The following is a 132,415-nucleotide window of genomic DNA, read 5'->3' as shown; positions in this document are numbered from 1 at the left end:
ATTGCTGAATAAAGTTTTGTTTTCTTTGCACACAAAAAGTATTCTTGTAGCTTTATAAAATTACATTTGATCAAATATAGTCACATGGACTATTTTAACGATGTCCTTACTACCTTTCTGGGCCTTAAATGTGTCAGTTCTGTTGCTGTCTATGCAAGGTCAGAAAGCTCTCGGATTTCATTAAACATATATTAATTTGTGTTCCGAATATGAATGAAGGTCTTACAGGTTTGGAAATACATGATGGTAAGTAATTAATGACATAATTGTCATTTTTGGGTGAACTATTTGTCTTCTTTTCCTAATTTCTGAAAATAACTTTCTAAATTGAAATGTAATATAATTCATTATAGCTCAACTTTGAAATTTCTGTAACTGTCTTGATTTTAAATGCTAAACAAATAGGATGAAAAATAGGCCTTTGTTCATAATGATGGTTTTGCACAGACTCATTGGCCTATTTTGAACCCACGCATTTTGAATTTTGATATTTAAATGACTCTTGGGCTGATTTTTGAGATTACACATTTTAATTCTGTTCTAGATGCTATAGCAAAATGTGGCAAATTTTGCCTGAATTAACCTTAGTCTATCAAGATATTCATCAACAGACCCTGAGAAAAGGCATGGTGACAAGAAAACGTTCCGATACCCTTGGAAGTTTATTTCAGAGAGCAGTTTGTAAGGGTGTAATTCTCTAGACAAATTACAATCAGTTTACAGCAGCTCTTAAAAAGAGCAGATATGGTAAAGTACAGTCATATGTGCATTTTGTTTTGTTTGGATTTTATGTCAAATATCAACAATCACAAAAGCCTCAGTCCAGCTATGATTGTATTTACAACAATTAAATAAAGTTGAAAATAGGTTGAGTGTCCTATGATATTATGATATGTTCTGACCCAATTAATATGTTAAATCTGTGCTTCCTAAAGTATCGTTTGTCCCAAAGGATACTCACCGTGAGGGCAATATTCAAGATATTTTAAAAGAAAACAGCCATGGAGGGACTTTTTAAATTTATAGGGAGGGTAAGCTTTTGATGAAATGTGAGAAGAATGTCTTGTGGTTGGTTTGTCCTCTTTTCTCAACAGTTTTGCAATATTGTTGGCTCCCCACGCCTGCGTCTTGACACAAAAATCACATGAATCATTTGTTTTGTCTTTTCGCTCTGGTCTTAAACATGATCATAATAAGCAGTAACAATGAAATCATATTCCCTTTTTCATATACAGAGTCATTTGCACATATTGATTTATACTGTTCTTTTTGTAAACAGTATATTTCAATAATAATCTGAAGGAAAACAAAAACTTGTTAATTTCATATACCACACAAAAAAACAAAACAGTAAAAAAATGAATTTACACATCAGATTAAGCCTTTTCTTATCATTATTATTTTTATATGTTGAAAATATTAGTGAGGACCCTCCTGTTTTTCTGTGTCAGCAGCAGTTTAGGAGCACAACCCAGAGCAGGAATGTTCTCATGTTGGAGAACAGCCAGAGCAAGAAGCTGCTCCATGACTGAATGAATACCACATCCTCACAGTCAACCAACAAGAACTGTCTCCTTCCTGGATCATTTACAAATCATGATAAATACTTGTGAAATGCTTTAGGAATACTGATCACATATGGAAACACTTGATGATTATTTTTCCACTTCAACTTGTGATTTTACTAACCTTCCAAATGAATAGTTAAAGATGTATGATTCTTTGTCTTAAGAGCAAACCGTTATTGGCACAATACTTGCTTTTATTTTATTAAATACAGCTCCGATCATTGTATATTGTAACAGAACTGCTAGCACGTTCCCGTGTGATGAGCATCTGTATTCATGTCTGTCAGCATCACTGTCTGCATGTTTGTGTCATTTCCTTTTCTGTCCCTAGAAACCCTATTGGCTCCAGCTGGTGTAGCTTTGTGCTGACTGAGCAGAAATACCACATGTGCTTTATACAGAACTGAAAAATCTGAGAGGTAGCGGTCGCTCACTGTGTGTGGAAACATATGGATCTGATAACACCATTTTTGAAGAAGTTATTCGCAACCCCCGCTGGACCACCGGAATATAGAATAACAAACTGTGTGAGTCTGAGGAATGTGAAAGTTAAACATCAGGCATGGGCCTCTTCTGTTACAAGGCAGCTCCTCACCTGATAAAAGAGCTCTCCGGTTTTAGATTGAGCCAGTGAGGAGGGAAAGTCTCTGAGATGGAGGCAATTTTCCAGAAATCCCGTGTTCCCACCATACAGACATGAAACAAACTAAAATAACTACAGTATAGTGCAAGGACAGTCTAGAAGAAGGGGGTATATATTTAGATTGTGACCATTTCGTGAGAGTATATGAGTGATTGAAAGTTTGTGGCAAAGCCCATGGTCATCATGTATGTTTTTCTTTCTTTTTTTTTAGGGTGCACCAGTCGCAGTCCCAGATTTGTGCTCCAGGCAAGATTAACCAAAGAAAAAATATAAACACTTTCAGAACAAAACAATAGCAGTTAAGTGTGGTACATATGTTTTCATTTAGTATGCAACAGGACCCGGGTTTAAAATATATATGACATATTATATCAATGTAATACAATTTTGTAACGTGTTACATTGCAATATATTAGTACATACTGTATATATAGTGCAGTAGTTATGCAAACTAATCTAGAATGTTATATTATGTGACAAACTTTTGTTTTTCTTAAAAATTAAGCAAAAACAGTTTTAACTTTAGCATTTCATGTACTTTATGTGAACGATATGTGTTAAAATACATATAGAGAACAACCTGCCCTGTTTTCATCTAACACGTATCTTCTGCATCATATAACAGAATCAAATGTAACATTCATTGGAAAAAAGTACTTATATTCCTAGAAAATATGGTTGAATCCTGAACCTTGCAAAACTACATTTCAAAGCAGCAAATATTTTATTAATTTAATATATGTATAATGCATTTCTAAAATAAATAAACGTTTTTTTTACATATGGCACTGTCACCATTAGTTACTATTAGCTGCAGGACCAGCATGGCTCTCACAATGTGAGCCAGTGCCAGGGGGTTCAAGGAAGCATTGAAAAGATAAAAGCTTTCGTTTTGTGGTAAGATAGCACACCTATCACACATCAGAAAACAAGTTTTATCAACTAAAATCACACCATCACTGGTACCTTTTTCATGCTCTAATAAATAGTTTTTGCCTTTGGCTAGTATGTTGCAATGCACAGAAAGCAGGTCTGAGCCGACCGGTTCATCTAGTGATAAGGGAAAGCACAGCATGTGGTGGCTTGTTGTAACTCAGGATGTTTTGTCTCAGAAACCCCAGAGATGAACAATTTCTCATTGTTTATGTATATAACCCATGCATGTGTCTTCTCCATTGCTTGTAAAGATGGTAAATATCAACTGCTGTATGTGTGCTGTTTGGTAATCCTGCAGTTGAATCACTGCGCAACAACTTGGATCATTACTTGGTGCTCTCAAACACCACTACAGCTTCCAGTAATGAGTAATGAAATAATGTATTCTCCATGATTCCAAACAACAATCAACAGGAATCAAAGGATAATTATTGATTGCTAATTGTACTGAAAATTGAATTGAGGAGTAAAAACGGAAAAAAAAGAGAGAAGAAATTGCCATTTACTCACCCTTATGTTGTTTCGAACATGTATGAATTTCCTTTTGTGTTGAACACAAAAGAAGATATTTTGAAGAATATTGATAACCAAACAGATTGATAGCCACTGACTTCCATTGTATTTTTTACCATTTGTGTCCAACAGAAGAAAGAAAGTCATACAGGTTTGCAACCACTGATGACAGACTTTTCATTTTTGAGTGAACTCTCTCTTTAATAATAATGTAATATTGTTGTAGTACATAGTATTCGTAATGTTGACACATTTTGCTGATTGTTTTGTACATTGTAATAGGATATTATTTTTTCTTTCTTACCAGAATGCCATAAGATATATACAGGGTAAAAAAATGTACAAATTCACACCGCTCATCTGGGTAACTTCCATGTCTATCACACAGCAGACACAATCTCTCTGTACTGAGATTTCCATCTGTATTTGTACTGTTAAATTAATTAATGATAATAAACTCATTGTTCACCTTAACAATTATGAATGTATTTATTTTTACATATTCATTTATTTTTTTAATTCCCAATGATATTTCCTTCTCCAATATGAAAATGAGGAGATGGTTGGTTTACCCCTGTTGGCTGATTCATTACAAAATGTACAGTTCAGCTAAACACCATCTTATAAGACAGAAGTTTTCCTGTGCGTTTAAGTATGATTAATCCACGCAATTATCAGTGAATGAGAGCCATTGTAAAGCTGGAAGCGAAAATGGCCCTCCAACTCCTCCTCAAATTGTTGCAAAAAGTTGGAAGCACACAGTTCTCTAGATAGAGAGTCACTGTGGCATAGAAGAAGATAAGAGTGATCTAGCCAATCACATTTATATAAATAAGGTTGACCTCATACAAATTTAGATTTCAGAGGAAATCCTGCCACAGTCTCTTTCTCATTTCATATCTAACAGAAACACATTTCTCTTCAATCCAGTTTTGATGTAGCCTAATTGAGAAGCTATCAGGTACAGAATCATGTTCTGTCACATGTGGAGAATGATTCATGACTGTAGAAATAACTTACTGTTCCCAAGGAAAAAGACAAAATCTGTCACGAATCTGGTCCATGCTCTCCCGGTCAACCACCACTAGAGGTCACCCGTTCACAACATTGACTTTTTCACTCACAACACACTGGACTCCATTTCCCACAATCCATTACACTGACGACACGCACAGCTGTTCACTATCTTGCCCACATCTGATTATCATTTCACCATCACTCACACTATTTAAGCCTGGGACATGCTCTTGCTCAGGTCCGAGTATTGTTAGCGTTTATCACTAACAAGATGGCGGCGCGAACACATCGCGAGGCTCAGCGTCTTACCAGATTTTGGAAAATAGTGTTAATTTACCTGGTTATTTCACTCGTGTTCGCGCGATCCAGTTATGCGAACTACAGCTATAGTAAACAATCACTTTTGGACATCAACAAACAGTGTTCCAACATAGTTTTAGATCATCCTTTCGACTTCAGCGAACTCCCGCCGGAGCTACTGAGATCACCGCGGACAAGCGGATCACTCGTACCGACCGGAAGTGCTCGGCGTCGGCGTCGAGACCGTAAACAAAGACGGGGAAAGCGTGGAGGGCTGCGTGCTAAGCTAAGGCTAAACCCACATCGACCAGCTCTGCCCAGCATCTTCCTTGCCAATGTACGGTCTCTGATGAACAAGATGGACGAACTAAAGATCTGGACCCTCACACAGAAATGGCTTATGGACTGTAATGTTATGTTCTTCACTGAAACATGGCTCTGCAACGATGTCCCAAACAGCGTGGTGCATATGGATGGACGCTCTCTCTTCAGGGCTGACAGAGTAGCAGCAACCTCTGGTAAAAACAAGGGTGGTGGAGTATGCATTTATGTAAATAAATCATGGTGCAAAGACTCTGTCATTGTTGATACCTACTGCTCTGCTGAGCTGGAGTTCCTGATTATCAAGTGCAGGCCATTCTATCTACCACGTGAGTTTACTTGCATTGTTGCTGCTGCAGTTTATGTACCTCCGGACGCTAATGCTAACGTGGCTATGAAAGAACTCTGTGCTGCTATTAGCAAATTACAAACCCTGCACCCGGATGGAGCCTTTATTGTTGCTGGGGACTTCAATCACTGCACTCTTAGATCTGTTCTCCCTAAATTTAATCAAAATGTCTCCTGCACTACAAGAGGACATAAAACATTGGACCACGTTTATACTAATGTGAGTGATGCCTACAAAGTCACACCCCTCCCCCACCTGGGTCAGTCTGATCACCTCTCTTTGTTCCTGCTCCCCAAGTATACCCCGGTCATCAAACGTGTGAAACCTACAACAAGGACTGTTAAAATCTGGCTGGAAGGTGCTGACTCCACTCTTCAACATCAATTCCAGCTCACAGAATGGAGTGAGTTTGCTGCCCAGGCCACCACAAACTCTCAGATTAACATTGACACTTACACCAACTCTGTCATGGAGCACATCAACAGCTGTGTGAGCAGAGTGACTACACACAAAAAAATAAAAATCTTCCCCAATCAGAAGCCCTGGATGAACAGAGAGGTTCGCCTCCTGCTCAAAGCAAGAGATGCAGCCTTCAGGTCTGGAGACCAGGAGGCTTACAGCTCAGCCAGAGCCAACCTGAGGAAGGGTATCTGCCAGGCCAAACTCACACACAAACAGAAGATTGAAGATCACTTCAATTCTTCAGACCCCCGGCGTATGTGGCAAGGCATACAATCTATCACGGATTACAAACCACCTAACTCTGTGCCCCCCTCCAGCTCTGCCTCCCTCCCAAACGAGCTCAACCACTTTTATGCTCGTTTTGATCAAAATAATAAGGAGATCTCACTCAAAGCTGAGCATCAACCCAGTGAACTGCCTCTCACTCTCTCCACATCAGACGTTTACTCCACTTTGCGTAAGGTGAATGCACGGAAGGCAGCTGGCCCTGACGGAATACCTGGTCGTGTGCTTAAAGCCTGTGCGGAGCAGCTAGCTGAGGTCTTCACGGACATTTTCAATCTGTCCCTGGCCCAAACAACTGTCCCCACTATCTTCAAAACCTCCACCATCGTACCAGTACCGAAACATTCCACTGCCTCGGTCCCTAACGACTTCCGTCCTGTTGCACTCACCCCCATCATTGCCAAGTGTTTTGAGAAACTGGTTGCATCCCACCTAAAATCCTGTCTCCCTGCTACACTGGACCCATTCCAATTTGCCTATCGCCACAATAGGTCAACAGAGGACGCCATCTCAACAGCGCTTCACTCTGCCCTCACCCACCTGGACAGTCAAAACACACATGTGAGAATGCTGTTCATGGACTTCAGTTCTGCATTTAATACAGTAGTCCCCTCCAAGCTGATCTCCAAGCTCAGCCAGCTGGGAATCAGCACACCCATCTGTAATTGGATTCTAGATTTTCTGACTAACAGACCTCAGTCCGTCAAGTTAGATAACCTCTCCTCCTCCATCATCACCCTGAACACCGGCGTGCCACAGGGCTGCGTACTGAGCCCTCTCCTGTACTCCCTCTTCACCCATGACTGTGTTCCTGTTTATGGCTCCAACACCATAATCAAATTTGCAGATGACACCACGGTGGTAGGTCTGATCAAGGATGACGATGAATCAGCCTACAGGGATGAGGTGCAGCACCTGGCTGTATGGTGTGCCACCAATAATCTACAGCTAAACACCCAGAAGACAAAGGAGATCATTGTGGACTTCAGGCGGACTAGGAGTCATGCACACACACCCATCTACATCAACGGAGCTGAAGTGGAGCGTGTGTCGAGTTTCAAGTTCCTTGGCATCCACATCTCTGATGACCTCACCTGGTCCCATAACACCTCTACTCTGGTCAAAAAGGCACAGCAGCGCCTTTACTTCTTAAGGAGCCTTAAGAAAGTTCACCTGAATCCCAGGATCCTTGTGGAATTCTACCGCTGTACCATTGAGAGCATACTCACGAACTGCATCTCAGTATGGTACAGCAATTGCTCCGCATCTGACCGCAAAGCACTCCAGCGGGTGGTGAAAACTGCTCAACGGATCACCGGCACCCAGTTAACTTCCATTGAGAACATTTATTATAAGCGCTGTCTGGGCAGGGCAAGAAACATCATCAAGGATGCCTCTCACCCTAACCATGGACTTTTCACCCTCCTTCCATCCGGCAGGCGTTACAGGTGCCTACGCTCTCGCACCAGTAGGCTCAGGAAGAGCTTCTTCCCCGAAGCTGTGACACTTCTGAACGCCACACCACTAATCTAACTCCTGCACCTGCTTATTACTGCACTGGTCACAGTACTTTACACACATGCATTTGCACTACTCATATTTTGCACAGACTGCACATTGTTAAAGTCATTACACTATAAACTGTCTAAAGTTGTTACTGTACAAGCACAGTAAACTATTTCTATAAAATATTGCACTACTGCTATTTTGCATAGAATACATTGTTCTATCAATACTTTGCACACTCATCCAGCTGTATTTATTTATTACCACTGTTCTCACGTTTCTGCTGTTCATAATGTGTATATATAATCTGTAATCTATATAATCTACATTGCTCTGTTCATAATGTACATACAATCCCTACATTGCATTCCTATTTTATATTCTGTATATACTCTGCTCAATACTGTATATAGCAATTCCACTGTATATTCTGTAAATCATATCTTCACTTACTCTGCATTTATATGTATATAAAACACTATATTCTTGCACTTCTGGTTAGATGCTAACTGCATTTCATTAGCTCTGTACTTGTACTCTGCATAAATGACAATAAAGTTGAATCTAATCTAATCTAACCCAGCGATAGCAACTTTACAGAGCCATAGTTCTAGTCTTGCCTTGCCTTGTTTTCCTGCCTTGTCTGACCCTGCCCGTGTTTCCTGGATTTACCCTTAGTCTCTGCCGTTTGGACTCTGTTCGCTCCCCGTTTGGATTATTGCTCTCGTCTCTGGATTATCTCTCTGCCTTGCCCCTTTGGATACTGTTCGCCGATCATCGACCCACGCTTGCTCCACGGATTGCTCTGTCTTGCCTCTGCCATACCTGTTTGCTGTCTCCCGACCCTGCCTGTATGACCATGTTTTATAATAAAGCTTTGCACATGGATCCGCACGTCTCACGTCTCGTCAGCCCCGTAACAAAATCAGAGCTTGAAGATAGAAATTTGAATAATATCATTTACGATTTTAAGAAATAGATAAATGGAGGTAGTGAACAATTTTACATATTTGAAAACTAGTTTGACCACATGTATATGCTTCACAATAAGGTTAGATTCAGTAATATTAATGCTTTTGTTATCATGAACTAACAACGAACAACTCATTTTACAGAATGTTTACAGAACTCAAGGTCAGTGTTCATTTATAACAGTTTCCTCAGCACATGCATTTGGCACTGAAAGAACAAGACATCTTAGGACATATTTTGTGCTTTTATCATGAGAAATAAGGCAGCCAAGTGGCCAAGTGCCACTAAAAGACCATTGGGGGAAAACCTGAAGCTACTCTAATTCCATTACACCTCATTGGAGTAAGTGCAGTTCTGCAGTTTTTAATTGTGACTTTGTTGAGGAGAAACCCTTTAGCTTTAGTACAGCTTTTAGATGTTCAGTTGCCACATGCTCATTGATAGGACTGACAAACGGTGCCTGGTAATGCAATTCAGTGCTTCAGGGTGACCTGAAATGTCCTCAGAGTTTCAGAAGAGCATGCAAGGCAGCGAAAGCCTTAATAGGCCTCAACAAAAGCCTTCTGTCCTTTACAGAAATGGGGACTGTTGCTTTCTTAGTTTTGGTACATATCACAACTGACCCATGATGTATGAAAACGTGACAGATTTAAAAGGACCCAAAGGGAAGACCATAAAAATGTCCACACCGTGGGACACTATTATGTTTGCTTATCTTTGCCTTATAGTTGTGTAAAAGTAATCATAAAATGATGTACAGTTGCAATGCAGCAAATGTAATGTTCTTCAGTTTATTGTGCAGCTTACATTTGCTATAAATACAACTGTGAAAGATGCAATACTAAATCACTGTTTTCTTATTGTCATTGTATGTGAACTTTGAAAGCATGCTGTTCTTCAGAAAAGCCATATTTTCTGTTACATCTCCAGTGCTTTCCCCACTAAGAAAAAAACACTAATGCCTTATATAAGTCCTATAATTTGGACTGGGCATTTGGACTGTTACACAAAGTCAAGTATTTACTGTGCTGTCATTGTTTGCTTGAAAAATATGAAAATAATTTAATTATTGTAGCTAAAAATAACATCATAAAATCAAATCAAATAATAATAAAAAAAAACAGTATAACTGTTATCAGCAGATAAAAATAGTCTTTTAGTTTTATTTAGTTTTTATGGTTAAAGAGAGTGAATAGCTACTTACCAATGTCTGTTATATGCTTGAATGGAGTCCAAGTCTTGATTCCAATCAGAAATTAGAAAAGCACAAGTAAATAAAGAAATAGTGGTAGCGGTGTTCTTTGATATAGAAAAGGCGTATGCTATGGAAGGGTTGCTTATTAGACAAATTAGGTATGGGAGGTAGGATATACAACTGGGTTTTGGATTTTCTTTTTGATAGAACCATAAAAGTGAGAGTAGGTACTGAATATTCAGAAGTATATCATGTGGAAAATGAAATCCCACAGGGTAGTGTTTGCAGCCCTGTGCTTTTTAATATCATGATAAATGATATATTTGATTAAATTGTTGCAGGTATAGGTTAATATTTATATGCTGACAATGGGGCCCTTTGGAATAGGGGACAGAATTTAGGTTTATAGAGAAGAAAATGCAAGATGCAATTAATAAGGTAGAGCAGTGGGCAAATAAATGGGCTTTTAAACTATCAATAACTAAAACACACATAAAGACATAAAGAAATATCACTTAAGTCGTATGGCCAAACTCTTGAGCAAGTTAAAGTTGTTATGTTTCTTGGAATGCTCCTAGATGAAAAACTAACATGGAAGCAACATATTGAGAAAATAACAAGAAAGTTAATCTTTTGAGATGTTTAGCAGGAAAAGATTGGGGTGCAAATAGGACATCATTGTTAAGTATTTATCAAGCTATTATGAGAGCATTGTTGTACAGCTTATATATCTGCTGCAGATAGTCACCTTAAGAAGCTGGATGTGGAGCAGGGGCAAGCGTTAAGAGCATGTAGTGGAGCTTTTAAACATCCCCAATATCAGCATTACAAGTAGAAACAGGAGAGATGACTGTGTTTAAGGAGATATAAACTTATGTTAACTTATTGGTTAAATTTAAAAGGGCATAATAGTTTTCATCCTACCAAAAATGTTTTACAGGAATGTTGGGAACACAGTGAATACAATACTAGAAGTTTTGGATGGATAGGGGATATTAAAGCAGAGAATGAAGGATTGTGTAATATGCAATACAGCTCAACAGTTTGCTGTTCAGTTACTCCTCCATGGTTATTCGTGATGCCAACAATATAATTAAATATTCAACAACAAATAAGGGATAATTCTATACTGATGCCTAAAGGTTTATTAGCACAAAATTATATTAAACAGCAGTATATGGGTAATTTAATGTTATTCACAGACGGTTCAAAAGACCCAGAGACAGGACGCACAGGAACAGCAGTATATATTCCTCAGTATGAGTTAGCTATAATAAAAAGAGCAACAGATAACTTATCAGTATATACAGTTGAACTTGTGGGAGTATTAATAGCGTTAAACTGGATACAGGAAAATAATGTCAATAATTGCAACAGACAGCTGGTCAGCTCTTTTAAGCATTAAAAATGTGAAATCATGCAGATTAGATATCATTAATGAAATTCATCAAGTCATAGTCTGTTTACATGAGAAGGGTTTGAATGTTGGCTTTGTTTGGGTTCCTGCTCATGTAGGAGTTGAGGAAAATGAAGCCGTTGATAAACTGGCTAAATTGTCATTGAAGCGACAAACTGTGGATTTAAATATCCCATTAAGTAAAGCTGAGGGAAAGGGTATTATTAAATCTCGAATGATGGGAAAATGGCAATAATACTGGGATCTCTACAGGTCGACATCTTTATAATATTCAGGAAAAAGTCAGAGGAGTCAAGTCACCTTTATTTATATAGCGCTTTTAACAATGTAAATTGTGCCAAAGCAACTGCACAATATCAAAAAAAGGAAAATAGTGTGTCAATAATGTAAAATGAAAAGATTAAAAAAAGATTTTCTGTTGAAGGCATTTCATTATTGAATTCAGTGATGTCATCATCCAGTTCAGTTCAGAGGAGGCAGAATGAGGGGTAGAAACCGAAAAGAAGAGGTTCTTCTAACTTGGCTTAGAATAGGACATACTGGTCTGAATCAGACACTATACAAAATAGGTAAACATCCAACAGGTTTGTGTGAAAGTTGTGAAGTATTAGAATGTAGGAAATATGAGGAGGGAAGAAGGGAAGTGCTAAAGAATGACATTGCAAATGTGTTCAGAAACTTTTAGAAGGAAGTTCTTGGAATGTTATTAAACATCGTATGATCAACCTCAAAACACAGAATTGATGGAAAGAGTATACAATTTTTTCATAAATTCCCCAGTTTTGTCATATCACTCCAGTCTGGTAGGTGACGGTAATACACTTTTGAAGTTGGTTGTCAACCGCCAATTTAAATCAAAAGAAGAAGAAGAAGAAGAAGAAGAAGAAGTCCCAAGAAATGTTTTATGTTCTGCTGACATCTAGTGCACCTGTGAGGAATTTCATGGAAGTTCTTGTGTTTGTTCTTTACGCGCCGCCGTTGTTACGCAATCAAAGGTTAAACGAGACTAGCTTTTAGCAAGCTAACAGCTAACGTCAATCAGCTAACGTCAATCTCACAAAAATTCAGGTAATCACAAATCAATTTGTTACATTTGAATATCGTTACTGACTATCCACAAATAGAGTACCAGATAATGCGAAACGTAGCATTTTTCGACTGATTATTAAATGCAACCTCAACTTAGTTTAGCCACTGGGCTAGTGAGACATGCATAAATATTAAGAAATGTGTCATTAACTGTTTACTTATATTTAATCTTTTGTTACATTTTATTTAGATAATTTTTTAGACGAATTTAATCATTTTTTATTGTAGTTGTATTTATTTTTGTGTAGCTTTATTGTCCCTATCTGACCTTTATGTTTCTTTTGGTTAAAAACACGACAGAAGCTGCTTTATTACACCTTGTTTTTATTGTTTAGTCCTCAGCAATAAGAGGAAATGTTTCAACTCAGGATGATCTAACAAAGCCTTTACTGGGCTGTTTAGCTCTTCTGTAAACAAAGTTTTGGACATATTTAGCTGTCATCCATGTTTTCTTGTGAGGTGCCTAATTAACATCTGCATTTGTTGTGTGTAAATAGCAGTTTGTTTTTCTTTATTTGAATAAGCATAGCCGTGTGGCTATATTAATGCTTTTTTCCCACCCACAGGTGAACTGTAAACGAGAGAAGCCCAACAGGATGGCCAGTGTGAGTGTATTGTAATTGCTTTGTATTATGCAAGGTGGATCTATGTAAACACAACACAATCTAACATCATATATGAAAAGCTATTCTCATTTACATCTTTTTTGTTTACATTTTTGATGTTTATAAGCTTGTATGTAAGTGCTTGCTGTGTTTTGTCAGGTGCTCTGCAGGAGAGCTCGTCTGGTTACATACCTGCCAGGGCTTCACGTTCTAGTTCATCGTGTTGTCGGAGCCAGGACTTTCTCCAGGGCGTCCGGCTCAGATGAGCCACACCTTCACAGCAGGACCCCTGACACTGGTAAATGAGTGTATTCCTCTCTAGAACACTAAATCAACTGTTAGCTTCCAGCATAATAGTTAATGGCAATACTTTTACAAGTAGACTTGATTACAGCATATTTTACATACAAGCTAATAACAACATTTGCTCTTGACTTGTGTTTTCACAAGGTGTTTTCTAATGATGTGTGTTTGATATTTCTGTGAATAGCACAAAGGACAGTGTGGCCGGACGAGACCATGGGCCCGTTCGGACCTCAGGATAAGCGTTTCCAGTTGCCGGGTAACATGGGTTTTGACTGTCATTTGGAGGGTCCAGTGGAGCAGAGGACCTCACCGATCCACAGCGTGATGCCAGATGTGCTCACTGCTCAGTCCAGCAACGAGAGGCACAACTTCATCCTGGCCCAGTTCATCAATGAGCTTCATGTATGATGCTTTCAGAGTAATTTGACTTGACAGAATAAACAGTAAAATAATAACTTTATTAATGTTTGTGAAGTCATTAATGATCGTAATCACTAAATGTGAATTTGATAAACAAAAGACTGTACAATCATTAATTAATTGCTCATAAGTGTTATCTCATAATAAATGTAAGCTCATACTATTTGTATTAAAATGTAAAATATTATGTGATGCAATTTTGTTCTTGTTCCTACTCCACTGTTTAAAAGTTTGGGGTCAGGTAGATTTTTTATTTATGTTTCTGACTGTAGTTTCTTTTGCTAACCAAGGCTGCATCAAAAATACAGGAAAAACAGTAATAATGGTGAAATATTATAAAAAATTAAAATAACTTTTTTTTTTTTTTACCATTTGAAAGTGTTTTCAAATGTAATTTATTCCTGTGATGCAAAGCTGAATTTTCAGCAGCAATTACTCCAGTTTTCAGTCTCACAAGATCCTTCAGAAATTATCCTAATATGCTGATTTGCGGCTCAAGAAACATTTCTTATTATCAGTGTTGGAAACAGTTGTTCTGTTTTATATATGTGACCCTGGAGCACAAAACCAGTCTTAAGTAGCACGGGTATATTTGTAGCAATAGCCAAAAATACATTGTATGGGTCAAAATTATAGATTTTTCTTTTATGTCAAAAATGGTAAGGATATAAAGTAAAGATCGTGTTCCATGAAGATATTTTGTAAATTTTCTACCGTAAATATATCAAAACTTAATTTTTGATTAGTATTATGCATTGCTAAGAACTTCATTTGGACCACTTTAAAGGCAATTTTCTCAATATTTAGATTTTTTTGCACCCTCAGATTCCAGACTTCCAAATATTGTCCTGTCATAACAAACCATACATCAATGGAAAGCTTAAAAATATATATATATATATATTTTTTTTAAATCATACTAACCCAAATTGTTCTCTGGTTTTTTTTTTAGGAAAGTGATAAAACATCCACAGAACAGAACGTGGATAAAGCAGAGCACTTTTTCGATGATTCCAGTGTGGAGTGTGCCATTCAGTCTTGCCCTGAATTGTTAAAGAAAGGTCTGTATGTTAATGTTTTAGAGCATTTGAGTTGAGCAGATTTAACATGGACTGCTATAAAGCACTGTGACTTTCTGCTGAGGTTGTTAGCAGTTAGGGTGAGCTCATTTGTATTGGTTGAATGTAAAATGTGACCACAAGAGGGTGGCATTTCTATGGCGTTATTTTACTACCAAATGTCGAGAGCGCATTTTTGTTGCGCGAAAGTAGATTAATATAATGCGCGAGCGCGAATCTTCCCGCTCGCACGCGGATTTCCTTTGCTCTCCCACAAAACCGGACGCACTTAAAACGTGTCTCCCCTCTCGCTCAAGTGTGCGCGCTCAAACTTTGTCCTGTGCACTCGCACATCTCTCAGTGCTCTTGTTCTAGATATTAATTCTTTTCACACCTAGATTAAACGTCTAAAGTTATCAACCAATCAGATTTTTCTACGACTGACCTGATGAAAATACTAGGCCTAGGTGAAGAGGGAACTGATCCTGGAATTTCTTTGCAATTTAATATTAAATTAATTAATAATACCATTAATAATATTTTAATATAAAGTTCATGTGGCCATACATGTATTGTGTACTTGGGTTGAAATATATATATACATACATGCATACACATACACTGCCCTCCAAAAGTTTGGAAACACCCCTGGCAAAGTGTGGTTTTGGACGATATCAGCATAAATCCTTATGATTTTTTGGTGCAAATACATTAAAGTAACTTGACATTATCATTGAAGACCAGCAATAAAACATAATAATGGCAATATATACGTTAAAGTCAGACATGCCCCTTTGCAAGCTGTGATGCCTGGTTACTGGTTTAAACTTGGCCCAGGTTTTTAAAAGATTTTTGGGTCAGCACACCTTAATACTGTAGCTTCAACAATTGATTGCCAATTCAAAGTCAATGTTTGAATAAACTGACAGCTCGGATGCCCAGATTATGCAGAGCTGTAATAGCTGCTAATGGTGGATATTTTGATGAATCGAAAATTTAAGTTTTTTTCTATGTAAACTGTTCATGTAATAAAATGTTTTCGTAGTTTGTGCTGTCCCTTATCAGTGCAAAATCATCACAAATTAAAAAGGATTCATGCCAATATTGTTCAAAACCCCACTTTTCTAGGGCGTTTCCAAACTTTTGGAGGGCAGTGCATGTATGTATGTATGTGTTTGTATATATATATATATATATATATATATATATATATATATATATATATATATATATATATATATTAGGGCCGGGACTTTAACGCGTTAATTTAGATTAATTAATTACACAAAAATAACGCGTTAAATTTTTTTAACGCATTTTAATCGCACTTATTTTTGCACCGCGGAACGTTTCTCACTGGATGAGTTTCGGCGGACCGATTATACTGGAGCACCAACTAGCGTTCAGACAAAAACAAACCACAGTGAACATGGACAAAGAAGCTGATGAGACCGCTTTGGTTGGCCCTGTGGATGGGAAATTTTGTTATAAAAACGAATGGATGGAAGCGTCGATAAGAGCATGGTTGTGTCCAAGCTATGCAACAAGGAATTCGCATATCACCGCAGCACATCGAGCCTCAAGTATCACCTCATGTTCTGAATGTACTTGAAAGTATTGTGTTTTAATTAAAAAAACAGTTTACAGAAGGTATACCTACCTATAGGGTACCTGAATTTCTGAAATGTAGGCTACTATATTTCTAAATATCGTATTGCTACACTTAATGGCAATATTGCACTGGTCTGTTGGACTTGGTTGAACAAAAATAAACAATATTTTGTTGCTTAAGCTTATGTATTCAGTCATTATTCAATGTTATACTAAAAATCCATATGAAAAAACTTACTTCTCACTGTTCTCAGGTCAAATATTTATATGCGATTAAAATGCGATTAATTTCGATTAATTAATTACAAAGCCTCTAATTAATTAGATTATTTTTTTTAATCGAGTCCCGGCCCTAATATATATATATATATATATATATATATATATATATATATATATATATATATATATATACATGCAGTGAGGTCAATAAGTATTTGATCACCCTGTGATTTTGCAAGTTCTCTTAATTAGAAATCATGGAGGGGTCTACAATTTTCAGCACCTAATTTCTAGCCATTTCAAATATAAATTTGATTAACATTGCTAAATATCCTTCTTTGATTGTCAAACTATTTCACAGAAAAGAACAAAATACAAACATAAGAAGATATAAAGTAAAACAAATTAGCCTACAATAACCAGTGTGTTAAAAAAAAAAATGCAACAATAAAAAATATCAAGGAAAGAAATCTGTTTCAAGATATTTTTTAAAAGTGCATAATGATAACTTTTGACAACGTTTGATTCAGGTGCAAAAATAATTCATCTTTATATATATATATATATATATCTCATTTCATCCCAAGTGTACATGTATGGTTACATGAACTTTAAGAATCATATACTTTTTGTTTGTTTGTTTGTTTAGATAAATCGCTCGGAGGGGTTTGACCAAACAATTAGACAGACTAGGTTTTTTTTTTTTTATAAATCACCCAAGCACCCGATTCCATTTCTAATATACATTTGATATGACTAAATATTATTAAATTGTAAAGAAATTCCAGGATCAGTTCCCTCTTCACGTAGGCCTAGTATTTTCATCAGGTCAGTCGTAGAAAAATCTGATTGGTTGATAACTTTAGACGTTTAATCTAGGTATGAAAAGAATTAATATCTAGAACAACAGCACTGAGAGATGTGCGAGTGCACAGGACAAAGTTTGAGCACGTACACTTGAGTGAGAGGGGAGACACGTTTTAAGTGCATCCGGTTTTGTGCGAGAGCAAAGGAAATCCGCATGCGAGCGGGGAGATTCGCGCATTATATTAATCTACTTTCGCGCTATTTGGCAGTAAAATAACGCCATACATTTCCATCTGTATTTTAGGCACTGAATGGTGGTGTTGTTCTATATCCCTAAAGGTAACAGTGTTATAGTATGTAATAATTACTGTGCAGATATATACAGTGGTGTGAAAAAGTGTTGCCCCCCCCCCCCCCCCCCCCCCTCGTTAAAACATAACTGTGGTATATCACACCTGAGTTCAGTTTCTCTAGCCACACCCAGGCCTGATTACTGCCACACCTGTTTGCAACCAAGAAACCACTTAAATAGGACCTGACTGACAAAGTGAAGTAGACCAAAAGATCCTCAAAAGCTACACATCATGTTGAGATCCAAAGAAATTCAGGAACAAATGAGAAAGTAATTGAGATCTATCAGTCTGAAAAAGGTTATAAAACCTTTTCTAAAGCTTTGGGACTCAAGCGAACCACAGTGAGAGCCATTATCCACAAAATGGTGAAAACATGGAACAGTGGTGAACCTTCCCAGGAGTGGCCGGCCGACCAAAATTACCCCAAGAGCGCAGCGACGACTCATCCAAGAGGTCACAAAAGACCCCACAACAACATCTAAAGAACTGCAGGCCTCACTTGCCTCAGTTAAGGTCAGTGTTCATGACTCCACCATAAGAAAGAGACTGGGCAAAAATGGCCTGCATGGCAGAGTTCCAAGACGAAAACCGCTGCTGAGCAAAAAGAACATAAAGGCTCGTCTCAGTTTTGCCAGAAAACATCTTGATGATCCCCAAGACTTTTGGGAAAATACTCTGTGGACTGACGAGACAAAAGTTGAATTTTTTGGAAGGTGTGTGTCCCATTACATCTGGCGTAAAAGTAACACAGCATTTCAGAAAAAGAACATCATACCAACAGTAAAATATGGTGGTGGTAGTGTGATGGTCTGGGGCTGTTTTGCTGCTTCAGGACCTGGAAGACTTGCTGTGATAAATGGAACCATGAATTCAGCTGTCTATCAAAAAATCCTGAAGGACAATCTGTTCGTGACCTCAAGCTGAAGCGAACTTGGGTTCTACAGCAGGACAATGATCCAAAACACACCAGCAAATCCACCTCTGAATGGCTGAAGAAAAACAAAATGAATACATTGGAGTGGCCTAGTCAAAGACCTGAATCCTATTGAGATGCTGTGGCATGACCTTAAAAAGGCGGTTCATGCTCGAAAACCCTCCAATGTGGCTGAATTACAACAATTCTGCCAAGATGAGTGGGCCAAAAATCCTCCACAGCGCTGTAACAGACTCATTGCAAGTTATCGCAAACGCTTGATTGCAATTGTTGCTGCTAAGGGTGGCCCAACCAGTTATTAGGTTTAGGGGCAAGCACTTTTTCAAACAGGGCCATGTGGGTTTGGATTTTGTTTTCCCTTCATAATAAAAAACTTCATTCAAAAACTGCATGTTGTGTTTACTTGTGTTATCTTTGATTAATATTTAAATTTGTTTGATGATCTGAAACAGTGTGACAAACATGCAAAAAAAACTAATCAGGAAGGGGTCCAACACTTTTTCACACCACTGTGTATATATATATATATATATATATTTTTTTTTTTTTTTCTGTATTGTAGCTATCCTGTGGTTATTGTTCATTAATAGGTGCATTCCCTGTTCATCATCTAATTCAGATTTTGAGTCCATGTTCCCTGAGGCCCCATCGGCCGGCATGATGGTGGTCACAGTGACTCAGAAAACACAGAATGACATGACGGGCTGGACTGAGCAAGTGGACCAGGAGAGAGAAGAGCTGCTCGCTAAAGTGAGTTGATCTAGATATATAATAATATTATTATAAACATCATGTATCATATAAAATATGATTTCTGTACACACCATGTCTAACTGAAGCTGCTGTCACTTAGTAACATAGCTCCTGATTAATTCATCATATTTAGCCCTTCTATATGGCTTTGTATTGTCCTTGGGCAGCGTTATGTGGCTTTAGATCAATAAAACTCCTTCAGAACATGTGTGTGCGAGCTTTGTGACTCAGCAGTTCATGCCTTCGGCTCTCTGTGTCATTTATTGTCTGCTTCACATCACTGTGGAGTTCCTGTCTAATTGGCATGGAGCCATGCTGTAGGAATGCTGCAGGCACTGTATTATTCTCATGCTGTTGTTTGTTTGTGAGCTGCTGCATTCAAAAAGGAAAGATTTCTAACCAAGAATGTGCCAAAACAGTGTAAGCAGAACTGAATGGAAGCTCCATTGTTAAAGCCATTCATTATTGTTGATAATTGTGTTGTATGCAGTTTGTTGCAGGTGCAAAGGAGATATGCCATGCTCTCCGAACAGAAGGATTCTGGGCTGATTTCATTGACCCATCGTCTGGACTTGCAGTAAGTGATATAAACCTTTTCAATCTAAAAACATTTAAACAATTAATTTCTATGTATTTGTATTGCATTTCTCTCTCCTCAGTTCTTCGGTTCATACACAAACAACACGCTCTTTGAAACGGATGAAAGGTATCGCAGTTTAGGTTTTCAGATCGAGGACCTGGGCTGTTGTAAAGTGATTCGGCACGTCATTTGGGGGACGCACGTTTTTGTCGGCACACTTTTCACCTCGGCGCCACCCAACAGCCAGATCATGAAGAAGCTACAAGGGAACTAAAGTTAATTAAAGTTGCTGAGTCGGCTTGGGAACACTATTAATATCAAAACCAAACCTCACCTTTGAGATGATTAGCACAATCTAAACACTTATATGCCGTAATGCACTTAGTGAAGTTGCCCAATGGCTGCTGCTGGAAATGTGTATTTATTTTTGTAGATCAAAAAGCACTTTTGGTGTGATTTGTTTAATTTTTTTATTTTGGGTGCGTGTGCTACAGAGGGAAGTTCTGTCACATGTCCAGCATTTTTCAGTCTCTCTCTTCCTCTATGTTGCCTTTCTTCTACTACAGACCTCAAAGGAACTAAAATGTGACCGTTGCTCCATTCAAACGTGTATTTAGTAATTTTTTGTCCATACATTATATTTAAAAAGTTTTAGTAGTGATTAAAAGCGTTCAGTTTCAGTTTAATTCAGTATTGTCAGATTTTGTCATAGCTTCATTATAGGCACAATAAATAAGGAGTATCACTGGCTGTAATGTTGCTTTATTGTTTGTGTAAACAGTTTGGACCTGATGACCTTTATGTAAAAAACCATCTAAATGGTTGAGCTACCAAGAAATATGGCCTTTTTGGAAGGTGTGTGTCCCGTTACATCTGGCGTAAAAGTAACACAGCATTTCAGAAAAAGAACATCATACCAACAGTAAAATATGGTGGTGGTAGTGTGATGGTCTGGGGCTGCTTTGCAGCTTCAGGACCTGGACTACTTGCCATAATTGATGGAACCATGAATTCTGCACTTTATCAGAATATCCTGAAGGAGAATGTCCAGCCGTCAGTTTGTGACCTCAACCTCAAATGCACTTGAGTTATGCAGCAGGACAATGATCCCAAACACACCAGCAAGTGCACCTCTGAATGGCTCAAGAAAAACAAATTTAAGGTTTTGGAGTGGCCAAGTCAATGTCTGGACATAAATCCAATTGAGATGCTGTGGCATGACCTTAAACAGTCCATTCATGCTTGAAAACCCTCCAATGTGGCTGAATTAAAACAATTCTGCAAAGAAGAGTGGGCCAAAATTCCTCCACAGCGATGTGAAAGACATTGCCAGTTATTGCAAATACTTTAAGGGTGGCACAACCAGTTATTAGATTTAAGGGGCGATTACTTTTTCACGTAGAGCCAGGCAGGTTTGGACAGCCTTTTTCCCTTAATAAATGAAGTCATTATTTAAAAACTGCATTTTTTATTTACTCAGGATATCTTTTCATGGCACTGTATGTGTAAATATAAAAAGTAGATGTATCTTCTGTTTTTATGGGTGTAGGCTGCTGCTAATTTATTTGTATCACAAAAAACACATTATTTCAGTGCATACTGTAACTTACTATAACTATACTAAAAAAATTAGTAGTGTAAAATAAAAAAGTTTGGTGAATTACCTTTCTGGATTTTAGTCTATGGTGGATGTTTTGGCCTTATTAGCCTAAACCGATCAAAGCTAGCAGCTGCTGTTGTAAATATCTCACAGGTGTCATTAGAATTCATTCAGACGCACAACAGATGGACTATAATCATTCTTCTTTAAAGTCTGACACTACCATTACTGTAGACAGTTCTTCACTCTCCATTCGCACATGCCTGTCAGTGAATTGTGTTTTTGAATCACGTGGCCCTAACAGCTGATCTCTCCTTGACGCAGTCACACACAAATTCTATGAAGGCTATAAAGTGTTTGTTTATTTAAATATTTAGCATTATAGATATGATCGTTTGCTTACATTGTTTTTCAGTCCTTCATTGAAACTCTTATTACAAACAATTTCATTGTGAGTGCATTGAATCCGTATTTACTGTACTATGGTTTTCTTCCTGTGGTAACCAGCATCTGATCTCGTTTAAGATATTAAACAAAATCCTGTCATGATGTGTGTAGAGAGTGCGGCTGATCAAAGCTGGGCTGTGTGGATGGTGACACATGTTTTCGAGACAGCAGTCATCACCCCATGCCTGTCTGATTGACATGGCTATCAATTATATGTAATTGTCCTGCTAAAACTTGGTTCCTCCTCTTTGTCCATTGGTTAAGTTCACTCTTTTTAACAGTTTCACTGAATTCAAACTGCCAATCTGAACAACTCATTAACAATATGATTATAATGTCAGCTGGTCATTTTATCACTCTAAAAGAACATGGTGTTTAAATCTATAAATGACCTTTTTTGTTGTGAGAAGGTGTCTGTTTCCATGTCTCAACTTCACACATTGTGAAATTGCAGTGCATTGTGTTTCATATATGTAATGCAAAACAAAAAAAAGATGAATTTCTTTAGTTTGGTATACAAGTATACTATATATAATAGGTCATATTGACCAAAAAAATGGTTAATCAAATTTACACCAGAAAAACTGCTAATGTGTGTTACTGTTGAACTCTTCTTACCCTATAAGATGCCCTAAATAGTCTTCTGCAATTGTTGAGGGAACAAAATAAGCAACATTCAAACTAAAAAAAAAATTTTTTTTAAAGTGGGGTAAAATAAATAACATTTGTTAATTAAATACATTTATCAAATCAAATAACTATTTTATTGTGACATAAATATGAAATATATATTTATAAACTTTATATGCTTGACTAAAGCATTTGCATTGGGTGAATGATTCAAATCACAGGAGAAAGTCAGGATCATACATTTTTAATTGGGGTTAGATATCTAGGTCAGACAGCCATCTTGTTGCTTTTCATGAGAAATAAATTATTCAAACAAACCCCCACCTTCCAACCCCACGTCTTCTAAGAACAGTTTTTTTTTTTTTTTAAGAAATGATATTAGGTTTATATATCTATGTATTTTATAAAGGTCCTGTTAGTTCTGGAAGATAAATCCTTGATTTTTAAGAAATGTGTGAACAGGAATTTTTGGTAAATTCATACATATGTGCATTATATTAACAAGGACAATCAGAAGATTGATGGAATTAGGAATTCCCACCAAATAACTAATGAGAAGGAATTTTTTATTTGAAAAATTTATTGAAGCATAAGTGACAAGGAAGGACTAAACAATTTAAATTGAGTCAAGACAAAGACGTCAGACACAAGAACCGAAAACACAAGAAATTAAAGTATATCTGCATAAATGGAAATCAGTGTGAGTTGGGTGGGGGGTACGGAGCACTTCTGTCTCCTGTTAGTAAAGTGACAGCCAGTGCCAGGTCTGCAAAGCAAAGGAAAACCTGGTGTCAGAGGTCTGTTCAGACAATGGAACATTCCCACTCGTTATCTGCCAACACTTTCCTGTTTTTAGAAAGCAGCTAAGATTTACTTTGGCTTGGCCATGTAGAGATCTGAACTGTCATGCACACCGTTAAAGATTTTTCTCTGCACTGGGCAAACAACGGAAGGTATTTCAGCACCGTATCTCTTGTGGTCATAACTTTTCAAGTTGACCTGTTAACAAAGATTTGAGTTTTTAACTTGTGTACCATGTTTCTTTTTGTATTGCAAATATCAAATGTTGTTGACTCAGAAGCTCAGAGTCTGTGTATTTGGACTCATGGCGAGCATGAACTGAACCGCAGCTGGTGTAATGCCAGACATAATGTGTGCTTGTTCATTCAGCGTTGTGTACTCCGACTCATAATCCTTTTAGGCTTTTCTCTGATGGAATTTCATTGAATTAGACTCAGATTATAATTTAATGAATTAGAAAACTCATAACTTGTGAGAGCTGCAGCTACATGCACAAAACAGCTGGATCTTCAGAAACAATTAGACTTTAGCAAACAGTTGATGGTGATCACTGATAATTAGGCTCAGATGCTAATACTTTTTAGAGCAAATAATTACAATTTCAATATTCTGTAATATGTAGTAAAAATTTAAAAAGTAATAATTTTTTCCTTTTAGAGCTGTCCTTTTGTTCTGCCTTGCTCACTCTTTTTGTCTGTTTCTAGCAGTGCTGGTTAAGCTCAGGTTTTTGTTGGAATTTCAGAACACCAGAAGCTATTTTTAGGATTGATAATTCATATTTTGGTGTATCCTGAGTTCTTATTCCCCTGGGTCTGTCATCATCGTGTAATTCAGTCATCGTGAAGCTGAAGCTGCGATTGTGCACTTCTCTCAGTCCAGTCCTTCCTCAAGTCTTCCCATCACACTGCTGCAGACTTCCAGTCTGTCCTGTGAGATTTTCCCACTGTCTCCATCTTCCTCTGAAGACAGTTTTCACACTTGCATCATTATCTGTTGTTGTCTCCACCCTGTCCTGGAAACTGATAGTGTGTACTGTTCACACACCAAAACAGCAGATACATTTTGTCCAGCATGCATGATTTATTCAATCACAGATTATTAAATAAATATGAATTACTTTGAATCTACATGAAAGCCTGATGAGATCAAATCTTTGGTCAAAACTTCATTTTTTGTGTGTTTTTATTTCTTATGATCACCAAAGCTGCTTTTATTTAATCCAAAATACATTAAAGACAGTAATAATGTGAAATTCTTAAAAATCTAATATGCTGATTGAGTGCTCAATAAATATTTTGTATTATTATCAATGCTGAAAATTATGGTGGCCCAGTAGTGCACAACACAACGCAATTAAAAAAAAACAAAGATAAGCTCACAACACAACATTAAGCCACAACACAACGCAATTAAAAAAGCAAACATAAGCTCACAACCCAACGACATTTAGCCACAACACAACGGAAATGCTTGTTGACAGTTAAACCCCAATATTTCATCGGTACTCCACAAGAAATTCTCTGTAACGTGAGAATGTAACAGATGTAAGTGATTGATCTTAATATGTGTAATCGATTTTTAAATGAACAAAGTGTTTTCACAATGTTTTGATATCCTGGGAATCTTAATGTATCGATTTATGAATCGAACAGAAAATAAATCAATATTACGCCAACTTCACTCCTCGTTGTAGCTGTCCTTGCTCTGGTCACACGTACCATGCTGTGGGATGCAGGTTCAGTAACTCTCCAAAAGGCCATTAAATGGTTCTACATCTCAAATCTAGATTGGAGGAGACATGTTTTCAGAAAATACACACCACACAATGTAATAACAATGCCAGTTAGTTTGCCTACACTGAACCTGAAGGTTACTTTCAAAATTGACATGCAAGTACTCTTATGAAAAAAAATTATTTTAGCTGGGATTTTAGCTTATTCTCCCTCGTGTCATTCTAAACCATTATGAATTTCTTCTGTGGAGAAAAAAAAATATCTAAATAGCTGACTGACACGAACATTATTTACATTTCTGCATGCCAATGAAGAAAGCAAGCCATATGGGTTTACAACGACATAAAGGTGAGTATATGATGACAGCTTTATTTTTATTTTGGGGTGAATCATCTGTTGACTTGTTAACACGTGTTGCCCAGGCACAGAAGAGCTTTTTAAACAAACAGGCAACCACAGCGACAAAGAAATTCACAATAGGCCTACACTGTGCTCAGTAATGAAGTATTTGAGAGTTTAGGTCTTACCTGGTGTAGAACCGCATGCTATCGTCATTCTTGAAGTATCAGAAGTGATGTTAAAATGCTTACATCTACTACTCTGAATCCATTTATTGCAACTTTCTTCATCCAGAGGAGAAGTGTGAAAAACTTTTGAGAAGCCTCACAACACGGGACATGGAACTCTTCTTTAAATCATAATATTACTGTGCTATACTTAATTTGTTATATTATAGCAATAAAATATATAAATATTATTTTATATTAATCGTTCATTGACAAAAGATTGTGGCATCGGAACCTTTTATAAGCCCTGAGATTTCACCGGAAATACGTAGGCTGCATGCCGTGCATAGATGTGGCTTAATGTCGTTGTGTTGTGGCTTAATGTTGTTGTGTTGTGGCTAAATGTTGTTGTGTTGTGGCTTAATGTTGTTGTGTTGTGGCTTAATGTTGTTGTGTTGTGGCTAAATGTTGTTGTGTTGTGGCTTAATGTTGTTGTGTTGGGGCTTAATATCATTGTGTTGTGGCTAAATGTCGTTGTGTTGTGGCTAAATGTCGTTGTGTTGTGGCTTAATGTCGCTGTGTTGTGGCTTAATGTTGTTGTGTTGTGAGCTTATGTTTGCTTTTTTAATTTCGTTGTGTTGTGGCGTAATGTCATTGTGTTGTGGCTTAATGTCGTTGTGTTGTGGCTTAATGTTGTTGTGTTGTGGCTAAATGTCGCTGAGTTGTGGCTTAATGTTGTTGTGTTGTGGCTTAATGTTGTTGTGTTGTGGCTTAATGTTGTTGTGTTGTGAGCTTATGTTTGCTTTTTTAATTTCGTTGTGTTGTGGCGTAATGTCATTGTGTAGTGGCTTAATGTCGTTGTGTTGTGGCTTAATGTCATTGTGTTGTGGCGTAATGTCATTGTGTAGTGGCTTAATGTTGTTGTGTTGTGGCTAAATGTCGCTGAGTTGTGGCTTAATGTTGTTGTGTTGTGGCTTAATGTTGTTGTGTTGTGGCTTAATGTCGTTGTGTTGTGGCTTAATGTTGTTGTGTTGTGGCTTAATGTCGTTGTGTTGTGGCTTAATGTCGTTGTGTTGTGGCTTAATGTTGTTGTGTTGTGGCTTAATGTTGTTGTGTTGTGGCTAAATGTCGTTGTGTTGTGGCTTCATGTTGTTGTGTTGTGGCTTAATGTTGTTGTGTTGTGGCTAAATGTCGTTGTGTTGTGGCTTAATGTTGTTGTGTTGTGGCTAAATGTCGTTGTGTTGTGGCTTCATGTTGTTGTGTTGTGAGCTTTTGTTTGCTTTTTTAATTTCGTTGTGTTGTGGCTTAATGTTATTGTGTTGTGGCTTAATGTTGTTGTGTTGTGGCTTAATGTTGTTGTGTTGTGGCTAAATGTCGTTGTGTTGTGGCTTAATGTTGTTGTGTTGTGGCTTAATATCATTGTGTTGTGGCTAAATGTTGTTGTGTTGTGGCTTAATGTTGTTGTGTTGTGGCTTAATGTTGTTGTGTTGTGGCTTAATGTTGTTGTGTTGTGGCTTAATGTTGTTGTGTTGTGGCTAAATGTCGTTGTGTTGTGGCTTAATGTTGTTGTGTTGTGAGCTTATGTTTGCTTTTTTAATTTCGTTGTGTTGTGGCTTAATGTCATTGTGTTGTGGCGTAATGTCGTTGTGTTGTGAGCTTATGTTTGCTTTTTTAATTTCGTTGTGTTGTGGCGTAGTGTCGTTGTGTTGTGGCTTAATATCGTTGTGTTGTGGCTAAATGTCGCTGTATTGTAGCTTAATTTTGTTGTGTTGTGGCTAAATGTCGTTGTGTTGTGGCTTAATATCGTTGTGTTGTGGCTAAATGTCGCTGTATTGTAGCTTAATTTTGTTGTGTTGTGGCTAAATGTCGCTGTATTGTAGCTTAATGTTGTTGTGTTGTGGCTTAATATCGTTGTGTTGTGGCTAAATGTCGCTGTATTGTAGCTTAATGTTGTTGTGTTGTGGCTTAATTTTGTTGTGTTGTGGCTAAATGTCGTTGTGTTGTGGCTTAATGTTGTGTTGTGATCTTATGTTTGCTTTTTTAATTGCGTTGTGTTGTGCACTACTGGGCCACCGTAGAAAACTGTTTTTGCTGCTTAATATTTTTGTGAAAACCATGATACACTAACATTCAAACTTTTGGGCTATGTATAGGGTTAAAAATACTTTTACGCATTCTATTGTTTAAAAGTGACAGTAAAGACATTTATAATGTTACAAAAGATTTCTGTTTCAAATAAATGCTGTTCTTTGAACTTCCCATCCTTAAAAAAATCATAGTAGAATGATTTCTGAGGGATCATGTGACACTTTTAAATATATATTAAAAAAGAAAACTGATATTTCACTAAATGAATGCAGCCTTGGTAAGCATGAGACAGTAATCATTGTTATGAGCAGTCTATTCTAAAATCACTATAAACAACTGCCTTATTATCTTGTGCAATATTAAACCTATATTTTTACGTGTGGCTCAGTCATGCTGAATGCAGACAGTTGGCATTTTCCCACAGAAAAGAAGGGCTGCGTTTGTTTCCATTGCTGCTCAATCTATCCCAAAGCTCGGCAGCAGAGTAATTAAAATCTCAGCATGGCCGTACTGAACAGGATATGCTGCCATGCCCTCCAACAATGAGGGTCATTCTTTGGACTCCAGGCCAGGTACCTGAAACCCAGCCCGCAACAGCTCTTGATCATTAAAAACATGTTACTGCTCATCTGGAAAGTCAGCTCTAGAGCGGAAATTTGACTTTGTATCGGCAGGGAATGAGCCGAGAAACTGGATTACTAAAGCAAGAAGATGAAGGGAGCTTTTGTTTTGACTTGGAAACTTATCTGAACGTCTGTTGAAATTTATTTTTGTTTCTTTGTTTTTATTCAATTCCTTTTAAATGCATTTAAAACCTTGCAGCTACTCTGTTTGATAAAGCCAACTTTGTTATAGAAATCTATCTTTCTGCCATCTCGACAGCAGATTGCTACTAAAAACCTCCATAAGGTTGACTTCATTTTCAACCTGTAGTCCATTTGTGAAACAAGAAGTGACCAAAAGGTCACTGGGTGTTCACCTTTGACCTCTGGCACTGGGTTTAATGAGAGTTGTGTTTCCTCTTCTCTGCTGCATTTCAAACACCCACAACTACAACGTAAATCTGAAGACTCATAAAATAAGACCTAAACCTGTCTAGATAAATTAGGTCAATATGTGAGTGACATGACTGGAGCTAGATACGTGACTTTATATAAAAAATAAATTATATAAATCAAATATTATCTAAATATATAAAAGAAATATATGAAGAGTTCATTTGCAAAAACAGATAACTCCGTTTTAAACAATTTTCAAAAATCATGTTTTTGCCATTGTGCATTCCAATTATTCTCAATCAAACAGTTGGGTTATTTTGATTAGGTTAAAAAATAACTAAAGAATACAGCTGACTAACACAATAAAACACAATAAATATACACTCACCTAAAGGATTATTAGGAACACCTGTTCAATTTCTCATTAATGCAATGATCTAAATCAACCAATCACATGGCAGTTGCTTCAATGCATTTAGGGGTGTGGTCCTGGTCAAGACAATCTCCTGAACTCCAAACTGAATGTCAGAATGGGAGAGAAAGGTGATTTAAGCAATTTTGAGCGTGGCATGGTTGTTGGTGCCAGACGGGCCGGTCTGAGTATTTCACAATCTGCTCAGTTACTGGGATTTTCACGCACAACCATTTCTAGGGTTTACAAAGAATGGTGTGAAAAGGGAAAAACATCCAGTATGCGGCAGTCCTGTGGGCGAAAATGCCTTGTTGATGCTAGAGGTCAGAGGAGAATGGGCTGACTGATTCAAGCTGATAGAAGAGCAACTTTGACTGAAATAACCACTCGTTACAACCGAGGTATGCAGCAAAGCATTTGTGAAGCCACAACACGCACAACCTTGAGGCGGATGGGCTACAACAGCAGAAGACCCCACCGGGTACCACTCATCTCTACTACAAATAGGAAAAAGAGGCTACAATTTGCACGAGCTCACCAAAATAGGATGGTTGAAGACTGGAAAAATGTTGCCTGGTCTGATGAGTCTCAATTTCTGTTGAGACATTCAGATGGTAGAGTCAGAATTTGGCGTAAACAGAAGGAGAACATGGATCCATCATGCCTTGTTACCACTGTGCAGGCTGGTGGTGGTGGTGTAATGGTGTGGGGGATGTTTTCTTGGCACACTTTAGGCCCCTTAGTGCCAATTGGGCATCGTTTAAATGCCACGGCCTACCTGAGCATTGTTTCTGACCATGTCCATCCCTTTATGACCACCATGTACCCATCCTCTGATGGCTACTTCCAGCAGGATAATGCACCATGTCACAAAGCTCGAATCATTTCAAATTGGTTTCTTGAACATGACAATGAGTTCACTGTACTAAAATGGCCCCCACAGTCACCAGATCTCAACCCAATAGAGCATCTTTGGGATGTGGTGGAACGGGAGCTTCGTGCCCTGGATGTGCATCCCACAAATCTCCATCAACTGCAAGATGCTATCCTATCAATATGGGCCAACATTTCTAAAGAATGCTTTCAGCACCTTCATGCCACGCAGAATTAAGGCAGTTCTGAAGGCGAAAGGGGGTCAAACACAGTATTAGTATGGTGTTCCTAATAATCCTTTAGGTGAGTGTATATTGTGTGTGTGCGTGAGCCAAATTTAGAAAGTTTAGATTTGCATTTACTTTTTGAGTGGAAAATCGACAGTGGATGTAAGGGTTGAGTGGAAAATGGAACATAACCGAAACATATTTTGTGTCAATAGCCAATTTAAGCATTATTTGAAGAGAACACTGACAAACTCATTTGATTTTTCTTGTTGAATCATGACGTGTGTATTTTAACCAAAACAAACTTCATTTCTTCAGAATATTGTTTTTATTATCAGTAAACAGAACATCAGTAAACATTTAAATTTAATACATACAACACAGGTAAGAGACCACAGAAGTGTTACCAATGTACTCCAAAGGTGTGATTTCAAAACATATCCAAAATTATGTACAAAAGAATATACAGGGATATTACAAACAAGCGTAGAAAAAAATATCTATATTTATAAGAAGCCTTGGCACACGATGGCATGCAGCATTCACAATTTTGTAAGTATAAAAAGTTCATGCAACCTATTACAAATCTGTATTATTTTTTTATATTAAACATGATTTTCATAAAAACTGATTTTAAAAACCTTTTTATGTACATGTAATGTTATAAATCTGAGCTGATTTTACATCAGCACTTCCAGAGACATGTTAAATGCATATGACCCCAGTTTGTTCAGCCGGGTCTACTCAGGATAAAGGTGTTTTGTGTGTTTCTAAACTGGCACTAACTAGTCCATAATTACCTGAGTAAAGGTTTTGAGCCTTTCTATGATCACCATGCCCTTTATATTGTACTGAAATGAACAAAATGATTTCAGTGAATGTTATAATACTTTTCATAACTCAATAAAAGACGGAGAAGAAACAGGAAATAGCTTCATTTACAGCCGGGCACATCGCCTAAACAAATCATAATAACACCTGAAAAAAATAACACTGTCGCTGCAGACTCAACACTTTTTGCTTATTGCACAGTCAGCCAGGAATTATGATTAGGAAATGTTACAGTACACAACAATGGACCGACAAATGTGTAGGAACATATGTATATATAATTATATTAAAGCCCTTCACTGTAGGCTATATGGACGTTCAATGCTAGTCACTACACTTTCACATGACAATCTGTACACAAGTGCTTTAGGAATACATGTTGCTTTATGACACAAATACACAGTGCAAAACTAACAGAGACTGTTCTTTTTATAGGAGTGAGGAATGCTGGTTCCTATAGGTGCCAAGCCCTTTCCATGATGACAAAAATACTCTCACAATGAGAGGGGTGAGTGGAAAACTCATGTAGCTTGACCTCTAAAACTATGTTCATACCTACAGTCAACAGTTCAGCTTCCAACAAAAATGGATGATAAAAAAAATAAATATCTATACAAATGTATAAAACACAACTCACTTAAATTCAAAACAAAAAATGTGCAGGTTTGTGTCAGTTTTGCCATAAATATCCCCATCCCACATCCATCACGAAAAACTGACTATTAGACAAGTCCACTCAGCTTGAGCGAAACCAAACATTAGTGTACGATTCATAAAAATGCATTCATAGGAAATAAAAAGTTTAAGACCTAACACTTCATTTTGAGAAAGCTAAAGCCCAGCTGACTGGCACGAGTTAATGGTTTCCTAAATAACTGCTATTTAGGTGTATTCCACTCGGGATGATTGTCTCAGTTAATACTGTGGAGCATCAGGCTGATGATACAGACAGAGAGCAGCAGCGCGGGACTCTGTGCTGGTTGAATGCTGTCGTTAATAGGAGACGTGGTGGCAAAGATGGCATCAGTCTCGTTTTGTGGGAGGGGCATGTTACAGATGTTCCCCTCACAACACGAAGTGCACACCTGCATAGAGAAAAACAAACAATAAGCAGAGATTAAGGAAGTGATCATTTGCAAAAGCGTTAAATGAAAAACAATCACTGTGGTTATAAGCTACAGAAAAACAATATAATGTGGCCCCAAATTAAAAACGTTTTCTGACGACTTATTCATTTGTTGCCACAATTTAACTAAATTAAAACAAGGGGACCAGTTAGTACATATACTGGCCATGATTGAACTAAAACGAGGGAACAAAATAATAAACATGGCCACAAATGAATATGTTTTATGAAAAAATTCTATATTTGTGTATATATTTCAACACTTTATTGTGGGAAAGCATTTCCTCTGAAGTTTTGTCGACAAATGATTCAAATGCATGAAGTCGTAGACACGCATCACAGAGATGAGCATTTGTGGTTTAAAACTATATACTTTTTTTTAAAACATGTATGCTAGATAAGACCCTTATTCGTCGTTTGCGATCGTGTAGAGCCCTTTGAAGCTGAACTAATCAACTCAGTTGTGCAAAGAGGCCTTTGGAGATGCAACAAATTTTAATCTCAAATTCTTACGTTTTATAAAAATTTACAGCATTCCTCAGAATTTTTTTCTCTACAAAAAGTTGGTGTTAAGTGCTTTGGGCTGAATCCGTTGCTGAAGTTTAATACCATAATTCAGATTAGGCCAGAATGTCCTGCACTGTAATAAAAGGCTCAACATAACCTGTCTGAACATAAACAGTAAACAGTCATTATTTAAAGTTTACCTACAGAGAAAAAATCACTTCAGACAAACACAAATAAACTAAACCTTTTTAACCTAAGAATGAACCTTCGGCTTCTAAATTTTCCCTTTTAGTGTAGCTGTGGCATCTTTACACCGCATTTATCTCTCAATCTGGCCTTCTCACATCTGCCCCCTGCCCTCTGCATACCTCCTGTCCGGTGCTAGAGGTAAAAGGTAAGACACCAAAGAGTTCAGGGAGTGACCGGGCGCACCTTTCAGCAAGGATTACTCAAAGAAGGATTACTGTGAGACAGCAGCATAACTCACAACTTTATCTCATCTGCAGCGAAATCACTTGAGAGGATAAATGGATTAACTAAAGAGCTGAGTTTAGTGTCGCTGACTGAGCCATATCCTACAGGCAGCAAATGTGTTACTCGACATGTTTTCTTTAAGATCACTTCAAGTGGACTGTGTAAAGTGAGATGAGAAGATAAACGTGGATGGATTTCAGCAGGGCGAGCAAAACACAAACTGGACAAAAGTAAACAAAAGTTACTTGATGTAATATGAGTTGTATCTCACCTTGTTTCCTTCATGGTCCATCTCAGCGCACCCTGTTTCAAGACAGTCTTCCAGCGCCACACAACGCTTTGTCACCGACACTGTGTTTCCATCCCAGCTCATCTTATGTTGTGTGTAGCAATATCTGCTCTCTAAAAGTTACAAAGGGGCTTTAGTTTTCTCAAAGACACATACATCACAAAAGACAGCTTTAAATTCTGACTAATAAAGGAGTCAGATTTCAGTGAAAAGCAGTATTCCTCTAAGGCAAGGATGTTTTGCACCGGATATTGGAGAATTCGCCCTCAGCCACTTTAAAAACCTTTAATAAGTGCCCTTGAAGTGTATGTATCTTACAATAACACAGTATTGCACCATGTTTAAGAACTATGTGGAAACGCTGAACACAACCATATTTGAGCATTCCTAGAAATATATACATTCCCTGCAAATGTGCAGATGATCTGCAGCAGCATGCACTTTACTGAAGGAATGAGTGTCTGTAAGGGGTTACAGATCCTGAGTCATTAACACACTGCTGTAAATCAGACCTGACACAGCACAGGACTCCTTATATGGGAGTCTATTCATGGCAAAAACATGAACTGAATACATATATGGACAACTCGTGGGCAAAGCAGGACCTGAAACATACTGACCCAGCTGCATCTTATTCAATTCTTCTCTAAGCATTCACTGAATGCACTTCAGTAGCACTGCTCAGTGACAATTTAAATGCACCGTCACTGAATCATGATAGATTGTGCCTTGTTTTTGGTTGTTGTTTCACAGAATGACAAAAATACTGTACTTTTGTTTCAAGATACACAAGTGCAAGAAAAAGTGAAATTATTGGTCTGTCAAAGGAATTCAGACTGCTCTGTAATAATAGAGACATAATGGAGATGTTGGTACCTCGTGGACAGTAGAGATCTGGAGCCCAGCGGTTGCATTCATAGTTGTCAGATGCATCTTCACAAGTAAAACATTTAAATCCTCCTGGATATGGAGTTGCTGGGGAAAAACGTATAATAATCAATGCTAACAGAATGGAAATTATTGATAATGGCAAAACCCTTGGTGAAACTGATAAACTTGCATAATTATGTGGAACAATAGTATTTTGTTGTTGTTGTTTGTTTTTGAAAGTCTTTTATGCTCACCAAGGTGGAACTTTTTATTTTATTAATTTTAAATAATATATTTTATTTTAGTACATTATAAACAGTAATATATATAAAAATGAAATTTTATTACAAATAAAAAATTATTATTATATTTTAAAATGTAATTTATTCCTGTGATAGCAAAGATGAATTTCAGAAGTTATTATTCTAGTATTCAGAAATCATTCTTGAAATCATGTTTAGGTGCGTAAAATACATTTCCTGTTATTTTCATTGTTGAAAACAGCTGTGTTGCTTTATAATATTTAGATATATTATAATTTTTTTTAATTCTTTGATGAATAGAATGTTTAAAAGAACAGCACAGAATATGTTTTTCTTTTCAATTAATTGTGTTGGCATAATGTTACAGTACATTAAGCTTCTTGTTCCCCCCAAAAAACATTCATTTGAAAAAGTAAGTAAAAATATTGAGTGATGCAAAATATCACAATATTTAAAAAATATTTATTTATTTTTCTCTATGGAGCTAGTGAAAGATTTTCATCTGACATTATGATTTACACTCTATGATTACAGATGAAATGAAATGAAATATATTGCATTTTTAAATAAATCAGACTCAGAGAAATGTTTTATGTATCTATATCAATTTCATCATCATGAACATCTGCCATACAGCTCAAGACACAATCTAATCAAGTGTTCTTCCACCAGCATTTCTTAGGTGAAAAAAGAAAGTATGCTCTCACAGTATGCTTTTTCCCTTTCTAGAGCTCCTCAATCAGATTATACAGCTCACATGAAACAGAAACATCAGTCTCTTTTTTTGTTTTAAAGTTTTAAGAAGAAAAACCTCTTGTTGACCTCACACAGAAACATTTAAGAATATGATCAAGTGACCATTTTAAACAGACCATTCATTCATCCGGACAGCCCTGATAACCATCTATGTCATTATAAAATGATACATTTCCTCCCCCAGCTAATTCAATATGCATGCCTTGTGTGGGTGTTTGTTTAATTTTTGATGTCAAAAAAGAAGAAACAAAACAATTTGTAACATAATCCATTGCAAACATGATTTTGAGTTTTTCAGCTTTTATAATGAGCTGATTTTTGTTGTGTATGTAAACACTCATTGTAAAGTAGTCCTAAAGTAGCTGGAGTGTGTTTTGTTTTCTGAATGATCTCATGGGGTTGTAAATCCACACTTGCCATCTGCAGTGATGAAACAAAATGAACTCCATCATCATAATAAATCCTCTACATCAATATGCAACAGCTGGATATCAGCAGGTCACAAAATGCTGTTGGTACACAACTATTTTGGGATCTCATAAAAACCTATTTGTTTTAACCTCTCTCTCTCTCTCTCTCTCTGTCTCTCTCACACACACACACACACACACACACACACACTCTCTCTCTGTCTCTCTCTCTCACACACACACACACACACACTCACACACTCTCTCTCTCTCTCTAAATCCCCGCTGGGACATTGAGCAGATACGGATATCTCCAGCTGCACACCGGAGAGCCGGCACACAGCTAAAAGGATTTTGGGAGGTCCTGCTCACTGTGATGAAAGAGTTTGCGATTTCAGAGATTAATTCTCTCAACAGAACTGAAACCAACCTCTACTCTCTTTCATTATAGCCAAATTGTATGTGAACATTACCACATATAACCAATTGATTCTAAGATATCACATATTTAAATAGGAACTGGTAACAAATTATTGTAACTATCAATATAAATCATTGACGAACATGTAATGCATAGAATATCAGTACATTCATATATATATATATTAGTGCTGTCAAACGATTAATCGCATGCAAAATAAAAGTTTTTGTGCGCTGTATGTATGTGTGCTGTGTATATTTATTATGTATACATAAATACACACATGCATGTATTTATTTTAGAAAAATATTTTATGTTTATATATGAAATATATTTATTTATAATATAAATTATATGAATATAAATACATGTATAGACATGTAAATACATATATTAATATTAAGAATGGGAACCATGAAGTATGTAATGATTCTGGTTTCATTTCTAAATGGAAAATGTTTGGAAGGTCTTATTGCTTTCTAAATTACATTCTAAAGTATTTATTTACATGTAAGTTGTATATCTGTACTGTATAATACAACTTATATTTGTATATATCCAAATGTATCTATTTATGTTTCAAGTCAAAGACTGATCAATTGATCAAAAGTGACAGTAAATACATTAATTACTTTATATTCATCAAAGAATCATGGATTTTTTTTTAATCTTGGTTTCCACAAAAATATAACAGCCCAGTTATTTTCAACACTAATATATTCAAAAAGTAAACAATTATATTTACTGTTTTATTGTATTACAGCCTTGGTGAGAATAAGAGACTTTTTTCAAAAAACTTTACAATAAATTTACCAACACCAAACTTTTGAACAATAGTTTAAGTATTTGTTTGGATACTGTTAAATGACAATGCACTCATTTTTGTTAATTACTTGATAAATGTTATTAGAAAAAATTTACCCATATATTTGATGAGCATAACAGCCAAAAAAAGCAAAAACCCTTGGGCAGAAAAGGCTACACTGACCCATGCCACATACTCTGAACAATTGATTTTGCATCAGCAGGGATGGTGGGCAATCCATGAGTTTCAGGGTGGGGATCTTAGCACAGCTGGTATGTCAGCTGAGATGCTGAGTTTAGCTATGGATCACTGGCTTGATACTCAACCACTGATACATTCTGGAAAGCCAATTATTAGGACACAATATAAAATCTAGAACACCATATTTGGAATAAATCTGCGTTCAGAACCTGAAGGTCTAGCAGCTCCACACCAGCCTTTAAAGGATCTATAGAAGTCATGACTGACAACTGGTGTCTGACCCTTTTGATCTTCCAGATGACCCAGGAAAAACATGGATTATATCCATTTCATTTTCAAGGCTTTGGTGGAATCTAAGAAGAAATACTTACTTGAGGGATGGAGAAAAACAATATCTTTTTCTGTGAAGTCCCTCGATTGAACCGCTTTGATGATGGTGGTCAGCATTAGGCCCCAGGCCATGAGAGGCCAGGGTTCCATCGCTGGAGGAAAACTCACATGAGCAGGTACCCAGATCCAACACGGCACCTGATGAACAAAACAACCATTTATTAAAAAACATACAACCAGAGTCATACGAAACAACTTAACTATAGGTGCCAAATAAATAAAGTTTAACAAGGGATTAAAGAAACATCTGCTGAAGATAGAAAGGAAACTCTATAGGATTAAAGCAGTTCAAAAGCGGTGTTATCCCTCTCCAGAACACCGGACACAAAGAGGCATGCTTGTTATTCCAACAAGTGCTTCATTATATCAATGACAATGTCAGCAGTCTGCCAATGTACTGACCCTCAGCAACAGTGACCCTCTTGCCGTTCGCTTTGGTTGTTGGCAGCAGAACAAACACTCGTCTATTGTTTTCAATTACTGAATGCCATGCTCACAATGACATCTTTGACGAACGCCACAAAATGGATAGTTATATTTTTATAGTCTATTATGTGATCAAATTTAACGGAACAGAATGTTCATGTGGCATATTTTCAATAGATTCTATTAACATTTGCCTAAAAAAATTCATTTTCACTATACACATTTATTTAGCCTAAATAAAATAGAATTAAATTAACAAAGGTTGAAAATGAGAAGGCTCTATGCTGTTTTTTGGTGCAATACTTCAACAAATTCAACAAAAAGTTCAACAAAAATCCATCTGATAGACTAAAATATGCCTGGAGAAAAGCACATGGCTTAAACACAAAGCTCTGTGGTTTACATCACTGAAATGAAAGCTGGGGCAGATTACGCATTTTTCAGAAGTGCTTGACTAAACTGCTTTGTGTGCTTTCTTCAGGGAGTCATATGGCGAGCCAGCCAGTAACCAATCCATTTATTTTGGTGAATCAATTTCTCTAACTTTGTTTACAACTCACAAATATAATTCCCTATGGAAAAAGCTGACTCATAAATCCTAGCATGAGAAAGCTATTCAATTTACTCTCAACAAAAACGGTTTGAAATGGATCCCACTCTTGTTGTAGATCCCCTGTAAAGTTTGAGTTTATATTTTAGTCATCATATCAGCAAATCAGAGTGCTCTTTTCATGAAATATTTGCTTACAGTTTTTCTCATTTGCTAAGACACACTCAGTGAAACTGGGATCCACTTGATCTTCCTCATCACAATCTTAGCACAACAGAAGTCTTCTCTTTCAAATGCCATAACACTTTTTCATTTGTTTCACACATTTTTCACACCCTTTGTTTGCACAACTCTTCAATCAGCAATCAATCCTCATCCTTCTTCAAAAGATTCCACCTCTGTCCTGCTATTTGCAAGTATGGATCAAAGAGGCTAAAGGCATGGAAGGAGAGTAAAAGACCATGGCAGGGGCCAGAGACAGAGAAGTTTGCATTCATGGTGGAGGAGTTGCATTACTGTAAAAGGAGAAAATAGTTTCAAATGAAATTCAGGAAACAATTATTGACCATGTCATCAATCATAGTTTGTCCTTTAGAGAGACTGGGCAAAGTGTGCAACCCATTCTGAGTCGGAGCACAGTGGCATCTATTGCCAGGCATTTTTCAAAATCACAGCATTTATGTCACAATGTTACTGTATACCACTGTGTGTTTCAGCTTTACTGGATTGCCCTGTTGGCAGAACAAACTGTGTCTACAGTAATGCAGATGTTTCATCAGTCCCATTCATGTGTTTGTCAATGTCAATTTTGATATGCTTTATTATTGTTACTGCAATGCATTGCTTTACCATACCTTTACATGCAATTGGAATAATTTGCTCTATGAAATTTATTTTTTTAGAGATTAATGTACTTGAAGCTGAAGGCAGCACATCACAAATTAACTTATGTGGAAAGTGAAGAGACGGGGAGGAACATTTATTGGTCAGAGGGATGTCAATATCACCATGTGTGCTGCCATCTCCATTGATGGTGTCCTTTGCCACATACAAACGATCAATTCAATACAGAATGCATCATAAAAAATTTTGAGACACTAAATGAAAGACTGGTTTCACCCAAAGAGAGAGGGCTGTTGATGGATTTTCCATGCAAGGAGGTAGTTCCATTGGTGCACTGCAACACTGCAAGGGAAAACATCCAATGTGAAGTTCTGAGTATTTCAACTCTTTATTTTTTTTTTTTTACTATATTCAACAAATTTTGAACAGTGTAATTTCATAATGATAGCTGTGTTTTGTATTTTGTTGTCCATTGTGTAATGATTGATTGACAGAATAAATTAATTTGACCACAAGTTGTTGTGTTTGATGGAAGTATTTGCTTATGTTGATTGTTAAAGTTTTGTGTGTTGGAGCATTTTGCAAACAAAATGAGTTATTTTGGCCATTTGAGCTACAGTTTCACCCTGTGTGTTAACCTTTTTGAAAATGTGATATCTTAGTGGACAAATGTTTAAGAAAAGGAAAACTGTAATTTACAGCATACCAGACCAAACGACTCCTTGACTTTTAATATTAAATGAAGACAAACAGCAAAGTTTAAAAGTTGACATTGCAAGTATTGTTGCTACTAAGATTTTGGTCTCATGGCATAAATGTACCTGGGCGTACTTTTTAGTGAGACGCGAAATACGTACAAATCACTGCAGTTTCCAAAAAATGAACACTAGAGGCAGTAAGACTCCGACACCTTTTATTCCTTGTCACACAAATTTAGAGTTTCGATTAATAAAGCATAATTTTCGCACAATTACATGAAGAATATCATGTTATGACTTCAAAACAATATTAATATGCTGGGAAATATGAAAACTGATGCTTTTGAACGTTAGCATCACACATATCCAGCTTCATATCTAAGGGTTTTCATAACCTAGGTGGTAGGTTTGTTCGGTAGCTCACGGAGTATGGCGACGTTGTTGAGAGGTGAAGAGCTCTGGTTCAAATCCTGTGTAATTACGGTTTGACAAAACAGTTCAAATTTGCATATAAGGAAGTTCAAATAGCATGGTTGCATCAACAAATGCGTTTTATATCAGTTTTGCATTTGTCAACACTATCGGGTAGGTTTAGGGTTGGGTTTGGTGTTGGGCATATTTCCAACACGATAGAGCATTCATTTTTAACAACGGTCCCCGGATATTTGAATTTTGAACCGCCGCAATAGGCTACGTACCTGAAGCAACATAATAAAAACACAGCAATATGTACCTATATCAACGTAATAAAACGTGCCAGGGTTTATGTATTGAACCCGTGTTTTAGCGCCACTCAGTGGACATTTCTCTTTGAAACTGCGGCGAAACATGCAGTAGGCTAAGGTGCGTAAAAACTGTCTCGCTAAAAAGTGCACCCAGGTACGTTTATGCCATGAGGCCATGGATTTTATATTTAAGCCTGAAATTGCCATTTTTCTTTTTCTTTTTCTTTTCCATCTCCATCAGTTTATTCACTTACAAATCTAAACCTGGAACTCAAGAAAGCACTTTCAAAGCATAACCAATTTTTGGTAGCCTACTTTCTGTGGTTCATAAGGATTAGACCTTCGTTTGATTTGAAAGTAATTCCCATTTAATCAAGAGCAACAATCCCAGCATATCTCTGTGAACACAGATGTGTAAAAACCAAAACCCTTAGAATTGTTTTTTATATAAAAACTAAAATAATAATAGTGATCAATTTTCTTTTTTCTTTCTCTGCATCCATTCAACGTCAATACAAATAGGTGCAATCAACGTATTAGTAGGCTACTACTAAAGACAGCCACTGAAAAGTGTCCCCAAATGTATACATGTCCAGTTGGATTATAATGGCTTTCCTGTCTAAGGCGGGAAAAACAGATTTCCTCATGTTTATTATGTTAGCCATGCTGATTTCAGAAAAATGATGAAACAGACACCGGGCCTCTCAGACAATGTAGAGTGGCACAGCACAGCCATCTTAGAGAGCATCGGGTTTCCTCAAAGTGATCCTTTTCACCGCTGAAAGTCTAAGGCAGTATTGAAAAAGAGTACAGAAGTACATATCAGTTTTCGTTTTTAGCTGCAGATTGGTCCCACAAGCTGTTCGTCGACTGGGAATGTCAACAAACAATTTAAGTATGTTTTGATACACCTTTGATAAATGTGGTGACCTCTATAATAAGTTAAGTCTGAAGATAATGAATTGGATTTTCCCCTGGGCTTTCAGTATTATTTTAGTAAGAACCTAACACGTGGAAATGTGATTCATGTGGATGCTGAACAGAGATAACAGATGCAGATTTATGGTGATACATCTTCAAATGAAACAGCCAGGTGTTACGACGAATTAAATGTAATTAAACTTAATGACACATTTGTGCAATTGTAGTTTCTACAAAAGAAAAGATTACAGGGATAGTCTATCCAGAAATGGAAGTTCTGTGATCATTTATTCACCCTCATGTTGTTCCAAACCTGAAAAACTCTTTTCTTCAGGAGAACACAAAAGGAGATAAGTGTTCATGCTGCTCTTTTCCAAACATTGAAAGCAAATGTAAAATCATGGTCAGTCAAGCTCAAAAAAAAAAAAATGCATCATTAATCCAATCCACAGAAGACTTGGAAAATAGCACACGTCATATGGACCACCTAATGATAATTTTGTGATATTTTGTCATTTTGGGAGTTTGACAGCCTTTGTTTTCTATTCACTTTAATTTTATGGAACAGAGCAGCACCAAAAAAGAAAGAAAAAGGCTTGAAGCAAATGACAACCATTTTTTTAATTTTTTGGCGAACTATATGTAATGTATCTAACTATATCTACTATAATCTACTATAATCTGGCCAACTAAAAAATCTCACACTTAAATAGCCAATACAAGAATGTTTATTGCATGAAAAACTTGCTTAACCTCATTTTAGCCTAGATAGAGAATGCCTGCAGGTGAAATAATCTGAAGCTCTGATAAAATCACCCTAGATGAAACTCTGACATGAAGAGGGAATGAGTTAAGGAAAGCATAGAGTAACAAAAAGACATCCTACTGATAAGAAAACACAGATTTAGTTTCAATACACAGGTGTCCTCAGACCAGTCATCTTATTCAGCTTTATCTGTTATTGGGGAGTCTAATGTCCAAGACTATCAGGCAACAGCCGTCTAAACCACAACTCTGAGAACACGGGTGATAAGAGATCATTGATAATAATAATAATTGTTTTTGAGTACCAAATCAGCATATTAGAATGATTTCTGAAGGATCATGTGGCACTAACACTGGAGTAATAGCTGCTAAAAAAATTCAAATTCGCCTTCACAGGAATAAATTTCATTTTAAAATATATTAACAAACATTTGTGTGGCACTTGAGGTCCAGCAGACTTCATAATTATTTTAATAATTTCATTTCAAGCGTTGATATTCTAATCACAACAATGGCAACTGCAACTCATGCCAGTCAAACAAGTGAAATATTTAATTTAAATACTTCAGTTTCCAATCTAGGCACATAATAATTACTCTGACATTCAAAGGCAACCTTCCAGACCAATCAGGAAGTGCCTGAGGTTGAACTTCAGTGCCCAAGCTCCTCTAAAGCTTTGCCAGGTGCCTGCCATGAGCAATACCTGTCATCAAAGCCTACACGCCTGCGAGTCGCTCTGGAAAATGGAAACTGTGGTTGTCGGATTGTTTAAGCAGACTATTCTGTTGTTTGGAGAGTGTTGAAGAGGATCACGCATAACTGGAGAGCAAACACTTTAGGACAACATGTACCTGGTTCAGAAGCAAAATGGCCTTTTGCACTTGCTTGATTTTGTCCGTGCTGCTTCCAAGGCATCTCTGACCCTCTTAATGCAAGTTTTTCAGGCAAAAGTTACTAAGGAGTGATAACTATGTGTCCATACCAACACTGGTATATTTAAACATCCTCTTTCAGTGAGATTAAACATAAAAGTTTACATAAAATTGTCTTCCTGTTTGTACAATATTCATGTGCACTAATCTATGATATTAACACATATGTATACTGTACTACATTCATTTACAACTACAACAAATGTTTTCTTTTATACTACATTTAAAGGAATAGTTCACACAAAAATGAAAATTCTGTCATCATTTACTCAACATTTCTTTCTTATGTCAAACACAGAAGAAGACATTTTGAAGAATCAAACAGTTGATTGTACCCACTGACTTCCACAGTAGGGTAAGAAATACCGTGGATTCTGATAACCAGCATTCTTCAAAATATATATTTTTATGTTCAACATAAAAAAGAAATTCATACAGGTTTGGACGAAATGAGGGAGAGTAACTGATGACAAAATTTTCATTTTTGTGTGAGCTATTCCTTTAACCCTTGTGTGTCAATTAAAAAAGTTACACATAGGTCAAAAAACTATCATAAAAATTTGAAGCTTGGGAGCACAGAGTTACGTTTGGTCTTATTTTAAAGAAGACCCATGGCAGATTATTGTTGAAGTAAAACAAGTTTAAAAAGTGAAAAGTGAAATCAAAGCCATAAATCTAAACAAGTTTTTCTAATCCAAATTTGAGGTTGATATCTCAAAAAATGAGTTTTCAGTATAAGAATTTGTTTGGGCGCAGTACCAAATTTTCCCCATTAGATCTCAGCAAAACTCCGCTGGTACACACAGTGGTTGGATTTGTGATTTGCAGTAGAGTTTCTCTCTCTCAAATTTTACAATAACACACGCACACGCACACACGCACAGGGGAAGTCGTGGCCTAATGGTTAGAGAGTGGGACTCGTAATCCAAAGGTTGCGGGTTCGAGTCTCGGGCCGGCAGGGATTGTAGGTGGGGGGAGTGAATGTCCAGCGCTCTCTCCACCCTCAATACCACGACTGAGGTGCCCTTGAGCAAGGCACCGAACCCCCAACTGCTCCCCGGGCGCCGCAGCATAAATGGCTGCCCACTGCTCTGAGTGTGTGTTCACGGTGTGTGTGTTCACTGCTGTGTGTGTGCACGTTGGATGGGTTAAATGCAGAGCACGAATTCCAAGTATGGGTCACCATACTTGGCTGAATGTCACTTCACTTCACACACACAATTTTTTTTATGCCACACATACAAACCACACTCTGACATCCATATCAACACACCCACACAATTATAGCTGCATTACGGTATTTATCCAATTGGCTCTATAATATGCAGAAGCAGAAAATAGGAATAAAGCGAGCATTTGCTTTATAGGCCACACCTGAAAAAATGGCACCATCTGGTAAAAAATGTAATTTTAAAGCCTTGCCAACAGAATGAAAGCCTATTAACACAAATTGCATCATTTTACAGTTAAACGGCACTGCGATTAAAAATAGCTGTTTTAATGGGTTTCAATGGGGACATTTTTCTCCAACAGGTCCTGAGAGGAACAATTTTGTGTACCAAGTGCAAAACAGATTTATTAAAGAAAATAGAAGTGAAATAGTAAAATTCCAATAAAAATACACACCTGTGCCAAAATGTATGCAGCTGGCAATAACACAGGCAAAATGATCAAAAAAAACAAAAGGATAAAAACGTCCAAAAGGTTGCACAAGGGTTAAGTAAAATCTTTCAGTCTCAGATGTGTTCTGCTAAAATGAAATAATATGAAAAAATGAGACTTTGTTGAATTTGTTGAAAAATACTACCGTTTAAACAAATTTGTTGAAATATACTACCATTTAAAAGTTTGGGGTGGGTTTGATAATTGAATCTTTTATGCTCAGAAAGACTGAATTTATTTAATCAGAAATACAGTAAATATTGTGAAATAATATTACAATTCAAACCCTATTTTCTATTTGAATATATTTTAATGTAATTAATTGCTGTGATGGTAATATAAGCTGATTTTTCAGCAGTAATTACAACAGTCTTCAGTGTCACATGATCCTTCAGAAATCATACTAATGTGCAGATTTGCTGCTCAAGAAATATTTCTAATTATTATCAATGTTGAAAACAGTTGTGCTGCTTAATATTTACAGAACAGTATTTATTTAAAATAGAAATCTTTTGTAACATTATACATGCATTTACCTATCACTTTTGATCACTTTATTGCATAGAGCTGTACAAATAATGTGCATAGTAAAGTTTAGATTATTTGGTCTATTTATTAAGAAATGTTTAAATCTATATTGCAATTTCTGATGTTTTGGCTGAGCCATTGTTGAAAAAAAGAACAATTCACTCCAAAACATGCAACATTAGTCATTTGACTGCATGTATTACGCTACTTTTAAAGAAAAAGTGCTTATTTTAGTGTTTAGCACCTGTGATACACCATGCAAGAATGACTCTCTGAAAGCCTGATTTCCTCTCTGTACTGCATGACACATCCAGTCACATTTATGTCATCTCATTACTGCAGGTCACTGGCTGACTCAGACCCAGCAGGGTGGAGGAAAGAGGCTTCCAGCAGATCAAGGGCCCTGGAGTTCCTGCCTGAGCCACTGTCAGGTGAGTAAGACTAACTCAGGTCAGAAACATGATACTCTGGGTTGTGAATTGGCCTGTGAATGGCAGTCGCTCCCATTAATGGAGGGAAAGAAATGCAAATCCTCTCTTGTGACTTCCAAAACTTGTTGGACCAGATTTCGCACAGGTTTGAGAAGTGAAAGGAGAACAGCAGCAAAGAAGCCACAAGCTGCAAGTTTGAGCTTTTTTCCAGTCTGCCACAAACACCTGAATCTCAGTATTTCATCTAGAAGGAAAACATTATTCTAGAAACTGCATTATACAAGAAGTTGATATTACTTAGGACAATAGCACAATCCTCATCTATGCTATGAATAGAAAATAAACAAAAATATTGCATAGCATATTCAAAACAGTTTATTGTCAATCTAAATTCATTGGAAATGTACAACTATACAACAAGAATGGACAATAACACAGATGAAGCTGCACCTCTCCATTCATTTGAGAGAGCACAATGCAATCTCAACAGAGCCAAATGACATCGAGCAATGCCTCTGCCCTATAGTGCACCCGGCCAAAACCAAAGGAGTCACGTTGGATCAGAATCACACACCAGCTAATTGAAATCCTACAAGCACACACACATACTTATCCGGCACTATTCGTTTGAAGTGGTCCGGTTCAGCTGTATAATTTTGAATCCCCTCTTCAGTCTCTTGACACATTCAAAGATCCAAGGAATCGGTCAAGTAGCGCCGAATAACACAATGGAAAATCAGCTTCACAATGCTGTGTCTCTGTTTAAAATGATCACTGTTGTTGAATTTTCATTCATACATTTTAATATTTTTGGGCGGACATGAAGTCAGAATGTCAGTCATACAACTGTCCTAATGTAATAATCCAGAAGGAAGCACCAATAAAGAATAAAAAATAAATAAATAAAATAAGTAGTTTGTTATTATTTACAAAATATTTATTCAATATTATTTTTTATTTAACAAAGGTTCTCACTGCCTGCTTATATATGTCTATATCGTTTGTGCTAATTTTATTTCTATTTTAGTTTTAGTTATTTTAATATATCTAGTTAAACTAATTTAAAATACGAAATGCTGCCTTTTTATATTTTACTGTACTTCAGTTAATGTTTATTTTATTTTATTTCAAGTAATGATTTTTTTATGATTTTAATTTTAGTTTCAGTCTTAGATTTAGTTAAATATGATAACCCTGGTGGGTAAAAAATAACATAATTTTTGTTTTGGGGTGAACAAGCCCTTTTTCTATCGTGATATGTTTTCTTAACAGGTTATTGATTCATCTGTTTTGCTCCTGTAGATTTGGGTTTAACTGATTCAGCTAGATCTGACTTCTGCAACAGCATCTCTTCTTCCCTTCATCTTTGGGTTCGGTGACTTCTTAAAACTAGGAAAAAGACTTGAGCTCTTTGTAGAGTAGGACAGATACAATAATGTCTTGGCGTGTGGGGGGGTCAGACTGAAGAAGGGATAAAATATCCTTGTGGCAGCTGTAAAAAACCAAGTGGGTGGGGTAAGTTTGATTCCCTTGAACTATGGGCCAGCAAAAACGATAACAGGATAAGACGGCAAACGGGGGCTAATTAGGAATGTTCATGAAAGGATTTGCTCCCTCTTTTGTCTTTGGGGCTCAGATGGCAAAACCTCACATTCTCCCAACAAGACATTTACACTCCGTGATCACGGACAGAGTGGGACTGAGTTTAATCAGATGGGGGAAAACACTCTATGCTCTCAACTATGAGGCGTTTGTGCATGTTTACATGTAAACATACGGTTCAGACATCATTGAAATATTTCAGATCACCTGACACTGGAGGAGCTTGTGATTCAGTCAACATACCATGTCAAAGAACATTAGTAACATAAATTGCCCAAACATAACACCACTATTTCTGTTCAAGGTCTAAATAGCAGGAATAAGATGGCAAAAACGTGGCTGTGGTTGCATTAATAAAAAAATAAAAGGTCTTGTCATCATTTCAATCAAAAAAGTATACGCCTATGTTTTTGCAAAACAGACAACCTGTGGAAAGCATCCACCCATGAAGAATTTTTTGTTGTTGTTGTTGTTGTGTAAACATGAAAGGTTTGAGATGGCAGTACCAAATTTTCCCCATTAGATCTCAGCAAAACTCCGCTGGTACACACAGTGGTTGGATTTGTGATTTGCAGTAGAGTTTCTCTCTCTCAAATTTTACAATAACACACGCACACGCACACACGCACAGGGGAAGTCGTGGCCTAATGGTTAGAGAGTGGGACTCGTAATCCAAAGGTTGCGGGTTCGAGTCTCGGGCCGGCAGGGATTGTAGGTGGGGGGAGTGAATGTCCAGCGCTCTCTCCACCCTCAATACCACGACTGAGGTGCCCTTGAGCAAGGCACCGAACCCCCAACTGCTCCCCGGGCGCCGCAGCATAAATGGCTGCCCACTGCTCTGAGTGTGTGTTCACGGTGTGTGTGTTCACTGCTGTGTGTGTGCACGTTGGATGGGTTAAATGCAGAGCACGAATTCCAAGTATGGGTCACCATACTTGGCTGAATGTCACTTCACTTCACACACACAATTTTTTTTATGCCACACATACAAACCACACTCTGACATCCATATCAACACACCCACACAATTATAGCTGCATTACGGTATTTATCCAATTGGCTCTATAATATGCAGAAGCAGAAAATAGGAATAAAGCGAGCATTTGCTTTATAGGCCACACCTGAAAAAATGGCACCATCTGGTAAAAAATGTAATTTTAAAGCCTTGCCAACAGAATGAAAGCCTATTAACACAAATTGCATCATTTTACAGTTAAACGGCACTGCGATTAAAAATAGCTGTTTTAATGGGTTTCAATGGGGACATTTTTCTCCAACAGGTCCTGAGAGGAACAATTTTGTGTACCAAGTGCAAAACAGATTTATTAAAGAAAATAGAAGTGAAATAGTAAAATTCCAATAAAAATACACACCTGTGCCAAAATGTATGCAGCTGGCAATAACACAGGCAAAATGATCAAAAAAAACAAAAGGATAAAAACGTCCAAAAGGTTGCACAAGGGTTAAGTAAAATCTTTCAGTCTCAGATGTGTTCTGCTAAAATGAAATAATATGAAAAAATGAGACTTTGTTGAATTTGTTGAAAAATACTACCGTTTAAACAAATTTGTTGAAATATACTACCATTTAAAAGTTTGGGGTGGGTTTGATAATTGAATCTTTTATGCTCAGAAAGACTGAATTTATTTAATCAGAAATACAGTAAATATTGTGAAATAATATTACAATTCAAACCCTATTTTCTATTTGAATATATTTTAATGTAATTAATTGCTGTGATGGTAATATAAGCTGATTTTTCAGCAGTAATTACAACAGTCTTCAGTGTCACATGATCCTTCAGAAATCATACTAATGTGCAGATTTGCTGCTCAAGAAATATTTCTAATTATTATCAATGTTGAAAACAGTTGTGCTGCTTAATATTTACAGAACAGTATTTATTTAAAATAGAAATCTTTTGTAACATTATACATGCATTTACCTATCACTTTTGATCACTTTATTGCATAGAGCTGTACAAATAATGTGCATAGTAAAGTTTAGATTATTTGGTCTATTTATTAAGAAATGTTTAAATCTATATTGCAATTTCTGATGTTTTGGCTGAGCCATTGTTGAAAAAAAGAACAATTCACTCCAAAACATGCAACATTAGTCATTTGACTGCATGTATTACGCTACTTTTAAAGAAAAAGTGCTTATTTTAGTGTTTAGCACCTGTGATACACCATGCAAGAATGACTCTCTGAAAGCCTGATTTCCTCTCTGTACTGCATGACACATCCAGTCACATTTATGTCATCTCATTACTGCAGGTCACTGGCTGACTCAGACCCAGCAGGGTGGAGGAAAGAGGCTTCCAGCAGATCAAGGGCCCTGGAGTTCCTGCCTGAGCCACTGTCAGGTGAGTAAGACTAACTCAGGTCAGAAACATGATACTCTGGGTTGTGAATTGGCCTGTGAATGGCAGTCGCTCCCATTAATGGAGGGAAAGAAATGCAAATCCTCTCTTGTGACTTCCAAAACTTGTTGGACCAGATTTCGCACAGGTTTGAGAAGTGAAAGGAGAACAGCAGCAAAGAAGCCACAAGCTGCAAGTTTGAGCTTTTTTCCAGTCTGCCACAAACACCTGAATCTCAGTATTTCATCTAGAAGGAAAACATTATTCTAGAAACTGCATTATACAAGAAGTTGATATTACTTAGGACAATAGCACAATCCTCATCTATGCTATGAATAGAAAATAAACAAAAATATTGCATAGCATATTCAAAACAGTTTATTGTCAATCTAAATTCATTGGAAATGTACAACTATACAACAAGAATGGACAATAACACAGATGAAGCTGCACCTCTCCATTCATTTGAGAGAGCACAATGCAATCTCAACAGAGCCAAATGACATCGAGCAATGCCTCTGCCCTATAGTGCACCCGGCCAAAACCAAAGGAGTCACGTTGGATCAGAATCACACACCAGCTAATTGAAATCCTACAAGCACACACACATACTTATCCGGCACTATTCGTTTGAAGTGGTCCGGTTCAGCTGTATAATTTTGAATCCCCTCTTCAGTCTCTTGACACATTCAAAGATCCAAGGAATCGGTCAAGTAGCGCCGAATAACACAATGGAAAATCAGCTTCACAATGCTGTGTCTCTGTTTAAAATGATCACTGTTGTTGAATTTTCATTCATACATTTTAATATTTTTGGGCGGACATGAAGTCAGAATGTCAGTCATACAACTGTCCTAATGTAATAATCCAGAAGGAAGCACCAATAAAGAATAAAAAATAAATAAATAAAATAAGTAGTTTGTTATTATTTACAAAATATTTATTCAATATTATTTTTTATTTAACAAAGGTTCTCACTGCCTGCTTATATATGTCTATATCGTTTGTGCTAATTTTATTTCTATTTTAGTTTTAGTTATTTTAATATATCTAGTTAAACTAATTTAAAATACGAAATGCTGCCTTTTTATATTTTACTGTACTTCAGTTAATGTTTATTTTATTTTATTTCAAGTAATGATTTTTTTATGATTTTAATTTTAGTTTCAGTCTTAGATTTAGTTAAATATGATAACCCTGGTGGGTAAAAAATAACATAATTTTTGTTTTGGGGTGAACAAGCCCTTTTTCTATCGTGATATGTTTTCTTAACAGGTTATTGATTCATCTGTTTTGCTCCTGTAGATTTGGGTTTAACTGATTCAGCTAGATCTGACTTCTGCAACAGCATCTCTTCTTCCCTTCATCTTTGGGTTCGGTGACTTCTTAAAACTAGGAAAAAGACTTGAGCTCTTTGTAGAGTAGGACAGATACAATAATGTCTTGGCGTGTGGGGGGGTCAGACTGAAGAAGGGATAAAATATCCTTGTGGCAGCTGTAAAAAACCAAGTGGGTGGGGTAAGTTTGATTCCCTTGAACTATGGGCCAGCAAAAACGATAACAGGATAAGACGGCAAACGGGGGCTAATTAGGAATGTTCATGAAAGGATTTGCTCCCTCTTTTGTCTTTGGGGCTCAGATGGCAAAACCTCACATTCTCCCAACAAGACATTTACACTCCGTGATCACGGACAGAGTGGGACTGAGTTTAATCAGATGGGGGAAAACACTCTATGCTCTCAACTATGAGGCGTTTGTGCATGTTTACATGTAAACATACGGTTCAGACATCATTGAAATATTTCAGATCACCTGACACTGGAGGAGCTTGTGATTCAGTCAACATACCATGTCAAAGAACATTAGTAACATAAATTGCCCAAACATAACACCACTATTTCTGTTCAAGGTCTAAATAGCAGGAATAAGATGGCAAAAACGTGGCTGTGGTTGCATTAATAAAAAAATAAAAGGTCTTGTCATCATTTCAATCAAAAAAGTATACGCCTATGTTTTTGCAAAACAGACAACCTGTGGAAAGCATCCACCCATGAAGAATTTTTTGTTGTTGTTGTTGTTGTGTAAACATGAAAGGTTTGAGATGGCAATCAAAAGCATACCAGTGAAAAACCTCTACAATTAGGCATGGGGTTTTGAAGCTCATGTTTGCAGTGGAAGTGGGATGACAGGAATGACAATAAGGTCATTCACCTCAACTTTTAAAATGTTATTGAGTAATATCAAAGAACATCAACTAAAAAAAAAAAACTGAATAAAGAAATCAGTGTATACATTTCACTTTTCAGAAAATGTCCAAGTTATTAAGCACCAGGTTAAAAACAATGTATATGCTTGCAATCTGAATTATCTGCAAGAATCCAGCCAAGCATTCTCACGGAAAGAAAAAACAAAAAACTTCAAAGGAAATGGAAAAGCTCTGGAGGCATGCTGAGTATCTGCTGCTGATGCTGAGGAGGGAGAAATGTACCCTACAAGACAACACCAAGATTGACTGCATACATATGGAGTTCAAAGTGAAATTGCAAAAATAGCAGCTTAGGCATGTGGATGTTATGCCTTTGTTTTATTTATTTATTTAACCACTATACTATAACACATAAGAGGGGAGAATCTACATTTCTTCCAGTCACATACAAGATTATGACACTCATTCAGCATTATACAGGACGTATAGCTTCCCTGAGAAAAAGGACTGCAATGACTTTGTGAGGAAGTACAATCATTTCCTTCTGCTGAATCCTTCTTAATGTTTAATTCTTTTCAAATTCAAATTCAAATTCAAATTCAAATTCAAATTTTATTTGTCACATACATATACATACGTAGTACGACATGTAGTGAAATGTATTGTACGACTGTCCAACAAATTGTCCAACAAAATTAGAAAAACCTCAAGTTTACAAAAATACAAATAGAAAAAGTACAGTAAACATATATACAGAATAAACTAGCAATAAAATAAAATAACAAATAGATATGAGAATAAAAAATAGAATATGATTCTATATAGATTCTATAAAAAGTAAAGTGTATGTCAGTGATAAAGTGTCCGTGTGCTGTGCAGTGCAGTAAAGTGTATAAGTGAGTAAAAGGATACTAAAGACAAAGACAAATGGTATGTAAGTCCCACTCATTTATCCTTTCGTAACCTTCTACAAATTAGTGCAGATTGTACTTGAAAAATGTGCAAAGTGGAAGTGTGGGGTGATGTGATTAGAGTGGAGAGTGGTTTAGACTCCGAATGGCCTGCGGGAAGAAGCTCCTCCTCATTCTCTCTGTGTTCGCCTTCATGGAGCGGAAGCGTCTCCCTGAACGCAGCAGAGAAAAGAGTCCATTGTTGGGATGGCTGAGGTCCTTCACTATCTTCCTGGCCCTGGTCAGGCACCGCTTGCTGTAGATGTCCTGCAGGTTAGGGAGCTCGGTGTGAATGGTACGTTCCGCTGAACGCACCACCCTCTGGAGGGCTCGTCTGTCCTGCATAGTGCAGTTCCCGAACCAGGAAGTGATGCTGCCCGTCAGGACGCTCTCGATGGTGCAGGTGTAAAAAGTCTTAAGCACCCGAGAGGGAAGTCTAAAGTCCTTTAAGCGTCTCAGATGGTACAGACGCTGCCTGGCCTTCTTCACCAGGGTGCTGGTATGACAGGACCAAGTCAAGTCCTGCGTGATGTGAACACCCAGGTATCTGAAGCTGTCCACTCTCTCCACTGGAGTCCCGCTGATCGTGATCGGCTGGTACGACCGCTCCTGCTTCGTACTGAAGTCCACTATCAGCTCCTTAGTTTTGCTGATGTTCAGGTGTAGACTATTCACCTGGCACCAACTCTCCAGGTTCTTAATCTCCTGTATGTAGGCCGTCTCGTCGTTGTCTGAGATCAGGCCCAACACAACAGTGTCATCAGCAAACTTAATGATGGTGGTGGAGTTGGAAGTGGCCACACAGTCATAAGTGTACAGTGAGTACAGCAGGGGGCTCAGAACACAACCTTGAGGGGCTCCGGTGCTTAGGGTGATGGAGGATGAGGTGTGTTTACCCATCCGTACGGCTTGCTGTCTGTCCTTCAGGAAGCTGGAGATCCATTGGCACAAGGATGTGCTGAGACCAAGGACCTCCAACTTGGAGGTGAGTGTGGAGGGAATTATGGTGTTAAACGCTGAACTGTAGTCCACAAACAGCATTTTTACATAATTCCCTTTTCTGCAGTCCAGGTGACTTGTTGTGGTGTGGAGGAGGTGTGAGATGGCATCCTCCGTGGAGCGGTTATGTCTGTATGCAAACTGTAGTGGATCCAGTGTGTCTGGTAGTGATGCAATGATGAAGTCTCTGACCAGTCTCTCAAAGCACTTCATCACCACTGATGTGAGGGCTACAGGGCGATAGTCGTTTAGGCAGGTGGGCTGCGGTTTCTTGGGGACAGGAACAATGGTGGACTGCTTAAAGCATGAGGGGACTATGGACTGTTCCAGGGAGAGGTTGAAGATCTCGGTGAACACCGGTGCTAGCTGGTCAGCGCAGGCCTTCAGAACCCGACCTGTGATGCCATCTGGTCCTGTTGCCTTCCTGATGTTCACTCTCTTGAATGCCCTCCTCACGTCATGCTCCGTGATGGTGAATACGTTGTCCTCACCGGCTTCCTCAGCGTGCATGCAGTTAGCACTGCTAGCGCCGTTAGCGTGATTAGCTGCAGCCTCGAAGCGAGCATAAAAAGTGTTCAGCTCGTCAGCCAGAGAGGCGTCCGCATTCCCCGATCTGGAGGGTGGTGTTTTATAGTCCGTGATGGTTCTAAGTCCCTGCCACAGACTCCTAGAGTCGCCATGTTGGAATTGCGACTCTAGTTTCCTCCCGTAGCGCTGCTTCGCCTCCTTCACCGATCTGCGCACGCTGTAAGATGCAGCCTTGTAATCATCCATGTTCCCGGTGATGAGCCCTGTGTTGTAGGCAGCGGAGCGGGATCTCAGGGCGTCGCGGATGGTTTTATCCACCCACGGCTTCTGGTTGGGAAACGTCCTGATGATGGTTTTCTGCACCGTATCATCCATTAGTTTCTCTATAAATCCCACAACCGCTTCCGTAAACAAGCTGACGTCATCAGAGCTGCGCCGGAACATGTCCCAGTCTGCGTCATCTAGCGCGTCCTGCAGAGCGGCCACCGATTGGTCCGTCCAGCGTTGGACCTCCCTCTGCACCGGGGCTTCCTGTTTCAGCCTCTGTTTGTAAACAGGCATGAGGAAGATGGCGGCGTGGTCCGATTTCCCAAACGGTGGTTGTGACTGTGCCTTGTAGCTGTTCTTGTATGGGGTGTAACAGTGATCTAATGTCCTTTCGCCCCTGGTGGGGCAGCTGATGTGCTGATGGAAGTTCGGCAGTGCACGCTTGAGGTTGGCACTGTTGAAATCTCCCAAAACAATGAATGCGGCGTCCCGGTGCTGTGTCTGGTGAAGGTGTAGTGTTTCATGTAAATCCCATATCGCAGTGTCCGTGTCCGCTTGAGGTGGAATATAAACGGCACTGACGATGACCGAGCTAAATTCCCGAGGGAGATAAAAAGGGCGACATTTGATGGTCAGAAGTTCAAGATTCGGTGTGCAGGAGCGTGAGAGGGGAACAATGCTCGCGCTGTCACACCAGTGTTTGTTCACCATCAGACATACTCCACCTCCCCTAGTCTTCCCCGAGTCCAGCGTTCTGTCCATGCGGTAAACCGAGAAGAACTCGGCCGGCTGGATGGCGTGGTCTGGTACCGCTGGGTTCAGCCATGTCTCGGTGAAGCAGAGAAGGTTGCAGTCCCGAATGTCCCTCTGGAACCTGACTCTTGCCCTGAGGTCATCGAGTTTGTTATCCAGCGACTGGACATTGGCGAGCAGGACACTTGGTAAGGGAGCGCGGTGTGCGCGAGCCCTCAGCCTGTTCCTGACGCCGGCTCGTTTCCCTCGAGGACGCCGGTACGGGTCGGGTCCTTTGTTCCTCCTCAGGATCTCGCTTGGCCAGGATGGGTCCGGGTTCAAAATCGGCGAAAGGTTAGTGCATTGTGCACCAATAGAAATAAGAGTGGCCCTGTCGTATGTAAGAATGGCCATCTTACAAAAAGAAACCGGTGTTTATAGTTAACAATACGAAAAAATAACAAAAAAAGACAAAGTTTGGTCGGAGCAGTCGTGACGGCAGCCGATCTCACCGGCGCCATCTTAATAATCATTTTGTATGTAAACCTAAATTTATTTTATTTCTAGGTTGATGTTCAAAAGTTAGAATTTACAGTTGTATTAAATGCAATATCATGATCAAGTCAAACAGAAAATCCTATAAAACCTGAAAATGAATGTTAAAAATGGAATAATAATAATAATGATAAATATAGCTGCAAGCAGCGATTACCGGGGTTCAAGCATTTTAAGGCCTAAGGTGGTATGCGTTTAGGGTCTAGGCCAACCTGGATGTATAGCTGACAGTGAAACACATCGAAAATGGACAATAGGCTCACAGAAACACACACACACACACACACAAATAGAAATTAAATGGTTAAACTATCATATTAATAATCATTAAGCTTGCTCTCTCACACACACACACACACACACACACACACACACACACAGACACACTCATACATGGACATACATGCACACATATTTTGTTGCAGATATAGATATTTGAAGTAAATCACAAGTGAGAATACTTTTTGCGGGTCTTCTCTTTTTAAGAGTTTATATAGTCGTTTTCAGGTTTCTCTGTGATCATAATATGGCAAAATTGTACAAACTGACATATCTGTATGAACAAAATGGTAAACTTGAATTAAATGTGATTTTAAATGTTATAACACTGATTTTATAACATCCCCATAAGACAACCCATGAACAGTATTGTTTTAGTGTTTAATAAGCCCATTAGTGGTCTTCCGCTGCCATCTAGTGGTTATAAATAGCAATTTTTCATACAACACTGTATTTTTAACCTTTATAGCTATTATAGTTATTTTTTGCCCAATCTCTCTTAAATTTTGCATGCTTATTTAGATTGAAATCATGCACCATTTTACACAGCTTTTGGGCTTTCTTTTAGTATTAATAGGCCTTTGGTTACGCTATGTAAATAACATTATAAAATGACTGGTTTATAGTTGTCCAAATGCAAATGTTCAACATTATTTTCATAATTATTGACCTTGAGAGTCTAGAGAATAGTACTGCACTGATTTGATTGATTTTGCGGAAAAACCGTACCTCGCAGCGCGAATCTGGTTCTTTAACTTTTGTCCGCCTTTACCCAAGGCTTCCAAAAATGTAATCTTTTTTGAGTCTACAACAAGCGGTTTAGGAGCTATAAGCGATTTCACATTTTTGCTCATTACGTGCTTGAACCCCTAATAATACAGTTTTACAGATTCTTTTAAAGGTTTTATGGTATTGAAATATATATCTACTATATTACTATATATTACTGGTCAGTGGTTTGGGGTTATTAAGACTTTTTTTTTAAACAAACAAGCCTCATCATAGGCTGCATTTACTTGATCAAAAATACAGTAAAACCAGCAACATTCTGAAATATTACAATGCCATTTCTCTATTTGAATATCTTAAATTGTAATTTATTCCTGTGATGACAAAGCTGAATTTTATTACTACAGTCACCAGTGTCACATGATCCTTCAGAAATCATTCTATTGCTGATTTGCTGCTTAAGAAAATAATAATAGCAGTATTTTTTTTTCCAGGATTCTTCGATGAACAGAAAGTTCAAAAGAACAGCATTTATTTATAATAAAAATCTTTTGTAATAATTTAAAAGTCTGTATTATCGCTTTTGATCAAGTTAATCGGTCTCTGCTGAATTATAAATGAATGAATGAAGTGCTGAATGAAACGCTTGATTTCATAATAAATACATTTCAAAATATAGCTCATTACACTGATATTGAACTACACACTGACTGAGGTGAATGAGCCTTGTTGTTCAAATCCTGGTACACAGTGTATTAACAGACTACATATAAATCTTCATACACAGACAAAAGATGCAGCAGCTTCACTACAGGGTTCAAAAAGGCCTCCGTAAGACAAATCGGATACATCTGTTCAGTAAAGCATTCAAATGGGGTTCAAGAGCAGCTAATTAGCATCAAAATCTGCCAAAAGCTCCTTAACACCACGCAGTTTTACCTAGTCCTCTCTGACCAAATTATTCTCCATAGTGACTTACCTAAATAAAATATCATGCCATAAAGCTAAAAAGATTTGAAAATTAAAATAATGGAATAATGGGGTGTAACATGCAAAAATAACAGATGCATTAAGAGCGCCGGGCGCCTCAGGCAGACTAGCACTGGCTCAATGATAGCGATCTTTGCCTGGTCACTCATGCAGTTAACGCTAAACAAACTTTGCTAAATAATTCAAAAAGAGCATAAGTAATGCACAGCATTGAGGGATTCTCCCTTACGCCCCGATGAACAGCGTTTGTTATGTACTCAGCCCAAAGAGAAGTGTCATTATCCAAAGACCATCAGCCTTTGTCAAGTTCCTCGACATGGTGAGGGGAAACAAAGGGGTCAGATGAAGCCATCGCTCTGTCTTCTGCCTCACCGTCCCCATTGAGATGGCACTCTGGGTAATGGAGAGTCCGATCAGCACATGGAGCACTGAACTCCCTCCCCCACTACGACACGGGACGCTTTATCAGACCGCTGATGGTCACGCAATAGTAAAAAGGTGATATATTGTGAGTATTACAAGATTATTATAAAAAAAAGATGTTCCTGACATCCAGAGTGACTGCAAGCAATAATACTAGCATGTGTTTAACTATTCAAAAAGAGTAAATGAAAAGATAAATCCAGACACAGCACACAGTAACAACATTACATGTAGTGCAATCCATTAACATCATCCAAGAGATTCAAAACACACCACAACGACCAGATCGAACATTCCCGTGGCATTCCTCCAGCCTGCATCATGCTGTCAGATACCACCCTCATACATTAGTAATAAAGACCCATATAACTCTATATGCTTCCATACCCTTGTCGTTACAAGGTCTCAAATAACACCTTTCAGTTTCTCGGCTGGCCATCTGGAGAAACACCTGCCCCGGCTCTAACATGTTATCAGGTGTTCAACTGTTTCTTGGGGTCAGAGGACATGCAAATATGTGGGCCTTCCTGTCAAGTGTCTATAAGGGAAAGTATCCACTCAAACAGTGGAATCCACAAACAGGTTGACAGGTAAAGCTAATCCATCAAACCCTAACTAACAAGATGTCAGATTTCTCCATCACTCTTCAAAGCAGAGTTATTAACAGGGCTCAATATTACGGATGGCCTGATTACACAGAGTCAGTGTGAGAGAGTTTCAGGCCAGTTGCGGATATGTATTAATATGATATTTGCATAAAAAACATGTGACCCTGTCTGTGAAAACCCATCTAAAACTTTTTTTTTTTTTTTTTTTGTGATTTACTGTTTTCGACATAAAATCATAAGTAAAGAACATTCTGTGAAAATGTAACCTTGATATGTTCAATATTGACTGAGTAAGACCATGTCAAAGAATGAAATCATAGATTTATCATAAATAAATGGTTGAATCCAAACTTTGATACTTGTATCTCATAATTAGATTTTGAGACTTTGGATTTAACAGAGAGGGTCACAAATATATATATTACTTTTGTTGTGAGGTTACAGTGGATATATATTCAGGGCAACTAAAATACTACTACTACTATTAATAATAATAACCATAATTATAATGTATATTGCAAAACAGCTCTGCACTCTTGTTTCTCTTTCTGTCACTCTTTCAATCACTATCGTGCAGTAAATGTTTCAGTAAAGTCTTGCACTTAGAGCTTGCTAATTAGCTGCACATTTAATTAATCATAAAATAAGTCTGACCCTTTTCTGAAAATTAAAACATGTCTGACCATCTATTTTATAACACAAAACTACAACTACAGTCTGTATCTCATATAGGGATGTAACGGTATGAAAATTTCTAATCACGATTATAGTGACCAAAATTATCACGGTTATCAGTATTATCACGGTATTGTTAAAATGTGCTGGAGATGTTCAAAAAGTACCGAAACATAAATCACTTCACCAAGTTTCATACTTAAAAATCAACAAACAGCAAATAAAATGACTTTTTGTTTGCATAATCACTAAAACAATAACATTACCAATGAGGTCTGGATTTTAAATGACAATTTGACTGACAACAGTTTAATAGCATGTTCAAATAAATAATGTAAATGTTCAAATAAAGCTTTGAAAAAGTTTAACAAAGGTAGACCACACATTTCAGCCTTTAAAGAAAAGGGTTAAATTAAAATGATAATTAATAAATGATTATATGTATTTTATCTGCTCCATAAATAATCCTATATAGCATATCTGAATTGTTTAAATGTACATAAGTTTGTTTTTCATCAACCGGTTAAAATTTACAGCAGGTCATGCAAATTTGGTCATTTTTTTGGCCAGACAGAAACTGCACACAGACTGAACGTAAATAAGTGTCTGTAAATCCACTCTCTGACAGCAGGTGGCGCTTTATACGGAAAAGCTGAATTACAGCTGATTCCTGTGAACTCCGCGAACACTTACTTTAGGTATTACATGGAGCAAAGATGAGAACAAAATGCCATCAAATCGTTTCTGAAGACAGTCCGAACCTTCAGAGGTACATTCATATAATTAATTCATTGATATATTAATTTGTATAATTCCCTTAGCACTCTTTTAAAACCTCCCAGCTTTTCCGCCCTGTTTTCACTCAGAACGAAACCACTGTGCTGCCGTGCGCACGTGAGACTGTTACACTCTGCTTTATGCTGGACAGTATTTATTTATCGCGAGTTGTTTAAATCACGGTAATCGAATACGGTTTTAATGATAATTAAAATATGAAACGGTAATACTAACCGCGGGGAATTTTATCATGATTTATCGTCAAACCGGTAATCGTTACATCCCTAATCTCATATTTACTCAGCTTTACTGCTTTGTATTATGCAAACAGCTCATGAAGCAAATCTCTTCAGTTTATATTTACAGAAAATAGCATATAGGACTGTGCGTGAGATGGTCTTGAGTTACACCACCCCCATCAAGATGAAGTGAACCCAGGAAAACTAATGGACGATAAATCTTATGCGTGGGCACTGGGATTTTAAAAACGAAGACAAATGCATTTTTCACGCTGGTGAGGACCCTTTCATTTCTTAAACATTTTCTTCTTGAATTCATTGTTCTGACCGTGTCCCTTCAACCAAGACTGCAGCCCCACCACAAAATCAGACCGTCTACAGATGGGCTTTAGACACACATCACTCTATAATTCCATTCTTCCTATGCATGTTTGCAGGAGACAATGCATTTCCTTTGCCCCTGACTGGAAGAGACTATAGGCTTTGGTGTATTCAACACTGAAAATTGCTTTAGAGATGTATTATATTTTAAACCAGTACTGGTAACACTTAGATCAACATTATGCAATAGTTAACATAAACTAATACATTCACATCATATATTAATCACAGTTATGGTTATTATCTTCATACAGTCTTCACTATACATATTTAACATATAAATTATAATTTGTGTTAATTAAACATAAAATATGTATTAGCAGTAGTGGTAGTATGAACAACAAAAATAATAATATGATTAACATTTACACCTAAATTAATAAATGCTAAAAAAAAAAAGGTATTGTTAATTTTTAATTCATTACCTAAAGCATCAACTAATGTTAATGCACATAATACTGCAAAATATTCCCATGATATTCTTGAATTCGAAGATGAAGAGAATGACAGTACAAATCTATGCTTTACTACAATACTTTCACTTTGCATTGTCTTAAATGGTCTTGCTCACTGTGATTTCATCAGGGCTTTACCAGTAAGAAAAGGGCTTTCCACTTCAGCTGAAATGTTTTCTCCTGTCTGATATCAAAGGAAGCTTGGCTCATGAGTAACTTGATGGATTTCCCCTCGCTGCCTGCTAAGTAAAAATATTTCGCAGTGTTCCTTCCCGTTGTGTCCTTGGCTGCCTGTGTGTTGAGTCTGTACTCATACAGCCTCTGCACAGACTACAGATAAAAAGCGATTCAGACTATTTTGTGCATTGAAAAATCTCACTGTGGAAATGAGCATGGAGTCGTTTATCTTCTCCAGCCCTACGCAGGTGCATTACAACTAAATGAGATTAAGCATAGGCTCTAGAAAGAGAAAAACAACAGATAGGGCACGTTCATAAAAAGGTCATTGAAATGAGAAGATGAGATTCTCATGGTCGGTCAACATTGGGCATTGACTGTGAGACAAAAAACATTAATCAAAACATTTTTGTATTACATACTGCATAATAAGCAGCCTACGTATTTGTATTGGATATGCAGAGAACAAATGGAAAGAAGCAACGTATACGTACACACTGAATTAACCACTCCTACAAGCATGGCAAACACAAAGCTGCACACAAAGCTCCATCAAACCAAGGGATCGACCCATATCAACTAAAATCTGCCTCGTTCCTTAAAAAACATGCACTGCTGCATCCATGCACCTGCTGCATATTTGAATATGAAATATAGATCCATTGTTGTGCATGCATTCACACTAGTAGATGTAAGAGCTCTTCATTGCTGATTAGTTCCATATAATATAGTACAAATGCATGACACTGAACATTCCTGGCATAAAATCAGGGTGGGCAGAGAGGGTCATTCCTGACCTTTTATAAATACAATGAATGACAGGTCACCACTTGCTTTTGACAGAACGTCACAATACACACATTTAATGAGAATGGAATATACCTTGCTTTTTTGGCCAGCACTGTGTTAAAGACATGAAATTATAATGTAAAATATCAATGATGACTTTTGACAGGATGACTATTTTGTTTGACCTTTAAAAATGGCATTGTGTCTTACTTTTGCACTCCTTACTAATCTAGGTTAAATTTAAAATCACATCTATATTGTTAGGGAAGCAACAAAGTACACTGTAATATATATATATATATATATATATATATATATATGTGTGTGTGTGTGTGTGTGTGTGTGTGTGTGTGTGTGTATATACTGTATATAAAATGAAAAAAAATATATTTGTGAAAGGATATTTTACGGTTGTACTATACTTTTCTATATGTCACTTAACTATATAATGGTAATATCTACACCTATTTAAGCTATATTAATCTGTTCGTCACTGTAAAATTTACTGGAATTAAACAGGAGGGCAATAAATGGTCACATGATTTTTTATAGTTCATCAAAATGCCTCTTCAGCAACAGTAGTCAATAATAATGTAAACACAAAGAAAACACATCAGGCTATCATACAACACTAAAATAATTCAAGAAACATTAACTAAACAACCTAAGGCAACACAAAACACTCACATATTTACATAGCAGATTACATAAATAAGAAGAAACTTAAATTCTATACAAATATGAAGGGGATTCTGGGACTGCCCCATTCCCCATAACTAAATTTTTGGTAAAATATTATTTTTTACTTAGAAAATATACATATTGAATTATAATCCAAAATTTTTTAACAATATTTAGCAGTAAAATTAAATATTACAAATTTTAAAACGTAGGCTGTTTTATTGTGTAGTAGGATATGGTATGGTAATAATTTTGTCATCTCAATCAGAATGTTTTTCGTTAAAATCCCTAACATTTTTAGAACGTAAATCACCATTATAATCAGAAGCGTGTAGCGCAAGCGTGCGCTTCAGTCTAATTCATTATAATGCAAGCGTTCTAGTTTTGACGCAACGCTGTCAAACAAGCTGCCGCTGTTATTTACTTTTTTACTATCTTTCTGCTGTGACTTGGATCAGGAGGTGGAGTGAATGAAATGCATTTTACACCCCAAAAAAGCACTCTTCTTGAGATGAAAACATGACTCAGATTTTAAAGGGTGTGCTCTGTCATGCATTAATCCAATCGCAGGTCAAATAAAAAGATTACGGCTACTTACCGAAAATGATTCAAACGACTGTAGACAAACTTTTAGCACGGCAGATTTATCCTTGTATGGCAAGAACCGAAGAGAGTCGTGTATATCAATAGTGTCCTTTCAGTTGTCTGTACCCATGACACGTCCGAGCTGAATCCCTGTGAACTCAAAGGTTCCTAAAAGGCGGATAAGACGCTCGGCTGCGCCTATCAGAGGTCGAGAGGAGGCGCGTCCCGATGGATCCACACAAACACACACACACACACACACCTACTGTTTTGGGATTTATTCACACTACCTGGAGCCTTGGCTAAAATATCTGGTAAAGTAGATGAGTTATAAACTTTACATTATAAGCCTATAGCTAATTATAGCCACTGCTTCCTTTTTATCCTACTTTAAGATAAATCCACATTTAATCTGTCTGGAAAACGTTCAGTCTATGGTTCTATTTTAAAGCCTAAATGTGCATAATATGCGAGCGAATTGACTTCTGCATCTGGTGCATAAAAACGCTGATAGCCAAAAATGTCTTTTCAGTTGGCCCTCTGCTGGTGATAAAACACAGTAAATGACTGTGAAATGTCAAATCAAAAACTTCCTCTCAGTGAACCACAACCAAATAGCTTGAAAAAGCTTCAAAAAGAGACTTATAAATGATGAAAAGCTTCCCCTCACACATGGGGCGATGTGTATAGAACCACCTTGAAAAAAACTAACTTTTGTCTAAAAGTATATGTGACACTTTCAGAGATTCTTTTGGCTACATAAATCTGCAACATTTTAAAAATGACTAAATATTATATTAAACTGAGCTCAAAATCTTCAATCTTCAGTGACTGTACATGATGACCTCTGGATCAGGAAAATTTACCATAATGGCAAACAAGCAATAAGGAAAAAGCTTTGATTTAGTTTTGGTTTGTAAAATAGGCCTTTTACCCTGGAGGAAAAGTACCCTAAATCTAGGAAGATAACAGATCTATGGCCAAATAATTCACATTTACAGAAGTGATTCTGTAAATAAAAAGAGTAACATCTACCTGCAGTAAGCATATTAATATCAAGCTCGAGCTATTGTCTTTGATGACATCCAAGTTGCTATCTCCTGGGTCACGTAAACCTGCAAGCAAACATTATTTGGGAGGATGAGTAAAAAGCTGTGCGGGGGGTGACCCGTAAAGACAGACCCCCTGTCACCGCTGTGCCTTTGAGCAAGACCCTAAACCCCGGATAGCTTCAAGAGGACTGTCTCTGTAATTAGTGCACAGTGAATCACTTTGATTAAAAGCGTCGACCTCACACATTACTATATCATGTATGCATGCAGTAAATATGCCTTGCTTAACTTGTTATTAACTAATTGCGTGCTAAACCTACAAATATTATATGCACTGATGCCATGAATAGGTTGTAAAATATTCCATGCCTCAAAAATCCAAAATGTTTCCCCAAGGCAACAATTACCAACTTAAAGACAGAGAGCCTGATGAAATGTGACACGCGCTTGAGGAATGAAGATATGTGGCACACAGAAATCAGTAAAACAATAAAACAAGCTGTTGACACTTACAGGCAATTTGTTCAAAACATAATTTTGAATAATTGATCATTATTTTTATTTTAAATAATAAATATAATTTAAATAAACATATAACTAATAATTAAATTAAATAGATAATAATAATTCGATTAAATAGAGCAATTGTCATAATATTGAAAATTAAATACGTAATTAAAAATGTGGTGTTTTGAAGACAACTGACTTCCTCTGGAAAAACTCTGGGGCCCTAAAAACATTAAGTTAAAGTGTAAATAAATCCATCATAGCTACTTAAAAGCCTGTGTCTAAAGATCAACTTCAAAGCAGAGAATCTTTGCACAGGATGAGAGTTTGATTTGTAGCGAGCGGATTTCGACAGCAGTCTGCCATTTTAGGGAAGTGCAGAGAGATTGATGGCAGGAGTAGATCATGAGGTGAGATCAGCCATGTAAATACAGTGTTTTCATGTGGTTTACTCACTGTACAACTCCTATGTCTCTGAAGGGCACAATACAAAAATATAGCTTGATAAACAGACCCAAATTCAAACAGATGCGAAATAGATGTTCAGACTTTGCTCTGTAATAAAAAAATGGACAATTTTCTCCTCCATCTCCACATATGAGTTTCCCGTCTGACAGGTTGAGATAGTCTCCACACAGCATGTCAGATATCACTGGAAAAACCTGACGGGATGAAGAAAAGAGCATCAGCAATATGTACAAATTTTGTGCATGACTGGTTTCCGCTTGAAGTTTAAATCTAAAATCAGCCGTTCAGCCATAATTACAACCTCCTCCTGTGGGGTCAGATTTCATGTAATGGAGGTGCACGGTCTCGCTGGTATGCAGAGCCACGAGATAAGGATTATTTTACTACAGGTTGAAATGAACAGTGGATAGCAGAGCAAGAGGAGTTTACAAAGACACTGGAGATACAGAACCAAGGCAAATAGTTCAGTCTCGATTCTTGGCATACTTTTGGCATCATAATGTATATTGACAAAAACATATAATTTGCATGCATGAGGGACATTATATCAAAGTGAATCAAATATATACTGTTTGTGTTCTGTAATGCACATAGCCTTCTTCAAACATAATGGTGTCTGTCCACCTTATTTTACAACATGAAAAAAGCTATTTTCTGTGAATAGGCAAAATTATTTGTGCTGCAAACCAGTGTGTTTATGATTGAAATAATAATGTCAAATACCAGTTTGCATTATCAAGCATCATAACAGATGGTCTTTGTACAGCTAAAATAACTGAAGCGCATGACACTGGAAACCTCGCACATTAAAGTTACAAATGGCCTCATACTTTACAAATAAGGTGGATAATCTCTTTATGGCAGCTGTGACAATTTTAAACGGTAACAGATTTAAACGAATGTGTGGTATTATGTGAGGCCCTGCTCAAGGGAAAAGGTCTGAGACTGTATAATGTTAATGCTCTCTTTAAACTGCCATTGTCATTTCTGCCTCAGGCTGTACAGTTGCAAACCAACACCAGCAGTCATTCCAGGCCTGCATGCTCTCTGAGGAACATCTCAGTTGTAGTTGTGTTGAGAATTTTTCATACCTGAAAATCTACTTATCAAAGACAAAAAAAAACACCCATGACATTCAACATTTGCCCATGTGCCAAAGTCAAAAACACAATGATGAGTTGACTATTACTCATCAGTCATTTTATGCTTTTTTTTTTTTGTACCTCCAGAAGGGAATAACACACCTGGTCTGTGCTCTTACCTGTCACCAGCCGTCTAGTTGATTTGGTTGGCATGCGAGAGGCACATAATCATCTCATCTTTGATGGTGTGCACTACAGGGACAGTGGTGAAGGCATGACTGCCTCCAGCATACTTCCATCATCCGTTCTGGTCTTTTCAAGGAGCCTTCCTCACAACATGTCAATCATTTCTACAGAAAGGGATAAATGCCCATCTGCAAAAGAGGATTTAGAGATGAAATGCTGGAAGCAATTCTGCATTCCTACTTCTAATGACTTACACAATCTTCTTTATATTCTGCTTTCATCTACAGTCATATCTCAAGACATTTGCTTTAGGCGATTTTTGTTGTGCTCAGGTCATATACTTGTACATTACATTGTAATTACAGTAAAGCATTAGTTTATCCAGAAATTAAAATTCTGTCATTCGTCACTTTGATACCCATAAGCATTTCATTCATGTTTAGAACAAAAACGAAGACATTTTTAATATTCTTCTAACATTCTGTCCATGTAATCAACATTTTCAAGCTTCAAAAGTATATAAAAGGCAGAGTAAAAGTATCCATATTAATCAACTTGTTAAATCCAAGTTTTCTGAAGAGACATTGGGCTGGTTGCATAAACCACTTAAACTAGTCTTAAAAAGTAATTCATCTAATTTGTTTTCTTCAAGACTCGTAATAACTTCTTAAAGCTGGTTACACAAAGGTCAATTTGAATCAGAAAAGTAATACTGATTACCTCTTGGCTAACAATTTTATTTTTGACTGAACTAAACCTTTAATACCTTTTAATGTGGGAGGGATAATGAAAAGTTTAGCTGAATTCTATTTCTGGTTCTTAAATATTTGGCGAGAGCGGGTCAACAGGGGCCAAGTATGTACTTTCCATCAGCCCCAAGTTATTTATTTTTCATGCTGAAAGGTTTGTTGGCAACACAGGGGGTGTAAGATCTCAGCAAGTCTTCAGACTTCACAGAAACTGCTCTTCACATGTGCTTAAAGATCACAGAGTGAGATACACCTGTCTTCTCCCGTCAGCTGCACGTCAACATTGTAGCAGAGTCTCTACTTTTAGACCAGGCTCTGGCTTTTGAACAAACTTTTATTAGTTTATAATGTGGGTTAATCTCACTTTGTCTAAAGCAATTGTTTGTTACTTAATTTTTATTCAGACTTTTCCTTTTCTTGTTACACTTCTGATTGCATGTTTAAGAATTTCACTGTGTTCTGCAGTGTTCATTTAAAGGGTCACAGGCCCATAATCAATGTCTCAGAATCATAAACAATGAGGTCCACTGCTCTGCAATCCATCAGAAAAACTTCTCGCTCATTGGTATTTTTATTGTCCAATGACTAAGTGGCACTGAGGGTACAGAGCTGTCTTTGAGGACTGGTTCGACCAGGTTTCAGAGAGGTCAGATGCTCATGTAGAACAAAATCCCTCTGGAAACACTGCTGGCTGCCAATTATTGTGGTGATCTCTGGCCCTGCAGCGGAATGTTAAGCCCGGCTGGCCGTCACAGAGCATATACACAAGCGGACAATGCAGCCGGGTGACTCATTCGGATTACAGGACAGGCCCGATCCAGTGATCAAATGCGGCCAGTGCTGTGTTGGGATTACCACAGAAGGCTTGTCGAAAGAGGGTATTTGTGTTCAAAGAACATTTCTTGTTTGTCAAGAGCCCTTGTAGTAGGGAAATGTTTTTCCCATTGCATTTTCATGTGTTTTTTTTCACAATTTCATTCTAAACATCTAAAGACATAGAGTAGCTGCCAAGCGTGAATGGCCGGATTCCTGCACTGTGAATTAATTCATTTATACCAAACAGATAAAAAAAAGATAAAAATAAAAATAAAAAATCAGTAAAATCTCCATATTCTTCAGATAAGGTGCTATTGATTGCTTTTATTTAATTTGCTAAAGATGTATGTGCCCAGTGAAGCCAATCACAAGTCACTTACACAATTATTGAAGATGTTTGTGTGAGGAGACATCACCAATCACCAGACTTCAGTGAAACACAAATTTACATGGCGCCACCATAAAAACAAGAGCAGGAATGAAGGTTGTTCATTGTTTGAGAGTATCAAATGCCTCTCAGTAAATGCTTTTGTACTACTTTTATGACGTAAAAGTTTGCAGTCACTCTTATTACCGAATGCATCACTGGATAATCTAATAAATAAATTAAGTCATGTCAATTTTCCTTTAAATTAATAAGAATGTTTGAGGGGACTTTCCAATGAGTCCTGTATTCCTTTAAAATTTTATTGCAGGGAAACTGTAGAAAAAAACATAATGTTTACTGTATATAGCCTATTAAAGATAATTACCAATCCATCTTTTATCAAAATGTGTTATACAATGGTAAATATTACATTATAAGAAACAAATTTGAGTGAACATTTACATAAATTAGAAAATGAATCTTTAAAAATAGTTTAATAATAATTTAAAAACACCTAAGAATTGTAGAAAAATTACATGAATTTGACAATTTATTAGTATTTGTAACATCTGACAATCATGTTCTCTAGCATGAGAATTTTCAAACATCTTGAGCTACAATGGATGCAAGAAAATCTGTACATCATGTGGAGTGCACATGATCAACATTACAATTTGCTTATTGGATTAATGACCTAAAAATACAAAAAAAAATGAAAATATTTCTTAATTATTTTTAAGAATTTATTATTATTTTTTATCAATGACATTTTCTTTCATTTTTTAAAAAACGTCCAATGCTAACCTTTGGACTCCACTGTACAATAAAGCATACTGTTAAAGTTTTAATTAATTACAATGTCTTTTGGTTGGCTAACATTCTCACAGTAAGGCATCTGGATGGATAAGAGCCATGAGCTTTCTGTCTCCTCATCTGAACAGACTGGGTTCTGAATACTAAAGACACAGGTGGTGCAGATGAGCGCAGCAGCACTGATAACTGTTTTTCTCAATGGGAGATAAACGACTCTCCACAGTCTGAATGTGACAGACTCCAACTCCACGCCTAATAAAACCAGAACAAAGACAGCCAACAGCCAGAGCAAACAGCACACACGGCGAGACAGTCAGCGGAGCAGGAACACACACAGACACTTTAACTTCATAACTCAGTGAAGCAGCTACACAGAAACCAAATCTCATTTTCTCTGCAACAATTTTAGAGGAAGAACCATATGTCATGTTTGGTTTAGTGAGAAAAAAACCCTCATTATTCCAGACAGCAATGATATTAATGGCCCATGGCTTTGTGTCCCACACTGAGATCCTCTTGGGAATGTTTTTATTGTTCTCAGAGCTCTGGGGGGGGGGGGTTGCTCTTTTGTGCTGTATGCGGTGCAGCTCCCTCTTGCAAATTTAAACCTGGGCATTCTTATGTGAAAAGACAGAAACTGTTCTCAGATCGGCATGGAAGGAATTTTAAAAACGTAGCCCTGCTGCTCATATACAAAAAGCACAGCGGTGTCTTATAGTTTAAAGAGACGAGAAACCGTTTAAACACTTAATCAACCCAATGAACGTAAACAAGACTATTTATCATAACTCACATCAACCTTCATGGGAAGGAACACAGCCGCGCTGTAAGGTTTGTACATTAACATCTATGAAACAGTTCTAGAACTAAGTTTTATTAGGTTTTTTATATGTAGAATTTCCTGTTTATAATTTTTTTTTACATGCAATGATTCAAGATTTTTGGTAATGTAAAAATGAACAAATTTTGTTTATAAAATGTTGTTTATATGAGTTTTAATGCCATTTTTAAAGTTGTGATAACAAATGAAAGTAGCAATCAGTATTTTGATTTCGAGTGAAATTATCAATTAAGAAAAGAAAAATGTAGGATGAGGACTCAATTCTATCAGTTCTTGACTGGATGGAGGCAAATCAGCTAGCAGTAGGTTGTAGGTCGGTGGTGCGGTTTATGACATTTTGATTAAAAATTATGAGGTTAATTTATTTTTTTTTAAACATGAACAGAAGAATTGTTCACAATAAGATAAATAAAATATATTTAGAAAACAGATAGAGTGAATTTTCATCTAATGCCAGCTGTAACGTAAATATTAGAAGCATAATAATTGAACATCTATAGAATATTTGTGCATGGACACCTTAGGATTAGTTAAATATGGTCACATTTTTATTTCTATTGGTTTTTGGGACAGCAAAACATGACAGCATTTGATATAGTCAAGCCAGAATAGCTTGAAATGTACTTAATTTTAATTAATTAATCAGTGCTTTTATGTGATGCAGGTCCATGTTCTCAAAGCACTGATATTTATGCAGCAATCCAGATCTCTTTTAGAGACACTCATTTAGAAACTAGAACAGCACATCCCGCATCCTCTCCTTGCTGTGCTTGGCTTGTGTGACAGAACCTGGGACCAGAGCCACAGTACCATCCCACACAGAGACTTCTAATGCTCAGTGTGTGAGCCTCAATTTGCTCAATACAATCCAGTGAGGCAGCATAAGTTAATTCCACTGCTTTAGTTGCTAAATGCTGTTTTGCAACCCGTCTGGTTCTCTGTCCTATTTAGCACGTCATTAGTAAGCAGTCATCACAAGCGGTAGTACTCCATTGACAGACTTTCCTGACACAGCAACTTCCTGTGTACACTGTTCCTCCACCACTGGCCGACTGGCCGTCTCCTCGCTGAATCCACCAAAGAGCTATGGTTTGGCTGATTTGCATAGTCGAGTTGCCACTACACCATTTGGCTGCAAAATGCATCCTTCTCCACTCCAAGTCATTGTGTTTTCTAAAAGAATAAAATCATTTGCAAGTAATGTCTAAGTCGCATATTTCATTATATTATTGGAGATTATTCAATGTCCAACTGTTTTTGAAGGGAGCCTCCAAGTGTGAAATTGACTTATATTACAGCTCCAGACAGTCACTAGTAGTGAGTGATCTTCTTCTTCTTGTGGTGCATTAACCAATCAGCCAAGCCATGATGTAATTTTTCCTGCGACTCCAGGCTGATTAGTCACTAATCAGTCATGAGAACATCTGTGAGCCCATCAGCAAAGATGGCAAATCACACTCTTACAGAGAATCCTGCAACATCCTGCCATTGAGATGAATGGGAATGCTAGCTTTCTCCTGCATGATATTACTGTGGCCTTAATGAAAACATCCATCTGACTGTATTAATATTCCAGTGTGGATGACATCTCCTTTGTCTCAATGATTTGCAGCACTGTTCATAACCAAACAGGTTTTTATGATTGAGGATCACAATGGTAGCAGTCCCATGAGAACTGGGACCAGCAGGATCACACAATCCCAGATCCTGAAAGTGGGTGCTGCTGAGCTGTGGGTTTGTCTTTGGGCAAACACTGCATTACTGTGATTGGTCGGCAGCTCTACGTTACAAACCATCCCTTCACAGCAAGATATACACTCCTGCAAGACAGAAACACATTTTGATATAAGAGATGTTTTTGTATGAGTGGAATAATGTGTATGTGAATCCTCACATGGTGTGTATTTTTGTAATGTCTACAGCCAGCTAGCAGGCATTCTTCCCGCACAGCACATCTTTTGGTAACAAATTTTGTCTTTCCATGATGGATGAAGTGGTGTATTGTCATACAGAATTGAGTATCTATAAATGAAGAAACAGGTTGTTAGGAATTTAAAAGGATCTTGCTTTACAAAGTAAATCTAGAGAAAACTGTGGAGATCTGAGAGTGGTGGGTTTGTGTTTAGTAAACTCACTCTGAGGACACCACACATCTTCTGCCCAGCGGTTACAGCTGTAATTGTCTAAGGCCTGTTCACATGTGAAGCACTTAAAACTCTTGGGGTACGGGGTGGCTGCACAGACATGAACACTGTGATATAGTATCGCTATAAAATCACTGGAAGTTAACAAAATTAAAATGAATGAACAAAATTACAAAATGTACTGGAATAAACAAACTCACCTTCTACAGCAGGCATGATATTGTAGAAGTCAATGCTGTCACTTGTCACCAAATCAACAAGAAGCTGGACGAGAACAGTGACTAAGGCCAGATCTGCTGCCATGTTTAAAACACTGATAGTGACTCCTAAAATAAACAGTTGAAGATAAAGTTTAAGTCTCTGAACACCTGACTTCCTCTTGTCCTAATATATATTTTGTTATGCACCTCAATATTATAATTATTGGCATAGACAGGGCACATACACACAACTTCTAATGCTTACATATGATGAACAGGAACCCATTTCTTAACAGCAGGAAATAGTACTTCACGTAAAAAGCAGATAAATATTTATAACTGGGATATGATGAGCTTTTAATAAGAACAATAAAACATTTTATGTTGATAATATATGTAAAATATACTTTTTTGTTACAAAAGTATTTTATACAAAATAAAATTCTAACATTTATGCCTACAGCTGTAAGATAACATTCCTATTCATTCATATCCATCATCATTTCTTTTAAAGGGATAGTTCACCCAAAAATGAAATCTGAGAGCTTTCTGACCCTCCATAGACAGCAACACAACTACCACATTCAAGGCGCAGAAAGGTATAAGAACATCATTAAAATAGTCCATGTGACATCAGTGGTTCAACCGTAATGTTATGAAGCTGCGAGAATACTTTTTGAAAAAACAAACAAACAAAAAAAGACTTTCTTCAACAATTTCTTCTCTTCCGTTTCAGTCTTTGATGCACGTTCACGAGAGTTGTGTTGCATTGCTGTCTATGGGGGTCAGAGAGCTCTCGAAATTCATCAAAAATATCTTAATTTGTGTTCCGAAGATGAACGAAGGTCATGAACATGAGGGTGAGTAATTAATAACAGAATTTTCATTTTTTGGTGAACTATCCCTTTAACAGAATAATGACAAATCACAAATGCCTAAATAACAGAACAGAATTAGAAGTGATGGATGGATTCACACATTACTTCTTGTAATTACAGCAAAGGCTCATCCTCGGAAGAAGTACAACCTATGAATTCTAATAATCCAAACAGCATTCATTTCATGCATTATTCAGTTTACTGAATGCGCTGGATTCACTAATATGTCCATTTGCATAAAGCCCTCTGGTACTTCAGTTGCAAGTACCTACATTTTTAAGCAGGAAACCAAAATCCAGCCTTATAACTGATGACGAGGGACTAAAGTCCCCATCCACGTCTTCCGCCCCCATATTTGAAATGTCTTGCACATGCCCCTGGCATTTAAAGAAGCAGTAAGGCACGGTGACCTCAGAGGTTAATGATTAAGGCTGAACACATTCTTTGAGGACATTAACATGCTCTAGTGCTTGTTTCCATCAGTGTTCAGTTACACAGCATTGACACTGTGTGTGATGGACGTTAGCTTACTGCGTAACTTATTTCCTGTCTGAATAAACATAAGAGTGCATCAGCGAAACATGCTGTGAGCAAGTTCTTTAAATACATTCACAATCTGGAAAATAAAGAAGTTTAAATTTAATCTTTCAATTGATTTAAAGCACACAGCATCAGTTTAGTACACAGAAATACACAGGCTCTACTTCATCTGTAGACAGCATATGGTTTAAAAGCAAACAGATGAGTGTCATTAATCTTGTGGCAGTGACAATCTACTCCTAAGGGTCTCTAGCAGAGTAAAGAGAGATCACACATATAATGACTGACAGCACAACAGCAATCAGCTCCTCTGACCCAGAGGTTAAAACTCACACAGGGGCCTGCAGCCTGAAGCCTTTCAGCTCCAAACGTAGATGTTCTTAGTTCACAAACCAGCCAGGGCACATATAGGGACTTAACAGCAGTTCATTAAGAGTGAAGAGCATAAAATGGCCATTTGCATGCATCTTTATTTGGGCATATTTATGCTGATTACAAAACCACACAAACATGCGCTCATTCTTACATAAACAAAGGCTGCATTCTGAAACATGGTGGGATTTTAGATCAAAACTGTAGTCTAGTTTGATATTTAAATGCATTCTTTGAAAGTAAATGTCTTAAAGTGAAATGAAATGTGATGTAAATGAGTTCTAGAGGGCAGTGCTGTCTGACTGGTTTGAGAACTTCAGAAGCCTGTTGATTGCTTCAGTGATCCGTGAAGCCACCTGAATAACCAAGACTTTTTAACATAGTAACTAAACATCTGTGAGAGTCTATCTTATAATTAATATTTACAATTTACAGAAACTGATGCCTTACTAAAAACACATACTATAAAATAGCCTACTTAATGCAAAACATACCTTATTCACACAAAATAATGTTTACACAAAACATGCATAAATTTGAAAATCAAAATATACAAAATAACAAAAAACAAACAAAGACTTGCCTTTTGTCTGTATGGACAGCTTATAGGTTTAACAGGCCAAGTAGACAGATTCCCTGATAAATGTCCAGAGGATCCTGTCTTGAGTGAGACTTTCAAAGGAAAATGAAAAGGAAAGAGAAAGCTTAGAAGTCATTTTCCATTTCAGCTCTCTTTCACAACAACAGAAAAGAAACCACCGACCCCAACCTCCTGACAACCCCCGCTTCTGATTGGACAGCAGGTGCATTGTGGGGGCGGAGCCTCTAGCCATTGTGTGAAGTCAACAGTGTGGTGTCAAGCCAGTCTAGCCCATGTAATTAGCATTCACACAAACGCACTTAGCACACCCCCCATCCCCATAACCTCTGGAACACCCAGAACACAACACTCTGCTAGATTAACTGTACTTTGCTCTATACACTACATGAGTGATTCGTGTATTGATTTTTGCAAAAGCTGATCAATACTAAAACCCACTAATGATATGAGGTACTCGATGATCTTTGGGGGTTTGCGCAGTCAATTGTTTTATTACTATATAATTTATTCACTCTATTGTAAAAACTATTCTTGAGGATCTTACTTGATAAGTACAGTACATTCAATTTAAAATAACTTTTTTTTTTTTTTTTTTTTAATTTTCAGAAGCCATAATTTTTACTTTTCAGCAGCCATTACTCTAGTTTTCAGTGTTGCATAATGTAAAGTATAAAAAAAATAATAAGTACTAATAATTTTTTTTTTTTAAACCTGACCCCAAACTTCAATGGTAGTGTATCATACACCACCTACTTAGAGAGGTGGTTATTTATCGTATCATAAATAAAGCTTTTTATTTCAGAACCAAGCATCACCAAACCTTCTGTCATGCACTTGCATGGTGAAGAAAATAAACTGTTGAATTTGAGCCAGGACTGCAAACACATGGAAATGAGCAGTGATTGGCAATTAATCTTTTTTTCACCATTGTGGCATTATGCAGGTTATTTAGGCTTTAGTTCCTCGAGGGGAATTTACCTACTGTGATATATTTCGAATGAATTACAAATTAAATTATAACTTTGATTTAATTTAATTAGATTGATTGAATTATATATAGTTTTATGTTTGCAACATAAGTGAACCTACAGTTTGACCTACAGTATAACTGTGAGCAGCACCAATAGTTTGAAGTACAGTATGTGTTATTCCTCTATGGAGAGCTGCCATTGAAAGGTGAGATCAGCAGAGAGTGAAGTGAGAAAAAGACTGCTGAGTGTACAAATCACATCAACACCACAATAACAGGAAATACAAGAGGCTTCATACTGTATGTTACCACTGACTCTCTGATACAATATGAATTTCATGTACTTTGTAAAATATAATATGGCCTTCTGCCAGTCCCCATAAAAAACTGCATGTGGAATATCAATGAAATATGATACAGCATTGCTCATATGATATCTTGAGTTCTAGCAGTCCCTCACGGCTGTCACAGTAAATATACAGCTGTGAAATCTTCAAGTCTTGTGTAAATATCAAACCACAGTGAGTTTTAGTGCATCCTTTGAGTTTTATACAAGCCTGATGTGCTGACAGGGTTAGAATTACAGGAATGTTCCCAGACTAACCAGAGCTTTTAAAAATCCCTCAAATTAATGGTGGATTATCCTTTGATTATCCAAATAAAACACTGGTGATATTCTCAAATACATACCTGAATATTTCACGACTGCCTTTTGGCCATAGACAGTTTGGTTTTTCCCATTTATGTCTTTCAGTAAAGGTTTAACGCTTGAATGCTTTATGTCATGGCACTATTACTATAAAAATAAGAAACGGTTCTTTAAACATATTTTAGTGGAGAATGCAAAGCACCCACTGTCTCGCCTCCAGGGAAACCGTCTTCCACAGTGACGATTTCAAAACAAAGAGGCTCAACAGGATTTGACAGGAACGAATCAAGGACAAATTGTCATGACTTCAGGGACTTTGTTCAGTTAGTCTTTTTAATCAATTCACTATTTTTCATGAGCTAGAAAATAAATAAAAATATAATTAATATGACTTTTCTTCAACTAACATGGAATAAATGATGAATAAATTATTTTCAGAGGCCTGTCAGAAATAGACTCCATAGCTATTCAAGAGTCACTTACAGTCACATGATTCATTTATGTTTTATCCTGTGTTCTTTAGGTCAGATAAAAGTCAGACTGGGTTCATAATCAAAGGAGCTTAAATCTTTTCAAAATATCATTTGCAGTTCTTGCAATGCCAAAACAAGATGTACAGTATATGTCCAGGCTCTCTTTCTCTCTCTATATATATATTGCTCTGTCAGCTATTTTACTGGAAGATATTGCTGACAGATTTACTACTTTGTTTTGAAACCAGCAGATTTTTGTCTTTTGACAGAGAAAAACAGGAATCATGACATGCTCTTCTATAGGTGTTGATGGTCCCGCCCTCCTCAAGGGCCGGAGGGCCTTTCTGATGGCCTGAGGGCCGGTGGATCCATTTCATTATATTATACAGTGCTCTATTTTTGCTTCTTTGAGGTTACAGTTGAAAAAAAGAGGAATGTGAAGAAACTGGGGAAGAAAAAAAAAGAGGCCTAAAGTACACATGATGTCACATGAAATCTAATCTTAAAGGCTAATCTTCAGATGTACTGTACCAATCCAGAAATCATTTAGTAGCTTTTTGTCCTGTGAATGGCATGATTTAATGCTCATCAACAACCTTCTCGTAAATGTGATCCTAAGTCTAGCAATTTAAAAACAATTTGTCTGAACATGAAGATAAAAAGAAGAAAACATTCCCACATTTCACTTGGAGGCACCTGCATAGGTACGACCCAGATCCTGACCATTCAAGTGAAAAACACTTAAACCCACATGTCATGTCTCTTGAAATATGTCAGAACTGAGAGCTTAGCATGAATTAGAAAAATAAGCTTTAAAGACCTAAATGCCCCGGTTCCAGGACACTTTGAGGAATCAAATTTCTGTTGGAATATGGGTAGAAAGTGACATCAAAGCAATATTTATAAGACCTCCATGTTGCTCAGTACACAGTACCACTGGCAGAATTTCAAGTACGCCACACTCAAGTGTGTGTATATTTACCAAGCTCATGAATCACCATGGCATAGCAACAATGAAAGAACAATACAAACATTCAAATGTTCCAGTCACCTGAGATTTCCTGTTGAGATCCTTAAATGGGTAAACACTTCCAATTGATATCTTAAACCACTTTCCTCTTTAAGAAACAGCTGATAAAAAAAGGAAAAACAATTAGAGTAACCACACAATTAAATCCATCTATCCAGACTGCTTACTTGACAAACATCTTCATTTCCTCTCTGGACTGAAAGAGTCCAGGAATTTTCCTACACAATCTCACCACATTTTTATCTCCTTTGTCTTCCATTGGTCAGTGACTGGTTAGGTATGTGAGCCCACCTTCACAGGAAGACAGACTGTCATAAACACACCAGGTCAAGGATATAAACTCAAGGGGGCTTTGTGTGACTCCTTTTATTGCTCTTTTGTGATTGGTGCCTTTCCCACTCATTTATCAATGCTGACCAAGTCAGCTCACAGACATGTAGGTTGTAAAACACAAAGGCCCTGAGGACAATTACACCACAACTCAAAAAGGGGGCTATTAGTACTCTGGTGGACTTGCAGTCATTGTTTAATAAAAAAACTATTTGTGCTTCACATTTAAGTAATATTTTAAGGTAAATTACTGTATAATATTTATTCATATGACTACATATCAGTTTATTTTATTAAAAAAAAAACATATTTATATTCTAAAGTCACTTTAAATAATAAATCTAACTCACGACTGCATTTGAACTCAAACAAATTGAAACAAATAATAAAAAAAATAAAATAAAGGAGCTTCTAAAATAATTAGTACTGAGAAGAAAAGAAATGAAATGAGCAGATCGTGGTAATTTATTTATTCCGGTCTTTATTTGTTCTAATCAAATGAGTTGTCAGGGAAGGATGTAGGCTAAAAGCTTAAATCTGTTCATTCTGTAAATCTATTACTGACTTGCATAATCTTTTCCATCAACAGATCAACATCAGACTGGCAATTGTTCATTGTTATATAAAACTGCCATGTAAAGATTCCATTATATCCTTCAGGCTATGTCATGTGGATAACGGAGGTGACGTACGGTAATAAATTCAGTATAATGCCTTTCTGTTATCCGATCAGGTCTAGTCGTGCCTAAGTAAGATTTGTGTGGAAAATCCCTAAGGTGTGTATTTATGTGTATGTGAAGATGAGGGTCATGGTAAGTTAGGATATAAAAAGCAGCTTGCAGTGGATCATTTTCACTTGTGTCATGGCATTTCTTCTTAACTGAAAACAGCAGGAAAGACCAGGACTAGTTGTTATACATTTAGTGAATATTTCTAAAGATTTTAGTCTTAATTTTTAAGTTGAAGTCAGTTTCTGCTAAGACACGTACCTTAATATCCTGACTACAAAAACCCTTTTCCACTGTTGCTGTGCTGGAGAAAAAAAAATACAAATCAGTCGCTAATTTGCCATTAGCAAAATATAAACAATTAATGAAACAGCAAAAAAGTAAAATATATGAAAAAAAAAAAAACTGTAATAAATCAATTATATACTTCAATCAATTATGTATACATTTCCAAACTTCTTCCAACAATTGATATTTATGAAAAATAATCTTGTCTTTGCTCATCCGTTCAGAATACTGCTTTTGTGACAACTTTCTAGTTGTTTGAACTAGCTGCAACCTGCTGTTCCGTTTACTTAAATTATAATTAATAACTTAACAAATCTATAAACTTCCAATGATTATAGAAAACTTAAATTTAATACTTTTATTTTTTTTTTTTTTTTAAATCTGACAAACTATTGCTCAAAAGTCGATAAGATGCAGAAAACACCTTTCCTGTAAAAGTGTGAGTGAGCCACAACGTTTGGCACCTGCACTGAACCGGGAAAAAGGTTTCAGAAAGGGAAGCTGATCGTCTCCTTCCACATCAATTTTAAGGCCTCAATGACCATCCTGGTAAAATTCCACACTTCTCATATTTCGCGTTAAATTTCTTTGTGGGCCCTTTCCCATGTATTGATTACTTTTTGGTACGTGACACCTAAAAGCAGCTTAGAAAGCTTTTAAGAAATTCTGAGAATGTGCATTTGGTGTCTCAACCTATTCTAGCTGACCTAGCCCTTCATTAGTCCATCCAAGTTAAATGATGGTCTTTCTAAAGGAATACTCTCCAAAGTCCATCATAAACTGAGAAGCAAATTGGTCTTCAGTCCCAAAGGCTTTTAGACCATCTAGACCAACTGCCTTCCATAATTAACATAAATATTATTTTAATCTTCACTTTAAGAACTATTTAATACAATCTCATGGTAACCAGCGCATAACAAATGTAAATAGCTTATCTGTGAATGCAGAAGCAGAAGTATCCCTTCCCAAGGTTCATATGTTGAGAAAGGAACCCTTGAGTGTCAGCCTCTCTCATTACATGGGGGTGAGAGACCAGGGTCTGTTTAATTGGCCAACTGATTACAGCGCATACGCTCTTTCGCTCCCCCCGTTCTCCTGCAGACTCTCAGAAGCCTTCCTGTTCTCTGGCCTGCAGGTTCAGAGAGATCAGAGCCCCGCAACAAGGGCTTCCTTTGTGTGCTTCACTGGGCTGGGAAATGGAGATGAGTTTGCCCATTTGCCTCTGAGGCCACAGCGAGGGCTAGATGGGGCCCTGGGAGAAACGTGGGCTCAGGTATCACTAACGGCAGGTGAAGCATATGGCTCTGAACTGATATCTAACTGGATGAGATCTGGCAAAATCCAGCATGACCGTAGATGTTCAAATTATTTGGCTTACACCATGGAGCCAAGAAAGTTCTTAAGGTTTAAAACATCGGTCACACTTAATTTTAAGTTCCAGTTCTCACTATTAACAAACTATTAACTGCCCTTTTACTTTTCCCTCAATAAACTCCTCATTACGGCTTATTCATAGTTAGTAAGGTAGTTGTTAAGTTTAGGTATTAGATAAGGATGTAGAATACGGTCATGCAGAATATGTGCTTTATAAGTACTAATAAACAGCCAATATGCTGGTAATATGCAAGCTAATAAGCAACTAGTTAATAGTGAGAATTGGTCACTATACTAAAGCGTTACCATAACATTTTTACACAAACATACACACACACACACACACACACAGGCATAGCTCTTAAGGATACTGACGAATTCTTAATAATTTTATGTAAATTCTTGCAGTTATGTGTCCTTACAGCAGAAGTTTTTACAGTAGAACATTAAGGAATCCACAAATATTTAATACATAAATCAGGACAGAAGCGAATACTGATAGATATTACTGAATACATGACAAATGCAACAAACTTAATAATGCATTTTTATCACATATAAAAGCACTTAAAGCATTGATTTTGAGCTAGACTACTGGAAAGGTATTGCTAATAAATTCTGTCATCATTTCCTCACCCTCATGCCATTCTGTCAAGAATCCTGACCATGAACTTCCATTCGCTCACCACCAGAGGTCACTCACTCACCACAGGGACTCTTGCACTACACTAACTGTTGCACGCCACCTCAGACTACAATTCCCATCATCCATTGCACTGACGACACACAGGTGATTACACTGATCACACACCCTACATAAACCATGGACTTCCTCTTCCTCTCTGCTGAGTATTGTTTAGCGTATATCTTAGCGATAGACTTCCTTGCTAGTTTTCTCGTGTTTTGATTCCTGCCCGTGTTTCCTGGATTAACCCTTTGCCTTGCCATTCGGACTTTGTTTGCCCCTCATTTGGATCATTGCTCGTGTACCTGGATTATCTCTCTGCCTTGCCCTGTTGGATATTGTTCGCCGATCATCGACCCACGCTTGCCCTAGGATCACTCTTGTGTCTTGCCCGTGCCATATCTGAGACAAGAACCAAGGTTGTCTCCACATGTCTAAGGCATGTAGGCACTGCCACGTGACCTTGATCATGCCAAGCGGGTTTCCCCTCAGGGAGAACCCCTTGGTCTTGAGCCACCACTGTAGGGGTCTCATGTACAGCAGGCCAATAGGTATCACGTTGGACGCAGCTGCCATCAGACCCAGCAGTCTCTGAAACTGCTTGACTAGTGACTGACTGGCCTTCTTTCACTCTCCTGACTGCCGTGAGGATCGACTCGATCCTAGCAGGGGACATACGTGCCTGCATCGTGGTCGAATCCCACACCACACCAAGATAAGTGGTTCTCTGTAATGGAGAAAGCACACTCTTCTTGGCGTTCAGTCTTAACCCTTAACACTTTCATGTGAGCGAGAACAACATCTCAATGTTGAGCCGCCATGTGCTCTGATTGAGCGAGAATCAACCAATCGTCGATGTAATTGAATATACGGATGCCTTGTAGCCGCAACGGAGCTAACGCGGCACCAAACACTTCGTAAAAGTGCGGGGGTGAGAGTGCTAGGCCGAAGGGAAGAACCCGATACTGGTAAGCTTCGCCCCAAAGCAAACCTCAGTCTCGTACTTTTTATTTAAAAAAAAATCCCTTCCAAACAGGTACAGTACAGTATAAGTGCTTGGTTATCATGAATAGATAGCTGGCAGTTGTTTGCAATGAATGGCAGAAAGAGTAATTAGGAGATTTGCAGAGAAACAGATACGCCCCAAAGGGCTTAACATTTTACTTTCCTAAAATGTGCTGCTTTTGTAATCACTAAGATATGAATTAATGTACTTCTTTTTGCATTTGCTAATCATAAAACTACACAACCCTTTCTGCAAACATTGAAATTTAGTTATAATCTGAGAAGTTAAATTTAACATAAGTGCTAATAATTGGGTGTAAATGAGTAATTAATGGGTCTGAATAATTAGATTTTGTCAAAAGCTGCTTATTACTCTTCTAGAACGTTTCTATTCATGCTTAATTAACCGGTCAGAGTGCTTCATCTAAAAACACACTGGTTTCAGAAGCCCAGACCTAAGAGCCTATTACTCTGGCCACTGCTTTCGACGCATCTGATTTGTGGGTGTGAATCTAATCTCCTGAGATGATGAGAGATTGGGTTCTTTTCCAAAGTGCTCTCGTCAAGTTAAGATTAAATAAACCCTTTAGCTGTCTCACCTGGGACTGTGGCCAAGGTAACTGAATAGAGATGCCTGGACATTTATTCTGTGTGAGAGTCTCCCTGCATTCTCAGGATCTGATGAGGATTACAGTGCTCTTATTGAAGAGAGCAATGAGATGGAATGCAGACTGTGCTAAGTGCCATAATACTGCAGAGGTCAAGAGCAGTTAACGTGAAGAATGAGAAAAAGGTGGAAATACAGCAGAATAATGTGGGCTGCCATGCCCTGAACTGCGGACTGCCCTGGACTGCGACTGTTGGCTTAACTAGATCCTGTTATAAATTACAATTTGTGCTCAAACTACAAAATACAATATTTTTCACGTAGTGCCTAGTTTAAGAAATTAAATAAATAAATAAATCAAATAGATAATAATAAATACTTTTTATGTGTGTGTGTGTGTGTATATATTATACACACACACACACACACATATATATATATATATATATATATATACACACATATACACAAACGTATATATAAATATATATATACATATATATATATATATATATACACACACACACACACAAACCTTTAAAATATATTTAAAAAAAAATCTAAATATGAACCAAAATATAGCCTACTCACTTTATATATTTGATCAAACATAGAGTATAACAGTAATATTGCAAAATATTATTCAAATTTAAATGAACCGTTTTCTATTTTAATGTATTTTTAAATTAAATTTAACTTATTACTGTCATGGCAATGCTGAATTTTTAGCAACAATCATTTCAGACTTCATTGTCACATGATCCTTCAGATTCATTCTGATATGCCGTGTTTGGTGCTCAAGAAACATTTCTTATTACAATCAATGTTGAAAACAGTTGTACTGAGTATGTTTGTGGATATATATATATTTTTTTTATGAATAGAAAATACTGCAAAGAACTGCATTTATTTGAAATAGAAATCTTCTATAACTTTATTATATTAATATTTTTATTGTTACATTTGATCAATTAGGCCTAAATGCATCCTTACTGTATAAGCTTATTAATTACTATAATAAAAAAGTACAAACCCCAAATTACTAAGAACATATACATACATAAACCCAGTAAAATTGCAAGAGCGATGTAAATGGACAAACATTTGCATTTGAAAATGGTATTTGCAGCCATAATGCTGCAGATGAACACTTTTTTTACCCAAAATATGAAGCACCTTATCAAATATACAACTAATTTTATTTCTTGGAAGTTGCATTCAAAATTTACTTAGCTCAAAAAATATAGCCCTCTCAGTTCAAACAGGAATGATTTTCCTGAGGATATCTGATCCTTTTTATTATGAGGGGAACCACCTAGACGGCAAGATGTTTCATGAGAATTGTACATAGTAAATAATGAACAAACTCTCCTTATAAGAGAGGACCTATTCTTCAACTATATAAAGAGTTGATCCTAGATACTCTACTAATGCTTCCTCTGACTTTTTGGAGATAAAAGAGTATGTGTTTCTCATCCATGACCCTGGGGACCTCTATTGTTATCATGACTTTGAGGGCAAGAGAAGGTGACCCTCCCCTGTCATTCTACTTGGTGGCACTGCGGTAGTCTTGACTCACAGGGCCTCAGGTCAGGCTTATCTACACAAAGCACATTCACATTTTTTGCTTTTCAAAAATTTTTTTTGGGTTGTTTGTTCTGGAGCACAAACAGAATTGGTATCTTCAGGATGTAATCACAGAGCAGAATAGCAACTACTACAAACGACCTCTTTAAACCTGAATATATTGGTCTAAACATGCCCACAGTGAGGCAGGGCCTGTCAGGGTAGTCATTAAAAAGTGGGGCACAAAAAATACAAGTCAGAACCTTTCTATGAACTGAAATGAAATCTTTACATCATTCCTTGAGTTAGAGCATGACATAACTAGAGTCATGTGATACCAGTCAAGAGCATGCACTTTAAGGTTTGATGAAGACCCACTTGTGAGCTCTGAGCTCCCTCTCAAGTCAACTGTAAAGAGCTGATATTCATGACTCACTCTAATGATAGACCGCAGTAAAATAGCTGAGCTCTTAGCTATCGTAAGCACTGCTTCAGTGAGTAAAACAACCCTGTGTTTAAAGTACATCCAAACACCTATTAAACAAAAAGATATCCGCACGTCATCCATAAAGGAACAAACCCGCTCAAAAATGTGGAAAAACATGAGCATCCAAAACAAAAAAGGGATGAATCTTCTCTTGATTATATAGTAAACATGAGTTGAAATTGCAGTATCTTTGCTATGCAAACTTGAAAAGAAGTAGTTTGGCATCGCGCACAATGCCGTGTAAGTCAGTCAACAGCAGCTGCGACCTCTAAGATCCTCAAGCCTTCGTGCAATCTGTGCGCCTTCATCTGTCCACAGCAACACCGGTCCTTCTGAATCAAAGAGGGCAAGCAAACAAGGCTCTTACTCTATGCAAGTGATAAAAACGTAATTGGTGTGCTATGCAGCCACTCTTAAAATTCCACAGTAATTGCAAAGGTCTGATTCAGGATCAACACAGCGCAGTCATCTGGCTTTGATCAAAACAATTTTATGTAGAACATCCTAAGCAAAGTATTGACTAAACATTTGAGACAAGGACCCAACTGAATTGATGCTGCATGGAAATGGCATTCTTACAATTACTTAGACACCATCTCTTTAAATTATAATTGGTTTGCTGAATCTTTTTGTCTGGGTCTATTCATTTATTTTAAAAAATTCATAAAAAATGCAATTCATAAAAAATTAATTCTTCGGCGATGATTTTTTTAAATTCTTTTTTGGAAGCTGTACATAAACAATTGCCAAAATGGTAACAGCCATAGGTGTCGATATCCAGCCATATCGCACATGTGATATTGCGTTTATACAACACTAATTTGAAAACATCACTTTAGAACTAGTGGTAACACTATATTTTAAGGCCCAATTCCCACTACTACCTAGTTACTTACACTCTAATATGCTGGGCTAAATACAACCCAGTGCTGGGTAAATATTGGACAGAACACATGCTGGGTTGTTTTCAACCAACAGTTGGGTTAAATGTTTAAGCCAACTTTCTGGGCTGTAACCCAACCGCTGGTTCTAAACAACCCAATCGCTGGGTTTGTCCATATTTTACCCTGCATTTTTTTAGAGTGTATTAGCATGCATATTACTACCATATTTGCTGTTTATTAATACTTATAAAGCACATTATTCTGCACGACCATATTTTAGCGCCCTTAATCCTACCCAATACCTAAACCTAACAACTACCTTACTATCCATTAATAAGCAGCAAATTAGCAGTTTATTGAGTGTTTCCAAACTAGTAATGAAGAAATGTTAGATTTACCCAAAACAAATTATATCTCATGTTTAAGCACTATAAAGACATCAGAGCCAGTGGTAAATTGCAGAAGATCTGGCCGAGGTGAGGCTTCTCTTGGTGGGTTCATGAGCACTGAACAGCCGCTGATGCCCTGAAGCTCATATCTCCGAAAACATCAAATTTTCAAATGGATGTTATCTTTATTAACAAACTGCATATCTGAAGTCCAAACAAGTACATTCTCATCTAAAAACTCTTAAAACTACATTCCGTAACACAAAAACAGTATTATTTATAAAATAATAGGTATTTGGGCATCCGCCATGACACTCGCTGTAAGAAATACCAAAGTCTCTTTAAGACAAGTCATATCACTTGGCGGCCATCTTTGAAATGCCTCTCGGGCATGCAAGTGCAGCTCCTATCTCTTTGAATGGGGAAACATCTAATTCTCCGAAACTGTTCACTAAGCTTACAATTAAATTTCATATTTGAAATCACCAAAGAAATCTGACAACAACTGTATCATTAATGTTGTATCTTTTGCTCAAATAGCGTTATAAAAAGCTTATTTTTTAGGCCAGATCAGCCAGTGCACATGCGCAGTCCTCAGTGCACGTCTCAGAACGCTGACTATTTCTATAGCACACAGGACTTCTAACGGCAGCTGCATTGACCCGTTGACTTTACAGATTAGCGATTGGCTCTTTCATTCACACGGCGAGGCTTCCTGCGATTGAGCGGCCATATTGAGCATTGCATTTTTCCCCATTCAAAACTATACGAGTGACATGTCTTGGGTATTCTATAGTCTTTGGAAATACCGCAAGCGGAGTGATACAAACGGTGAAACAGTTGGTGTTCTGTTATCACTAGAATATTGGTTCATCTTATACCGACCTACAGGCAGAAACTTAAATCTGTTAAACCTGTATTAAGAACTGATAAAAGATGGATTAGTGAAAGCGGGTTTTACAAGCCTTTTTCGACCTTACTGATTGGACTGTTTTCGAAGCTGCTGCAAACGATCTGGATGAGCTCACAGAGACTGTAACATCTTATATCAGTTTCTGTGAGGATATGTGCATTCCTACCAAGACTCATCTAACTTACAACAACGACAAACCATGGTTCACTGCAAAACTCAGACAGCTCCGTCAGGCCAAAGAAGATGCTTACAGAAAGGGGGACAAAGTCTTGTATAAACAGGCCAAATACACACTGGAAAAGGAGATCAGAGTGGCAAAGAGGAATTATTCTGAAAAACTAAGGAACAAATTATTTTCCAGTGATTCTGCTTCAGTGTGGAAAGGTATGAAAGATATCACCAGTTACAAGACACCATCCCCCAGCACTCTGGAGAATCAACAACTGGCAGACGATCTGAATGAGTTCTACTGCAGGTTTGAAAAAACACCCCACACCCGCCCTGAACACCTCTCCACACAACCATTAACACCCCCAGCAACCATTCTCTCCCCCACACCTGCAATTCAGATCAGTGAAGATGACGTGCGCCAGGTCTTCAGAAAGAACAAAAGAAGGAAAGCACCAGGCCCAGACGGTGTGTCACCAGCCTGCCTAAAATCCTGTGCTGACCAGCTGGCCCCCATCTTCACACAGATCTTCAACAGATCACTGGAGCTGTGCAAAGTCCCCTCATGCTTCAAACGCTCCACCATCATCCCCGTCCCAAAGAAACCCAAAATTACTGGACTTAATGACTACAGACCTGTGGTTCTAACGTCTGTGGCCATGAAATCCTTTGAAAGACTGGTTTTAGCTTATCTGAAGGCCTCCACTGGACCATTACTGGACCCCCTGCAGTTTGCCTACAGAGCAAACAGGTCTGTGGATGATGCAGTCAACATGGGACTGCGCTTCACCCTGCAGCATCTGGACAGACCAGGGACTTATGTGAGGATCCTGTTTGTAGACTTCAGCTTCGCTTTTAACACCATCATCCCGGACACCCTTCAAAATAAACTGACACAGCTCTCCGTCCCCACCTCTGTCTGTCAGTGGATCACCAGCTTCCTGATAGACAGGCAGCAGCTAGTGAGGCTGGGAAAATACACATCCAGCCCCCACACCATCAGCACTAGAGCTCCTCAGGGCTGCGTTCTCTCCCCACTGCTCTTCTCCCTGTACACCAACGACTGCACATCTAAAGACCCCTCTGTCAAGCTCCTGAAGTTTGCAGATGACACCACACTGATCGGCCTCATCCAGGACAGTGACAAGTCTGCTTACAGACAGGAGGTTAAGGAGCTGGCTGTCTGGTGCAGTCTTAACATCCTGGAGCTTAACACGCTCAAAACTGTGGAGATGATCATGGACTTCAGGAGAAATCCCCCTGCTCTCCCCCCACTCACCATCATGAACAGCACTGTGACTGCAGTGGAGTCATTCAGATTCCTGGGCACCACAATTTCTCAGGACCTGAAGTGGGACAATCACATGGAGTCCATTGTGAAAAAGGCCCAGCAGAGGTTGTACTTCCTTCTCCAGCTGAAGAAGTTCAACCTGCCACAGGAGCTGCTGAAACAGTTCTACTCTGCCATCATTAAATCCGTCCTCTGCTTTTCCATAACTGTCTGGTTCAGCTCAGCTATCAAATCTGACCTCAGAAGACTACGGAAGGTAGTCCGGACTGATGAGTTGGTACATTGGTACAACCCTTCCCACTCTCCAAGAACTGTACTTATCCAGAGTGAGCAAAAGGGCTGGCAAAATCACTTTGGACCCCTCACATCCAGCACACTCCCTCTTTGAACTGTTACCGTCTGGTCGACGCTACAGAGTAGGGCTGCAACTAACGATTATTTTGATAATCGATTAGTTGGCCGATTATTCTTTCGATTAATCGATTAATCGGATTAAAAAATATTGTCCAAAAAAAAACCCTATTCCACATTCTGCCCAATGTTCTACAAACAAACGTGACAACTGAATGCTATGAAAACATACAGTGCTTAATTTATTAGACCACTTATCATAATAAAGAGAAAACATATTTTAGAAATTTGTCAAAAATTTGTTTAAATTTAAAAATGTTATTGTCATTTATTGGACATAATAATAAAAAAATGGCCTCATAACAGCTTGCATTCTTGCTGGTATTGTTTATGTACTTTTTGACTGCAATTGGGTATCGCGAAAAAAAAATACTCAATGAGTACTCAATGACTCACATTGTTAAACTTACATAAATTTGTTAAGCATTGTAAAAATTGAATATAGTTTAAACCTCTATTAAAAATTAAAATAATAAAGATAATAATAAAGACGAATAAAAACACAAACTCAGTGTTAACCAACAGGTAAGAGTAATGTTCTGCAGGAACTACTTTGATCACAGTCACCTCGTCATTTCTTTATCCTGTAAAAGGCCGTTATGGAGCGTCTCATGTTTATATTCAGACAGACAATTACACGCTGTTATCCCTTTAAAGTTCCTACTCTCATAAAATATTCGCACTGCATGTTTACTTTTAAACCTTAAATTAACTTTCAACAACAGATAATTCAGCACAGTGGATATGTTTGCGCTGAAAAGCCTATTAATTGTCTCCCTCTCTACTGTGTTCTGTCCGTCTGACGCGCGTGCGCGCGCCCGCCGCGCCGGCGCTCATTCGGTATTTTAAACTTAACACAGACTGTCAGGACGGACCTTTATGCAAAAATGGAAATGCTCGCGTGAATTTGTGGCATTTATAGATAAGGATATGACCGTAAACTGAACGTTTTTGCGCTGAGGACGCACACGCATCTGTCAAAGCGCCTGACAGGGCAAGCCATTACTCTTATGCATTAACTTAAAGCTTAAAATAAAGAATTATCATGTTTTGGGCAGCTTGGATCACGTGCTTCTCCGGCAGAATCTCATTCTGTTTCCTCCACTATTTTTAGATGCATTTTGTCCATAGAAATGCATTATTCAGTGCCGTAATTTGACTAACCAGCTGAAGTTGGACGTACACTGTGGGCAGACCCGATTAATCGATAATGAGAATCGTTGTCGATGATTTTCATAATCGATAATAATCGATTTTATCGATTAGTTGTTGCAGCCCTACTACAGAGCTCTGAACACCAGAACGACCATACACAGGAACAGTTTCTTCCCTCAGGCAATCCATCTCATGAACACTTGACATTAAACGTGGAACACACAACTCTACTATACATTATTTATTCACCACACATACTTATTTTTTAATTTCAAATTTGCACATATCAGACCTGTACACACATAATTGTCTAAATTCTGATATTGCACTCCTGTCAGCCAATCAGATTGGTGGACCAGAAAGAACTGTTGGTGTTCGATTTTTTTATATGTATATATAAAAAAATTATATAAATGATTTATATTTGCACAGAAGACAAATAAACAAACAAGTACAGAAAACACAATAAAAAAGCTAAAAATAAAAATATAATAGTATTAAATAACACTTATATATTCAAGGAATAAGAAATTATATATTAACGCTTTTTTCTGTCTACACAAAGTAAACCTAAATGAGTTACAAATGCCACAAGTTAAATTACACACAAAGTTTTTGCAAAGCTTAAATAAGTGAGGGAGAACCCTTCAGTCTTTGGGTTTAGTGATGCGTAGTACAAACCAGGGTTTGAATGACAGAATGTGACCAGTTCATCTCTATCTTGTGGGCTCCTCAACACACTGTTAATGACAGTCTGACTCTCGATTGCACAGATACATGGCAGCTGACAGCAGAATCTGATCCCCAGGTAAGACTGAGCTTTCACTGACAGACTAATGGAAGCTCTCTCGTAACCAGAGAATGAGCCTCAATGATATCTTAAGGAGCTGAGGGCCACATCAAAGACAACAATCCTGCCTGTGATCTGCTAGTGTCCTCCAGTTCTACATGAGAGCGGAGATGAGTGATGGCTGAGGTAAGAAGAGAGGAGGGGCTCTCGATCACTTCCTTATGAGAAATTACACAAGCGGAAGAGATGCAGAGGACAATGTAGTGGAAGCGAGGGCCAACAGAGGTTCTGATCACAATATAATGATTTGTACCATCAAAATGAAGTGAAGCTGATATGATATTCTCAGTCCCTGGGAATCACATTAGCAGATTTGTGTGAAGGTATATTAAAGATATATTTTACTGATCCTCTTCTGTGAATAACCACACAACAGCTGTGTAACCACTACACAGTTATAAACCAACTGCTTTCAAAACAGGTGCTATGCCATCTTGGATAGTCAGAAACAAGAATCTATCTAGAACTGTGTTCTCTTATATTGTGGTCACCTTAACTGGAGAATATATATTGCGTTCATTAAAATCATGTATGAAGGAGAGATTACCGTCTCTGTAACAAGTTGTCACCGTTGTTTTTAAAGTGGTTTTAAAATTCACAACTGGAAAAATTAGATTTTAATAAAACTTGGCTGTCTACGCAGAATGAATGAATGAATGAATGAATAAATAAATAAATAAATACAAAATGGGCTATGATGTTTATTTTGCCCCAAAATCTTTGCATTTGTGTCATCCGGATGACTTTTGTTGATGAATCAACCCGGATATCTGGGTTCAATGGGATTTTTTTTTGTTTTTTTAAAGAAATGCTAATAAAAAATGTGGTTTCAAACACCTAAGTAAAAACTAAAAGTAATAATAATAATAAAAAAGTGAATTGTCAACCAAACTAAAATTACAGCCATTTTTGATATTGCTTAAATACATATAAAGAAGAACAAGGGTATTTGTCATAAATGTCAAATGTAGTAATTTTATAAATAATTAAAAATTAATTATAAATATTTTAATTCCCATTTCTTCTGTTTTATTTGCATTGTTTCATAATTTATTGATTGATTAAATTATGAAGAAAAATCATTAACTTGCCTACTTTATATATTGTGGATAATGGCATTTTGATATTAAATACAGTGTCAACATGAACATATCCCAACGTGCTTCAATGAACTGCATTTACTTTTTTGTAGCCAGAGGTGTGTCAAAAAAGCATGTTATAAAATAACATCATGCTGAGTGCTATATTCAGTAAAAATAAAACGTGTGACAACTAGCTCCGGTCTGCCCCGTTTGAAGCTGTGAATGACAGGGAACTCAAACTGAAGCGAACATCTTGCTAAAGTGGTCGTTAGGTCTTAAGTCGGTTGGATAAAAGATTTAGACTAACATCATGTAAAAGTGTCTAACGTTAAATAATGAGTCACGCTGTTGGCGTGTAGTTCATGAGTTTTGCTAATAGAATTTTAACAGTCAAACTTAGAGAGCCCAAAGCATACTCACCGTCGACGTGTGTGACATCATTCATATGAACAGGAATAAAATCACATCTCCTTCTATTATGTGAAGGTCACCCGCATCTCCTCTGCGATGCGGGACTACACTGAGCCCACAGTCAACTATAAACGAGTGCGTTGCGTTGCGTTGAGGTGTTTCACCGCTCTCACAAACACAGTCTCTGATAGGTCGACTGCTCCCGAGGTTAGGATTCCTGAATTGAATCTTTGCGATTGAACCAGTTCACATAATTAAATGATTCGTTAACGTGATAAAAACAAAAATAATAACAAAATAAATAATGAAAACTCAAATAAACAGTAATGTAGGCTACCTGCTACATTATGGATTTATTAAATCATTTTAGTGCGTGTTGTAGGCTATGCTCACTGGGATGTCAGGATCACTTGATAAGGATCTTTGACACGAACTGTTCAAAAAAATCGATTCGTGGAAGAGTTGCCTTTATACTGTTCTTTACAGTCACCACTCAATACTATCAGCACTAGCCTATATGTTTGTCCTGCTCGTTTTTTCCTCAAAGCAAATTACAGCAAAGAAAAACTTAAAAAGACAAAATACTTCAGGATACATTTAGGAAACTTTTTTATTCCACATCAACATCTGATAAATGAGTGTCACACTCACCCTGTTATCCACAGCACGTGTGCTTTATCTTGAGACAAACATTAGAAACCTTTTGATATCCTTGCTGTGGCACTTCCTTCACCTACAAAACAACTGAATCATTTGAAGTTCATTCCATGTTCTTTAATTTTCGCATTTTCAAAAGCTTCATACACTGCTGAGGTAAAGTTATAGCACATTTCAGAAACTTTAGAAACACTGATGGACAAGACTAATTTGATGAGGTCTCTGTGTGCAGTACAGTAACTCACCACAATAGAGCTGTACATGGAAAAACAAAGTACACAGGACATTGTACAAAAACACTAGATCTTGTTAGGATAGGGTGCTTGTATACTTTACATTAGGTGATATTTTAAATAGAAAAACTAATTATTTCAGTGTTGAAGGAAGTATTTTTGATAGGACAGGTTCTCAAATAGAAACAGAGATGAATTTCCATCAATGCATTTGTGTTTTTCTTCATCAGTTCACAACATCCAACAAGAAAGTTGCAAGTGCTCACATTACTTTTCACAGACTTGATCAGTTTTTACAGTAAACGGAGTAAGAATTTGTTTCCACCATATTAACATTTTCATGTACTGATCAATTTGTCACAGCTGATAAAACAATTCTGAACATATAGACGTACCAGAGGCAATTAACACCAGACAGTAGGCAACATTTTTGTATTAGCACAAGATTGTAAATAGCTATGGCATGGTTTACCTGATGAAATAATATTTGTGGTTCTTTAAAAAGTCTGATAGTTTTTTTTAAGAATCATTGGTTATTCATATCATAATGATATCAAGAAAAATAAATAATTATAAAAACCAAGCTAAATTAAATTATTCAGTAAAATTCAGCATTTAAATGGCAAACAAACAATCAGCTGTAAAACCTCTCCGCTTTTGCTTTCTTGAATTTATCTGATTTTTTCATAAGCTGTAATGTCTCTGATTTTGGCTTTCTCTAAATGACTGCATTACATGCCATTCAAAACAGGTCAGTTTAAGTAACAGCCAATATATGAGAGAGTAATGATTCCTGATTTTATCACTAATGTATTAATACTAATATTTTATTAGTGACAAACCGCCTGGGAGCTCCTCAGTGGTGAAACTCCTCCTCCTTCAATTAGTGGAGAACCAGGTGGAACAAATCTGAGGCAATCTGAGCGTGCCAGTACCTGGCTCTGTTGTTGTCTTTAGACCACAGTGAAAGGAGCATTTATAGCACCACTAGACCAAGGAAACTTCATCTTTGTCATCAAGGTGACTGTGCAAAACCAAGCCCTCCACAAAACAGTGAAGGACAGCCGGTAAGTGCCATATTGGCCATGTTTGGCTAGACTGAATTAAGCAGTGCAGTGCTAATGATACTCTGGAAAACACAGACTCTGAACTCTTTTTGACTTTGGGAGGGCTTTTGCAGTGGTGTTTGTAACTTCAAATGTTGTTTGTAGGGTAAAAAGGGAAAGTAAGAAAAGCCAAATTTATTGTTTGACAAAGAATGTGTTTGAGATGGTTAAAAGTAATTTAAACTTTGTAGAAATCTCAATAAACCAAGTTCTTAACTCAGTTAAAATTGTAAGATCTAGTAACTTGGCTAAAAAGTATGGAAATGCAGTTTGGCTAAAAATATGAGACCTATTAATTAACCTAAATATTAAACCAATGGAAGGTAAAACTACTGATTAGAATAAAAAATGGAAACCTTGTAATAGCAGTAATGTGTTTATCTGAGGTGAATGTGAATAATTTTGTTTATTTGATTTGGCTGTCAACTCAAATAATGATCTTGTATTTGTCATCTCTCTTTTGAGGTTTTTCACCTGTTTACTGCCCATCAAAGAATGGTAAATAAAAGACAAACAACTGGTCCCATGGCTGTTTATTGAGTGAAATCCAGTTAAGATCTTCACGTGGAGGGACTGTCCTTTTCAAGTGGGGAATTGCACAAGAAATAAATCACAACTTGACAGTGAAAAACCGTCACTAAAGACTGGAGAAGGACCAGAAAAGTGACCACACGTGTCCATAGAGACAAGTAAAGACTGTTCTTGCCCTGCTACTGTGATTGAAATGGCTGATTCATTACTGTTGGAGCAGCTAAAGACCGCAAGGACATCAGCGAAGCGTCAGTTTTCCCGTCTGGCCAATAATGTGCTACGAATGCATACAATGATGTCAGAAGAGGAGCTCAGAGACATTTTTAAGAAGCTCACTGCAGAAGCTGGCAAAGTTCTTGAAGCCAATGATGATGTACAGGGGCAATGTATTGAAGAAAACTCTGATGCAGAGGAGTTGAGCGAGCAGCAAAAGTCTGACTTGGTCAAAACAGCCAATGAGTGTGAGAGAAAACTGCAAGAGCTAAAGGACCTCATACAAAAGACATTGTGGGCCAATTTCGGGGAATATGAACTGACACAAGCAATTACAACAGCAGAGTCGCAAGCAGAAAACGTGGGAGCTGTGGACCCAAGTAAAAACCCAGATGCATATCTCTTCATGATCGGACAACTAGAGAAACTTGTGAAGGCTGCGAAGGAGGTGCATAAACATTGGAAATGCTGGGCCCCCCCAGCAGAGCAACAACAGTTCCAGAGTCGTATCAAAGGCCTTGAAACCATCCTGCCAAAACTCACAATAAGACAAGCAGACTTTACAGGGGCACAAGTCAGAGAAGGAACCAGCAGATTGAGTACTACTTTAACCAGTTGTGTGGCCACACCAGCAATTAAATTAAGGCCAGCTGCCCTCCCAAAGTTTTCTGGCATCCGCCGAGAGTTTCATCGGTGGAAAAAAGATTGGGAAGCGCTTCAGATGCAGGGAGAACCTACTGGATCCAAAGAGGTTAAAAAGTTCCAACTTCTCGACAGTGTGGATGAGAAGACAATACGAGACCTCCGCCTTACAACTTACACAACTGCTGAGGAGGTTTTCCGGGTCTTGGAGAACCGCTTTGGAAATAAGACAACTATAGCCCTTGAGATAGTAGAAGAGCTCCAAGGACTCCAAGCAGTTAAAGGTAACCAGCCCAGGAGGATTGTTGAGCTCATCCAATCTGTAGGGAGAGCCCTGGTCGATCTGAACGAGCTTGGCAAGACTGGTGCTATAAAGAACCCTCTTGTAACAAAAACAATAGAGAGTAAACTTCCTGATGGCCTGAAGAAGGAATGGCTTCTTCATGTAGCTTGCAAAGGAGATGAAGCTGAAGAAGATAAGCGATTTGACTACCTCCTCAAGTTTCTTCAAGGTCAAGAAGCCATCTATGAGAAGCTGGACCAACTGAGAGAGGAGGAACCAAAACCAAAATCTGAACCTCGGCAAGCTCGAACCAGAACCTCTACCCAATTAAGCAACCAGGCTCAAGGATGTGTGGTCTGCGGGGATGGCAAGCATAAGAAAAGGCTATACTTCTGCCAAAAGTTTCGCACGCTTAAGCTAGCAGAGAAAAGAGATGCTGTCAGGAAGCTGGGAGCCTGCAAGAAATGCCTGGAGATTCACAATGGAGGTGACTACTGTAAATCAGAGTTTCTGTGCAGGAGGCCAGACTGCATAGAACAGCGTGCTGCAGAACACCACTATTACCTTTGCCCGAGAGCTGATACGTCCAAAGGGAATGTCGTCCAGAGGTATAACAACAACAGCAGAGTGGGAGGTGATGCAAGAGAGCGTTACACCCAAGCCCAAGAAGAGTTCATTAAAAGCCTCTCACCTGAACTTGCAGAGAAGTGTCGCAATGCCTTTTGCAACACTATAGCCAGAACCTCTCTTGTGTCCAACCAACCCAGTCTTCTAGCAGAGAATGGAATAGTGGAGTGGCCAGTCATCATGATGCTCTTAGAGGTCACGGCCAATGCAGGACAAAAAGTTGGGACATTGATCGACCTAGCATCGGATACAAACTACATAACTCATGATGCAGCTGATCATTTGAACCTTAGAAGTGAAGCCATAACCCTTGTTGTCCACGGTGTGGGAGGAATGAAAGTTCAAGTTACCACAAAACGGTACCTCCTAAAGATCCGGGTCCGCACAGAGCAAGGCAACTTCAGATCCCACCAACTCCTCTGCTATGGTTTGGACAGCATTGCAAGGATCCACAAACAGGTGACGGCCAAAAGACTCCAAAAGTTCTTTCCAGATGTCCCCCAAAATGAGCTTGTGAGACCAAGACAGATACAGCTTTTGATAAGCCATAAGGAAGGGCGACTGGTCCCACAAAAAATACGCACTGTTGGGGACCTTGTACTATGGGATGGGCCATTGGGAAAGACAATTGCAGGGACACACCCTGGTCTGTTTGAAGAGGCTACAGTTACAGCACACCAGTCCAGAGCGCACTTCGCCAGATCCATGAGAACAGCAGCACTGATGTATGAAGAACATATCTGCGCCAAACCTACCATCAAGTCTTCTTATTCTGCTCTTACCACTCTGGATTTTATTGAGTGGTGGAGATGGGATAGCATTGGTGCCCCCTGCACTCCAAAATGTGGAGGATGTCGCTGCGGCAGGTGTCAACCTGGTGGCAAAGAAATGACTCTGGCTGAAGAAAGGGAGCTGGAAGTTGTAAAGGGTGGCTTGACTTATGTTGGTGCTGATGACCACAGTGATAGTCCACACTGGCATGCAAGATATCCATGGCTCATGGACCCATCTACATTGCCAAATAATAGAAAAGCAGTGGAGGCAACCTTCCTCAGAACAGAGAGACAGCTCGCAAAAGAACCGCAGTGGGGAAAAGCCTATGGTGCTCAAGTCCATGAAATGGTTGACCGCCGGGCTGCAAAAAAGCTGACCAAAAAGGATCTGACCAACTGGAATGGACCTGTCTGGTATGTAAGTCATCTTATCGCACCCAACCCCCACTCTGTTACAACTCCGGTAAGACTTGTCTGGAACAGCAGTCAGAAGTACAGAGGCCAAAGTCTCAATGATCTTCTGATGAAAGGCCCTGACGTTCTCAACTCGATTCGAGCTGTCCTCCTCAAGTTCCGCCAAGGCTCCTTCGCCGCTCTAGGAGACATTAGAAAAATGTATAATTCTGTGTGGCTCGAGGAGAGGGAAGTCCATCTACACCGGTTCTTGTGGCGTGATTCAGAGGGCGATGAACTAGAACAATACGCCATAACCAGAGTGAATATCGGGGACAAGCCAGCAGGTTGCATAGCACAACTTGCCATGAGGGAAACGGCCAACCTGCCTCAATTCAGCCACCTCACAGATGAATGCCAAGTATTACATGAGCACAGCTACGTCGATGACATCTTGACATCCCACAACTGTCGTGAAAGACTCGAAGTCATCACAAAGAATGTGGAGCTGATTTTAAAAGCAGGAGGGTTTGCACTGAAGCCTTGGGTCTTCTCAGGCCAAGGTAGAGGAGAAAGAGAAAAGGCATCACGAAATATTGTTGTCCTGCCGAACCAGCTTAAGGAGGAAGACAACAAGGCGCTCGGTCTCGGCTACATTGTGGATGAAGACATGTTGCATGTCATGGTGAGGGTCAACTTCTCCAGGCGGAAGAAAAAGATGAGGCTTGGGCAAGACTTGCTGCTAGAAGAAGTACGAGCACAGACACCAGACCCGCTGACAAGACGTGAACTGCTGAGTCAAGTTGCTGGTTTATACGACCCAGTTGGCCTGACAACGCCATCAAAGCAAAAAGGGGCTATCTTGGTCCGAAAGGCATTCCAAGAGGCAAAACCAAAGTGCAGCATGGTCAAGGACACATGGGACCTTCCTCTGTCGGATGAGCTCCGCAAAGATGCAATTGGAATTTTTGAGGAGTACGTCCAGCTAAGCAAAGTAAGGTTCCCAAGAGCCCTTACTCCACCAAAGGCAACAACTGAACCAGTCGCTGTCACTTTTTCAGATGGAAGTGAAAGCTCCTATGGTGCTGTCCTCTACCTGCGGTGGAACTGCAACAAACAATTAACAATTCGACTAGTGGAGTCAAAAGCAAAGCTGACACCTCTAGACCAGAAGGGGGATGCAGTCAAAGCAGAACTTTGTGGTGCAGTCTTTGCAAGCCGCCTGAAAAAGTACTTTGAACAGCATACCCAGATCCAGATAAAAAGGTGGTACCATTTGTTAGACAGTCAGACTGTTCTTGGAGCTATCCAGCGTGAAAGCTATGGATTTCAGACTTTCTTCGCTAATAGAATTGGAGAGATCCAAGAGAGTACACGACTACAGGACTGGTGGTGGATCCCTGGACCACTCAACATAGCCGACATTATCACTCGAGGAGCTGGGCCAAAGGAACTTGACGCCCATTCAGAGTGGCAGCAAGGGCCAGAGTTTCTACATCTTCCAGAAAGTGAGTGGCCAATTATGTCGTCAAAAGATGTGTCTGTGACCGCTCAAGAAAGCATTAACAATATGCAGAAGAAGTCATTCGTGGCAGCACTCACCAGAGCCCAAGCGAAAAGAATTCTTCCAAGTCTTGTGGGACGACTTCCTGCTGGTGCAGCTGTCCTAAACTTGGTGGATGAGAGGCGCTTTAGTAGCCTAAAGTGTCTAATCAAGACTGTTGCTTTCATCTGGAGAGCCGCCAAAAAGTTTAGATCTGCAACAAAGTCCATCGAGACCCCAAAGTGGGAGGCGATTCCCACAAAAGGAGTTATTACTGCCACAGAACGTCAAGAGGCAATAAGAGACATCTATCTTGCTGCTCAAGAAGGGGTGACGTTCCCAGCTACCACTACGGACCGCTTGGTTGTGTACAGAGAGCCAGAATCTGGGTTACTAGTTTGCGGTGGGAGAATCCATGGCTTTAGGGAGGATGGCGCTGCAGTTCCCCTTCTGCCTTTCAACGCATGGGTCTCTACTTTATTGGCACGGGAGGCGCACGATGAGGGTCATGAAGGTGTGGCTGCAACCCTGCTGAAAATGAGGAGGAAAGCCTGGGTCATCCAAGGGAGGAAAATTGCCCAAAAAGTAGTGGAGAACTGCTTTTTCTGCAAAAAGTCAAGAGCAAGAAGGTGCAAACAGGTAATGGCTGACCTACCTCCTGAAAGAACCACACCTGCAGCTCCGTTCGAGTTCACTACAGTCGACCTCTTCGGACCGTACCTTGTCAAAGATGACATCAAGAAACGGGTCTCAATGAAAGTGTGGGGTATCGTCTTCAGCTGTATGGCCAGCAGGGCAATTCATGCAGATCTGGTCAACACAATGTCGACAGAGAGTTTCTTGATGGCTTACCAACGCTTTACTGCAATTAGGGGGCACCCAAGAAAGATCTGGTCCGACCCGGGGACAAACTTCATCGGCGCCAAACCTGTCCTAAGAGAGCTGTACCAGTTCCTGGATTCTCAAAATAGAACTTCAATAGAAGAGATGTCGGCTCAAAAAGGTACCAAATGGGAGTGGACAATTCACCCTGCTGACTCACCTCACCGCAATGGGGCTGCTGAAGCCGCTGTCCGCATTCTCAAGAAGGCACTGCAGAGCCTGGGCAACAACACTGGCCTCAGCTACAGCGAGTTTCAGACAACACTACAACTTGCTGCAAATCTTGCCAACGAATGCCCAATAGATGCCAGGGTGCAGAGCCATGATGAATGCGTGCAGTATGTGTCACCCAACACACTTCTCCTGGGCCGAGCCTCTCCAAGCGGTGAGATCAGAACATTTGACTTTGCGAACTACCCTTACAAGAGACTCAGAGAGATGCAGAACCAGGTCAACAAGTTCTGGAGGTCTTGGAGCCAGCTTGCCGGCCCAAACTTATTTCTGAGAAGTAAATGGCACACTTTGCATCGCAACGTTGCTGTCGGAGATATTGTCTGGTTGTGCGACCAAAATGCAGTGAGGGGCCAATTTAAGCTAGGACGGGTGGTGAGCGTCAATCCAGATGCTAAGGGCATTGTTCGAGACGTGAACGTCGAAGTGGTCCAAAGCTCCTGCCTTCCTGTTACAAAACCCGCACTAAACCGGCCATCGGCCAAAGTCCTGAAAGACGCTACCCAAACCACGGTCCTGCACAGAGATGTTCGACGCCTGGTTGTGTTGCTACCAGTTGAGGATCAAACTCGGAGCTGACCGGCAGTAAGAAGGTGCTGATTTGCGATCTTTCCATCGGTTCCCGTGGGAAGATCGAGTGGGAGGTGACAAACCGCCTGGGAGCTCCTCAGTGGTGAAACTCCTCCTCCTTCAATTAGTGGAGAACCAGGTGGAACAAATCTGAGGCAATCTGAGCGTGCCAGTACCTGGCTCTGTTGTTGTCTTTAGACCACAGTGAAAGGAGCATTTATAGCACCACTAGACCAAGGAAACTTCATCTTTGTCATCAAGGTGACTGTGCAAAACCAAGCCCTCCACAAAACAGTGAAGGACAGCCGGTAAGTGCCATATTGGCCATGTTTGGCTAGACTGAATTAAGCAGTGCAGTGCTAATGATACTCTGGAAAACACAGACTCTGAACTCTTTTTGACTTTGGGAGGGCTTTTGCAGTGGTGTTTGTAACTTCAAATGTTGTTTGTAGGGTAAAAAGGGAAAGTAAGAAAAGCCAAATTTATTGTTTGACAAAGAATGTGTTTGAGATGGTTAAAAGTAATTTAAACTTTGTAGAAATCTCAATAAACCAAGTTCTTAACTCAGTTAAAATTGTAAGATCTAGTAACTTGGCTAAAAAGTATGGAAATGCAGTTTGGCTAAAAATATGAGACCTATTAATTAACCTAAATATTAAACCAATGGAAGGTAAAACTACTGATTAGAATAAAAAATGGAAACCTTGTAATAGCAGTAATGTGTTTATCTGAGGTGAATGTGAATAATTTTGTTTATTTGATTTGGCTGTCAACTCAAATAATGATCTTGTATTTGTCATCTCTCTTTTGAGGTTTTTCACCTGTTTACTGCCCATCAAAGAATGGTAAATAAAAGACAAACAACTGGTCCCATGGCTGTTTATTGAGTGAAATCCAGTTAAGATCTTCACGTGGAGGGACTGTCCTTTTCAAGTGGGGAATTGCACAAGAAATAAATCACAACTTGACAGTTGTTGTTTGCTCCAGAGCACCTTGCAGTATAAATTAATATATTTTCAAAGCACCTATATTCTGTATAAAAACATGTACACATGATGACCTGGATCTAATGAGAGAAACTTAAAAATAAGACAACATGTAAATAAAATAAACTCAATTCCAATACTTAATGTATATAAAAATAAAAAAATAAATTAACAAATTAACATCTAGTAAGAGCACTATTAGATAATCATGATTAAGCTTGAGGCAATGTGTGTGTTCCCAAGCTACATTCCCAAGTCATGTCACTGCATGTTTTCAATGGCCATTAAGACCGAAGAACCACAAAAAGGTCTTAAATGTAACTCCTGAGGGTATACAAACGTCCAGTGTAGGTTCTAGTGACAACTTTTCATCTTTCCAGACTTCCTACTATGGAAACTAACCTGGCATGAGTAATGAAAGACGAGCTGAATTACTGTAATCAGAATGTGATTGAAACACTGAAGACTTTTTCAAATACAAAACGACTCAAGGCAGAAAGAAGACAAGAAAAAACGTTTCAATGAAATAGCTCTTCTATCACTTTAAAATTCAATATCCTTTAGTCTTACTTTGTGGGTCTGGGTTTGTTTATTCATAGTTGAGTCCACAAATCTCCACTTAAACAGGATGAATGCAAGGAGGTCATGGTAAGGACAGGAAGTGAACTTGAAATGTCTTCGTATAAGATGACAATAGTTCTTTTCCCTCCTCGTTGAATAGAAAAGACTGCACCGGAATAAGACGTCTTCTTGTTGCCACACATAGCTGGAATGGATAGAATGTTCAGACTGGTATCAGACCGGTCATGTTTTGTCCCCTGTTGGAAATGTAAAGAGTTAGACACTGTGTTGGGAGAAAACCTGTCAGAAAAAAATATTAGCAAGAAACATTGAACCACATTACTGACAAACAGCTTTTCTTGTCACCCAGAACATGAAGAATGTTATCTTCATGACTGGGTAAACTAAAGTGACCTACCCTGAAATAGATCCATAAACTTTGACAACATTTCAGCGAATGCCAGATGGCACTAGACACGGTTCACAGTTCACTGACTTTCCCAAGCATTCGGGCACAAGTCTTTTGTAGCTATTATAACCATGTTGCTCCATCTTTGTCAAACAGTTGGCACAGTAACTAATGTTACACCACAACTTTCTGACTAAAGTTATTTGTGCTTCCCAGATGCATCACATGCTGGAAACCTAATTAGCAGCATTTTTTCAGCACTGGTCCGTTCATCCCAACATTAAGCCAAACAGAATCACACCAGCTTGTTCCAGTGTCAAATTAAGAAGAAAAACCATTTGCATCTGTAGGAACATGACATGACTCCATGACTTTTAGTAAAATTGTATAAATATAAATTTAAAAACTTTTAGTATACTCGAATAAACCTTCAGGTTGTGTGTGTCTTTTTGCCATAGCATCTTTTTTTTTGTTTTGTTAATAACCGTTTGAGTTTTATTCTGTGGAACAGTAGTACAAAAAAAATCAGCTGTACAAATTTAAAACCCACCCCAACCCATCTCACCCCCTGGTAGACTTAAAAAAAAAAAAAAATAATAATAATAATAAACATATTATTTTAGAAAAGAAGACAACATTAAAAGCTGAATGCCATGAATTAACAGTTTTCACATTAGATCCATGTATACGAGAAGTAGAGAGTTCCATTGAGATAATGTCCAACAAATACACAGTCCAGGTTCGTCTGTTTATTGTGGGAGGAGCATTCCAACGGTTGACCAGCAATTATTTTGCTGCTGTGAGAGCAGCTAACAGTAAAGATCTTTGTTGAATGGACAAGGTGAAGTCCCAAAAGTCATTCATGAAAAAATGGCACGGAGTCAAATATATATCAGTACCCAACAAATATGATAGGTCCAGTGAGAGCTGAGTCCAAAAAGGTGAGAGAGAGGGGCACTCCCCCCAAAAATGCAAAAACGTGCCTAAAACTCCTTGGGAACAGAGATTACACTTAGGAGAAGACGACAGATTCATATAAAAACATTTCATTGAAGTCAAGTAAACCCTATGCAGCAATTTCCAATGAATCATTTGGTGATTAGGGTTTTTAGAAGACAATTTAAACATACCCTCATACCCGATCGGAAAATAAAACATGCACATCCTCATTAAGATCCTTAGCCCAAACAGTAGTAATAGATAAAGGTTTGTATGAATGCTCAAGAAGAAAGCGATCGATGACTGAAGCAGAGGAGGGAGATTCCTCAGAAGAGAGGATTAGTTTGTGCAAACGGTGAACAGGCAGTTGAGAGCTCCAAGGCACCCCATATGCCCGTAGGGCCAATCTAATACGCAAATACATAAAAAAAAAGGAGGTGCCTGGCAGATTATTGAGTTTTAAGATTCTGGAAGGATTTTAAACCCCTATCATCATAGATATCTCCCAGAGTGTTACTATGAGTCCATTGCGGACAATGAAATGGAGTACTGCCTGATAAAAGGTTATTATTGTGGAAAATAGGCGAATGCCTATGCCATTTTGTAACTAGCTGTGAACGTCTTTCAACATCCCTCCATGTGGAGAGGAGGTGGGTTACAATGGGACCAAACTGAGATTTACACTGCCTAAGCAGAACTCCCGAAAAACAAGATGCTTCAATTTATAATCAGTACGCAATACTGTATGCACAATGAACTATGAATTAAGAAGTGAATATTAGTGAACAGTGAAAGACACAGTCACCTAACCATTTAGAGCATCTCTTCTCCGATTAGACAGCAAATGTCCAGCTGGAGTTCACTGAGAGTTGGTGGATGAATGGGATCTGAGAAAATCTCTTGCTTCTTCTGGGGAGTGTAGCATTTTAGGTTCACCTTGATTGAGAATGACCTTCAGCGTTGCAGGATAAAGGAGAGAATTCTGGATGCCAGCATCTCTCATCTCCTTCCTAATTGGCACAAATGCACTTCTTTTTGCGGTGACCAGAGCAAAATCTGGAAAGAAAGACAGCATTGCTGTGTCGGAAGTTTTCACCGGGGCATGAAGTCTGGCGGCCCGCAGAATGAGCTCCCTGTCCGTGTACTGCAGCTGTTTTAAGATGAAAACCCGGGGTTTAGCGCGATGTGAGCAGAGCCTTGTGTACACACGATGCGCTCGCTCCACTTCAATCTCTTTGCCCGCCAGAGACAGGAGCCACGTCGGTAGCGATCTTTTCAAAAAGCCCATAGGGTCGTCCTTTTCTGAACTTTCAGGCAATCCGACCAGATGCAGATTGCTGCACCTATTGCGATCCTGTAAGTCCACAACCTGTTGCTTGAGCACGGAAACGCATCTATCGTGATCTGCAACAACTTTCTTTTGTTCTCTCATCTCCCCTGTAAGAAGATCCAGTTTAGAGCATAGCGACTGAACAACTGACATGTGAGAAGTAAACTCGTTCTCCATCGCCGTCAACTCGGTTCTTAGAATGTCCTCAAAGTGTGTAACAGTGTTTGCCATCTTGTCCATCATATCGCTCACGGTCGGTGGCTTGGACTTCTTCTTAAATCGGAGAAGCCGATGGAGACAACTCCTGATGTTTACGACTGCATGCCATCAGGTAAAGCACAACCAATGAATAAAACTTGAAAACAAAACGAAAAAAAAAAAAAAAAAAAGCAAAAAGAGGCCAAACGTACAGAGCTCTACTCGAGTGCGACTAGGTTCATGATACGTCACGTGACTCCCTTTTTGCCATAAAATCTTTACTGATTTTTATAACAAATATAACAATAACTTCTATTGTTAGTCATATTGAAGCAACTTAGATTTTCTTGATTTTATATACACATGCATATATATTATTATTATTATTTTTTTTTTTTAGAAAAATTATGTTAAAATGTGTGTGAAATGATACATCAGGCTTTTGAGGAACCTTAATTTGTATATCTCGCAGTCATCATTGTATTGCATTGGATTATACGTTTCACCCCTAATTATTAAAACTACAGACCTTTGATCATAAATTATGTACAATATCATCTTACTAAGACATTATTGGAGATATAAAGTGACAATTGATATTTAAATACATTTTATGTAAGTACTACATACATAGTATTAAATATCAGTATTAATACTTAAGTAGTCTGCTATATAGCATTAGTCTACAAATTGCATATTTTATTGCCTCTGAATAAAATCAAGGTTTTTTCCCCATTCTTTACATGAGCCATAAAAGCCTGATGTATCAAATTTGATGCTTAAAAAAAAAAAGACTTATTTAACCTTCCAGTTGTTACAGGGTTAAAATGAAGCAATACATATCACTGTAGCAGAAAAGGCACTAAACCAAACGTACATGAAGTGTTTTTCACTTGCTCCTGTGATGGTACTGCTGCTGTTGGTGCTGCGGTTGGGGCTGGTGGTGTCGTCGTGGGCTTGGGACACCCCCTCTTATACTGTGGCCCGGTGAGGCAGAAGCCGCTGGGTGATGATGTCCAGCACGAATAGGCTTAGCTATAAGAGATAGTACAGTTTGAATTGAAACATACACTCTTAAAAATGAAGGTGCTTCACGATGCCGTAGAAGAACCTTTTTGTCTAAATGGTTCCATAAAGAACCTTTAACATCTGAAGAACCTTTCTGTTTCACAAAAGATTCTTTGTGGTGAAAGAAGGTTCTTCAGATTATAAAATGGTAACAAAGAGATGAATGGTTTTGTGGAACCAAAAATGGTTCTTCTATGGCATCGCTGTGAAGAAACTTTTAAAGCACCTTATTTTTAAGAGTGTATTTAAAAAACTTTAAACTTACATTAATATAAATATATACATATATGGAACATGCATAATGTATGGGAAACATGCAGCAATACATGAGAGCGTTTGGGCATCAGGTAACCAGAGACAAGGAATTACTGAGTATGTGGTGCCCTCTACAGGATATAATGCAACATTAAGACCCGGATATGAAACAGCTCTGACCAATCTGCGCGGTCTGTTTCATCCTGGCCTGGTTCTTGGCTCGGATGACATCCTTGATGCGATCCACCTCCTGCTGGTACTTCTTACGGTCTCTCATGGCGCTTTCTTTGGCCTCTCTCAGAGCAGACTCCAGGATCTTCACTCGCTCAACAGTTGCACGCAGCCGCTTCTCCAGTTTGGGCAGCTCACATCTTAAGTCTGCATTATCACGCACCAGCTATGAAAATTACAGAATATATAAACATAATTATTAATATCATATTATATTACAATATACATTATTACTATGTTATAGTTTATTATATTTGTAATTTCTGTGTAAAGTTAAAAAAATCCTACAAACCTGCTTGTGGACTTTAGTAAGTTGCTCCAGGTTATTCTCAAGGAAAATTATTTTCTGTTTTTGTGCAAGACTTCCCCCTGATTCATCAATGTCCAACTCTACACTCTATAAAACAGAAATGGTTTTTTTTTTCACATTGGCTTGTTACACTGTATTTATCTGAAACATTTTAAAGGCAGCTTAATAGGTAAAATATTTTATAACTAATACTGCAGACATCGCCATACTTCCTCAGCTGATAACTCAGTACATTAAGAATTTTTTTTGTATTACATATTTTCTAAAAAGTCGTTTAAATAAATATTCAAATATGCATTATCAAATTAAATTAGCTCTAATTTGCATAATGTTCCAGAACAGAAATCTGAACGCTAGATAAAGCCAGGTTCAATTCCTGTTGACAAAGACTTAATGTTTTTTACAGAGGTTTTTTTAAAGTTTGTTCATTCATGTCATTTTACATGATTTATACAACATTATATTCCTAAAAACATGGTAAAAATGTATAGTTTTTCTTGCTGTTGACAGTATTTACTCATTTATGGATTGATAAAAATAGCTATCCAAAAGGTAAAAAAAAAAACCTTAACATCTGTAAAAACCTTTACCTATTATGTCAAACAAATGAAACAGGAATTTTATTTAGAATTTAGATAGGAATAAACCTATACTGAAAGGAGATTTTTGGCTCAGTGCATGGAAAAACAATGCGAGAAAACAGTCTTTAAAGATATGTATTTACATTAATATCTACAGATGTACATAGACAAAGTGCAATACAATAAACACTTAAATGTGTTTGGCTATGTTCTATCCACTAACCTGAAAGAAGACAATTTATGGAAGCAAAAATCCCAAAAACAGTGCTTTTGCATGTAGTGTCTTGCTTTAACGTGTTACTTTATTCCTATTGTTGTCTAGTTTTGCATCATTACAAACAGTAACTAGCAGCTGTTTGTCAGAGAATACTAGAACATTGCCACTCAGATAAAAAAAAAAAAAAAAAAAGGGAACAGTATTTGTTTTGGATACTCACTCGTCCAATGCGATTATTGATCTCCTGGATGAACAGCATACGCAGGCTGTGGAGAGTCTGGAGCTCTTTGGCCTTGTTGAAAAGAAAATGGCATGATCAGTGATCTAAAAAAATACTTTATACAAAAAACAAAAAAACAAACAGCTTTACAGGTTGAATATTCAAAACAAACTCTAGGAAAGCCAGGTAATGTAATCGTACTCACCACAGTCTCTTCCAGACCCTTGAGATCTTCTTTAGCTTGCTCCCTCTTCTCATTCAACAAGCTGATAACAGCAAAAATGATAATATGCGTTCAAAATATCTTTATTAGTGGAACAGAGCTGTTTTACAAATATTGTCGCTCTTAAAATCTATCTTTGACTTATTTCATGAGCAGATCAATTATACGACTTTTTAGTATGAGCAGTTGACTCACAGAAGCTTCTGCAGCCTCTCATCCTTATTCTGTTCCTCTTGTTTCAGCTTTTCATAGTCAGACTTGAGCTGATTCTGTTCAAGCTGAAGAGCCTGGTTTACACTGACATCAGGGAATTATTAAATATGTTTTGATAAGTTCATTAATTTGGAGTAATACCAGTCAAGTGTTCATTAAATGTCTCAATAAATATTACAAATTAATATTAGATATAAAACAATAACAGAACTGACCAGAAGTAATCAGAAATAAAGTACTTACTCTTTCAGCTCATCAAGGGTCCTCTGTTTCTCTTCGATCTCATCTCGCAGACGTGAAAGCTGCTTCTGATGAGCCTCCCTGTGGCTTTCCATCTGCTGTTCCAAGGCTTTCTACATGCAGATGCATATGGGATTTATATTGTCAATATAAATGGCGCAGTGTTAATCTATAGGGCAATTTGGCTTGAAATATTATACATTTAAAAATAGGTTTCAATAAAATCTTTTCCTATTCTATGCAGCAGATTTGGCCATTCAGAGTATCTTTATATCTTGAAATATCAAAAATAAAATACTTCCTTTTATCATAGTTTATTATGCAGAGACAGCTATAAGTTAGTTATTTGTAGGTTGATTTCTTGTTACGTTGCTCTGCTATCTGTTCATGTTCATCACCTTCATCTCCTCAGCGTCCTGCATCCTGCTCATGTGTTCCTTTTCCTTATCCATGACTGACACCTCATGCATCTTTTCTGTATGAACCAAAAGGTTTTTTTTACTATATATTTTTTTTACTTATATAGTAAAACCACTGTGAATGAAACGTGCTTATTTGAATTTGAATATAATACCGCTACAAAAAAAAAGTGTGTGCATCACAAAGACCTTGTGCATTGAATTTAGCGAGCTCCTCCATCAGTGAGTCGTGGCTTTCCTCCAGCTGTCTCTTCTTCTGTTCCATGTTCTGCATGTAGTCGGTGAGGGATTTGATCTTTGCTTGATGCTAGAAACAAAAAAACAAAAACAATGTTTAGATTACTTGGCTTGAGAACTCCATCAATGGGCTGCAATAGAGGCATTGCAGGCAGGCTATAGTTGTTCTTCAATTAGGGACATTAATTGCATTTCAGTTCTTAATCCCTTACTTTGTGGTTTCAAAAGGAAAAGTGAACTTTCTTGGATTTAATACCTTTAAAAAATATTTTTATTAATCCAATATTGAAGAGAAGTTAAAATTGGGTAGGGGACAAGCCTAAAATAGACATGGACATTCTGGAAAATTTACCATGATGCTACTACTCTTAAAATCAAGAAAAAGTCATTAAAAAGAAACAATAATATGTTTAAAGCAACTATAATCTATCCTTTTTTTTTTTTAAAAAACTCATTAAAATCATACAATTGGACATAAAAGATTAGTTTAAAGTGAAGAATCGCCCATATACAGTGTTCTTATGTAGAATCACCACTAGAGGTTGCCGTTTGCTGCTCTAAATGAATCACTGCGAGTACCTGAGAGAGCAGGAGCTGACAGGAAGCGAGCTCTTTCTCGTTGGCCTGCATTTTACGCATTGTGTCGGCCTGTGTGCTCTCAAGCTGTTTACTGCGGTTGACCAGAGACTTCACTTCTGACTTCATCTTACTTATGAAGAGCCGTGCCATGGTGAATTCCTCCTCCATGCCTGCGTTCATCTCGGTCATCTGAATAAAGAAAGAGAAACCAAATAAATGGCACATAACTATTCCATTCATTTGCTTTTTGAATCTCTGTCATCAAAAGTGACATTAAAGATAATACATTCTATTTTAAATATATGCTATTTTATTTGACCTTTCTATTCATCACATAATCCAAAGAAGAAAAAAAAAAATCATGGTTGCCACAAATGTATCACAGTTTCTACAAAAATAAGAAGGAACTGTTTTCAAAAATGACAATATTGGTAATAAATGTTTCTTGAGCAGCAAATCAGCATATTAGAATGATTTCTGAAGGATCATGTGACGCTGAAGACCGAAGTAATGATGCTGAAAATTCAGCTTTGCCATCAGAACAAAAAAATAATAAATGGCATTTCAACAATTCAAATATATTGAAACAGTTCTTTTAAATTACCTTAATATTTCACAATATTACAGTTTTTATTGTATTTTTGGTCAAATGACATTCCTTGTAAGTATAGACTTCCTTCAAAAACTTCAAAAACAAAATCTTAACGACTCCAAACATTCAAATGGAAGTGCATACATAAAATGTATAAAAATGTTTGTAAATAACCACACATTCACATGTGTATGCAAGTAGTTGTGAGGTATGTATTCTTTACAAAACTAAAATGCAATTTACAAATTATATAAAAAAATATCTGCTCAGAATAATAGACCCTTTAAAAAACTGATTAAAAATGTATCTTTTGATAAGTAAATAAGTTGTGCATTTACTTTTATTCTTTATTAAGCTGTGTATTCTTACCTTGTGGTCATTCAAGGCAATAACACTGCCAATCTCATTGAGGTCCCTGAGCAAGAGACCGAGGATCTCTGCGGATCTCTTCTTGTGATGTCCACTGAGCTCCTGCAGGGCAGACAGATCCCTCTCCACACCAGCCAGAGCAGTCTAAGAAGAGATTACAGGACAAAATCAATGCAAAAGCTACATCACCATCACTCTTCATTCACATGAGCTTTATTATTTCCTCCTCATTTTGCCTACACTCTTCTGCATAAGCTCCTCTGTGAGCTGTTGGTTTGTCTTGCTTCTCTCCTCCACCTCATGGCTTTTCTGGTCGTAGTTCACCGCCAGCTCCTCTAAGGCCTGGAGCACCTCCTTCACCTCCTCTTTAGCTGCCTCGTTCTCATGCTGCAAACGGCTTAGATCTTCCTGGATCTTCTCATAGTCACGCCGTGTGGATGCCAGTAACTGTAATAATGCAGGGTGGAGGCGTCAGACATCTGTTAGTCAGCAGACTGTCTGGAGCTTTACTTTGCAGAATTCCTGCTTCTCTGTGGTTGTCATTTATTCAGCAAGAACAAATAATCTAGAGGACAAATAATTGATCAAAAGTAACAGTAAAGGTTGTATTAAGCAGCACAACTGTTGCAAACACTGATAATAATAATAATTTCTTTAGCACCAAATCAGCATATTAGAATGATTTATGAAGGATTGTGTAACACTGAAAAATATAGTAATTGCTGCTGAGAATTTAGCTTTGCCATCAGGAAATAAATTACTTTTCAAAATATGTTCAAATAGAAAATTGTAATAATATTTCAGAATATTCTTTTTTTGTATTTGATTAAATAAATGCTGCTTTAGTGAGCATAATCAAATCAAATCTCAGATGGAAGTAAAGGGTATATTTCATAAGAACATACAGAATGTGGTCACTGGAATGCTGTTCAAAAAGATCCTGTGGAACTGTTTCCATAGGAACAACATTTATATTTAAATGTCTTTCACTTCCACCTGTATAAATATAACTAATTTTGCTTTGTTGCCACTCTTTGTACCTGAATGGAATTTCGAAGTACAGGCAATTAAATTATAGAGCTAATTATGAAACATCAATTATTTTTAACTAATTATTACATGTGTTTCAAAGAGTTTTGATAAACACATTCTATCACAATGAAGGAATGCATAAGAGCCAGCCAGTGATCAGCTAGCAGCCTATGTATGTTTACATAGGTAAAACAGTTTCATTCTCTGTCATGGCTACTTCTTGTTTCAATTTCAGATTGATTGCAGACAAAGCATCATGGGAAGGCGTGTGACATCATAAATTGCGGAGGGCATGAGCTTTCTGCTCTATGTTGCTGCTCTTGAGCCGGACTCACCTCATCCTGATCCACCATCTGCTGCTTCAGGTTCTCTGCCAGCTGACTGTGCTGGTTGATCTCATCATCCTGTGGTGAAAGAGGGAAAGAGTGAGGAAAGAAGGTCTGAATTGTGAAGGTTGCACTTCCTGATGCACTTTTCTAATAGTGTGTGAGAGGTATTTATCACCTTGTCGTCTAGCTGCTGATACAGGTCATTGATCAGCTCCTCATACTGGGTTTTCTCTGAATCAGAAATAGGCTCTGGGGGCGGAGCTGAAGTGTCAATTATGGGAGCGGCTTCAGAATTCTTTAATTCTTTACTGCTGTGCTGCTCATCAACAGGTACACGCTCACCTAAAGATAAAGAGGTAAAATATGTCAGTCCAACACAACTGCAGCAGTAAAGCATTTGTTGTTTTATTTATTCATTTTTTATTCATTTTCATGTGGCTTTTTTGTAGTATGGAGTTATTTTTGTATTGTATAAAATAAAATAAAGTAACAAAGGCATTGGTTTCTTCATTAATAAAAGGAACAAGGCTCTCAGGAAAGAGTCCTGCAGACTTGATGATAAAGACAGAGATGAGAACGACTGATTGGATGTAAAGGAAAGAACAGCTGCACACAGAGTCAGAGCCACAGTTATTATCTGGACTTTATAGCGCTGGGATGGGTGAACCCAGCATGTGTGTGTTTTATGTGCAGGAGAGGTGGAGGGAGCTGATAACACTGACCAAGAAATAAAGACCTATTCATGGGGATGCAGGAGAGAGAAAATGATACATACTGACAGAATGACAAAAACATCAGGATTCATAGAAGGGAAAAAGAAAAGATTTGGACATGTCTGAGGCTGAGTGTATTCCTTATAATAAGGAAAGTAAATATATTTAGCCATATACGGTAGTGTTGACATACTCTATGTACTTTGTAGCAAACATGCTTTCACTTAACAACAGGCCTGTTTGTTCAGAGTTATGTTTGTACCATTATACAATCCGTGTAATTAGTGCTAATTGGTATTTATCATTGTGGATTTCTGTCATCAGCACACGCATGGTTTATATGAAGGCCAATTTGTGTCAAGTTCTAATCAATATAACTAAATAATTACATAATTCAATAACTTCATTTTCTCTTTGAACATCATTATTTTACTCAAAAACAGAAATTTGCCCTGACTTTAATAAGTCTTAGACAAACAGGGGAAGAAAAAATAACTGCCTCCTTATCGTGGAGTCCAATTTAGGACTCGAAACGCAAAAAAACCCAAAGCTTTTGTTAAGACAATTACATCAAAAATGGACTGGCCTCTGCAAATTTGACCCAGCAAACAAAATTATATGCATCATCTCAACCATTACAGTATTTTCAAAGCAACCACTTCAAATGTCAAGCATCATTTCAATGAAATTTTCCTCAGGGATATATGAATATATATATATATATATATATATATAAACAATATTATATGTAAAACTTATAACACATATATAATACTATTTAACAATAACACAACTATTAAACATGAAACAAAATAAAAATCAAATTCTAATCAGTTAAATATTTGTCAGTATGTAATAGCAAACAAAATGATGTTTAATTGTTTGAAGCTTGTTTTTTTTAACACCCGTGTTTGTTCTCCATCTTCTCTCTTTACCTTTCCGCCATCGTTTGAGCTCATTTTCTAGCCGTTGGATGATGGTTTTCAGATTTCTGGTCTTCTCTTTCTCTTTCTCATATTTCTTCTTCCATTCCTCAGCTGTAAGCTCCATGTTTACAGAAACTGTGTTTTTGATGGTTTTGGCCCTGTGTGAATAAAGCAAAGCGGAAATGATTTGTACATGCACATTTTTGTTTTAGCTTCACTAACTATTCTTAATTTCAGTCTTTATACAGTGAAAGAGAAATCTTCTAGGGCATAAAATGGCTTCACCTCTGGCCGAACATGAGTGTGGATTTGGTCTCAGCCTCATTATATACGGATGGAGAGCAGCAGATGACGATGGTTGTTCTGCAGTTCCCACCCAAAGAGTCCTGTAGGATCCTGGTCATTTTACTGTCTCTGTATGGCACATGGGTTTTCTGTAATGAGAAAGATAAGGCAAAACAATAAATAATGTATAAAGCAAATATTGCTTTGTACCGTGTGAGGCCTAGATTATGAATACAAGATGAGTGGCATTTTAGTGAAAAGAGAGAAAGAGGAAGAAAAAATGAAACCGTCTGAGCAGTTGAAATGGGTTGAGCACTTACAGTTCCTTCAGCCAGGGCTGAGATGACGTTCCCCAGAGCAGAGAGAGACTTATTGATATTTTTAGCCTCGTCCAGCACAGATCCTTCTGCTCCAGTTTTACTGACCTGTGAAAGAGCCACAGAGAGGTCGAGAGAGAGAGAGAGTGGAGATATTATATCATTCTCAAATCTATTTTGTAGTTTTATTATGACTATGTCAGGGTTTTTTGAACTAGAATTCCAAAAAACATAATTATTGATCATATATAGTGGGATAAAAAAGGCTGGACTTATACTGAAAATATGATGTTTTTAATCTAATTTAAAACCTGGAAATAAAGTTGTAGGATTTTGAGGGGAAGAAAAACAAATATAATATAAAAGACAATATGATAAAATATAAAAAAGAAATAAAAATGACAAAGTTAAAAAGAAATGTTATAAATTTTGCGATTTTTGTCATTTTTTTGCATTGCTTCTACTGTCATGATACGTGCAGAGAATGAGGCGAGAACTCAAGTGCAGGGGAATGGTGAAGTTTTAATAATAAAAAGAAACAAAACAGAAACATAAATTACCCCGAGGGGAAAAACAGACTGACAGAGCAATGCAAAAACGAGGACTAGAAAACAGACATGACTTACTGCACCAAGAACATATGACAACGTGGCCGAACAGGACTGCAAACACCAGGATCATTTAAAGGAGACAAACGAGGAGGCACCAGGTGTACACGCTGAGACAATTAGGGAATAACAAGGAGGGCGGGGTCAAACAATCAACCGGGGGAACACATGGAACAATCACAACACAAACCCATGTGCTCAGACACGACAGTGACATCTGGTGGCCAACCAGGGCACACCCACAGGATACGTGACACTACCCCCCAACAAAGGAGCAGCTCCCAGATGCTCCACCTGCAACACTAAGAACACACAAAAACATGAAAAATGAAAATACAAAAATGTCAAGAAGGGAGGTGGGCAAGAGACAGATCAGGGGGAGGGATGGTGGGCCAGGCCCGTGCAGAGGCAGGGGGCCCGCAGACCAAGGCCGAGCAGGAGACCAGGACGGATCCGGAGGGACGGACCAGGGGGTTTCCGGCCCAACAGGAACCCCAGCGCACGGCCAGGGTGGGGCCGGAGGGACAAGCCAGGCAGTGAGTCTAAGAACGGCCTCTGTGGCCGTGACAGGACAGACAGTCAGTTCAGAAACGGCCTCTGTGGCCGTGACAGGGCAGACAGTGAGCTCAGGAACGGTCTCTGTGGCCGTGACAGGGCAGACAGTGAGCTCAGGAACGGTCTCTGTGGCCGTGACAGGGCAGACAGTGAGCTCAGGAACGGTCTCTGGCAGGGTAAGGAGCTCGAGTGGAGCCTGCAGGGCGAGAAGTTCGGGTAGAGCCGGCAAGGCGAGGAGCTCGGGTGGCGCCGGCAGGGCAAGGAGTCTGGGTGGCGCCGGCAGGGCAAGGCGCTTGGGTGGCGCCGGCAGGGCAAGGCGCTTGGGTGGCGCCGGCAGGCCAAGAAGTCTGGGTGGCGCCGGCAGGGCGAGGCGCTTGGGTGGCGCCGGCAGGGCGAGGCGCTTGGGTGGCGCCGGCAGGGCGAGGCGCTTGGGTGGCGCCGGCAGGGCGAGGCGCTTGGGTGGCTCTGGCACGACCTCCTGGCCAGCAGTGAGCTCCTGGGTAGCCTCCTGGCCTTGTGGGACGGAGAAGGCCTTCCTCCGCCTCTTCCTCCGTCTCCGGGAGCGGGGCGCCGCTGCGGCATCCTCGGCCGCCGCCTCGGGAGCGCTGTGAGCGGGCACCGCCGCCTCGGGAGCGCTGTGAGCGGGCACCGCCGCCTCGGGAGCGCTGTGAGCGGGCACCGCCGCCTCGGGAGCGCTGTGAGCGGGCACCGCCGCCTCGGGAGCGCTGTGAGCGGGCACCGCCGCCTCGGGAGCGCTGTGAGCGGGCACCGCCGCCTCGGGAGCGCTGTGAGCGGGCACCGCCGCCTCGGGAGCGCTGTGAGCGGGCCCCGCCGCCTCGGGAGCGCTGTGAGCGGGCCCCGCCGCCTCGGGAGCGCTGTGAGCGGGCACCGCCGCCTCGGGAGCGCTGTGAGCGGGCACCGCCGCTTGGAGAAGCGTCAAAAACTCCACCAATTCCCCAAAAGTCAAGTGGTCTAGCTCCCTCATCCACTCCTCATCGAGGGGCTCATCAAGGGCAAGGTTAAAGAAGTCCTTGAGAGCCACCTCGTTGTATCCCAAACCCTCTGCTGCCTCACAAAACATCCAGGCAAACATCCTGACGTCAGTGCCCCTCTGACGGAGAGAGTGCAGCGTCCTGACCTGGAGGATCCGTAAAAAAGTGGGGTTCCTCACGTTAGGGGCTGGAGGATGGGAAGAATCCATTCCCCGCTGAGTTCTCTGATGTCGGCCACGTTCTGTCATGATACGTGCAGAGAATGAGGCGAGAACTCAAGTGCAGGGGAATGGTGAAGTTTTAATAATAAAAAGAAACAAAACAGAAACATAAATTACCCCGAGGGGAAAAACAGACTGACAGAGCAATGCAAAAACGAGGACTAGAAAACAGACATGACTTACTGCACCAAGAACATATGACAACGTGGCCGAACAGGACTGCAAACACCAGGATCATTTAAAGGAGACAAACGAGGAGGCACCAGGTGTACACGCTGAGACAATTAGGGAATAACAAGGAGGGCGGGGTCAAACAATCAACCGGGGGAACACATGGAACAATCACAACACAAACCCATGTGCTCAGACACGACAGTGACATCTGGTGGCCAACCAGGGCACACCCACAGGATACGTGACATCTACAGATACAAATAGAGATAAGATAAAGACAACAACAGAATATTAAAAAAAAAAATCAATAAAAGCATGCCTTTTCACTTCCTGCCAGATCCACCAGGTAGAGTTTTCCGCTCAATTTCTTCTCTGTCTCCACATTCTCCTGCTTAATATTAATGAGGAAAATGCTGTGACTGCGGGAGCTGTGCTCATTCATGTCTGTAACACAATGTAACATCAGAGGATCATGGGTTAGGGTAAAAACACAAAGTCAAGATAACACCACTGTATTAGTTATGTTTGATTCAAGATGTGATGTATTATATCAGGGAATGAGGAATAGTCAGTCACTCACTTGTGACAGCCACGTGACGATTGGATTTACCCTCATCGATCACATCCATGACGTCCTCCGGACTGGACACAAAACGCTCTGTACAACCCTGGCAATGGAACAGCATTAAAAGACGCAAGACATCAAGGAAGTGTTTGCTTCATGCCTGGTGACTAAAAAAACACTGTATTGTATTGTGTATTATCTTTCCTACCTTGACAAATGGCACCCTGTTCTTATCTTCATGGACAGCCAGGTTGGTTTTGGAAACTTTAGAATTAGACAACAAAAATGTAATTTACACCTTGAAAAATCTATTAATATATTTTTTTAAAGAATCTTAATACTATGAAGAAGATTGCTTTTATCTCACCATCAAGCAAATCTCTAATTTTGTCCATGTAGATTTCAAAATAAGAGACCTGTGATAAGGGATGGCCATTAATAATAATAATAATAATAATAAAACGTATTATAAACAAAAATATAAAAAATGGTACATTAAAGACATACGATGAATTATAGTCTATCAGAAAATGACAGTAGAGGACTCTTAATTAAAAACAAACAATTTATGTATAAAATAATTAACACAAATAATAAATAAACTAACAATGTATTGAATATAAGAGTTAATGTTGTAATAAAGAAATGCAAAATTCCGAAAGATGCCATCCACTGAAAATAAGACACTGGAATAGATTTTCTGTTGCAAACAAAGAGGTTATGGAATTTGTCGTTAGTAATAAGAATTTATTTTATTGAAATGGTGTTGTTAAGAGATGTAGGATTATAGTTTTTATACCACTAGGAATGGGATTAATTACACTATTAGACTCTTTCAATGAAACCCCAATATCTATAACATAATAGTGTTAGTATTAATATAGTCCAATAACATATTAACATAACCTACAATTAAATATGCTGTATATTACTGTATGCCAGAGATACATTCCACTAACCTTTATTTTTGTAGACAGCTAAACTCAATGTTTTGGTTCGATTTGTTAATATGCACATATTATTGAAATCAATTTAAAATGTAATGAATTCACATGTGAAAATACACAAGCAGATTCAATGCTGAATGTTTTCACCTTGATATGGAACTCCAGGTTCTCATCCATGGAGTAGATGTGGTCAAAGATGTCCTGGGCGATGCGAGGGATGATGCCCTTCAGCTGGGAATTATGGAGCTGCCCCTGTGTGCATGATGCAGAGGATATTTACAGCAAATATTTGATCATATGCAACTTTATTTCTTTATTTAACTAATGACAGTTTGTAATGTGAATAAGAAAAATATAAGCATTTCCTCTGAAGAATGTATGAGGACATCCAGTTTGGATAATTTGCATCTTTCAATGGTTACAAGGTGATTCATTTTCAGAAACATTTACAACTGAAATTATTGACTTTATATTCAAAACACTTGCTGAAATCGCAGACTGTTTCCAGGGCAACGCCTGCAGTCAAGTGGCATTTTGCAACTGTTTGGCATTTCAGTCATTTCATGAAAGATGCTGAGAGATTCATCCATCTCTAGAGCATTTTGTGACTGAGCAAATAATGACATTTTCTCACCGTACATGTGATGAAAGGTTATTCTGTTATTGAACTATAGAAAGGTTTTAACTTGACACCAACCGTGATAAGATTAGAATATTTTTCCTTACCTCCATAGTGTGCGTCTTCCCTGATGAGGTTTGGCCATATGCAAAGATTGTCCCATTATAGCCACCCAGCACATCTGAAATGCAAGATTCGTGGTTCAACACTATTTTTTCTTTTAAGGCCTGTATAATTTAAATTTCCATGCAGCTATACGTAATGTATATACAACCTTTAACAATCTGTTTGGCACAGGTATCATATACTTGTTCTTGTGTTGTGTTTGTAGGAAAGACTCGGTCAAAGATATACGGTTTGCCCTAAAAAACAAACACATTAGTCAAGATACAAGTAATGAGCAGGTCTTAATACATAAAATAGTTCAAGAGACATCTCTAATAGAAAATATCATTAATATTTGGTTTTAAGCTTTAAAACCAAAGCTTAAAACCAACCAACTTTGTGTTACATTTTCAATGATTTAGCCCAAAACAGATAATACGTTTGATTTCATTATATATCATATTCATTTAAGAATTATTCTCTTTATTTATCAAGAGGTCACGCTCATAAATGGCCCCAGCACCTCTTTGTTTTGCTGATGCTGCACAGATTCTACTAACGGCTATTTATGAAGTTCCCCAGAGGGTTTGAGGGGTCTACATTGTTGAAGAAAAATTAAGAGGACCTTGTGATGAATGCAGCCCAACCCCCAGCTGCCAGTCAATCTTATTGAGCCTCAACAAATCCCTCTCTTTTGTTTTCATTCTCTGAGCCAGAGCCTGAACCGGCTGCTGAAATCTATAACTGTGATTAGAAATGAAAAATAACTCTCCTATGTGAAAGAACTATGTGCAGAGTATAAACTATTTAAACTATAAGTTAATCATGCTAAGCTAGACTATAAGTTAAACTATAAATTAATCATGCAAAGCTTTTCTCCTCCGTTTTTAATTGTTTCTCTGTCATTTGTTTTTTCATATTTTTTTAGATGTATTTATGTGTACTGCATATTTAAATATATTATTTTTATTTTATTTAAATTTATTTAAGTTTTATTTATGTGTTTATTTATTTATTGAATCTATTCATTTATTTATTTTACAGAATATCATTTTTGTCTAACCCTTATGTTTAAATTTAAGTTTGGACAAAAACATATAAATAAGTAATACATAAATGTTAGGATAAATATCTAAGGATGCTTATTTCTTTTACTGTATAGATCAGCTAACCGAGATGTGAGATTTAGTGTTCACACATGCATACAAAGATCATGGGGAGCTCATGTACTGCTCACAGCAGTTTTTCCATATACTCTTTCGCCCATATGCACACAAATACACTCTCCCATATGGAAAGAGAGAAAGAGAGAGAGTCCTGAGACCTACACAGATCCTGGTCCATCCTGTGCCTTATTTTAACATCCATAAATGAAACATACGGACCAGGTGACCTAAAACAGACATGCATTTGCCCTGTTGATTATCAGTGTAAGACATCACACAGACACTAATACTGCTGTATCAGAGTTGACAGTGTTCACACAGACACACAATGTTTCTGTCTGTGTTTGATTAAGCTGGTTGGGGTCATGCATCCCTGCCAAGACACAAATGAGAGCTGTTGCTAAAACCCAGACCGTCACCACGGAAACTACAGCTCACCCGGAAAAAAAAGCACTGATTGGCTGATAGTCAGCACCTGTCTCCTGGCCAATACTGGAGGAGAATAACATGATGAAAACCATCTCTTCCTTCCATCTATCTCATTATGGGTCCAACCTTGTATTTTAGAAGTCAAATAAATACTGCAGACTGAACTTAATAGAACAAGAATAATTACTGGAAAGCCACTGTCAACAGGCAAACAAGTATTTAATATATAGTGTGTGTATATAGTCTGTAAATAGGCAAGGACATTTACATCTTTTATAAACACAAACACTGGCTGTATATAAAAGCGCACGTGTTCAGGACAATGCATTCTTTTAGTCAATAATTTATGCATATTATCTGGGGACCATCAAGGCTTTTTCAAGAGTGCAGGATTTTACCGCATTCAATCAGAAATCTATATTGCTTACTTCCTGAACAAATACTTGAAAGGATAATGCATTTTTTTCTATCCATTTCAGATGGGTTTGTAGAATAAAAATAGTGCAGTATTTATATAAATTATATAGAAACAAAAGTGCATCATAAATAAATCTAATAATGCGGTAAATGTAAGGGTTGTTTGCAAGGTGATGCAGAAAATAACGCCAAAATATTAAAGCGGACAAGAAATACAGCAACGAGAAGGGGGTAAGCAAGCAACATGCATGTGACTGTGCGTGTCAAACAACAATTGTCCCAATCCTCAGTGGACTGACTTAAATATTCCACTAAATCAGCCTAACCGTTCCCTGCCAGTCCTGGCCCCTCAAACAGCACCTCTGTCACTACAGCAACGTAAATTACTCACGGGGGCCTTGAGCCTCTTTGTGGCATTGTGCATATAATAAGACGTTAGCACACTGCTGACCAGATAACCCTCATAAAGCAAAACATCAAACCCAGCCTGATATTGACAAACTGCAAATGATTAGTAATTTTTCACTGTCACAATCTGTCCTATAAATCTCTCTGCAATTGTTTTGTGGTGGATATGCATTTAAGGAGTTTATACTCACACAAACCATGCAATCCCTTTACTGCTGGTTGTTTATGCCAAACTATGACTTATATATTGAAATAATTAAAGAAATAAATAATTGGAAAATAATGCATATTTTTACTTGTATCCTTTTTATAATTAAATAATTGAATTATGAATGAAATAATTAAATAATTATACTGCAAATAAACAATTAATCAAAATTGTTGCTGAATATTTTTAGCAAAATTTTTGCCATGTTGGTACATTTTTAAATTAAATAGAGAGTGTAAATAAAGTAGGCTATAAAGAAAACAACAACATATTTAAATAACAAATTCTTCTGATACTATACCATCATTTATAAAACTATAAAATTGTGCTATTTATAAATAAATACTCAAGTACTCACATTTTCAGTCCATTTACATTTTCATCAATAATTCAGAGGCTGATTAAAAATGGTAAATTTATTTTCATTGTGACTCTATGGAAGTTAATATTTGTTTCATACATAAAATATAAATAGATCACTAGAGATACCGTAGATAGATAGATAGATAGATAGATAGATAGATAGATAGATAGATAGATAGATAGATAGATAGATAGATAGATAGATCTTAATTTCTATTTATTTCCACTTCATCAGAGCTGTTGGGGGAGGAGGTGTGAAGTTCCCCCTTCCCCCACAAATGAATTTGAGTTTATTGAGGGTTTAAAATCTATTGCATTAAAGCACCACACGGAAAGATTCACTACCAAAAAACAGTCACTAATGAGATGCAGTTAGATAAACATTGACAGTAATAAATGTGCATAAATTACCTAGATCTCCATTCACAGTCACACTTGTATCCTAAAGCCAAATGTCTGGCATTAGGACCATCAGGCTGTGCAGAGCCTGCAGGGTACCATTACAGAGAATTTACATTAGAAGCAGAAGTCTAATACCTGCTACGCTCGATTTTGTGTGCAGATTAGGCATGGTAATGTCGATTACCATCTCAATAGGTCAGATAATATGGGCTATTGTGTTTGCACAAGGGATTTCTGGAGATTTACTGTAAAACATAAAAACCATCAGTATCTTACTGTGTCGACAGGCCAGCTTATTTATAGCACGTCACACACCCACACAGTCACCCAGTCTCTCATTCCAGATATCAAATGCTCTTTAATTTGATCCCACTACTAAAATATAAATCCTATTCTGCTATTAAAAGATAAATGAAGGCTCTGACCCATAATCAGCATGTATCCTCTAGACTGAGTAACCACACATATTTCCAACCCTAAAAGTGCACATGGCCGACATTCATTCTTCACTCTACATCTGCATTCAAGCTAACTAAATAAATAAATAAATCTGATGTGACTTAATTAAGGTTAAAGTGAAATGAATAAAATTACATGAAATACGCGACAGGTACCTAGCCATTCTAAATTATTCTTTAAAAAGCATAACATGTTGGTTAACATGTTGGAAATTTGTCACAAAGAATATGAGAATATTTTTTATAAATTCTGCCCTCCAAACTAAATTTCCTAACAAAAACCTAAAATATCAGTTATATCTATTCAGTGTGAACACAAAGTACATTCAGACAAGAGCCAACTATGCCTAATAAAGGTAGCCTAATTTTTAAAAGAAAAAAATATATAAACTGTGATCTCTGGGCATTTTGCCCCACATGTTTTATGTGATTTATCAGTTATAATGTGTTGTTGTTGTTGTTGTACATTAAAATTGAAACAAACTCGCTTAAGTAAAACAAAAGAAACCATAGCACTGTGTGGAGAGATTCTCGCACGGCACAGCAATATAAATAACTTAAAGCACAACAATTTGTTCAAATGAAAGACGATTTGTTTTTCAAATGAAATGTAGGGCAGTCTAAGAGGGAAAACTAAGAACTTAGCCTTCATTCAGGATTAACCTTTATAATATGAAAGAACCATACGAATATGATTCACCCAGACAGATATGAAATGATCTCATCAATTAGTCAAGTTAGACTAATAGACCTATATTTATCTGAAGTTACATCATACGTAACCTCCTGCTCAAAAAAAGAGAAAATGTGCGCCTTGATAGCATCTGTAGACTCTGAAGACATCTTACCGATATCACCACGGTGTCTTCTCCTTTGAATTTCGGTATGTATTTGTCACCTCTGGTGATTTCCGATTCGTTAAGTGGCCTGAATCGGCACATCACCTTCACACAACATTCAGCCGCATCCATCGTGTATGATTTTATCCAAGGAAACTTTCTCTCCGGTCAGCAGAGGAATGCATCAATCAAACAATCAAATTTCTCGACGCTTGCCAGTCGTTCAGCCCGGTCTATTCCCACTGAAGGAAGCTTTGAAACTGAAAACAACCTCAGATAAAATAAACTCCTGGACACCGTTTCAAATAGCTCGTAACATATCAAATAAACCTTTAAACTGAGTGTAATTTGGTTGTCGTTGACGCTCGCTGTTAAGAGCTTTAGCCGAGTGCAGCTTTAGCGTCTGAAGAGCATCAGTACTGGACAGCTCCACGCGCTCTGACTGACGGCGGCCGCTCCTTCCGCACGCGCTTCTGCTGTCCAACAGCGCCTCTCAGCAGCCAGAGCTGCCCATGTCTGCAACAAATCACAAAGTTCACAAATCAACAGCACACATTGGCGAAGAAATTTACCTAACAATTTTTTTTTATAAATAAATAAAAAATAAAATGGTCCAGCATCTTGGTGGGGTGTGGGAAATATATAAATGAAGCAAGAGGAAAGTTCACGCAGTATAAGATTCTTCATAGATATTACCACACTCCGGTAAGACTTTACAGGATGGAACTGATGAAAGACAATTTATGTTGGAAATGCCAGTTGGAAACAGGAACCTTTCTACACTGTATTTGGGAATGTAGTCAACCATTCTGGAAACAAGTTATGGATGTCTAAGGTTGCTGGTATGGCTCCGAAATATCTTTAAACTCTAAATTGTGACAAGTCAAAACACCTAATGTTTCAAAGCGTGTATTTTCTGTTATTATGGTATGTATTACAACGGCAAGTAGGATTATTTTGAGAGACCGGAAGACAGTGAAAGGGCCAGTGCAATGGTAGAAATGGCATCTTATGAATCCATGCTTAATCGAGGAGGTTATGGTGTTGAGGAGGGGCTGTCTCCCTAGCCAGAGTTCTGAACATATATTACTGTAAGGTCTCAAAATGAATAGAAAATTATTTTGTGTTCTGTCTTGTATTGTATTTCCTTAGTTGGTGAAAATGTGCCTGTAAAAATATGTAACCTTGTATAATTATGGTAATGCTGTATTTCTGTTACACATCAACCTTCCAAAACAAAGCAATAAAACTTCATTAAAAAATTTTTAATTCACCAGCACCTTTGCAAAATATAATTTATTTGATGTACACTTACTTATGCGCCATCATGATGTCATCAAGATGCTTTCAAAACATAAACATAACTTTACATGTAAACAAAGCAAAAAAAAACAAACAAACAAAAAAAAAACTGAAAAAACTATACATCGACTAGTCTAAATAATGCGTATGACAGGAAAAGTAGTTTTTCCAGACAAACACTTCCTGCTGGAGTGATAAAACAAACCCCAGATGGATTTTTTTTTTTGCATTCAGTGATTTTTTTTTAAATGGAAAACTCAAGTTATATCAAAACGTATGCGAATAGATAATAAACACACCAAGAATTTTGTAATTACATATTTAGTATGTCAATTGTGCGATGATGCAGTTGCTTTTATATATATATATATATATATATATATATATATAGGCTATATATACTGTGTGTAGACACACACAGATACACACACACAGACACACGTTTAGATAATGTGCTGTTTAACTTTTTTCCCCCTCAAGGATTTTAATCAAAGCTATTGTTTACTACAACATCAAAAGTATATCCGCAGTGAACACTAGAGGTCGTGTGGTTATACGTGGTATTTCACGTCTTGTATTTTTTTGTTATAGCCTAATGTCTAAACTAAAATGTTAAATATACAGTGTTACAGCCAACTGTAAATTTGTATGGAGTTCCAGTAAGCATTGTAAAAGGTATAGCAAAGATTTAATTAGATCATGATCAATTAAGTGGATCATAACAGTGATACGCAGTAGAATACTGCTGTGTAATTCTGCCTGTGAAGCCCTCTGGTCCAAGTGAAGGTCAATCAATGCAACTGAATCTCCCACAGAATGACTCTCAGGACAGCTTCTGCTCAACACAAATGCAAAGAGGCTTCAAGAGACAACTTACATGCTGACTGGGATATACGTTTGTGATGGTGTAAAATATTGGCAAAATAGAATAGGTATTAAAAAATATTCAATTCCTTTAGTATTTTTTTGTTCACTAATCTGTAAAAAAAGACAAAAAAAAAGTGTCTGGCAAACTAACTTAAGTAATCATAATTATTATATAATTATTTTATCATCATAACAACCAAATGCAAATGCTCATGTGGACATTTCTGCACACTTCCCCTTTGAAACCAAAACAAAGGTCTTAAGGTAAATTAATTGTTTTCATGCCAAAGCTGGCGTCTCCTTGGCAACAGGCTGTAAACTCAAAGCTGCATCAGACAAATGTGCAATGAAGACAAAGGACCGACCCTTAAAAGACAAGGACGTAAACACAGGAACTAATTTAAACTCAAACATTTCAGTTCAGAGAAGCAACAAACTGCTTACACAGGTGAGTCTTGCTCGTTTAAATTTAAGCAAAATAAATAATTTTTCATACCCTTATTTAGTAACTATTGTTTACCATCAAATATTTTTTCTTGGGAAGTTCTATGCTGATTTATGCATTATGAATTGTGACTATTGCTTTATAAGGGCTTGTTTTTCCTTTTGCAATAAATGCATGGCCATTTATTAATTTAATATTACATTTATTAGTAAATTATACAGGAAGTTGCTTTAGGGAAAAATGTGCTCATCAATGACTTCAAAAGCAAACATTTACATGTACAAAAATATCTTTAAAAATACATAAAATGTCCTTGCACAGTACTGAGATTATGCATTGCCTTCACCATAAACACAACCACATGGGGGCAACAAACCAGTTCTTGTGCATGCTGTGAATATCGAAGACGACATTCATTAGTTACTGCATCAGAACTGCAGCTAATTTTTTGCATTTGTGCATCTGCCAGAGCACTGGAGCATGAGTAAACATGAAAGAAGCAGATTTGTGGAGCAACTGTTGAAGGAAGAGCTCGAGGCTGTGGCTCTGGGACTGGAGCAGGGAGTCTACGCCTGGGAAGAGATTGACCTGCCTCATGATTCACAGGGCTCCACTCCTCTTATCAGTGCCTGCAGGACAGGTCTCACTAGGGTATGAGACAAAAGGGTGATACGATCGAAAAGTGGAAACTATAGCCGACTTCTGTGTAGGAAAGCTAATGTACTGTAATGTGGGTGTAATGTATTGATTAAAATAATAGGCATAATGTTTCACTTTAGTAGCTACTTTCTACTGCTTCCTGTTTTCTTGATTGAATTGTTGCATTATGCATTAAACAATGACAGTAATACAGTTTAAGAATAATAATATACAGTCCACTGGGGCTTTGAATTGTTTGTTTTGCTTCGTTTGTTTGTGTCTGTGCTTCGGTGAATCTTCCTTCACGTTACACTGTTTCACCACTAGGTGGCGACAAGTGACTATTTTGATGAGCGAGTAAGTCATCCACTCAACTGATTCATTCAAAGGAATGAAACACTGTACTAAATCATTCCTCATTATATAGTGCACCATTTGCACTCATTCAATTCCATAATCCGATGCGTGTCCAACCAAATAAATTCCCATGTCTATAAGGCAAGGCAAGTTTATTTATATAGTACATTTCATACACAGTGGTAATTCAAAATCCTTTACATAAAGTGAAATAGTCATGAAAAATAATAATCACAGCAATTCACTAGGAATTAAAAATAATAAAAACAAGGAATTTTAAAATGATATAGAAATTGATATTATGTATACATAAAATACAGTGCAAGAATTAGATATTTTGTTTCCAGTCAAGACTTGGAGAAACTTGTTCATGTCTTTATCACCAGCAGGGTAGATTATTGTAATGTTTTTGAGATGATAGTATGCTGATTTAGTTACTGCTTTGAAGTGAAGTGACATGCTGCCAAGTATGGTGACCCATACTCGGAATTCGTGCTCTGCATTTAACCCATCCAACGTGCACACACACAGCAGTGAACACACACACCGTGAACACACACCCGGAGCAGTGGGCAGCCATTTATGCTGCGGCGCCCGGGGAGCAGCTGGGGGTTCGGTGCCTTGCTCAAGGGCACCTCAGTCGTGGTATTGAGGGTGGAGAGAGCGCTGGACATTCACTCCCCCCACCTACAATTCCTGCCGGCCCGAGACTCGAACCCGCAACCTTTGGATTACGAGTCCGACTCTCTAACCATTAGGCCACGACTTCCCCCATGACTTTGACATGACTACTAAAACTAAGGTCTGTCTCCAGAATAACCCCAAGATGTTTGACTAGATTTTTAGTTGTTTGACCCCTAGAGTCAAGGTATGCATTCACCTTGAGAACTTTCTTTGTTTCCAAATGCAATGACTTCAGTTTTCTCCTTTAACTGAAGAAATTATTGGCACATCCAACTGTTAATTTCATCAATGCATTGGCAGAGGGAATCAATAGGCTATAGTCATTTGGAGATAAGGCTAGGTAAGTCTTGGTATCATCAGCATAGCTGTGATAGGCAATTTGGTTTTTCCTCATTATCTGACTTACTGGGAGCATATACGAGCTAAACAAGTGCGGTGCAAGAATTGAACTTCCGCTACACACAATGTCTGAATTAGGTTATCTGTTTTTTATTTAATCACTCATTCAGTGGACTATAATAGTGGAGTAATGAATAGTGAATGAGGTTATAGGGGGCATTTTCTTAAGTCATTGAATCATTTACTCAATTGATCAGTTAAAAATGTCTGATTCATTCACAGCTCAATAGCACTCGCTCAGAAGCTGCAACATCTTTTTGGATTTTTTTTCACTAGCAGAGCAAAATACAAACTAACTGCCAATATTATGTGTAAAATGTAGATTACTCAGTATTAACTTGTATATGGAATTGTTGTATAAAAGCAATATCACACTTGAAATTGGAATGTCAGAACTCTCACTTGTTTGTTTGCTTAAATATCATAAACGTATAAGCCTATCATTCACCTGGTTCATTATCATTTTAATAATTTGGTTACATTGCTTTTAACATATTTTGAACACAGGTTATAAATTTCCTTCTGAAAAGAGGAGCTGATGCTACACTATGTAACAATAGCAATCAGACAGCTCTTCATGTTAGTCAACCAGAACTCCAGGGGGAGCTGTTGACAGCTATGATCAGAGACACTCCCCATGAGAAGCAGCTCTCACTAGCAGCCTGGAGGGGAGACCTCTGCTGTCTACGGGCCCTGATGGTGAGCAGCTCAGACTTCAACTTCCACTTGCCATTTGACTGTTAGTAATGCGATATCAACCTTAGGTTCACACAAACCAGGCTAGACTCCATAGGGAGTTCTCTGATGGATCAGTATTGGCCACCTGTCATGTGAGAGTGAGATATTTTTACACTCACCTCAGGCAATAGCTGGAGTAATTACAAAAAATAAAGCTTATGTTGTTTGTGTGTTACAGGCCCAGGCAGACTTGGAGTTAAATAAACGGAACAGAGATGGACTGACCCCACTGATGCTGGCTGTAAGGGATGTGGATCTGTTTGAAGGACTGGAGATGTCATGGGAATATCAACCTGTGGAAGTGGTGAAGGAACTTATGTCTTTTCCAGCGTAAGGACACAAATTTCAACTAAATTTTGTCAATCCCTTCTTGGGATTTGCACTGGGAATGCAAAATATTAGAAAACAAATAGAAATGCAATGTATTTGGAATATGTAAAATTGTTATTTTGGAATTTAAAATATATAAATGGAATTTAATATGAATGGTGATTTAAGATTTGGGCAGTCGTGGCCTAATGGTTAGCGTGTCGGACTTGTAATCCGAAGGTCGTGGGTTCGAGTCTCAGGTCCGGCAAGGATTGTAGGTGGGGGAGTGAATAACCAACACTCTCTCTCCACCCTCAATACCAAGACTGAGGTGAGACCCTTGAGCAAGGCACCGAACCCCCAACTGCTCCCTGGGTGCCATCATTGGCTGCCCACTGCTCTGGGTGTATGTTCACTACTGTGTGTGTGCACTTGGATGGGTTAAATACAGAGCACAAATTCCAAGTATGGGTCACCATTCTTGGCCACACACCCCTTTCCTTTCCCTTTAATCGGCCTCTCTCATTAAGAATAGTCACTAATCCACCTGCTCTGATTTCCAGTGATATGAAGATCCTTGATGGAAAAGGTCATATGGCTCTGTGGTACGCCTCTCAGATCAAGAGCACCAAGAATGAAGAACTCTTCCACATAATGGATTCTTCAATGCAAACAGGTAAAACACTACATATTCCCTTTATTTTGCAATGTGGAAGTAAGCTATTTTCTGTGAAAGTGCAGTATATGGTAAATCTAATAAGGTGGATAAATTTTTTTTATCTTCATAAATAATGTAATAGATCTACATTGTGTGTAATCATTTAATATTTTATTTATAGTCTAATCAATGTTTTCATTGAAGTTATTTGTCAAGCATGTGAATGCAGTGGTACCAGCAATACCAGTTATAACATTTAATTTGAAACACTGTTTATAGATTTATACCACTGTTTAAACAGTTTTATAAGAAAAAACATTAATTTATCTGTAGTGCAATTCTTTAGAAACCTGTTTATGTTAT

General features: G+C 38.0%; 4 protein-coding genes across 4 annotated transcripts; 1 reads left to right on the top strand and 3 right to left on the bottom strand.

Moving 5' to 3' along the window:
* The first annotated feature begins 12,271 nt into the window (after positions 1-12,271).
* Positions 12,272-22,673, top strand: LOC306876873 (methylmalonic aciduria and homocystinuria type D homolog, mitochondrial-like). Its single transcript, XM_079428314.1, has 8 exons — positions 12,272-12,552; positions 13,140-13,178; positions 13,338-13,476; positions 13,669-13,886; positions 14,857-14,965; positions 19,509-19,639; positions 20,133-20,219; positions 20,302-22,673. The coding sequence occupies exons 2-8, from the start codon at positions 13,170-13,172 to the stop codon at positions 20,494-20,496; spliced, it is 888 nt and encodes a 295-aa protein (XP_079284440.1). The 5' UTR covers positions 12,272-12,552; positions 13,140-13,169; the 3' UTR covers positions 20,497-22,673.
* An 8,179-nt stretch (positions 22,674-30,852) lies between these two features.
* On the bottom strand, positions 30,853-64,513 carry LOC306876942 (ly6/PLAUR domain-containing protein 6-like). Its single transcript, XM_079428395.1, has 5 exons — positions 64,367-64,513; positions 37,862-38,018; positions 34,641-34,739; positions 33,747-33,877; positions 30,853-32,453 (listed from the first exon to the last, which is right to left on the bottom strand). The coding sequence occupies exons 2-5, from the start codon at positions 37,968-37,970 to the stop codon at positions 32,280-32,282; spliced, it is 513 nt and encodes a 170-aa protein (XP_079284521.1). The 5' UTR covers positions 37,971-38,018; positions 64,367-64,513; the 3' UTR covers positions 30,853-32,279.
* Positions 64,514-71,768: 7,255 nt separating this feature from the next.
* Positions 71,769-73,681, bottom strand: LOC306877414 (ly6/PLAUR domain-containing protein 6B-like; the record flags this gene model as incomplete). The annotated part of the gene is made up of 4 exons (XM_079429190.1): positions 71,769-73,054; positions 73,129-73,256; positions 73,370-73,468; positions 73,579-73,681. The coding sequence occupies 4 exons, from the start codon at positions 73,679-73,681 to the stop codon at positions 72,884-72,886; spliced, it is 501 nt and encodes a 166-aa protein (XP_079285316.1). The 3' UTR covers positions 71,769-72,883.
* Positions 73,682-107,711: 34,030 nt separating this feature from the next.
* LOC306876833 (kinesin heavy chain-like) lies at positions 107,712-125,786 on the bottom strand (the record flags this gene model as incomplete). Its single annotated transcript, XM_079428256.1, has 25 exons — positions 107,712-107,857; positions 108,326-108,542; positions 108,669-108,773; positions 109,705-109,776; positions 109,910-109,970; positions 110,123-110,224; positions 110,384-110,493; positions 110,779-110,855; positions 110,989-111,106; positions 111,616-111,804; positions 112,577-112,720; positions 112,817-113,023; positions 113,944-114,012; positions 114,113-114,279; positions 115,586-115,734; positions 115,862-116,010; positions 116,182-116,286; positions 119,048-119,172; positions 119,309-119,396; positions 119,502-119,557; positions 119,661-119,709; positions 120,388-120,492; positions 120,967-121,040; positions 121,134-121,221; positions 125,664-125,786. The coding sequence occupies 25 exons, from the start codon at positions 125,784-125,786 to the stop codon at positions 107,712-107,714; spliced, it is 2,895 nt and encodes a 964-aa protein (XP_079284382.1).
* Positions 125,787-132,415: the final 6,629 nt, after the last annotated feature.

The sequence above is a fragment of the Barbus barbus genome (assembly GCF_936440315.1).
Source record: "Barbus barbus genome assembly, chromosome: 11".
NCBI lineage: Eukaryota > Metazoa > Chordata > Actinopteri > Cypriniformes > Cyprinidae > Barbus > Barbus barbus.
The sequence above is the reverse complement of the archived record's forward strand: the minus strand, read 5'-3'. Positions and strand labels throughout refer to the sequence as shown.

Excerpts from the sequence above, each read along its gene's own strand:
- LOC306876873 (XM_079428314.1), top strand. Across the intron at positions 13,887-14,856 it reads AGTTCATCAATGAGCTTCAT|GAAAGTGATAAAACATCCAC; the intron begins GTATGATGCTTT and ends TTTTTTTTTTAG. Across the intron at positions 20,220-20,301 it reads ACCCATCGTCTGGACTTGCA|TTCTTCGGTTCATACACAAA; the intron begins GTAAGTGATATA and ends CTCTCTCCTCAG.
- LOC306876942 (XM_079428395.1), bottom strand. The coding sequence starts at position 37,970 with ATGGAACCCTGGCCTCTCATGGCCTGGGGCCTAATGCTGACCACCATC. Across the intron at positions 33,878-34,640 it reads AGATCTCTACTGTCCACGAG|AGAGCAGATATTGCTACACA; the intron begins GTACCAACATCT and ends TGTAACTTTTAG. Across the intron at positions 32,454-33,746 it reads TGGACCATGAAGGAAACAAG|GTGTGCACTTCGTGTTGTGA; the intron begins GTGAGATACAAC and ends TTCTCTATGCAG.